The 142573-nt window shown below is 44.7% G+C and overlaps 6 protein-coding genes across 14 annotated transcripts in view; 3 read left to right on the forward strand and 3 right to left on the reverse strand.

The window, feature by feature from the left end:
* Window positions 1–4371: 4371 nt before the first annotated feature.
* On the reverse strand, window positions 4372–19030 carry Rrh (retinal pigment epithelium-derived rhodopsin homolog). The gene is made up of 7 exons (XM_006970386.4): window positions 18858–19030; window positions 13908–14098; window positions 9692–9791; window positions 8837–8990; window positions 7855–8023; window positions 6690–6868; window positions 4372–4520 (listed from the first exon to the last, which is right to left on the reverse strand). Exons 1-7 carry the CDS (start codon window positions 18964–18966, stop codon window positions 4406–4408), a joined length of 1017 nt encoding a protein of 338 aa, XP_006970448.1. The 5' UTR covers window positions 18967–19030; the 3' UTR covers window positions 4372–4405.
* Window positions 19031–21463: 2433 nt separating this feature from the next.
* On the reverse strand, window positions 21464–29197 carry Gar1 (GAR1 ribonucleoprotein). The gene is made up of 7 exons (XM_015993025.3): window positions 28898–29197; window positions 28508–28739; window positions 27022–27176; window positions 26494–26553; window positions 23745–23895; window positions 22410–22481; window positions 21464–22069 (listed from the first exon to the last, which is right to left on the reverse strand). The coding sequence occupies exons 2-7, from the start codon at window positions 28725–28727 to the stop codon at window positions 22056–22058; spliced, it is 672 nt and encodes a 223-aa protein (XP_015848511.1). The 5' UTR covers window positions 28728–28739; window positions 28898–29197; the 3' UTR covers window positions 21464–22055.
* Window positions 29198–36422: 7225 nt separating this feature from the next.
* Cfi (complement factor I) lies at window positions 36423–74679 on the forward strand. Of its 3 annotated transcripts, none has more exons than XM_015993013.3 (15): window positions 36423–36498; window positions 37303–37415; window positions 49382–49661; window positions 53404–53557; window positions 56878–57059; window positions 60307–60420; window positions 60675–60785; window positions 62587–62613; window positions 62733–62792; window positions 65591–65638; window positions 67906–68009; window positions 68176–68279; window positions 72146–72423; window positions 73836–73940; window positions 74272–74679. In XM_015993013.3, the coding sequence occupies exons 2-15, from the start codon at window positions 37311–37313 to the stop codon at window positions 74487–74489; spliced, it is 1890 nt and encodes a 629-aa protein (XP_015848499.1). In that variant the 5' UTR covers window positions 36423–36498; window positions 37303–37310; the 3' UTR covers window positions 74490–74679. The 3 variants fall into 3 exon arrangements, with proteins under 3 accessions (XP_015848499.1, XP_006970447.2, XP_042135842.1); XM_006970385.4 differs by having other exon boundaries at window positions 36425–36498; window positions 62733–62753; XM_042279908.1 differs by lacking the exon at window positions 62733–62792 and having other exon boundaries at window positions 36480–36498.
* Window positions 74680–80131: 5452 nt separating this feature from the next.
* Pla2g12a (phospholipase A2 group XIIA) lies at window positions 80132–97026 on the forward strand. The gene is made up of 4 exons (XM_006970384.4): window positions 80132–80463; window positions 89620–89696; window positions 90986–91151; window positions 96110–97026. The coding sequence occupies exons 1-4, from the start codon at window positions 80241–80243 to the stop codon at window positions 96226–96228; spliced, it is 585 nt and encodes a 194-aa protein (XP_006970446.1). The 5' UTR covers window positions 80132–80240; the 3' UTR covers window positions 96229–97026.
* A 1728-nt stretch (window positions 97027–98754) lies between these two features.
* On the forward strand, window positions 98755–115889 carry Casp6 (caspase 6). 6 transcript variants are annotated; one of them, XM_076574980.1, is made up of 7 exons: window positions 98755–98776; window positions 107428–107468; window positions 108204–108284; window positions 108838–108914; window positions 112715–112890; window positions 114470–114626; window positions 115263–115889. In XM_076574980.1, exons 1-7 carry the CDS (start codon window positions 98774–98776, stop codon window positions 115502–115504), a joined length of 777 nt encoding a protein of 258 aa, XP_076431095.1. In that variant the 5' UTR covers window positions 98755–98773; the 3' UTR covers window positions 115505–115889. The 6 variants fall into 6 exon arrangements, with proteins under 6 accessions (XP_076431095.1, XP_076431094.1, XP_006970443.1 ...); XM_076574979.1 differs by having other exon boundaries at window positions 98756–98776; window positions 108204–108353; XM_006970381.4 differs by lacking the exon at window positions 98755–98776 and adding an exon at window positions 102570–102650 and having other exon boundaries at window positions 108204–108353.
* A 2715-nt stretch (window positions 115890–118604) lies between these two features.
* Mcub (mitochondrial calcium uniporter dominant negative subunit beta) overlaps window positions 118605–142573 on the reverse strand; it is a 60460-nt gene continuing 36491 nt past the window's right edge. The window contains exons 2-8 of one of the 2 annotated variants that reach the window (XM_006970380.4): window positions 132373–132448; window positions 130744–130914; window positions 123803–123907; window positions 122028–122188; window positions 120623–120826; window positions 119629–119745; window positions 118605–118816 (exon numbers count right to left, since the gene is read on the reverse strand). In XM_006970380.4, coding sequence (XP_006970442.1) covers window positions 118733–118816; window positions 119629–119745; window positions 120623–120826; window positions 122028–122188; window positions 123803–123907; window positions 130744–130914; window positions 132373–132448 — 918 coding nt within the window. In that variant the 3' untranslated portion in view covers window positions 118605–118732. The remainder of the gene's footprint in view (window positions 118817–119628; window positions 119746–120622; window positions 120827–122027; window positions 122189–123802; window positions 123908–130743; window positions 130915–132372; window positions 132449–142573) is intronic. The other variant, XM_076574978.1, reaches the window with a different exon arrangement.

Below are 142573 nucleotides of genomic sequence, written 5' to 3' on the forward strand. Positions count from 1 at the left end.
ATGTTCATTTCTAATGAAGGTAATTGTTTCTGTTCAAAACTATATTTTATTCCAAGTTTGGAGCACCAAAATCCTACTTAAAGATGAGCCCAGGGCTGGAGATGCAGCTCAGTTGGAAGAGTGCTCTCCTGGTATGAACAAAGCTCTGGGTCCAGTCTCCAGCCACATAAAAGTGGGTATGGGGGTGTGTGCCTATAGTTTCAGCATTTAAGAGATAAAGGCAAGAGGATCAGATTCCAAAGTCATCCTCAGTACACAACAAGTTGGATGCCAGTCTGATACATGGACGCCATCTAAAGAAGAAACACAGAAGGTCAATTGCATGTCTTTTAGCAATATTTAGCAACAAAATCATTTTTGAGACATTGTCTCGCTATATAGACCAGGCTGGCTTTGGACTCATCGATATCCATCTGCTTCTGCTGGGATTAAAAGCCTGTACTACTATGCCCAGCTGCAGGGGATAAAATTTTAACCTAATTTAAAATCTACCTGTACACACAAAATAAATGAAATTCACAACAATAATAAAAAGATTTAATCTTCATCGTATATAATTCTGTCCATCAAGTTTAAAAATGAGAAAAGATTAGATAACAAGAAGCCTGCCATGGCCATACAGTTTGTAAGAAAAAAAAGAGAGATTTAATTCTGTAAAAATAAGAATATTGCATGAAATGTTATCAAACACTAATAGAAATTATATATAGACAATAGAGTCTGGAAAAAATTTGCTCAATCTTTAAAAAAGTCATATTGCAGCTATTGAGACTACACAATTCACCTGCTCACCAAATATTTACTGAGTACTTGCCAACCTCTGAACCAAGTACTAAAGGTACCAAGATAAGCAACACCAGGTCACTAAGAAGCGCTACAGAAGGAGGAACTCGAGGGATAGAGACACAGGTCACCGAGGAAGAGAACACGTTCAGCCTGTGTAACCAGGCCAAGCTTTCCTGTCGGGTGGCCCCTGAGCTCCCACACAAGCAAACGGAAGCAGGAAAGAGTGTGCTGTGTGTGTATAAAGCTTCAAGAAACCCTCGGAGAAACGCAAGCGTTTTCTGTTGCTCAGGGCGAAGCGGCTGAGGCTACCGAGGAAGGGCCTTAGATGCCCTGTTAAAGGGCCACACTCAGCTTGCAGGCAGCAAACGCACAAAGGTTAAGCCGTGAGTGGCTCATCAGGTCAACGGATTACAGGGGATTTCCCGGGAGCAGCGTGGAAGGGTTCAGAGCAGCGCTTCTCGCCCTTCCTAATGCTGTGACCCTTTCATACAGTTCCTCATGCCATGGTGACCCCAACCATAACATCATTTTCCTTGCTACTTCCTAACTGTCATTTTGCTATTATTATGAATCGCAATGTAAACATCTGGTATGCAGGATATCAGATATGGGACCCCTGTGAAAGGGTTGTTGGACACCCCTGTCCCCCAGGGGTCACAACCCACAGATGGAGAGTCACTAGTTAAGAGCAGGCAAGAGGGGAGTTGGAGGCTTTAGGGAGGCATCCCTGGCTATGGTCCGAGTGAACAGCCATGAGGCTGCAACCTTGGTGTGCGGGTAAGAGTGTGGATCACAGAGTTTGGAGAAACCGAGGTGGGAGAATCGCTTGATCGAGTGCGGGGGATGAAGAAGACCGGATTTAAGAATAATCCCAAGGTTTCCTAGTGCTCAGGACACAGTGGTGGGTGGTAGGTCTGGGTTTTGATGGGCACAAGAGGAAGGACATAGGTTGGTGGCAGAACTCTGCTCACTACCTGACCAAACTGGTCTATGCATTGTCAGGCTTATGGACGTTCTGACCTAGAGAAGCAGGCCAGTTGAGTAGAGAAATGCTGTTTAGAGGCAGAGCGTCAAGCCAGTGAGCCCAGTGACTACAGGGAGCCAGATTCCACGCTTGCAGTCCGTCTTATTGTGTGAGTTAGCTGATCGATACAGTGTTAGGACAGTAGAGCACCGCTCCAGTCCTTATAGTAAGGTGAAGTTATCCTGTATTTGTCTTCAGAAGTGAACTCAACGCTGTGCAAACCAGAACCCACCATCAGGTCTCTAGATCCCGCGTCAAATGCGGTCTCTCCCGCCTCACTGCTCCCATGACCCTTGCCATGTGGTCTCTGTAAGCAGCTCCGCTGAGGGGGCTGAAGGAGCCAGCAGCTCCTGGCACAATGCACTCGGGGCCCTCCCGGAACACAGCACATTTAATGTTGCCGCCGGAGAATTACAAAAAGCTGAGGAGTCTCTCTGGCCAGGCTGAGGAGGGAAGTCTCTCTGGGCCAGGCTGAGGAGGGAAGTCTCTCTGGGCCAGGCTGAGGAGGGAAGTCTCTCTGACCAGGCTGAGGAGGGAAGTCTCTCTGGGCCAGGCTGAGGAGGGAAGTCTCTCTGGGCCAGGCTGAGGAGGAAAGTCTCTCTGGGTCTCTGCTGAGGAGGGAAGTCTCTCTGGGTCTCTGCTGAGGAGGGAAGTCTCTCTGGGTCTCTGCTGAGGAGGGAAGTCTCTCTGGGTCTCTGCTGAGGAGGGAAGTCTCTCTGGCCAGGCTGAGGAGGGAAGTCTCTCTGGCCAGGCTGAGGAGGGAAGTCTCTCTGGCCAGGCTGAGGAGGAAAGTCTCTCTGGCCAGGCTGAGGAGGAAAGTCTCTCTGGCCAGGCTGAGGAGGAAAGTCTCTCTGACCAGGCTGAGGAGGAAAGTCTCTGGGCCAGGCTGAGGAGGAAAGTCTCTCTGACCAGGCTGAGGAGGAAGTCTCTCTGACCAGGCTGAGGAGGGAAGTCTCTCTGGGGCCAGGCTGAGGAAGGCTTTGGCCTTGCAGCTAAGGGAAGCAGTCTTCCTTCACAGGTGTGGTGATAAACTTGACAGGATGTGGAAGCATCTAGGAGACAAATCTCTGGGCATGTCTGAGGGACTTTCTAGATCGGGAGAACTGGGGTGGAAAGAGTCGCTCTAACTGTGGGCACCACAACCCCACGAGCTGGGGTCCTGGACTGAAAAGGAGACTGCGAGAGAACACCAGATTCGATGTCATTCTGCCTTCTGTCTGTCGTTACCGTGGGACCAGCTGCCTGGGCTGCTCTGCATGCTGAACTCAGTTCCTTCCAACTGAGTCAACCCTGCCTCCCTTATCACAGCGACAAGAAAAGTCACTGATACAGCAGGCTGATGAAAGTTCGGTTTGGAAGATCTGAAGGACTGGAATGAATTTTTAAAAGCTGGCTACGGAGTTAATGTATGACTGCCGTGGGCAAAGGCAGAAGATGGAAAGCCAAACTCGGAAGTCATTATAGCAACTTACCATCGTCTACACAGAGCATGGTCTCATAAACCAGCGGGCAGGGTTTTACTATGCTGACAAAGGGGTTAAGGAGGCAGTTTACAGGGGTGGAGGGCAATACATACATATATATATAGTCTAACAAGCACTTAAAGAGATGTGAAATAAGCTGAATTCCTACTACAGTATATAACTCATAACTCCGAAATGTTATAGAGCATTATTTTAAGGAATATGAAGTGAAAGTGTATACATGGCCAATACGATGCAGACCTACCATCTAGAGATAGCTAGTAACAATAAATTCTTTTACATCTCTATCCAATAACCTTAGCCTGGATAAGACTCAGATAGAATTTTTGATACCCACCCCTACGAAGATATTTGCATTAACATGTCCCCAGTGTTGTATCTATTACAGCAAAAACAGTTGAGGCAGGCATGGTGGTACACATTTGTAATCCCAGACAATGAGATGCCGATCACTGCAAGTTTGAGGCCAGGCTGGGCTACATAGGAGACCTTGTCTCAAAAGAAAGCTAAGTAAAAAACTGAAGCAGTTCAGTTGTCTACTTTTTCAATCATGGTATATTGTGCTATGTTTAATAGTCACAGGTATTAAAATGACAAACTGAGCCAGGTGGTGGCGCACGCCTTTGATTCCAGCACTCAGAAGCGAGAGGCAGGCAGATCTAGCTGGAAATATCAAACAACTCATTTCAGCAATTGTAATCTTGATTAATTTATTACTAACTTTTCCTAAGACTAAAATATTCTAATATTCTAGAGGCTGTTTCTTGTCTAATGGAAAACTCAGTCCATTTGCAGGTTCTCAATACACTGTAACGTGTGCCTTGTAAAGAGAGGAAAAGAAACTGTCGTTTTGTGTGCCTGGGCTCACCAAAGGGGATCTGGTGACTCATTTATCCTCAAGGTCACAGTGGCTCTTCGGCACCTACTGCACAGACAGAGCTGGGTTGGCTGCCTGGGAGGGACCTGCAGTCCAATAGGGCAGTGGTCTTTGTCTGCACTCCATCTAAATGGGTTCATATTTAAAACAAAATTAATGGATTGCCCCAAAACAAACAACAACAACAACAAACAACCAAGTAAAATGTTTGGTGGTATATTCTTTTCTCGAACTTCAGATTCTTCCAGGAGTCAATGGGCTTCGAGGCATATCCATTGGTACAGATCTTGTCTCAGGCATTGCTTGGTGAGGCTGGCATTTAAACATGGCAAACATGGCCTTCCGAAACCTGCCATAAGCAAAAGAAAAAATACTCTATGATGACATGAAACGTTTAAGGCATTTGCAGTTTGTCTAAAGAGCCACCACTGTTGATGGGCATCTCTAAACAAGTCACTGCACCCAACCAACATCTCCAGGTGAGAACCTTTATAAATATACAGACAGATGGCATAGTTAAAGGCTGATTTTTGCGCCGCCGATGACAAACCTGGAGGACATCTAATAAACTCAATACCTATGTACATTTAACATGACACCTCAACTGCCAAGTGCAGTAAGTTCATTGTTCACAGATCTGGTCCTCTGTGCAAAGGCCAGTTCAATTTGAGGAGGCTTGAGGATGCCCGGTCTTTCCCAGAGAACTTCCAGCAGATTCTGACCTCAAAATATGTCCTTTGGTCTCCTTGTGTGCTCTGCCTCATCTGCAAGTTTATGTGTTCTTCACATAGCTACACTAAAGCTTTTCTCTCAGATCTATGCAGCAGCATACACATTTAAACAGGCACAGCAGCAGCAGTCTGTGATTCAGCAGGATTCAGCACAATTGGTTCACCATCCAACAGTAACAGAAAATGAAATAATCTAAACTTGACCCAGGAGTTCAGTGAAGGGATGAGAGCTTCTCTATTATACTCCATGATTCACTGCTCCTGGTGAGTACACAATTAACTACCCACTGAGAGCCCAGAGTCTTGTCTGGGCTTGCTGCCTGTGTCTGCTCTTTTCTTTGGAAAACACTATTCCATATACCTTGGTGGGACAACCACCGAAACCCAGTTTACCAGTGACCAGCCAGGAACTTTTCTGCCACGTGGTCATTTGAGATGAAGGCTGTCTTTGGATGCTGAGGGGGCAGAGTTTGGGTCTGGGTTGCCCAAGGATATTTCTGCCACCATGTGGAAAGAGTCTGTCACAAGAGTAGAGCTCTAAATATATAAAGTCTTGGCTGTTTTCAACAGTTTTATAAGCCAAATAACCTTAAACTAGGTTGTTGTCCTGGCTGGTTTGATGTCAACTTGACACAGGCTAGAGTCATTTGGAAACAGAACCTTGATTGAGAAAATGCCCCCATCAGACTGACCTGTGGACAAGCCTATGGTGAATTTTCTTGATTTACTACTGATGTGGGAGGCCCAGCTCACTGTGGGCAGTGCCGCCCTGAGCAGGTGGTCCTGCATGCTATAAGAAAACATGGCCAAACACCCTAATAGTTGTGCCAGAGACCCCATCCAAGGACTGAGGAATCTGGATGCAGACATCCACAACTAGGCCCCAGGTGAAGCGCTGGGAGTCTAATTAGCGAGAAAGAGGAGGGTTTATATGAGCAAGAATTGATGAAACCAAGGTTGGATAAAGCACAGGGACAAATAGCCAAACGAATGGAAACACATGAACTATGAACCAAAGGCTGAGGGGCCCCCAACTGGATCAGGCCCTCTTTATAGGTGATACAGTTGATTGGCTTGATCTGTTTGGGAGGCATCTAGGCAGTGGTACCGGGTCCTATGCTCATTGCACAAGGTAGCTGTTTGAAACTTGGGACTTATGCAGGGACGCTTGGCTCAGTCTAGGAGGAAGGGACTGGACCTGCCTGGACTGAGTCTACCAGGTTGATTGCAGTCCTTGGGGGAGGCTTTGGCCTGGAGGAGGTGGGAGTGGGGAGTGGGCTGGGGTAAGGGGAGGGGGTGGGAGGGGGGAGAATAGGGGAACCCATGGTAGATATGTAGAACTGAATAGTATTGTAAAATATAGTAATAATAATAATAATAATAGTCTTTAAAGAGACAGTAAAAGCAACATTTAAAAAATAAGCCACATAAAGATGGAAAATACACAGAGAGTTTGAATTATGTCTAAAAAAAAAAAGGAAAGAAAGAAAACAGGCTGAGCAAGCTTGTAAGCAGCACTACTGCATGGCCTCTGCATCAGTTTCTGCCTCCAGGTTTCTGCCCCGAGTTCCTTCCCTGACTTCCTTCAGTGATGGACTGGGATGTAGAACTGTAAGCTGAAAGAAACCCTTTCCTCCACACGTTGCTTTGGACCATGGTGTTTTATTACAATGTATGACAGCTGTCAAAGTTTTCTGTCACCTCTGAAAGTCTTAGAACACAGGTCCCTCCTTTAACATTCTTTCTGTGCTATCATTGTATTCAGACACACAAAAAACACTGCTTACTTCTTATTCGCAGCAACGTAAATGCAGGGGTTGTAGAACGTGGAGGATTTTGCAAACAGCGGCGCTATGATGGCCATTGCAGGAGGAATCTTTCTGGGGTCTCCAAAACAAGCCCATAAGCACACGATGGAGTAAGGGGACCATGCCAGCAGAAACATCATTATCATTATCACAGACATCTGCAAAAAGAGATACCCACCAAAACTAGCACCTAAAGTGCTTACATGGCTACTGCATCCGCAGCAGCGTGACGACTTAGGCTGGAATTTGTTGGCGACATGGAAGAGGCTGGGGCTCCCTCCGCCTTCAGTGTTCTTTGTTTCGGCTCCTGAGCTCATCTACGATAGCAATTGCAAGTGGCTGTGCTGAGCCGCATGGGACGTTGCTGCTGAGGGTGTGACACCCCTGCAGAGAACACCCTTTCCGTTGTGTGCCTGGGGAGTATGCAAGGCTGGCCTCAAGCGAACATGCATGCAAACCCTCTCCAACCCACTTCGAGTCTCACTGACAACTGCCCACCCCCGTTGTTATTTACTAATCCCAACCGAACAAACTTTCTAAACTCCATGTGGAAACAAAGCCCTATTTTTTAAGCTTGGCGAGTTCTATCAGTAATCATGTGGCGGCATGTTTTACATACAGTATAAACCATGTGGAAAGGAGCCCTTTGCACCGTGTGTACATGAAGGGAAAGTCTCTGCTGACAGAGCGGCCTGATCAGGGCAGATCAATGCACTCCGGGGTATAGGAAGGATCAACTCCAAGGGGAAGACAATGTGGACCTAGTGCCCGGTGTGTCTGCACATACCACAAGGAGACAGAAAGCTGTATAATCTAACCAAACACTGCTACCATACCTCAGGATGGGAGAGAAAGGTGTGTCGTGGGGGGCGGGAGGGGGGGTGGGCAGGACCAGGACCTTGACACAGGAATCCTCAGTCTACAGGAGGAAGTCCAGGGGTCGGAGCACACAGAGACATCCCAGGGACAGATAGGCATGGTAGTCAACCATATGAGGACAAACACCAGCAGAAAGCGCAGGGCAGTGAAAATAGGGGGAAAGGAAAGGAGCCCGGGGCGGGGGGCGAGGGGGGGGGACCTTCCAGCGATGTATATTTAAAGCTGTACTACCAACAACATTCCGAGGAAGACTTTGACTTCTTGCCTTTGTGACATCTGCCTGGTCGGCCCAGTCTCTGTTGAGGTATGCAGTGCAGTTCCGGGCAGCATAACGTCTCATGGACTGAGCGACGTGGTAATAACAGTAAAACATCACCGTCAAGGGCACAAGGAAATTCACCACAATAACCGTCATGGTGTAAGACATGAAAGATCTGGAAATAGGAAACAATGATCATGACCACTCATTTAATACCCTAAACTGAGGAAAGAAGAACAGGAAACAATTGCTAGAAATAATAGTAGCAGTCATTTCATTGGTAAAAAGCTCAGGAAGTATGTTTGACTTATATTTCATAGTTCACTTAGACCATTAAACCTGTGGGTTAGTTCGTGCCAGCTAACTATCTTTGTAAATAAAGTTTTATTAAAACACAGTCATGTACACTCATTTATATACTGCTGATGGCTACTTTCACACAGAGCTGAAGCGTTGCCTGAAGTTTGACCCTTTACAGAAACATTTTTAGAAGATTTTGTTTTTGAGTCATCTTTCATTCCCTTTAGTGAACGAAATGATCCTCATTTCCACAGAAAACCTAGAGGAGTGTCATGAAGTCAGGGCAAATCCTTGCCGGGACCCTTAGCATACTCTTGGGCCCCAGACCACCTGGGAAAGAGAACACAGAGGTGGCCTGCGGCTGGGTTAGAGCTGCCTGCTCTCTGTCTTCACTAACCCTCTCCCACGTGTGACCCAACTCTGAGATGAGTAAAAAGTGGGAGGGTGTCCCCACGGCTGCCTGAGCAGAGGACAGAGGAAGGAGCAAAGGACTAAGGAAAGGGACAAAGGGAGCCAGGCGACCTTGACTTGCAAGCAAGCATAATCCGCTCTTTTGTGTGTCTCCATTTGTATCACACCGTCACTACCAAGGACACCTTTGTCAGTCTTTCCACGGACACTCACGGGCAGAAGGGGAGAGATGGCTACCTCAGGAGCATCTGACTAAAAAGTGGAAGCACGTCCTTACGCATCGTTTTTCCGCCAGTTTATGGTACAGGTGGTCCCTGTAGGATCTGGGGCGTAACTAGCCCAGCCCACGATGGGCATCAAAGCCCAGAACAGGCCATTGATCCAGGCGCCCAGGATCATGCTGAGGTAAGTGCTGGTGGTCATCCTTCCTCCTGTTGGGAAGCACATGAAGCATTAGTGTTGTTCACAATGACAGGACTCGCTTTGGCTCTACTGATGACTCAAAATAGTCATTAAGCACATTCTCTACAGAGTACCTTAGAGCACACAAAGCCTGCCGACGGGGTCTCACATTCGGACAAAATGACAACCTAAAATCTCAGTGATAAAAGTGTAGAGCGTAAGCAGGAACAACAGCTTCCAGGCCAAGGAAAACAAGACATACAAAGTCCCAAAGGGTGAAAGTGCCTGGCCAGTATCCAAGTGAGAGTGACCCTGGATGAAAGGTAACCAGGGCCAATCCTGCAGGGCCTTGCAGGACGCCTAATGGAACCTAGATTGTATTTTTTTTTTTTTTGTTTTTTTTTTGTTTTTCGAGACAGGGTTTCTCTGCGTAGCTTTGCGCCTTTCCTGGAGCTCACTTGGTAGCCCAGGCTGGCCTCGAACTCACGGAGATCCGCCTGGCTCTGCCTCCCGAGTGCTGGGATTAAAGGCGTGCGCCACCACCGCCCGGCCCCTAGATTGTATTTTAAGTATTGTAGAGAGCCGTCAAAACTTTTGAACAAGGGTTTCTAGAGAAATAAGACCGAGCCTGATTACAAACCATTATGCTTGTACCTTAAAATGAATACATGTTGAGTGACTGTTACATCATAAACGACTTCATTGAGGAGGACAAGAAACACGCCATTACCTACATCAGGACAGCAGATGGTCAGGTACCGGTCCGCAGCTACAACTGTGAGCAGGCCAATGCTCACCATTCCAAAAAAGATATTCAGCCCAGCATAAACCTGAAAAACCAACAGTTAACAGTCCGCCATGCCAAGGCCCTCCCATGGAACATTTACAGTTTTTACTGTGTATATAAGGTGTGTGTGTGTGTGTGTACATGTACATGCCGTGGCACGTGTGTGAAGGTCAGAGGACAATTTCTGGGAGATGGCTGTCTCCTGACACCGTGGGTTACAGAGAATGAACTCGGGTTGTCAGGCCTGCATAGCAAACACTGTACTGGCTGAGCATCTTGTCAGCCCTAATCACTTGTAGTTTTGTCCCATTGTTAGACTGCATTTCAAACATATTAAATGTTCATGTGGTGGAACTGTGGAACAAAGGTTCTGGGGGTAACCAATCACTTTGGGGTTGAATTTGAGGCCTGCTCCACAGGAGGGAATTCACGCATGATACCCTACCCGGTTGTCTTCCTAAATGGGCGAGCTGTTAACTGCCTTCTAAACATGCTTAGACACACAGGCAGGTGCTACCCTCTGCCCCTGGCCAGAGAAGCTTCTCTCTGCACTAGTCAGCAGTTAGTGCAGAGGCTCTTAGCTGGTCAGTGCTGAGAACAAGTTGCTGAGGATAATTGGGCACTCGGTCTGAAATGGACATCTTTATCAGTCCCTCCCCGACAAAAGGCTCAGGGAACATCACAAAAGAAGGGGCAGAAAGAACGCAAGAACTAGGATGGGAAAGAACGCTATGCAGTGCTGTCCTCTGGATGTGGCGTGGCCATTGCACCCACGGGTGCACAGCAGTTATGGTGACCTGCACAAGATGAAGCCAACAGGGTCAATTAAAACTCAACAGGCAACACTAATTTCATTCACTGGGTTACAGAGTGTGTGTGTGGGGTGGGGGGAAGAGAGGACATGAAGGGGGCAGAGGCATGTGCTGGTAATGCCTGGGGGAGTAATAGGTGGTGGAGGCTTTGGGGGGGGATATTATTGAGATACATGCTTACACATATAAAATTGTCAAATAAATAAAAAGACATTCTATTATGAGCTGGAAAGAATCAGTTAAGAGAATTTTGCTGCTCTTGCAAAGGACCCCAGCAACAACATGGCAGCTCTCAACTGACTGTAACTCCAGTCTGAGAGGGATCAGATACTATCCTCTGACCTCTGCAGGCATCAGGCACACACATAGTATGCATACATACATGCAGATAAAACACTCATACACACACACAAAAAGACAAATATATACATGTAAAAATTTTGAAGATATTCTATTATGAAAATCCATATTTATTGCTATCGTATCTTATGATAGCATGGAAGAGGAACCAAACTCAATGTCATCAACAGATGACTGGATAATGAAATCCAACACTATACAAAATGGAGTATTATCCATCTGTAAAGAAAAATGAAACTTTTGGGAAAAATGGGTGAACCTGGTAAGTGTAATATTAATGGATAAAGCTCAGAATAAAAATTGTGTGTTCTCCCTCATATGTGGATCCTAGCCTGTAAGGTATACATGTATAAATATAAACAGGTTAAACATAGGCTCAGTATGTAAGTTGGAAAATAGACCAAGAGACAGTAATATTAGGTGATGAGGAAGAATAGATATAAACAAGAGCATAGAGCTGTTATTAAAAAAGGATATAAAGCTAATTGGCTTTCTATTTTTAACTCTATGTTTTTTCTTTTTTCAGGGTAGGTAAGTAAATTCAACTTTCTGAGTATTAAAGCAGCAAGAACCATAAAAAATTAATTTAATTGATAGTAAAAGTATAAAACCATAAGCAAAGCTCTATCGCCTCAGAAAGTTCTGGTTGTACAGAAGTTCACTGAGTAGCAGAGTTTGAAACTGGGCAGTGTTGAGCGGCCTCCTCACACCAGCTGTGTGGTGTTCTTCTCTGTGCCTTAATTTAAAAAGTGACTATTTTTAAAACAGAAATGTTAAACCTGATCTTAGTTTTGTACTGCCTTCAATTTTGCTTGCTAGCATTTTCAATTAAAAGAATAAAGAATTAAGCTGGGCATGGTAGCACACACCTTCAATACCAGCACTGTGGAGACAGAGGCCAGCAGCTCTCTGAGTTTGAGGCTAGCCTGGTCTACAGAGTGAGGTCCAGGACAGCCAGGGATACTCAGAGAAACTCTGTCTTGAAAAAAGAAAAAAAAAACTATTTATTCTTATTTTATGTGTATGAGTGTTTTGCCTGCATGCACATAAGTACACCATGTGTATGTGTGGTGCTGGACTCCCTGGAACTGGAATTAGGGGTGGCTGTGAGTCACCATGTGGGTGCTGGGAACTCAGCTTAGGTCCTCTATAAGGGCAGCAACCACTGAACCATCTCTCCAGCCTCAAGCAGTAGCGTCTGAAAGGGAAAATAAAGAAACAGTGAAGGCCTCAACATCTCTCTCATACAATTCCTCCTCTCTCTCGCCAATTGGACTTCCGGAGCTCCACCTGGGATTTGGCCGTGGATCTCTGCATCTGCTTCCATCAGTCACTGGATGAGAGTTCTAACATGACAGTTAGGGTGTTTGGCCATCCAATCACCAGAGCAGGTCAGCTCAGGCATCCTCTCGACCACTGCCAGTAGTCTATAGTGGAGATATCTTTATGGATTTCTGGAGACCTCTCTAGCACTCTGCTTCTTCCTATTCCCCTGGGATCTGTTGATGTTGAGACCATGGTTGGAGGAAGCACAGGGACAAATAGCCAACCTAGTGGAAACACATGAACTCTGAACCAATAGCTGAGGAGCCCCCAACTGGACCAGACCCTCTGGATAAGTGAGACAGTTGATCAGCTTCAACTGTTTGGAAGGCATCCAGGCAGTGGGACCGGGACCTGTCCTTGGTGTGTGGGCTGGCTTTTTGGAGCCTGAGGCCTATGCTGGGACACTTTGCTCAGCCTTGGTGTAGGGAGGAGGGGACTGGACCAGCCTTGGCTTTGTCTGTCAGGCTGGGCTGACTCCCCAGGGGAGTCCTTGCCTTGGAGGAGGTGGGAGTGGGAGGTGGATTGGGGGGAAGGGCGGGGGTGGGCTGGGAGGAGGGAAGACGGGGGAAATCCGTGGCTGATACGTGAAATTAAGTTAATTATAAAATAAAAATACTATAAAAATAATAAATAAAAGAAACAGTGAAAGGCTAAGACAGGGACAGTGAGAAAAGTAGAAATTTTCCAAAGTGGAAAGGGGCGTTAACATGACTAAGCACGGGGTTCGGTGATTACACTGGTAAGGAGTAGAACCAAACACTGTCTCTTCCTGAAAGGAGGCCGTGGTGCAAGACAGAGCAGGGTACCTACTGAGCTTTCAGAGAAACAGGTAGCACAGAATGCCTGTGATAACTGCCAACCCAAACTGGCAGAGTATTTCTGCACCTCCTAACAGAACCCACATCTGAGACAATCATTCATTTACATGGTTGTTGCCTTTTTAATGTGTCTTCCATGTAGAGTGTTTACTGAAGCCCTGTTTATAAAAGAAAAATTCAGGAACAAATGCTTAGTCACAGGGGAATAAAGACATATGTTGACAAAATAGAGTGCATGCATGTGGTACAAGACATACATACATGCAGGCAAAAGACTCTACACACAAATATAAAATATAAAGTATTAAAAACTAAATGCATCCTCAATCATTGCTGAAGCTATTTCCACAAAAGCAATGAATCTATTATCTTACAATATCTTGTTTTAAATTACTAGACTGTTGTTGTTTTGTATGTGTGATGTGTATGTGCACGTAAACATGTGTGAGGTACACACTCATGTGTGAGCATTTGGAGGCCAGGGGTTGACATGGGTGTCTTCTCTCTTGCTCTCCACTTTTTAGTTTTATTTTATTTTATTTTTTAGGGTCTCTCCCTGAATGGGGTGTTTGGCTACACTGGCTTGCCCTGAAGCCCTCTGGATCGAGTCACCTGCCTGCCTCTACTTCCCTCCAGCTGGAATTCAAGGTGTGTGCTGCCACGCGTGGCTTTTCCCTGGGTGTTGGATCCTGACTCAGGTCATCTGGCTCCCACAGCAAGGACTTTCCCCACTCACTGATCCACCTTCCCAGCCCCAGTTCTTGGGGTTTTTTAAAAAAGACATTTAAATTTGCATCTGTTTTCTTTACTTCATTTCATTTTCATTCCAAAGAGCTCCAATACCTGACAGCCTGTATATCCGAATTTCCAACTTCCATGCAGATCTGAAGCAGCAGACATGGGATAGCCAATGCTACTGACTCCTATATCAGTGAAAGCCAGGTTAATAATCACTGCATTCGTGGGTGTCCGCAGTTCCTTGTACTTAATGAAGATGCCCAGAACTACTATGTTGCTGAGAATGCTTATTATACCTAAGGATACAAACAAAAAGGATCATGCATTTTGTTCAACGTTAATATTGAGAATAGAATAAAAATTAAATATTTAAGTTACTTCAAAAAAGATAGCAATCCAGCTTAGTCCTTCAGTTTGAAGAGGTCCTGCTCTTAAAACCGTTAACATCTTCTGTAAAACAGAAATGAAATGAAAACACAGAGAATCTGTTGATTGTGGAAGCCAGAACTGAAGGCTGGCTCATGTCATCACCATTGACCATCTGTCCCAAAACACTCCTGTAGCTTTCACGACTCCAACACGTTGGGATTTTTAGGACACAGGAATGACCAGCTACCCTCTCCTGTGGCAGACTACTAAATTCCTCTTCTTTCTGCTTAGTTTCCTTTCTCAAACCTCAATCAGTATTCCATCCTAACAGCATTTCTGTCACATTTATGTTTTTTTTTTAATTTGGTTCATTATCATTAGGCACATTAAGCATAGTAAGATCATATGACTCTCCCAATATTTCTTAAAATTCAACTTGTCAAAATTGAAATTCTTCATTCAATGCATGAGTTTGCGCGCCCCCCCCCCCAATACTCTTAGAATGCATACTGCAACATTCGACCATCCAGACGATAGGCCAAGACAGATTTCTGGTTCATTGGAACATCACATCTGATGATACCATAGCTATGCGACCCTCAGTCTTGGAATCAAGACACTCAGCATTTTCAGTGTCCCACCGTTGGACAGGCCCAGACAGCTTCTTAGCTTGAGGACTAACGTTACTAACCAGCATGCTAGTGTGGCCACTGATGGTAAGAACCATTATTGAGCATACTGGGAGCAAATGTTAGCCACATCAACATTCCCTACATGCTGAAAGGATGCATGTTTTTCATGAGCCAGATGTAGGCCATCCTCAGGTCCCAGTGGTAGAGGCTGCTGTAAAATCAATTTCAATGGAGAAGCTAGAACCATTACTGGACTTCTTTCTAGAAGGTTACACAACAAACAGAAGAGAATTGTGTTTCCCAGGGAAAAGAACTACTTGATGAGCAATCCCCAGTTACTGTCCAAACCAGTGGGAGTACTCCCAAACACCAACACATGGAAGGATCAGCTAAGTCAGAACTTCCACTCTACTTTGGTGCTCCCATCAAACTTGGCTAGCATCCTTTTAATCCAATCTTCCATGTCCCCATTCTCTCTCCTCCATGTGACTGGTACACTTGCTCCATCAAATAACAAACAATAGATCTACTGGAAGCTTCCAGTTCCCCCAGTGCTTGAAGAATGAAAAGACCAATGTCCTAACCTCATTGTCTAGGCTCTTCACCCAAATCTGTTGTTATCCTCATTCCACACTTATGAAAGAAGCCCACTGGTCTAGCAGTCTGCAAATACATCAAGCGACAAATCTTGACTTTGTATTTTTCCCACTAGAAACACCTTGTGCTGTTCCTTTGTATGTTTAAATGCTAGCCATCCTTTAAAGTTCTGGCCAAGCCCAATGCAGCTCTGAAGCAGCCTCCTCTTCATGGGATTCTATATTCTTCTCCATCCGTTCCAAGGGTGCTTGCTGGTATCATCTCATTCTGGAGTGATGCTAAGTCATCCAGCTCTTACGTTGTCCTACCTTCTACATCTCAGGCTCCTAAGGAACTCTATCTTGGGTATGTGCCACACAGCACATTTCTGATGAATGGAATACCACTAAAACTCCAGTCAGCCCAATTTCTAGTATTCCTTCAAGCACCATGACAGCAAATTTGGCACTCCTTTGGCCCTTCTTACAAACATACAAGAACTACTGTGGGGATGAAGAAAAGAAACACCTTGTCATTTGTATTCAAAAAGGGTTAAATTCGGCACATACATTGCTGCCTAGCAAGCACATAGTCAGAAGAAAGTAACTCCATTTTTGGGGTGTCTCCAATATGTCGGTACTACACAAATAATTGACCCCTTTTCTCTGTTCTCTCTAGCTATCTTACACACTGCATTGTTTCCCGGGTTGCAGGTACTTTCCAATGAGTGTACAGCAGATCCATCAATCTAAATTCTAAGTAGGCCTACTCTCCCACCTTTTGAAATCACCCCCCCCCATTCCTGTAGCTCCCCTTCTATCTCTCCTTGGTCTACCTGACAGTCTTTCTTCACCACTACCATATTAAATGTATATTTTCAGTCTGCCCTGGACCCCTTTCTTTCCCAGTTCAGCATTTTGAGTGGGTTCATTGCATCTGAGATTGGTGTTGTAGAACTCAAGGCCATATGCGAAGCTGAACTTGGGGGCATCACCCCCCACCTGTTCCTCCCCAGGTGTGTTCCCATCTTGGTGAACTGCTTCATCAAGCGGTAGCACCCCCCACCCCGAGCCCCACGAGAAGTCATTCTCGATGTTCCCTCTTCTTTCCCTGCCCCACGTCAAACCATCCATTCTACCTTCCAGCTCTCGAGAGAGTCTACTTCTTTGTGCCTCCCCTCAGTCCCTACTGCTCCAACTTCGGGTCACTGCAGTGGCCTAATGGTCTCTCAGCTACCATCACAACTCACATCTGAAATGCAAATCAGATACTGTCTCTATTAACCCTTCAGTGACTCGCTGTCGCCTTACAGGTTATGTGGTCCAGTATTGTTTGGTACTCAGTCAACTTTTTCAGCCAATCTTTCACCGCAATTTTACAATTCACCCGTGACGAATTATTTCAAATCCATACACTTATCATACTCTCAATTCTCAGCTTTAACTGATGGAAGAGAGAGTGCTCAAGCATATTAAATTAACAAAATGTCTGTAGCAATGGTAAATGGTAAAAGTGTACCGGAGCTCAAATCCAAATGAGAGATTAAAATAAAAATCGCATCTAGGGGGTGGTAGAGATGGCTTTGTGGCTAAGAGCACTTGCTGCTACTCTAGACAGATGACCTGAATCCTGTTCCCAGCATCTGTGTTGAACAGCACAGAACCACCTGTAACTGCAGATCCACGGGACCTGACATCTTCTTCTGGCCTCTGTAGATATACATGTGGCAATCATTCATCAAGACACACACAGACATATAAGTAAAAATAGATTAGTACAACTAGGCCAAGCATAGTTCAGAAGCGGGAAGATCTTGAGTACAAGGCCAGCCTTAGCTACATAGATAGTTCTAGGCTAGTACAGACAATAGAGCAAGCTCCTGGTTCAAAAGAATTAATTAAATACATATATAAAATCAATAAACTCAACAGTAAAAGAATCTACATAGGCACATGGTGAAAATAATAAACAGAATGATAAGGGCATGAACTCTTCTCCTCTGTTTTCATTCTTATTTGGGAGCTCAAGTGGTTTTTTGTTGAAGGAGGAAAACGAGGAGATGGGAAGAACAAGAGATCCGTGACACACAGAACAAAGCAGAGGTGAGACATGCTTCCTTCTGTTCCTCTACAAAGACCTAAGCAAAGGTCACCTGCTCTGATGCTTCCTAACAAAACCGACCAATCGAGTTACAGAAGAGAACGCTAACAAGTAGGCCTCTGTTACAGCCAAGCACCACTTACAAGCGTGTGCTGGGAAAATCTCTTAAGCTCTTCATCTGTGTGAATCAGGAAACAAAACTCAAAAGCAGCTACAAGATCTTAGGAAATTTCCTTCACGTACTGATCTTGTGAGAAGATTTTTCCGCTCTGTATGTAGTCTCATTACACAGCCCACTCAACTCTGAAATCCTCAGCAATTCCCCTGCTTCAGCCTCCAAAATACCAGATAAATTTGGGATTTTCCCTGTCACCTACAATTAGCTGAACCAAAACTTGTCTATAGTGTCTCCATGTGATTCTGGAAATGTGGGCTCACTTTTTGCCTCTTGCCACACAGAAGTATTCAAATGAATTAATCACTGTACCACTAAAAGCAAATTGGAGGCCAACTCAACTGTGAGGTAAAAGCCAGACAGTTGTAAAGTAGACAATATATCTACTTTATATATCTCTCACTCTGTTTTTAGAAATATGATTGAAAATTTCAGAAAAGCCAGTCCAAAAGACAATGAACCCGATGTAACAGTTACTAAAACCTGCCACTGCCTACAGTTTGAGATTAAGTAGTTGCTGATTATAAAAGCCACGGCACTAAGAAAATCTGTCATTTCCCTCATGCTCTTCTCTACAAACAAGCCTTTATCTTAGTCTAATATCTGTACCAACAAGAGCATATATGCCCAACATCTATCTATGCCCCTCAGGTGCCTTGATGACATTTAATATACTCTTCCTAACAATCATGACAGATCCCTTATTATCATTATTCTACAAATGAGAAAATGCAAGAGTAAGAAGGTGAAAGATCTTGTGCACACTTTCAAAGACACTAAAAGCCAACCCCTCCAGCTCCCGTTTCCCATGACTGTCTGCTGGAGGAGCTGAATTTGCATATGGGACCTGCACACCGTACTTTCTTTTTCAAACCTGAGCTTTGCCTCCAGTACCTTTCAATCTTGAGTTAGAGTCTACCAAGAAGAAAACTATGCAAATTACACATGAGAATGGACAATGATATAAAGCATGCTTCTACCATGGTGCACACTCACCTCATGTTTACATTTACATTAAGCTCTCACTTACTAAAGTCTTCCATGTCAAGAGGCAGCATTAACAATGCTTTCATTTACTCTTCATTTCCATTTTCTGATTCATACGGTTCCCTTGGTGACCAGCTAGGCCACACTGCAGGCCTGTACCAGGCACCTCCACTTTTCTCCCATCCTAGAAGCAGGTAACTGAATAAATACCCATACCTGCCACAATCAGGTAAGCTGCAATGATGCTGTGTTCGGTCTTGGAGAAGACAGAACTGTCTTCATCCCCAGAGCCTGAAGTGTTTAAGTCTGAAGTGTCGCTCAGCATTTCGGAGTGTCCAGACCACCTTCAGAACAGCCTTCAGGCAATGGCAAGCAGCTTCGACAGCCTGTCAGGAAAGTTCTTTCAGGACAAATCATTTCCACTTCTAGACCTCAAAGAAAGGCTTTTTCATTAGAGGCCCTCCATTAACACACTTAATTGGGCTGAAGAGGAAAAGATTTTAATTCCTAGAACAAGGGGAAAGCTCCTTAAAGAGAAATCCCAACCACCACACATCTTAAGTAATTTAGCTCCTGTCTTATATTTATAAGCAGATTACCAAGCAAACCATTCTATTCAAACAAACAAAAACAAACAAATGCAACTCAGAAAAGCAGTCAGGAGTTGACTGAGTGTCGTTCGGCCTGATTTTGACACTACCCCCATGTCTGCGAGCTGTCCAGTTAAGGACTGCATTTTTGTACTCAAGACTGAACTGCTATGGACTGGGTGAGTTCCTTCACCTCAGGTCCCTGTGTTTGCTTTTCCTAAAAATTTGAATACACTATTGACTCCCTACTTCCAAATCTCTCCATGAAAAGTACCAATATCACCTGGTGTAATCTCATGCTTTCTTTTCTTTTCTACTCATACGAAAGGATAGCCTAAGAAGTTAAGGTTTTTCCCACTTTGCTTTCAAATAAAAATGAGGGGACCTGCTATGTGTAACCAGTATGTCTCTGTGCATGTAACACACAAACACACATGGTGCGGCTTGCTTCCCCAAAATACCATCCCATAAATACCAGTCTAAGCATGAGAGCCACGTGTTCCCCAGCGTGGATATGACATGCTCTATGCCACCTCAGTTAATTCTCCCACAATTTAACATGCATGTAAGTTCACATTTGGTCAACCACTCAGTTTATCAAGTACAGGATAATCCTAACTAGTCTATATGGTCACATGAGAACCTAGTATGAACATGCATTGCTAGGATAGAGGGGTCTCTCGATTACTTTTTAACATTAAACTGTAATTCTGTCACTAGAACTTCAAAGCAAGGCCCAAATGTCACCAAATTTCAGTGCAGCGTGTAACAGAACCACTAGAGGGCTGAACTTGCTCATCACCATTTCATTAGAGGGCCTCTCTGGTTGCACAGTTCTGTCCAGGAAACAGGCTGGGCTAGCTGACCAGTATTTGAACTTTTAAAAATGTGATTAAAAAGTGCTTGTTTTTAATAATTGAATGTGAACCAGGAATATGAACCTATCATGTAAATCTCCTCAGTATTCCACTTCAGGAGGAGAGGTCGATTTGACTTTGAACTAAAATATTTCAAGAAAAACCCAGACCTAACGAGAGGGGTAAGATACAAAAATGAATGTTTAATGACTAAACTGTGTAAGATAAAAAGAGAAATTACACTGAGCATGGTCGTGCACTCTATAATCCAGCACTCAAGGCCAGCCTTGGGTATGCAGAGTTTGAGGTCAGTTTGGTGTATGAATTATGTCTCAAATAAACCAATTTTAAAAGTGTGTGATCTCCGTTTGTCTAGCAGTCTCTACAACCCCACTGCCTTTGCCATTTTAACAGCTCTTATTAATGTCGCGCCCATCCTTTGGTGCTAATGCCCTTCACAAACTGATGAAGCAGACAGAACAGCTGGCCCCCTTAGGCTCACATTTGAATGCTTGGTCCCTAGCAGTGAACTACCGGCAAGGATCAGGTGGTATGCCTTGTTGGAGGGTGTCCATGCCATTCCCATGCAGATCAGGATGGGAGCTCTCACCTCCTTCCCCCATGCCTTTGCCTTGGCCTGTGGAATTATAGCATCATGATTCTGTTAACAAAGGGGTGCCTCACACACAGGCACAAATACATGCTACTAAAACAAGCACTCAAGAATAAGTGACTCACCGGGCGGTGGTGGCGCACGCCTTTAATCCCAGCACTCGGGAGGCAGAGCCAGGCGGATCTCTGTGAGTTCGAGGCCAGCCTGGGCTACCAAGTGAGTTCCAGGAAAAGGCGCAAAGCTACACAGAGAAACCCTGTCTCGAAAAACCAAAAAAAAAAAAAAAGAATAAGTGACTCATGCTAAAACAGACTTGAGGAGGAACCAATGAAGGAAACAGAGCCGACAGTTGGCACACGGTTCCACACTGAGGTGCCCTCACTTGCGGGCACACGGTTGCACACTGAGGTGCCCTCACTTGCTGGCACACGGTTGCACACTGAGGTGCCCTCACTTGCTGGCACACGGTTCCACACTGAGGTGCCCTCACTTGCTATAGTGCTTACTCTTGACAGGACACTAGCACGGTGACCAAAGTCAATTTCATTTATAGCATTCCTACCCAGGAAATAAAACGTGATAGGTAGTCAAATATTTACTTAAAATGAAGATAAGTAACTCAAGTAAAACATTTTTTCAGAAAACTTTTAATAACCATTTTAAAATCTCTTTTCCTAAATTTCTTGAACTATAGTTTTCACATGAACAGAGCTACTCAAATCTTAATGGATTAAAAAAACTTAAAACAATCATTAATTGCAATTCTGTGTATTATAAAAACAGCTTTATTCTGCGTATTATAAAACACAAAAGTGAAATACAGCAAATGCTGCTGTTGTCCCTTTTCAAAAGGCATTCTGAATGAGGAGTTCATTTCCAAGTAGTTTGAAAGTACTGTTCCAACAGCCTGGTTTGTTGGGGTGGAGAGTTGTTCGTTTGAGTGTGTCTGGTGCCTTTTAGAATCATAGTAGTATCTTTAAACAAATCTCACCTACCCCACCTTTTCTATCTGTAATTCAAGTTTAAACTTTGCTTGTTCCTCCAAATTTAAAAAAACAGGGTTGGTCCAATAAACACTAAGTTAAAGAAATAAAAAATTTTATTTAAAAAATCCAAATATGCTCCAAATAAAAAGTCCCATTGCTCTTTAAGCACCCAGAGTGCAGGCACTGTACAAGGCAGGTTCTTCACGCTCTCTCCGGGCCAGACGGATTGTCTGCCTGCCCCTCGTTTGTCTCCAGTGCTGACGATCTGCTCCACTGTCACAGCGCAGCCTCAAGGGTGCTCCAGAGACTTCAGTCACAGCAGCAGGTCACGTGGTGAAAAAGCCATGGTGGTCTGTCAACTGCCACATCTAATGTCCTCTTCCTGATCAAAAGACAACCAAGAGGGCTTGTAACAGTGCTGGTAACTGAATCAAGTTTAACATCAGCAGGAGTTCCCATGTTTGATAAATTTACATTGCCAAATACAATTGCCATTCATAGTACACATTTTTTTTTTGTATTCAAATTATTAATACAACAAAGTAATTTGGTGAAATCAATAAAGAATGGTATAGAACAGAGCTATTAATTAAGTTAAAGCCAAGAACATCCCAGTGTTTGCCACACTTGATGGGAGGGAAATAAACCTACATGGAAAGAAATCAAGAGATGGTATCAATCTACAAATGCAGTGATTTAAAGACATCTTTTCTCATACTCACCTCGGAATCCACCACCGCCTCCTCTTCCTCCTCTGAAGCCCCCACCTCCACCTCTTCCACCTCTGAAGCCACCTTAAAAAGGAAACCCTTGTTAAACAATGATAGCCTCTCGTTTTCTGATAAACTGTAAAAATTGTGCAATTCCTATAATCACAAAAACTAAATGTAAGTTCATCTATTGTGTTTTACAGAAACTTTTTTTTTCTTTTCTTTTTTTTCGGTTTTTTTCAAGACAGGGTTTCTCTGTGTAGCTTTGCGCCTTTCCTGGGACTCACTTGGTAGCCCAGGCTGGCCTCAAACTCACAGAGATCCGCCTGCCTCTGCCTCCCGAGTGCTGGGATTAAGGGCGTGTGCCACCACTGCCCAGCTCAGAAACTTTTAAAAGATAAAGACGAAGAAACAGCCATTTCCCAAGTGGAGCAGCAGGGTAAACTCAACATCACCACCTTCCGTTTTTCACATTATCTTCTGTGTGTGTGTGTGTATGTGTGCCATAGCATGTGCACAGAGGTCACTGGAAAACTCGTTGGAGAAATTAAAAGAATATGCTTAGACATAAATAGATATAAGACCAGCTCTTGGCATATAATCAAAATACTCACTGATAACTAGGAAACTACAATTCAGTTAAGAAATTCCTATAGTCATATAGTACATAATGATGTTTCATGCATAACATATCAGTCTCCTAAAACTATAATGGACCTAGAAAACTCTTCTATCTCACATTGTAGAGGAAGACAGCGCTCACATGCTCACAGCACTTTGGGAATATATAAGCCTAGTCATCTAAGAGGACAGCACAGAGCTGTGTACAGCACTAATACCTGACAATAGTTAAAAACAACTGCTGCAGGTTTGTGTGCCTGCTTCCCGTTACACGACTCTACAGTACATCCCTTTCACAAGGAGCTGATCATAAAAGAGCAGCCCCATTTCAGCAGCATTAGCCTCCATCCTTCTACTCTCCACTGCACTAAGAAGCCATGCTGAGTGATCAAGCTCTACTCAAGGACCTCGAGTAGTAAGTGCACATGATAAAACTGCCCAACGCTGCCTTTCTCAGACTGTATCTGTCATTAAGCAATGGTGACTGCCTTTATTAAAGTCTCCATTAAAGCATGAATAACCCAGGGGCCTGAAATCCTGCAAAGGTAAAGTTCATTTTCTTTCTTCTCTTTAAGCTGTGGAAACATACATTCCTATCTATGGATGTGGACAATGTGGACAACATGTAAGAGAAGCAAAGGCAAGGAGTCTGGCTACATGCAAAACTACACTACACTGTGTAAATCACCTGTGACTACAACCTCATTAGAAACCCCAAGTACTTACCACCTCTTCCACCACCTCGGCCACCACCTCCTCTTCCTCCTCCTCGACCTCCCCTGCCACCACCACCGCCGCCTCTGGGAGGTCCTTTCTCACCAGGAGGACGAGGCAGAAACCTCTGTAGCGGCAGCAGCTTAAAGGGATCTATATAAAACTGAAAGTTGAACAGGAGCAGTTAGTGCGTTAACTTGAAGGCAGTATGCTACAGTCCAAACTACTCAGGTTCAAATCCCACACCTACCATTCATACTACACAGCTCTGAGCAAAAGGATTCCCCGCCCCCTCTAATTACCTAGTTTTCTTATCTATAAAAATGTAGACAAAAGTGCCTATCACAAAGTTCCATGAAGATCATAAGATACACAAATCAGTACTTTAGACTGTATACATACACAAAAAAAACTAAGGTCAATTCAATCTCATGTTTTTAGAAATACATGTCTCCAAAAATCTACATCTTCATTTAAGAGAGCTGCCAAGAGAAAAATTATCAGAATTGTAGCACTAAAATTCAAAATTTTGGTATTTCTTGAACATGATATTTGAAAGCTAAGTCCAGCCTATATTTAGGGCTAAATAGGACTTTGTATAGGTACTGGAATGTAAGGAGGTATATGGTTTCCCAGATGCAAAACACAAGTGAGGAAGGACTTCAAAACGGAAATAAGTACGGTATTTAAAAGTCATGTCTGTCTCATCAACAGAACCCCTTGTTAACTTTCCACACCCACAAACCCACCAACTCAAAGCACTGCCCAGTCTGCACTGCCCAGTCTACCCACAATACAGACCTACTTCGGTTTAAATCAGTGATCAGACATGGGATGAAAACTTAAGTGCAGGAGACATGTCAGGGCATCCCATGTGTCCAGTGCTCTGTGTGACTAAATGCTATTGTACTGGTCAAGGAATTAATTCCATCATCACAGAAAGCACAATTAGGCCAAAATGCTATCTTTAGACTTTATAATAACCTAGGCTGGGTAAGGAGGACCTGAACTCAGACAGCAGAAGACTGGAAACCAAAACAGGAAACGGGATGGAGGTTGGGGGATACATAACTAAATAAATCCTCAAATAATCTTGCAGTAAGAAAGGTAGGGATCAGAACGGCTTCAAGTTCTAACAGGGAACTTCCTGTTTTCAAGCCACAGACCACGAGAATCCCTCCTCAGCACTGTCTCTCTGAGCTCTTCAGCCCCAAGCACACCTTTTCAGAGTTATCTACAAGCAGTGGCCACTTGCTATCAGCAAGTTATGGTCTCCATCTGCTCTCCTATTCCAACCTGGCTTCTGGACCCACCACTCCACCAGCTCTTTGACATCTGACTACCACGTTCCTGAATGCACTATGTGCACTGTTCCCCCGCACCAAACTATTCTACTTTCATGTCTCTGTTTGTATAGCATGTTTATGCCCCTCTCCCTTCACTGGCAATTGTGTCAGTCCTGATCTTCTGACCATCAAGTATCTTAACTCATTGTATCCCAAATGAAATTCACTATCTTCTTTCAACCTATGTTCTCCAATGCTGCCCAAGTCAGTAAGCAGGATCATAACCTACAAAGATGTCGAAATCAAACTAAGAAATGACTGGCTGAGTTAATTACCAAGTCCCACTGATTCCTCTTCCTATATATACATATGTTCACAACCCCACCTCCTCTTCATTTCCATGGACTCTAAACCTGCCCCACAGCATCCATGGCTTCGTGCAGCCTAATGGCTGGCCCTTTCCAATGGGCTTTTCTGTTTCTCCAGTGTTCTTTTAAAGCACAAATGTAAAGATCAAGCTCACCCTATTATTTAGAAACAGTGCTAACACTAAAACCTAATCTTTCTCATGACTTCTCAAGCTCCTTCCTATCAGCCCTTTAATTCAGAACCTTCCCCACCCATCCTAAATGTTCTATGTCCATCGGATCCTTCTGCAGTTTGCCATCCTGATACTCCAGTTTTCTCTATGTAGAATACACTTCCTGCTCTGTGGCTAGCCCAGTGCTTAAGTACTGGCCTAACTACATCAAAATTCTCCAGCTTTCTCTCTTGAAACTGCATTGTGGCTGCTACTTGAGAGCAACTGGGTCCCATTTATAAGAAGGGGACCTAAAAGGATGTCATCTTAAGAGCTGTCCTCAGGGATCTGTGATGGTTAGTTCATTTTAGCTTTCCGTTTCAAAAGCACTATCTCAAAGAAGGCTAGGAATAAATTTAGTCCCACGTTAGTTTCATGTCAACTTTTTTGTTTTTTTAAATAGCATATACCATGTTAACAAAATACATGTGAAACCCCGTAGAATCTTATCTACATCTGTCAAGTAACTTATTTGTATCTGAGACAGATTATGTAGCCTAAGCTAGACTCAAAGCAGCTGTCCTCCTGCCTCTCTGCCTCCAAGTGCTGGGACTATTGGCTTGCAAAACCATGCCTGGCTAAAACATTACTTTTCAAGACTAGGGAGCTTAGACTGGGTGCAATAGCACATACCTGTAATTGCAGCACTCAGGAGGTGGAGGCAGGAAGATCACATCAAGTTAGAAGTCAATCTCATTTCCATAAGTGAGTTCCAGGCCAACCAGGGCTACAACACAGAGACACTTGGGGAACAGTAAACTCAACGCCTGTGAACCAGCTTCAGAGCTTCCCTGCATCACAGTGCAGGAGCCCTAAGGGTCTCAAGTAAGACCATCCCTAAGGCACACACCATTCTCTTCTGAATCTAAGAATTGTAATTCTAAGTTTGACTCACCTTCTGTAGCTTTTTAAAGGAAGATGCCTTCATGTTTTCTGACAATTTAACTGAAAAATACTATTAATTACATTAAGGAACAAGTAAGAAATAAAGATGCAAGAAGACATTAAACTTTTGAGTTTAAGCATTTAAAAAGAATGCCTGGGCTATATAAGAAATAGAAATTTCCGCGAGTTCTAGGAAAGGCGCAAAGTTATACAGAGAAACCCCGTCTTGAAAAACCAAAACAAACAAACAAACAAACAAACAAAAATTTCCAAGAGGAAATGATATTTTCTTTAAAAAACACAATCAGTACCCCAATTCTACAATGATATTCCAGTGGAACCATCCTATGCAAAGCAACAGCAGAGCCAATACAATCCTGTAGCATTTGTCCAAATGGCCACTATTCCCAGAACTTCCCAAAAGGACAGTCTACTAAGCAAAGCAACGGATTTGCTTTAACTGATATTTAACTGGCAGGGAGGGGAGGGACAATAATTCCTCAATGAGATCACTGGCTCATCCCATTAGGAAGGATACAAAATCTCTAAGTTGTCCAAATATCTCATCCACTTTCCCGATCTGTTCTTTGTTTTCTAAATAAACAGGAGCGTTGAAGTAAGGCACCTTGTTCTCCTCTGTGGTGCATTTACAAACGATGTCATCTTCACAGGGATGCATGAACTCTCCTAATACTGAAACAGCACAAGAAAACAGACATGGAGTCATTTCAGATACTGACCAACTGTGCTGGACGCATTCTTGGCCACTTGGTCTCTCCCCATATCTGATCTCCTTTAAGGCAGAGCTTAGTTATCAACACTCTGGTCCTAAGTTAGCATGCCATTCATTACCTTGGGACCTAGAAGAGACTCCCCTTCTCTCTGCACCCTTGTACATGAAGCTAGTCATCTCACTGCAGCCACACCTAATACACGAGTAACCAGAACAACAAGTGAAGTGCTTAGAACAGTGCCTGGTACACGGAGATCACCCAACAATTGACAGTTACCATGCCGTGGCTTTTACAATTTCATTAAACACTTCTCTTTTCCCCAGCCTAGAAACGTGAATCAGTCTGGTTTTTGTTCACTGTCCCTCCTTCCTTAGAACTCGTTACCACTATCACTTCTTCACCAATGATCACCCTTTCCAGGGAAGTCTAGAATTACAAAACAAATACCATTGTTTCTATACCCTAGAATTAAATACTGTAAGACTACAAAACTCCCTCCCGCCCTTAACAACTAGAACCTTTTATTCTCAGCATTAACCAAGTTCTACTTATTATGTTTCCTTTGAAATTTCTTTTTCATCCATGTGTCCAATACACAGCCCTCAAGATAGCTCGTGCGCGCTAAGTAGACCGCGGTTCTGTAGATGACGGTGTTAAAAGGCTGGACATACCTCCTAGCTTTCCATTTCTTCTTCATGTCACCTTACTGAACACGGCTCTCAATATCTCATATATGGCTTACTACAACATCCGCTTGACTTGCACCCTTTTGTCCAGCAAACCAATCGCGCATACAGATCCACCCCTCTCCTCTTTCTTCCCATGCCTTCATGACACCTTTCTGATAATTACTCAAAATTACTTTAGTCAGGCATTTTTCTTGCCTTCTCCCAAGCCAATTCCCCATTTTCCCTCGCTTTCTGGTAACCGACAGCACGGACTATGGAGGCTAAAAACGTGGCTTTGTATTTCAACTTTATTATTAGGGATCACAGCACCAATCTCACTACGACAGCAAAGAAACTTAATCCTGAATCACGTTCTCTCTTAGCACGGGCTGGGCACTCAATACTGTCTAATTCTCAACCTTTCCGTCCAAACTCAAGTTCACCTCCGATCGCATCTCAGTCCTCACGATCACTTCCTTATAAGCTACGACAGGACTCTCGGTCAGTGTGCCCTACAGACTTGCCTTTCGGAGCCTGACCAGCAGACGCGCTGCTGGTAACACAACCCACTGCCCGACCCCACTCCCACTGCAAAGGAGCTTAGGCTCTGAAGACGACTTACAGACGACACGTTCTGGAGGTCCTTGATCTTGGAACTTATTAAAGCCTCCACGGCCGCCCCCTCGTCCAAATCCTCCTCGGCCGCCGCCCCTGAAATTGCCGCCGCCGCCGCCTCCTCCCCCTCGGAAGTGGTTGTTGCTACCCCCGCCACGGTTGAAGCCGCCGCCGCCGCCTCCACCACCGCGATTAAAGCCTCCGCGACCGCCGCCTCGGAAAGACATGCTCCCTCCGGCCTGGTGAAAGAGAAGGCCCGCTGCTCCGGTCACTGCGGGCTCTGAGCACAGGGCCCTCAGCTCCGCTCAGGACACCAGAACGGGGGCCGGAGGGAGGGACGCTGCCCCGGCCCGCTCCATCCCACACCCTCGCCCGCCGCCGCCGCCGCAGCACTCACCGCGCCACGTGCGTCTCCGGCCCGGCTAGGCGCCCGCGCCGGGGAACACTTCCGGCGCGCTCAAACCTCCTCGGCCACCGTACCCGTCCACAATTTTGACCGGGCTAGAAACGCCAAGGACCGCTCTGCGGGAAGAGCCTGTCACTAGCGGACGCTGCGGCCCTAAAGCCGCCCCTAATACAGCGTCCAGCACCGGAAGAGAAACAATCCTGTCTAATGTAATCCCCGCCGCGACCTCTCCGGATGCTCGAAGCCCGGCGTGGCGGAGGTGACGTGAAATAGCGGCGCCCCCCCCCCCCCCCCCCGAGCACGCGACGTTTCCGGAAGTGTGGTCGCGCGTTGCCCTTGGAGACAGCAGGCGTCTGAATCCTTCCATTCGAATAGCCGGCGAGGCGTTCCGTCCTGGAGACGAGCTGGCTTGGCTGTCCGTGGTGCCCCAGCCTGACTCAGCTCCACAGAGGGTGGCCACGTCTCAATTTGAGCGGTGCTCCGCTCCGGGTCCGACCGGGGCACGTCAGAACCTGTCACCACGCCTGCTGCGTTCTTCGCAGTTTCTTGCCTTTCCCCCTCCCCCCGCACAAAACAAACAAACAAACAAACAAACAAATAAAAAACCCTATGTAACTCTGTATGCTGTATTGTTTTTGTTTTGTCCTGTTATTATTAAAATAGGAAAATGTGTGTGTGATCTGATAGGAAGGTAACCATCTTTTAATGTTTAGTCCCAGGTAGTTTTATTCATTCATCAAATATGATGCGTTTTCACCTTCGTGTCCTTGGCCGTCTCATCTCCGACACTGGTTTCTCTACATCTCTAAAACATAATAAAAGAAGTGACCTTTAGTTATTAATTTGATTGACTTGTTTTATATCCGAATTGTCTGAAACATCTCTTGATATTTGACAAGACCATCTTTTATTTGAAAGAAGGCAAATATTGATCCCCATATCGGAAGGTGGTTGTGAATAAAATTTTGAAAGATCTTTATAAAAGATATAGAGACATTAGGAAATCAAGTATGTCATTTACCCTAAATTATAAAGTACTGGAAGAAGTACACACCAGCCCCACATATAAAAAAATTGGCAAATGTATTTTAAATTCAGATGTTATAGCTGGATATATATATATATATATATATATATATATATATATATATATATGTATATACTTGTATGTAGGTACCTCATAGGAGGGTAGAGTTATTTGTGGCTTTGATTTTGACATTGTCATATAACATTAAGTTCAATGTTTGTATCTCCATTTGATGTCCCACTGTTATCTCCAACTCTGTGTGATAAAACCACTGAACTTGTACAAGACCTTCTGGAACACCTGGCAGCTGACCATTGTATATATAAGTAAGGAACTGACATTCAGAGGAGAGAAGAAACTGCCCTAGCTAGTAAGGGGGACAACTCAAACCTCAAATTCCCAGAGGGCCATCCTTTTCCTTCTCACTTCTTTTTTCAAAATAATTTATTTTTATTTTATGTGCACTAATGTTTTGCCTGCGTGCATGTCTGTGTGAGGGTGTTGGGTCCTCTAGAACTGGAGTTACAGAGAGTGAGCTGCCATGTGGAAGCCTCATAACTGCTGAGCCATCTCTCCAGCCCACTCCTCTCCCTTCTTTCTCCCAACTTGTAGATCTTTTCAATACCCCCATCTGTCCTCACAGCAGCATCAGACTCTTGGTTTTCAATGCCTGAGCTCAGACCTTTAGGCATACTCTTCTTTTCTCATCAGTACCATCCCTACCCCTATCCTAGGCTTGTTGTCTCTTACCAAAAATGATGGGTTTCTATTGATTCCTTGTGAAGTGACTTTGTATTGTCTTTAGCTGAGTACAGGCCTTTGGACACTGTCATTTATTTTATTCCTACCACAAATCACTCAATGTAATCTATAAGAATTCAAATGCCCCAGCATCACAACAGACAACATCTCACATTCTGAGGATGCTTGTTACCCCACACTAAATAAACACTTAGACGTAATTCCTTCCGTTTGCCCTGCATTTGATGATATAGTGAACTTAGTAAAATGGCTGTCTTGTACAGTCTCCTTCTCAGCCCCCCAGATAGCTCTGCAGTTTCCCTTCAGAGTATAAAACCTATTACTGAAGCCTTCTATATGATTACTAATCAGTATGTGCACACACCATCCCTCTGGCCCATCAGGCCAGAATTATTGCCTAGCTGTCCTTTATAGGCCTTTGTCAAAACATGTCCTCTTTCCTGAAGAAGCTCCATTTTCCACCCTCTAGAACAACCCTATATTTTGGCCATAGAAGAATGCTCTAAATAAAGTTACCATTTTCAGGGCCCCTCCATAAGTTACATGCACACAACACATGTGTGAATGCATGAGATAGCACAGTGAGCAATATATGACTGAATAGTTGCCAATGCTTTTTTAACTATCAAAAATATACATAATGCGAGTGTCACCACTGTCATTCTTAAATTGTTCAGTGATATTAAGTGCATTCACACAGCTGTGCAATGCAGTGCTCTTTTGAATAGAAAGTAATGTTTTCACTGTGAATCTATGGAGCTACAGAGATGGTTCAGTGGATAAGAGCACTTGCTATACAAGCAAGAAGTCCAAACACACAAATAAAAATTGAACCTTGCCCTGGGTGCCTGTAACCCCAGTTTTGGATAAGGGAGACAAGTGGGGCCCAGGAGCTCTTCAGCCATCCAGCTTTGTCGAAAGAGTGAGCTTCAGCAAGAGACATTGTCTCCAAAAAAAGCATGTGGGGAGTGAGAGGGGAAGACATCTGACATCTTCTCTGGTCTTGACACTCACATCCATGAGTGTGTGTACCCATGGGAGCACATGTGCATGAGCACACGCGCGCACGCGCACACACACACACACACACACACACAGAGAGAGAGAGAGAGAGAGAGAGAGAGAGAGAGAGAGAAATACACACAAATGAGAGAGAATTTGAATCTGTTTATTTTTGTTCAACTTGTCATCTACTCTAGGTAGGCATTAAGAATGTTAATTAACCATAACTAATGCAATAAGTGGAAGAAAAAAATTTCCTTTTAATTTAGCAAAGAAAGATTGCAATTTGATTTTAAGGAATGGCAATTTCTTCTTACATGTCAAGATATATACATAAAAGTAGTATTCTAAAATAAAAGAAATAATGAAATTTACCCATTTAGTTTGAGATATTTGCATATTATTGGCTAGATAGGTGCTCAATGCCCAGTTAGATGTGCAACTGGCACAGATTTCACCTTCTGTTGAAACGACACAGCATCTCCCTTTGCTCTTCATGCTTGTCCAGCAACAGGAGGAAAAGCTTGCTTGCACAAAGAAGAAACTGAAAAGCATGGTAAAATTTCTATTTCATTCCTGTGAAGGGCAGAAAGATTTTTCTCTTACTGAAATCCAGAACTTAGAAACTAGCAAGCCAGGATAGTTCATCACCTGCTGAGTCACAAGCCAGGACAGTTCATCACCTGCCAGTCACAAGCCTTTGCAATTCTTCCACTTCTTCGCCAGGTGCTCAGGCTGAGAAAATGTTGGGGGAGGGGCTCTCATCCAGTCACATGGATGTCGTGTCAGAGGAAAAGGAAAACGCTGCTCAGTTTATGCTACGACTTCCCCCACATGGATTTCGATAAGGCACAAGACCGCCTCCCTTTCAAATCTAAATGTCTCTTTGCAGTATGACTTTTTTCAAAAATTCAACATCTATTCCAGCCCAAGAATCTTATAACTGAGTCCAGATATTTTCCCAGAAATTTGGAGATACTTGCTAAACTAGTTCACGCAGTGAAAACTGTCTGCTACGGATGCTTATTTCTACAGCCATCTTTCATCTGCAAGTCACATGGGACCCCCTGGCCAGCTGTTTTCTGAGAACTATTCCCACACTTCACTTTTCAACTCAGACATGCTCTTAAGAACTCAAATCTAGCCGGGCGTTGGTGGCGCACACCTTTAATCCCAGCACTCGGGAGGCAGAGCCAGGCGGATCTCTGTGAGTTCGAGGCCAGCCTGGGCTACCAAGTGAGCTCCAGGAAAGGCGCAAAGCTACACAGAGAAACCCTGTCTCAAAAAACCAAAAAAAAAAAAAAAAAAAAAAAAAAAAAAAAAAAAAAAGAACTCAAATCTAACGTTTATTTTATCGCGTAATAAATTACACGGATGCTTAGTGGCCTCTCTCAGAAATCAGCCATATGATTTGTGTGAGTAATAAGAGATTTAAATGGGTTTTGACCAGTTTATTTTTAAAAACGTTCTTGAGGGAGCTGGCCCATGTTTGATAAATACTGTGTTTTCATTTTGAACTGTTCCATGCATGCTGATGTACTGAAGGCTTGAACTCAGCTGATGTCACAGCTCTGGGAGGTGGGGCCTGAATGGAGGAAGAGAGGTGATTACAGGGGCTGCTCAAAACCTTCCTCCTCTTTTGCTTCCTGGAGAAGACCGTAAGGTGAACTGCTGTGCCGTACCATGCTCTGCCATGCCATGCTCTGCCGAGCTATGCTCTTTCATCCCCTCCCCACCTCGGCAGACTGACACTCTGAAACCATGGTCTGTAACCAATCTCCCCACCCTTAAAAACGTTTCTGACATCAGCATTTCTCTGTGGGATTGGGGGCGGGGTTGAAGCGGTGTGCTATGAATCTATTAGGATGTGTCTTTCCCTTACAGGAGTGGGAACCACCAGGGAGCCTATCCCTGACAGGCATCATGGGTACCAGCATGAGCACAGCTCTTCCACGAAGTGCCTTGCGTTTCCCAAAGGAAGACACCATGAAGTGTCACTGTCCCTTGCTTGAGGAGGCAGCATTTTATACCAATTTCCCCTTCAATTCCACTAGAATTTTGAGTTTACAGATGCAGCCCTTGTTCAGATCCAATAGTCCATCAACCTGGGTGAGAGGTGGTTGGGGTTTTGGGTGCTATTCGGCCTTATAACATCAAGCTCATCAATTTATCAGAATTTATAAAATTTATTTTTCCGTGTATGGGTGTTTTGCCTGTGAGTATGTTTATGTACACCATGCATTCCCAGTTGAGTTCCCAGGACCTATTTCCAGAGATCCAAAGTCATCTGAAACTCCCACTCCAGGGAATCCAATGCACTTTCCTAGCCTCCATGGGCACCTGAACACACATGGCACACACTTACATACACACACACACACACACACACACACACACACACACACACACACAAATCTTTTTTTAAAGAAATTCTACTCATTACCTAAGGTTTAAAACTTGTTCAGTGGGATTTCTTTTACAAGTGACAATCTTCATTCTAGCTTAGCAATATTTTAAAGCATAGTAATAAAAGGTAAACTGAAATTTTTCAGCAGAAAAGAGAATCAGAAACAGTTCGCATTCACTAGGATAGTGTACATTCAGTGTCTCCTCAGTTCTTGTGTTGGTTAGGTTTTTGTTAACCTGACGTAAGCTAGACTCATCTGAGAAGAGAAAACCTCAATTGAGAAGATGCTCCCATCAAATCAGCCCATAGGCAAGCCTGTGGGCATTTTCCCAATTGATGATTGACAATGAAGGCCGGCCCACGGCTTGTGCTGCGTGCCTGGGAGGGTGGTCCTGGGGTGTGTAAGAGTGCATGCTGAGCCAGCCATCAGGCTAAGCAGTGTTCCTCCCTGGCCTCTACTTCAGTTCCTCCCTCCAGGTTCCTGCCTTGAGTGCATGCCCTTTCCTCCTTCATGATGGACAAGAGAAAGCTTATACAAGCCCTTTCTTCCCCAGGTTGCTTATCACAGAATTGGGAACCTAAGTTAGACAAGTCTTATCTCCTACTTTCTGTCATTATAAAATCAGAAGAAATCTGGGTCCTCTGGACTTTCCATAAAACATGTTATTGTTTTCGCAGTGAGTAGTGATAGCATGCAGGTGTTTTGATTAAGATATGTGTGCTCCTAAGGACAAGAGAGGAAGCCTGGGCACAGCCGTAAAGTCAGAATGTCTTCTCTACAGTGAAAGACAAAATATTTCATGTTACACGCCCCACCCTCAAAGAAGCATTCGCCTAGTAAGATTTCTGGGACTCTTTAGACTCTTTTGGCTGACAGAAAATCAAGAGGCATCAGCCACGGAGAAGAACAGTGTGTGGTATTTGAAGAGGACTCAGTGAGAGACAGGAATGCGAAATTGAGGAGATAGGGCAGGACAGTCCACCAAAAACATAGAACTATACTCATTTTGAGAAGCAACCTGTACTCTTCTGGTTCCTGATAAATGTGGAATAAATAAGCCAAGGATATCATGTATCGTGTGTCTAGAAGTGCATTACAACCTCTACCAGAACACTCCAAGAGAAAAGACACTAATTTTTAGGACAGTTTGATATTATCCAGACTCAGCCCAGCGCTGGCATAAGGAACACAAGGCAGACGTGGCCTTGGAGGCAGAGATGGCAGCTACCCACGAGGTATTTAGCCACTATTTATTTAGCCACTGTCATCAACAAATGCTCAATCCAGTAGCCACAGAGTCTAACACTGTGCCCACAAGATGGCACAATTCATCAAGGAGACCAAGTTCCAACTTAGTGGCTGACTGCCTACATCCGATCCCTTCAGTCCTAGAGTCGTATATTATCACCACAGTAGATATATTTGAGATATGGGTGTGCCTTTGGGGCCTACAGATCTAGTTAGCAGCATAAACTAAAGGATCTCAGAGTAGTCACTTCTTCCAGCAGGAGAGCCCACATAACAACCTGCCTGATAAGAGTATTCTCGTGACAGCAAATGTGATACAGAAGTTGGCCTATGCCCATGCATTCCGCTGATCATATCACATACCACGCCCACAACAGGTAGTACAGCATCGGAGGGCCTGCTGTGTGCAGAGCTAAGGTGCCAGTTAATGGCACTCTGAGAGGGCTGCTGCTGTGTTCTAGGAATCAATATGCACACTTAACGACGGCCTCTTATTTAACTGTGTGTCTCTGATAGGAAGGATACACCAGTCTGGAAACATCCAAGGGATACAGGAACCACCACACTCACCATCACTCCCAGTAATCAGGTCGGTGCTCAATGCTTCCTGTTCTTACAACTGCATACTCTTTGGAGTTATACTCTTGATCCCCCAAAGTACCACACTTTCACTAGGGGTACAGTAAGGGTACTCTTGAACCAGGAGTGGTAGCATTCACCTGTAATCCTAGCACTCAGGAGACAGAGTGAAGAGGATCCCTATAAGTTTGAGGCTATCCTGGTCTGCATAGTAAGGGACAGGTCAGCCAAGGCTACATTGTGAAACTGACATCCTGCCTCAATATCAACAAAATCCCATAGAACCAATGAAAACTAAGGCTGTTCCCTGGTGCACACTGGGCTCTTTATGTCTAGAAACCAGGAAGAAGGAACAGGAGCCTTGATCTTGATGGGATAATTGGCCTTAATAACTCAGGGGAAGCAGAACTCCTGTTATCACAGCAGGGGTAGGGGTGGAAGAAGTATGTGTGTCACGTGACTGCGGGCGTGCCTGTTTTGACAGTAAAGGAACAGCAACTTTGAGCTGAGAGTGGAAGCCAGAACTTCCACCCATGCCCGGAAGAGGCTGTGGGATACACTGTCAGGTAAGCCACTGAAACCACAGAGGTCAAGCTCGGAGGGAAAGGGGTATGGAATCAATGAAGAAGAGACAGCGGCTAAGCGTCAGCTGCGGCCTCAGCATGTGGACTTGCCGGCTGGCTGTGAAGAGTGCCAGAAAACATCCGATGACAAGGACTTGTCAGATCCTTCTGTGTCTGTCTGCATCTGCTTTACCAAAAGGCACGGTGTCCTGAGCAGCACCTGTGACCGAACAAGGTGGGAGGGATGTAATGGTCCAGTCTTTTTCTCTGAAGCAGAGAACTGGCCAATCACAGTTCTCCAGAGCACCTCATAAGCAGGCCAAGGCTTTGTTGGACCCACACAGATGCCCCATTGCTCCTCCTGATTCCTGCTGTTTCTGTCTTCCATGGGTACTGATGCCTGATGGAATCTTGCACCAAGACTGTCTTATATCTGCCTCTAGAGAACGCAGACAGGCAGCATTTCAGCTGCCACAGATCTCCCCTCCTCAATCTTAAGGCAAAGGGTGTAATTTTATTTGCCAAATGTCATAAAAGGAAAAAATCGCTTCCATGGTCCTTTCTGTGTTCCATGGAAAACAGAATCAGGGCATTGTCAGGGCCAAGATGGAGCAATCGGTCTCCCCTGGTCTGAACACTTCCTATTGGTCGTCGGCCTCGGATACTTGCTGCAAAGGCTGTTTTTTTTGTTTCAGTTACGGTAAAACTCTGGATGTCAGCCAAGTCCTCCAAGAGTTCAAAAGTACAAAGCTCTAGGAGGCTTTTCCTTTTTAAATATTTTTTCAGAGGTTAAAAATTAAATTTCAGGGGAGTATATGGAATGGACAAGAGTCTTCCGTGGAGACGGCCTGCACACCTCCAGCATGAACCCTGCTCATCTCCTTCTGTTACTTTTGTACCTCCACTTGAGTTCCTGCGAGGTGAGTGACTCGGTCGTTATGGAAACTCTTTTAAGGAGACATTTTAAAGATTATAAAAACACAGGAAAATCCTTAAAAGATGTGATTTCGACTTAACTATTATTTTAGGTTAGTTATTAAGAATGCAACTAACAGGTCTCCTTATTTGTATCTTGATAAGATGAGTTTAATGAAATAGTTTTTTATATGCTTGTACATGCTCATTAACATTGAGCTGGACAGGAGCTTCATTGATTCATTGCTATAAGTTATTGATATAACAAATCAATAAACATTCACTATGCTTCTGCTTGTAAGGTATCGTGATAGGAAAGTAAGACTGATTCTTCTTTCAGTATCCTTTTAAGGAAATTATAGAAAGATGATTAAATATGCCAAATGGAAAAAAATAAACAAGACAAATTACATTTGAAAATGCAAAATGGGGGAATAGCACAAGATCATGAGGATATTCCTTACTTACAATGATATCACATCCTGATGAACCCATCATATATTGAAAGTGTTAAGTGGGAAATGTATTCAACATAACTGAACTTCACAGTGTAGCCTAATCTAATCATGCTCAAAGTATACTAACCTGAAGTTGGACAAAACCACCTAATAAAAGCCCATTTTATAGAGCACTAATTATCTTATACAGTTTGTTGAACACAGTTCTGAGTACTGGGCATTTTGTATACATGTCAGGGTGTCAAAACACAATGTCTAGGATATACTGGCAAGATGATGTTGCTCATCTGATGATTGTGTGGCAGATGGGGAGTTGTGGCCCAGCCTTTCATCAGAATTTCACCACTGTCACTAGTCCAAGAAAGATCAAAACTTGTAGCATAGTTTTTGCTTAAATATGTATCATTTTCATACTATTATAAAGAACAGGGTTACAAAATATCTCTGTAAAAATACCACTTGGCAAATAACTTTAGTGAGAGGACAAATCACCCGAAGCTGAGAGGTCAGGAAGAGACTACTGGACAAGAGGGATTTATGCTGGACACATCATTCCAGATTCAATTGGATCTTTGGTGAGAAAGAGGAGTGATGCTTTGCAGCCCTTTGAGGCAGAAAAGGGAGCAGATATTTTAAGCACCACTTGTCTTCCAGATAAGCAAATCCACCCCATCAGAGTGAAGGCTTTGCAATCTCCAAAAGAAGATAAAGCTGCAATACTACATTGTCTCTTAAGGCTAAACATACTTAAGATGTCTTAAATATCCGTTGATGACTGTCAACTTTGGTGACCAAGGAACTTTGAGATGGCATTGCCAAAATGTTTTGTCTTCTTGCAGCTTGTAGAAGCAACTGTGTAACGAAAAACCACTTATGAGATCTGAATTATGTATTTGATGTGTACCATTTAAAATGTTATTATATATATAAAGCGGGACTAAGCTAAACATTTATTGATAAAAATGGATTAAATTATAATATATTTTGTTATAGAAAAATACACCTACACACATGTGCATAGCTATATAGACACAGCCCATACATGTACAGTATAACTGCTTCTATATATGATAACTGAAAGGTTCTTGCTATGTTCATGACAGATATGTAACAGCTGTTATCTCTGGGAATTGGGTTCACTGTTGGTTTATGTTTTCTAGATTTCTAAATTTCACAACTCAAAAAACCCTTTTTGTCAAATCGTTTATAATTAGAAATTTTATTTAAAATCTCTCTCTCTGTATTCTAGTTTTATTCCTGTTCCTGTGATAAATACCCTGACAAAAAGCATCTTTAAAATAAAGGGCTTATTTGGTTTCTAATTCCAAGTTATAGTCCATAACTGCGGGAAAGTCAGCACGGAGACATAAAGCATCACTCTATAGTCAAGAGCAGAGAGGACACATGAATCCTTGCTTGCTCTCAGCTAGACTCCCCGTACACTGGTGTAGAACCACTTCTCAGGGAACGGTACTGTCTGCATCAACCAGGTCTTTCCACATCAGTTAGCAACCAAGACCGACCCCTCACAGACATGCGCTTCACTCTGGCCAACCTGATCTACAGACCTGGTCATCGAGACTTTCTTCTCCGGTAATTCCAGGTTGGGTAAAGTTGGCAGGTAAAATTAATCAATATGGTCCCATTTGTTCCTGGAACAAATTTAAAAATAAAATAAATACAGTAATACCCCACTTGAAGAAAGGAAAAGTGTCTCTCTTTTATTGAACAGTCTTCCAAAAATAAAGCTTTCTTCAGTGTTTTAAGAGCTAGCATTTGGGGCCTCCTAAATGGCTGCATGGGTAAAGGTACTTGCCACCAAAGCTTATGACCTGAGTTTGATCCCTGGCACCCTCATGGTGGGAGAAGAGAGCCAACTCTTACAAGTTGTCCTCTGACTTCCACACACACAGGCTGTGGCTCATGCACCCCACTATCCACAAAAATAAATGAATGCAGTGAAATAAAAGAAAGGTTATTATGAAATTTGCAAAAATCTCAGAAGTTAAAAAACATTAGTTTGAAAGAAACTGGAATTTTTTATCTCAACTTTTATAATGTAGTTTATTATAGAAGCAACCTAAATGTGTTCAAATAGCTTGGACTGTGTTCTCAAAATGAAATTATAGTCAGCTGGGAGACGTTTCTGTTATTTTTAATGCTAGAGGCAGATTTCTTCCTCAGATTTCTGATTTGATTTTCTTAAATCAGAACATCATGATAGGTTGTCGTGAAAATGGTGAAGTCAATGAGGGCTCACTGTAAGATACGCGCAAGTTGCTTTCAAGAACCAAGAAAGAATGTTACCAAACAGGACCCCCTTTGCCTGCTGTTCAATATTCTGGTCATAGAAAATGGCAGACTGAAACAGAGAGCATGTTCACACTTCAGCCAGCTGTAGACACAGGGAACTAGAGTCTGCCTCTGAGGAGAGGCTCTGGACCAGTTACAGCTGAGGACTGCAGCAGGAGATCGGAAGTTAGGAAGAACTCGGTCTGTGCACACACAGTCAAATGCTCCAGCAGTTACCATGCCAGCCGTATGTCAGAGGCTGAGCTACAGCAAATATGTATAAGCCGGTGAGGGCTTCAGTCTGGAGTGTTTGGGGGTTTGTCGTTTTCTAGATTCTCCCCGGTTTAAGATCCTCCTTCCTCTTGGCTTTGCCTATTTCTAACTCTTTAGGGAACCAGTGTGGGGACTGGTTCTGGGTACCTCCTACCAAACCAGGGTGTAGATCTGAGCCAGAGGAATGAAACTGCTTGGCATGCGTTTGGAAGTATTCAGGTAGTGAGTAGTGAGTCTGCATTAAAGAACACCCCCATTGACTAAGCAACAGGAACAGACACAGTAGGTCAGCCAGCTGGTCACTATTTATTCATTACATGCTGAGCTTTAGTAGTCTCTTCTGGACAGTAATCTGAGCTCAGTCGGGAATTCATTTAGAGAAGCCAAGGTCTAGAGTTTGAAGCCAATCAAATGTGGGTGATTTCCTAGTGTTTCCCACAGCATGGTCCCTCCCTTGCCCCCCCCTTTTTTTGTAATGTTTTTGTAACCTTTGCAAGATAAATTTAACTCATGTGTGATGGATCTGTGGCTGGACCCCTTTCAGTCCCACCAAGGGACTGGCCATCAGTAGCACTTCATAAAGTTCAGCCCAAAGACAATGGAGCTAATCTCGATGCTTGCTTTTCCTAAATGTCGTGAGACCCAGGCTCTAGGACAGAAGTTGTACAGGGGACCATTTGTAGGAAACTTTAGCTGCTAGAAGCAACCCTATTGTATAGCAGTGAGGGTAGTTTCCAACGATTATTCATACTGACACTATCTGTCACCTTCAAGTTCTCTCCAAGTCTCCCACATCATCTCTTGAAACACAGGAAGGGCTTCCTGTAAAACATTCCATAAGGGCTCAATTGGACCGTCTGTGTAGGGAACCTCTACAAGAAAAACAATTGCCAAGGCCTGGGATCAAGTTAAAATGGTTCTCAGACAAAGTGAAGTGTTTTTTTAAGAGTATTTGTTGTTCACTACAAAAAGAAAATGTCCAAGGTAATCAACTTAGAAGGAGAAAGGATTTTTTGTGTTTTTTACTTGTTTGTTTGTTTTGTTTTTTTAATCAGACTTTCAGATATCTTAGTCCCTTGTTGTTAGGGACTGCTGCCTTGGGCCTGGGGCAGCACAGCACACTCCAGCAGGAGTGCATGGTAGATGAGACCCATTCACTTTATGATGACCAGAAAACAAGACAGAGGAACAGATAAGGGCCCCAACATCTCCTTTAAAAGTAATAACTTACATCTGGGCAGTGGTAGCCTTCAATCCCAGCACTCGGGAGGCAGACCCAGGCAGAAGGCCACTCTACAGGTCTACAGAGTGCGTTCCAGGACAGCCAGGCTACACAGAGAAACCCTGTCTTGAAAAAAAAAATCATTAGCTTAATTCCCATGACCTCACTTTCTTCTACCAGATCCCCCTTAAAAGTTTCCTGTCACATTATAAGCTGGGAACCAAGGCTTCAACCATGGGCCTTTAGATCCAAACACAGAGTATGACTCATCTCTTCCACCTGGCCAGTAGCCTGAGGTCATCAAGAAGTCTGTAATTCCTGGTGGAAGCCTGAGCCACCAGATACTTCTCAACTTTATTTTTGCCACAAAGTTTCTTCCATTGTCACTCTGACACAGCTTGAACCTCAGTAGGGTTTTAACACTCAGTTTCAGAAGCCCTTTGAGACTTACAAAGCAAAGCTTTTACCCAACCATAGTGTCTACAAATTCTATTAAGTACATAAAATCTCCATTAGCTCTGGGCATCATAGTAAAGTTAATTTGCCAAAATTGCCAAAATTCTCCAGCTCTGGTGCCTCTGGACTAAGCTCCTTTTGCTATGAGGGGAGTCCCTTTGCTTTGGGACATGCTATATGTATCTCCAAGTCCCCTTTTGAACACTTTTGGAAGTCCTGTAATGTTTTCTTTACCCATGGGAACCCCATATAGGGTGCTCTGGTATGTTTGACTTATTACATCCTTCATAACACATTCACAAATGAAGACTTTATCTTCTATGTTATATAAGGGATCCAGCCTTCTTTGGATCTGGAAGTAGGAAGAACTCCAATCGAATCCCCATTGTTGGCTCTTGTTAAGCCCTCAGGAACATTCTCATGTGTGGTTTATACATGTGTGCTCACCCATTTGAGCACAGTGGGAGAACCAAAGGTCAGCTTCACATGTCTTCCTCAATTGTTCTCCAGCTTATCTTGTGAGTCAGGGTCTCCTGTCATGCCTGGCTTTCACACTGGTACTGGGATTCCAAAATCAGGTAGGTACTCTTGCCTACACAGAAAGACTTTACCCTCTCAGCAATTGCCCCAGGCCCCTTGGGACCATTCTTAGAGAATATTCGTGAAATCCCAAGAATCAACGATCAGGGACATTTGGGGGAGCCTTGGGCCTCCCGGGCCTGGCCATTAGCTTTGCTTTCTGGTTTGCTCTATCGCTTCCTTGAACAGGCAGATAATTTGATATCTGTATCTGGAATTTTCCTTGGGCTGCCAGCCAGTTCCCAAATAAAGACACTGAGACTTATTATTAATTAAGAATGCTCAGTCTTAGCTTAGGCTTGACCCACTGGCTCTTTAACTTAATTTAACCTGTTTCTCTTCATCTACATTTTGCCTCAGGGCTTTTTACCTTCCTTTCATTCTGTATGTCCTACTTTCCTGCTTCCTCCATGTCTGTCCGGCTAGCCCCTGGTGTCTCCCTGTCTTCTCTTTTTCTTTCTTCCTTGAGCCTAAATTTCTCCTCCTACTTCCTCTCCCTGCCCACAAGTTCCACCTATACCTCCTCCCTCGATATTGGCAATTCAGATTTTTATTTAGGTGCCTTAGGCAGGCAAGATAAAACAGTAACACATCTTTACATAGTTAAACAAATGCAACATATCTTTGCAGAGTTAAATAAATATTATGCAACATCTGTTGTCATAGACAATGGCCAGTGACTCTAGGACAACTTCGAATAAATCTGAAGCTTGCTAGCCTGTAAAATTTCTCTCCCTTAAGCATTTAACAGTCCGTCTCTTTCCAAGTTGATCCACAGGGCTTGGGGTGTAGCTTGGTGTTACAGTGTATGTTTAGTGTGTGCCAGATCCTGGATTTGATTCCCGGCACCACCACCATGACTACCAACAACAACTGCAATGATTTCCTGGGCACAAACCCTGAAAAAGCACATTTTGTGCTCTCTCATCCTTACCCAGATGGAGGGTCCTTGCTAGAGCTATAAATTTCATCTTCTGGATGAAGGGGCTTCTGTTTCCACTGTTGTTTGATGTGATACCACTGGATACTCATCTTACAAGTTCTTGTTCCATAGAACCACTCCCAACTGTGGACACCCTATGGCAGGACTGTTAGAATAGGATAGCTAGAATAAACCCATTCAATCTGGATACAAGCACACGCAGGTTCTTTAGTATGTTGTGACTTTTTTTTTTTCCAGGATGATATTAGGATAGTATGGAAGAAAAAGCAACTTTGGGATCCAGAACTATAGGCCAACTGAGATCTCCAGTCAGGGTGGTAAGTTAGGGTTTGAAACCACTGGGTCATCATCTTCGACAATTTGGCTAATGTCCCAAGTCTTGGTTTTTGTAGTAGTAAAATCGGGTATTAAGTGAGACCAGAAAGGATACCTGAGGTCATATACAAGAAAGGTAGTCAGTAGAAGTTCTGTATCTTTCTATACTATTTTAGTGGCTACAGCTTTAAATTTGTATTTTTTGGTGTGGGACAAATGCAAATGTTTATGAGATCTTCCTTTAAAAAAAAATAGAGTTTTTTTTTTTGTTCCCATTTCAGACTCCCGTCTGCCCATATGTCCAGTCTTAGCTCTTAGAAGGTTTCTTAACTTTGTTCCAGCTTAGAGGCCACAGTCTGTTCAGGTGGCAGTTAGATGTCCATTCATCAGGCTCAAGGAGCACTCGGGCATAGTTTTCAATAAATCTCATCCCAATGACTGAACAGCACATTCAGCATTCATGGGACAACTATTCTTTTAGTATGTGTTTCCCATTTGACATCTAAGAAGAAAGAAAATAGGGTTTGCTTGTTTTGTTTGTTTGTTTTGTTTGTGGTTTTTGGTTTGTTTTTGTTTGTTGTTTGTTTGTTTCGTTTTGTTGTTTTGAGGTTTCCCCCAAGTCTTCGTCTTTCTGAAAGGATTGAGAAGCTTACATTCAAAATTGAAAAGTCGACCTTGTGTCAATGAGAAAACCTAACAGTGTGTCTCTCACCATCCTAGTCACTAGGGCTCCATGAAGGAAGTTCTGACAGGAAGAGTGGGGTCAGAGTGAGCTCCAGAACTCGTTCTTAATCACTATCAGTGACCTCTGCATTTGGTGAACTACTCACTGTCCACTCTCTTCAAGGATTCTAGGTGTGGCTGGAGATATAGCTCACCTGCTGAGAACACTGACTGCTCTTCCAGAGCACCTGAGTTCAGTTCCCTGCACCCACATCAGGCGGCTCACAACCACTTGTAACTCCAGCTCCAGGGGATCAGATGCCCTCTTCTGGCCTCTGCGGGCATCTGCATTCATGTACATCTACATACGATTAAAAATAACAAAGTTTTTTAAAAGAGTTCTATGTAGGTGGGGGTATTCCTTTTTCTTACTCTTTATTGGTCCTTGTGCTTGCTAAATATAGGGCACTGGATTAAAGGTTTCACAGTAGGGGGCGCCACCCAATTTGGGGATTAGGCCAGGGTTTTCTATCATAGGTCTAGTTATTCCTTGGGACAAGTGACAGAATGGTCTTTGATCCATGCACCTGCTAATTTCATCTTTTGATGCTCCGTTCTTTCTTAAATCTGGTCCTTGCTACTGAAAATGTTACAGGCATATTTGACCAGTGGAAACCCTGGCATCCCTAGGGCTTTATCTATCTCTTGCTACTTATTTTATCTTTTGGGGGTACTCTAGCCAATTAATGATAGTTCACCTTGGTTGCCAACTTGATACTGGGAAGAAGAACCCTCTGTTGAAGAATTGCCTCCAACAAATTGGCCTGCGGACGTGTGTTGTGAGGCATTGTCTTGACTGGTGGTTGATGGGGAAGGGCTCGGTGCATTGTGGGAGGTGCCATCCCTTGGGCAGGTTGGCCTAGGCTGTCAAAGTGTAAGAAGTATTTGCCATGGTCTCTGAGCCAGTCCTCTAGGTTCCTGCTTTGAGTTCCTGACCTGGCTTCCCTCAGTGATAGACTGCAATCTGTAAGCCAAAGTTGTTTTGGATCCATGTTTTATCACAGTAACAGAAACCAAACTAGAACACCAATGAAAATCAGCTGTGTCATTTCTGCAGTCTGTGTATCAATATCTATGTATGATCTATTTGCTTCAAAAGTTCCAAGAATTCTGTAGGTCCTCACTGTTTTTATTTAGCTCTAATTGTTTAATCTGCTTTGCCTTGGGACTTGTAATAGTTACTTTTCTGATGCTGTACTAAAATACCATAACCGTCGGGTGAAGTGTTGTGTGAAATGTTGTATACCTTTAATCCCAGCACTTGGGAGGCAGAGGCAAGTAGATCTTTGTAAGTTCAAAGCCAGCTTCATTTACATAGTGAGTTCCAGGACTGATGTTTTATCTTCAACACAGTGGCTGCACCTTAATCTACTGCTATTTCAGCTAGCAATTGCAGCTCCACAGTTAGCAGCCTGCTTCTCCACAGTTACCAGCCTGCTTCTCCACAGTTACCAGCCTGCTCCTCCACAGTTACCAGCCTGCTTCTCCACAGTTACCAGCCTGCTCCTCCACAGTTACCAGCCTGCTTCTCCACAGTTACCAGCCTGCTTCTCCACAGTTACCAGCCTGCTCCTCCACAGTTACCAGCCTGCTTCTCCACAGTTACCAGCCTGCTCCTCCACAGTTACCAGCCTGCTTCTCCACAGTTACCAGCCTGCTTCTCCACAGTTACCAGCCTGCTTCTCCACAGTTAGCAGCCTGCTTCTCCACAGTTAGCAGCCTGCTTCTCCACAGTTACCAGCCTGCTTCTCCACAGTTACCAGCCTGCTTCTCCACAGTTACCAGTCTGCTTCTCCACAGTTACCAGCCTGCTTCTCCATAGTTACCAGCCTGCTTCTCTGGCAGTAGCCTAGCCACTCAGGCCGCAGCCTGGTGGTAATTCTGTTCCCACAAGCACCGGCTCTGTCGCTGCCACTAAAGATAGCTTTCACTAAATCTCTACCATTTTATTTTAAATAAGACTCGAGATTCAAAGGCTGGGGTGAAAACCTGCTAGCTCAGAGAGGCTAAGTAGCAACTAGCTAACCTTTTCTCCTTTCTGGTGTTTCTCAAAAAACTTGTCCTTCTGTTCCACTAAAACAAAATAAACCCATGCCACTCCAAATCCCTTCCTAATACTTCTGGTGTGTCTCTCTATCTCTTCCAGATGCTCTCAGATGCTCTATGATTACTTTCTGTCAACTAGTTGCTAACTCAGCTTCCTGACCCAAGGTTAATTTTATTTAATTAACGTAAATGTGAACTCGGGGTTCACAGTGTGATTGAATATCCCCCAACATAGGACAGCCAGAACTACATAGTGAGATCCTATGTCAATAAATTAAATAAATAAATAAATAAAACCAAACACCGTGACCAAGGCAGTTTATAAAAGGAAGGGTTTATTTGGGCTTACAGTTCCCAAGGGAAAGAAGTCTATGATGGGAGACTAGAGACATGGAAATAGGAATTTAGGCAGCATACATAGCAGCAGGAACAGAACGCCGAGAGGTTTTCAGCTCTCTTGAGAAAAATTGAGTGATACCCTCCAGTATTAACGTTGTTTATTCTTCAGATTCAGTCATTTCACTTCCAGATGAGTGTCTGACAGATGTAAGTAGCATATGTGGGAGATTAATGGGTAAATTTATTGTAGCATTGTTTACAGCGGTGAGACAAGGGAACTAATTAAATTGCTTTTCAGATGGGGCCATTAGATGCAAACTGCAATGGTCAGGGGATTGGAGAATAAACTATGATCTCACGTATGCACTACTGACCTCTGGAAAACCACAAGAACCAGGCTGATGTTTTTTTTTTTTTAATCCCCAAAGCAAAACAATAGAGTTGATTTCAAAACAATACGTCCTGTTTCTTTGGAGCAATTAGGGATAAGTATGCAAGGTCCGCTCTTCCTGCCCACACTGTGCAGCCATCTCCCCACAAGTGCCAATGGCCGATTCTGGGAAAGGAGGAATATTTACTTAATAATAATAATAATAATAATAATAATAATAATAATAATAATAATAAATACCAGCCAAAGCAATATTGACCATATTGAACTTCCTCTGTAAGCTGAAACAATTCATTATTTGGTATTAATAAAGAGATGTTCTGCTTTTGAATCTAATCAGAATAATTGCTGGGTAAGAAGTTGTGGGGTATTTGGACCATGACTTTCCATGGGCTCTCCCCTAAGGATGAGGCAAACTGAATGGACCAGTCAAACCAGTGAGAGAACTTACCACTGAAGACCACAGTGAGAGAAATTAAGTTATAGTGAGTGGACCTAACAACACTCTTTCACTGGGAAGGATTCTGGGATGGATGTTTACTCTTGAGATCCAAGTTACTTACTCTCTTCAGAAAAAGAGACAAAGCTTCATCTTGCTTCTTTTCGTGACCTTTCTACTTACTTTCCTTGGTGTTTTCCAAGGAAATCATTGTGCCAGTTGGATCATGCCATAATAATTAGGTCACCTCAAAATATCATCGGTATAAACTTTATTTAGTACACACATCTGTAGATTGAACAGGAACCAACTAAGCTATGATGGGCTCAGCTGAGAAGGGCCTGTTTCTCTTATTTAGTGGTTAACTTCCCATTGGTTAGTCAAAGTCACGTGGCCAGGCCCAGAGTCCAAGGCTAGGGAACTACCCCTCGCCGCCAGGAAGAGGGACTGCTAAGGAATGAAATGAACATTAAGGCTGTATGCCTTGTATCACAACTGTCAACACGTCACTATTTGCACAAGACCTGAAATGTTTGTGTCTTCTCCTGTGTGTTCGTCATTTTCTTGCCTGCTAGCTCCTCTGTGGTCTGTTTCTCCATCATGTAGAGAATTAGAGGCCCAGAAATAAGCAGTCCACAAGATTTATTTCAGCAAAGATAGCATGGAAGTATACGTAGCTCACGAAGCCAGAGCCCCGTAGGAATGAGGGCTCCAGAGATGGAGCAACATCTGCCCCGCTTCTCAGGATTTTTTTTAAATAGGGTGTGGAGCAGGGCATTTCTCCTTCCTGGACCTGGCCCAGTGCATTTAGCCTGTTGGGTCATTTTAAATGACAGCAGGGTGCCGCAGCTGAGGTTCAAGTCCTGGGACAGGGAAGGGGCGTCAGCATGAGGAAATGACGAAGCGTCTGACCACCAGATGAGTTTCACACAGGTGGCCGGCGCCAAATAGCTAGAGCCATCTCTATTTATACTTCAAAAATAAACATGTTTTTCCATACCAGCAAACATGTTTTCCCCATGTAGTAGTAGTTCATTGAATAGCTTTGATTTAATTAACAGAATTAATAACTGCCAAGCTTCAAATTAATCCTGTGAGATGTATTCAGCATCAAATCTGTTACTCCGTACCATGGCACTGAGATTCATTGATCTCTTCCAAGACCCACTTTTATGCGGGCCTTCTAATAGCTCAATTAATTGCATTCCTGGAACTTGCCACCCGTTACTGATGTTGCTTCTAACCCTTCAAATGAAACTGCTAAAAGTAGGAGATATTACCCTCACTGTGCAGATGAGAACATTCACTCTTCAAGAGGGTAACTTGCCCCAAGTACCCACAACTGGGGCTAGGAGGCAGGTCTATCTGATTGGTGAGACCACCAGCCCATAGTCTCGCCTAAGCTGCCGGCTGGGTCTGTTTTGTTCTTTTCCTTCACTTCCTCACATTCCGAGAACACAGAAAGCTTTTGTTTGTTGTTATTCCCTGTTCACAGCGCATTTTCACATCGCGGCCGCCTCAGGAGGATCTGGTGGACCGGAAGTGCTTGCTGAACAAATACACGCTCCGCTCCTGTAACAAAGTCTTCTGCCAGCCGTGGCAGAAATGTGTCGACGGAACCTGTGTCTGCAAGCTCCCTTACCAGTGCCCCAAGAACGGCACCCCAGTGTGTGCCACCAACGGAAAGCAGTTCCCCACGTACTGTCACCAGAAGAGTTTCGAATGTCTAAATCCAGAGACGAAGTTCTCAAATAATGGAACATGCACAGATGGAGGTAGGAAAGACGGGTGTGACCAAGTCACTCTAACTTAGCGAGGGCGACCCCAAGCCACCCATGCTCTCACCAAAAGCTTCCTCTATGAAACAGTCTGATGACAAGTCTTTACACCGGGGCTTCTTAAACTTGTTTCCACTCATGACCCCCTTTTCACTCAGGAAAATTTTTGGGTGGCTCTGAGTATATGAATATACGAAATGGGCTACAAATCAATTATTGGCTAATGATTTCAAGAAGTTGATTTAAAAATGTCTCTGATGTGTGTATAATTTTACCATTTATTAAGCAGGAAAGCAAATTTGCATTCTAATGAGATGGGTGTACTTAACATGAGTTAATCCTGCCCGGGGGCTGGAGAGATGGCTCAGAGGTTAAGAGCACCGACTGCTCTTCCAGAGGTCCTGAGTTCAATTCCCAGCAACCACATAGTGGCTCACAACCATCTGTAATGAGATCTGGCACCCCTCTTCTGTATACATAATAAATAAATCTTAAAAAAAAAAAAAAAAAAAAAAAAAAAAAAAATCCTGCCTGAATATTTGACATCGTAGGGCATAATCTTCAGTGTTTTTCAGAGTTGATCAACATTTTGGTTCTAGAGCCCCTCAATGCTGAGAATCTTGCTTCACGTACATTCATTATACAAAGTGGCAGAAGTATGCTCAGGACCATCTCAGAAATTGTTGGAAATTCTGTTCTGATCTTAAGCCAATATCCATCTAAGCATCAAAAAAGAAAAACAACACTACTGAAGTCAGCAACTCAAATAAGAGTTTTTAAAAATCGAACATTCTAGTCCAATCCAATCCAAAGATGCACACTAATCTGAGGCTCCTGTGCTGAGAAGTGGGAGGAGCTATTAGGAGTCTTTGTGTTCTGTAATTAATCATTTCATTTCTGTAGGAGGCAAAAAGCTTTGTATGTACAGTAAAAAGTGTCTCAGCAGCCTTGGATCTGAGCCAAGGTATTTCAGGCAGCACGCATCCACACTGCACAGCATGACGCATGCTCAGTGGAAAGAGAGCCTGTTGTGTGTTCAGAAACATGGCTGCAGTGAAGTCACATGAAGCAACAGGGTCACGCACTGCCAGAAACGCCTCAGATCATCGCACACATTTGATGGTTTTTCTCTTTTTTCCCCTTTCATTCTTTTTTTTTTTTTTTTTTTTTTGGTTTGTTTTGTTCTGCTTGTTTTTGAGACAGGGTTTCTCTGTGTAGCCCTGGCTGTCCTGGAACTCTGTAGACCAGAGTTCTGAAGGCCTTGCATTTGGAGATCCACCTGCCTCTGCCTCCACCTCCCAAGTACTGGGATTAAAAGTGCGCACCACCTGCCAGCTACACATTGGATTTTTAATTAACTTTTGGTTGTGTTTTCAGGAACCTTTTACCAACTTTTGCCATCCACAATCAACTAAGCAACTCTGTGGAGGGTCATGACCCACCTTTTAAAAACTGTTTTTAGGTAGTAGTGACTGAAGTGACATCTAGAAAAAACCAGGGGTTGGTCACCAGAACACAGTCTTTCCTTGAGTCCCTGGGGCTCTGAGGTGCTGCTCTTTGCTGCTCAGCCCTTCAGAATGTCCCCACTCACTTCTACTTGGTTGAAGGGATTGTTCACCGGGCCATGCAATTGTTTCAGAATTCAGTGAAAAGTCTTGCTGTGGAGGGCTGGAGCGATGGCTCAGCAGTTAAGAGAGCTCTTGTTCTCCCAGAGCATCAGAATTCAGAACCCAGCACCCTTGTTAGGTGCCTTACAACTGCCTGTCACTCCAGCTGCAGGAGATCCAAAGACCTCTTCTGACCTCTGCTGGTGCTCCCTACACACACACACACACACACACACACACACACACACACACACACACACGCACACGCACATGCACACGCACGCACACACTCACACACACAATCATAATCATAAATCATAATCATCCACATAAATAAACAAGCAATCCTTAAAATGTCTTAGTATGAGATTGGTACTGATACAGCCTGCTCCGGCCTCAGCTCACCCACCAGAAATCTAACCTCAGTCACGTCTCCTGGTATCTGTCCCCTCAACACTGTCCTCCCCCTACCCAGGCTCCACTCCATTGACACTGTTTATCCAAGGTTAGCAGGAGACAGTGCTGACCTGGGACCACATCAGCACTTCAGGCAGGACCTTGTCTACACTCAGTCCAGGGGCCTGATGCAACTAGGGAGCTAGGATCCTGGCATGCAGCTTAGGAATCTATAAAATCTAAAAGAGTGGGGACCTCACTGCCAGTCAAGTTTAATGTCAAATTCCTGTAAGCTTACCTGGCTGTTAAGTGATACTCTTAGTGACCTCTCTGGGCCCCATGTTCCATCACCTGTAAAGTATGAATAGTAGAAGTCTGTAAGTCCTGAGACTCTTGGGGGAATTAAATAAAAGGAAGCATGTAGGCTCTTCGCAAAGTCTGCACAGGCAAAGACTCATTACAGTTTAGGATCCCAGGAAGACCCAGATCTGTCCTTGGATGCAAAGTTACGGCACACACTGTATTTGGACAGGCATGCTTAAGACAGTCCTCTTAAAGGTACCGTGACACAGGTCTGCTCACGATAGCTTAGTCATTATTGGTGCTTAGGTAAAAGTCATGAAAAGTGGTGAGGTACTGTGCAAAAGAGGAATGGGGCTCCCCCTTTGGGTCAGTCTCTACTGCCTGCTGAAGGGCAAGAAGGCAGCGGCTGACATGCTCAGCATCACTTTTCTTCTGAATCACTGAAGTCTTTACATTTGTGAGACTGCAGAAATCCTTCAGATGCTTTCTTTCATTGTTTCCTTCTCTCTAAGAGGGTGAGTGCTGGAGTAACGTTAGTGAAGAGCAGCGCCTTTGTTACTGTTCTCTTGCTGTGGTGAGGCACCGTGACCAAGGCGACTTATAAAAGAAAGCGTTTAATTGGAGACTCGCTAACAGTTTTAGAGTGTAAGTCCAAGATCCTCATGGCAGGAAGGGAGTACGGCAACAGGCAGGCAGGCATGGTGCTGGAGCAGTAGCTGAGAGCTTATATCTTATCTGCAAGTTGGAGGTAGAGAGAGAAACAGAGAGAGAGAGAGAAAGAGAGAGAGAGAGACAGAGACAGAGACACACACACACACAGAGACTGAGCCTGGCATGGGCTTTTGAACCCTCAGCTCCCACCCAGTGGCACACTTCCTCCAGTACGGCCACACCACCTTCCCTAACAGTTCTACCAGCCATTCAAACATGAGCTTCTGGGGGCCATTCTCATTCAAACCACCACAGTTAGTAAAGCAAATTCCAATTCTCAGCTTCATGTCTTCAATTGAAGATAAATATAACTTTTATCTTTAAGGGTTGGTATGAGAATTTAGTGGTTTATGCCAATGAACAGCGTGGCCACTAACGATTAGGACTCATAAAATAATAGCTTATCGCCGGGCGGTGGTGGCGCACGCCTTTAATCCCAGCACTCGGGAGGCAGAGCCAGGCGGATCTCTGTGAGTTCGAGGCCAGCCTGGTCTACCAAGTGAGTCCCAGGAAAGGTGTAAAGCTACACAGAACCCTGTCTCGAAAAACCAAATAATAATAATAATAATAATAATAATAATAATAATAATAATAGCTTATCATTTGTTAAAACCATTATGATGTTCAAAGTAAATCTAAAGTTAGATATTTTAATAAAGACAAGTTAAAAAGGAAGAAAATAAATGAAATATTGTCTGTCCAACCTTTTTTTTTTATTTTAGGGAAATTTAATGTTTCCTTAAGTTATGGATCTACAGATGCAGAGGGAATTGTTCAAGTCAAACTTGTGGACCAAGATGAGAAAATGTTCATATGTAAAAGAAGCTGGAGCATAAAGGAAGCCAATGTGGCGTGCTTTGACCTTGGATTTCAACAGTGAGTGCTTGTCTCAAAGGATTGAACAATGAATTTCATTGTTCCAGCTGTTTTCTTTCTGACTGGTTAATCTCTCTGTGCTGTAATGCCCTTATATGTAAGCTGAGAATCTAACCAACCACCTCCCAGCACTGTGGTGAAGGCTGAATGTGTCCGAGTTTGCCCAGCCGTGAGAGTTCTGTGAGCAGAGAGCACCATGCTTCTGGACAGATCCTGCGGAGACCTTTACACCCTCAAATACACTCCTGACTTTCATGCATCTAGAGGAACGTCCATTTTTTCAGATCTCATATTGTTTATTTATGGCCTTTCTCTTTTATCCTCTGTTAGCCTTGCAGAGATGTTTGCACTTGTAAATGCTCTTATTTCTTTATTTCTATATCCTTTGTTTGCTGTTATCTCTAACTATGGCATTTCCCTATTTAATTTCCCCTCCCATTATTATTATTTTTTTATTGAAGAGGACAGTGCCGGGGATCGAGCCCAGGGCCTCATGGCCAGGCGTCGGTACAGCCCCAGCCCACCCTTCTGATTTGTTTCTGATTCGTTTTGTGTCGAGTGCTTAACTTAAACCATTTGCAGGTGCTCTTACTTTACGACAGACATACTGAAGGTACAATTTCCCTCTGGGAATGCTTCATCTGTACTCTCTACGTTTCCATAAGTGGCATTTTATTTATTGTTCTTCATAACATAAATAGCATTTATGTTTATGTTTCCATAAGTAACATTTTATTAATATGTTATTCATAACATATCCTAATATTCCAATGCAATTTTTGATGCAGTTTTGAAGTTTCTTTTGTGCTTTTCCAAGTGAATACATTAGTTTGCTTTTAATAACTATTTATTACTGACTTCCTAATTAACTGCATTGTCACAGAATGTTCCTCTATAGTTATTATTTTTTAAGTATTTGTTGAAATTTGATTTTTTATTTTTAAATACTTATATTCAGAGGTCTATAAAACAGATATCCAGTACAATAAGCAAGCTGTTAACTGTTTTTCTCAAATCTTTCCATTTCTTTCTGTCTTTATCTTCTTTAAATATATTATTTAATATACTACCTTATTCTTTGAGAATTTCATACATGTCTACTCTATATGTTAGTCATATCCATCCATACTATCCCTGTATCACCTGATCCCTCAACAGTTCCCTTCCTCCCAACAACATATATTTTTCTTTTTATTTCTCCCATTTTTTTTTATAACCCACTGAGTCCTTTTAATGCTGCCAACATGTACATGGGTGGAGTCATTTACTGGAGCATGGACAACTTACTAGTGGCCATGACCCCAAAGAAAAATGACTGCCCCTCCCCCAGGAGCTACCAATTGCCAATAGCTTCTCAGCCAGGGGCAGGGCCTCATGAGTCCCTCCTACACCCATTCTGGATTTTTTTCCTGGCTTGACCTTGTGTAGATCTTGAGCAGATAACCACAGCTGCTGTGAGTTCATGATTGGGCCTTATTATTTGAGTGAGCCACAGCATACTTCTGATTTTTCATAGTTGTGGCCTGCAACCTCTCTTTTCCATTTAGTGGTAAACTCTTGGTCTTTAACTACATGGTAACTCTTTTGCCATAAATTGCCTCAGTTCATGGACAGACTTCTCTGATTTCAGCCAGTGAGGATTATTGGTATTTACTATATCTTCTTTTCTTTGTTTTTAAGGCAGGGTCTCATGTAGCGCAGGCTGGCCTCACACTCAACAAGGATGGCCTTCAACTTTTGTTGCTCCCACCTTCACCTCCAGAAATGTTAGGATTATATGTTTGTGCCACCACACCCAGTTAATACAGTGTTGGAAATGAAATCCAGCTAGGCAAGTACACAACCAACTAACCTACACCTCAGCGCTATTTATCATATTCTCTACAATAGTTTTAGAGGTGAAGTTTTCATATTTACTTCTCAATTTGCCCCCAATGGCTCGTTTTTTTTTGTGTCTGTTTGTTTTTTGGTATGACTATTCTGAATCTTCATTGTGGACTCAGAGAAACTAGAAATACCTCTCTGTTCTCTTTTTTGCTTTCATTCTAGTTAATCTGTTAATGACATTGCAATTAGTATTTTATTTTTATTTCCATTTCTGTGCATCTTTGCTCAACTTTTAATTTTAACCTATTTTCCTCTCTAAAGAGAAGCAGGAAGCAATTGAGTATCCTAGAATAACAGTTCACCGTGAGTCATCATCTCTGGACTGTTGGGTAAAACAGAGACGCTTCTTTTCACATATTTTGAACACTGAGACTTCAAAGAATAGCATTATATTAATTACTTTTTGCATTGCATTGACCAAAAAAAGTGTAAGAGGGAAACTTAGCAACAGAAACTGTGTCTTCTGGCTCTCAGTTTCAGAGAGCTCCCTGTCATGACCAGGTCCACTGTTTCTAGGTCTGTGGTGAGGCAGATTATCAGGGGGGTAGAAATGTGTGGAGCACAGGATACTAGTGATGGACAGGAAACAAGGGGTCCTAAGCATATGCCCCTACTGACCTGCTTCCTCCAATGAGACAACACCCTTTGACCATTCAAAATAAGGCTATCATATTATGAACACAGCAAGGGATTAAATTATTCATTAGGTCAGAGTCTTCATGACTAGTTCCCTCTGGAAATGTTCCTTCTCATAGACACAGCCAGCAGTGTGCTTTCCTGAAAAGAATTGACAACCAAAATTCACCTTCAAAGAGATGCCAAAATACCACCTCAATACTATCAAGGCTGAAACAAAGAGGTAGTTTATTGTAAAAACCAAACAAAACTGTTAGAGTTCAAACAAGTTGACCTCCCACATCTTAAGCAATAATGAGATCAACCAGGTAAGGGTTCCAAAATGGGGGGCAGGTATGAAGACTCCTCAAAAGAAAAGATGGGAAGTTTGTGCTGACCTTTTCTGACGTATACTTCCAGAATCCTCAGATCAAGGCAATGCACACTGTTTTGTGAAGAAAATAGTAGTAACATGATAAAAAAAAAAAAAAGTCAGGCATGACCCTCTCTGATGGGAAGGAAACGTCAAAGGTAAAGGAAGCATTCCTCCTCAGTAAAAGCTGGAAAATAAGACTTGTAGAATGTTCGCCATGCTTTCAACCCTGACCGCTTGGTTGAAATTGATTATTTTAGTTCATCGTTACAAAACCCAAATTATGGTTCAAGTGAAGGTTTTAAGGCAAAGAGAACGAGGATGTTAGTGTCTCCTATAATTTGTAAATCATTTTAGGGGAAAAATTGCTGTAGCTTCCTACAATAAGGTTATAAACACAAAGTTGAATTGTTCCCCCATCAGATTTCACTCATTCTGTTCACAGGGGTGCTCTTGTCATACGAAGACCGTTTAATATACCTGGAAATCTCCATATAAACCGCACTGAATGCCTGCATGTACGTTGCCGGGGAGTAGAGACCAGTTTGGCGGAGTGCACCTTTATCAAGAGAAGAACTAACACTTTCCAGGGCTTAGCCGATGTAGTGTGTTACACACAGGATGCAGGTTGGCAGAGTATTTCCATGAAGATTGCTTCTTTCATAAATGCCTATATTAAGTAAACAATGATGGATATGCAATTGTCAGGCAAGGAGAAAATGATACCTCTACTAAGTTTGGGGTTTAGAACTGTCTTACTTAGGGTCTCTATTGCTGTGAAGAGACACCAGGACCACAGCAACTCTTACAAAGGAAATTATTTAATTGGGTGGCTTTCCACAAGAACCTATATTTGTGACCTCCATTGTTCTTTATTGTCACTCAAAACCTGCCACCCAGGTTCCTTTGTGGAAGCAAAATTATCTGCCTCCTCTTTGCTTCTTTGAATATGTGAACTCAAATAACCATAGCAAATAAATTGATTAAATATAAAGAGACACCTTGGCACCTCTTTTGAGCATTAAATCATATGTACATTATTATATTTCTTTAAAATGCTTAAGTGACTACCTCATTGCCTCAGTTTCCCCTGAAACCACATTAGAAATATTTTGGCATATGTATGTGTTATGTGGCTGACAGTGTTTCACAGCATTCCTCCCCATTTTCCAGCTCGCACATTCTTTCCATCCCCTCATCTGCAATGGCCCCTGGGCCTTAGAGAGGGTGATAGAGATATGTCCTGTTTATGGCTGAGCACTCAGTAGTCACTTCCGTCCTCAGCAAACTGACCAGACTTAAGTGTCTGCAGCATCAACCTTCATCCACAGCACAAAGGAGCATCTCTGCCCCAAGGCAGAGTCACACTAGTCCATGGATATAAACAAGTATTGTGAAGGTATCTGGACACTAGGACCATTGAGCAAATGACAGTAGTAGTATCTTAGTCACTGGTTTTATTGCTGTGAAGAGACATCATGACCAAGGAAACTTTTATAAAAAGAAAGCATTTAACTGGGGCCTTGCCTACAGTTCAGAGGTTTAGTCCATTATCGTCATGGCAGGGAGCATGGCAGCATGCAGGCAGACGTGGTGCTGGAGAAATAGCTGAGTGCTACAGAGAAAGAGCGAGAGAGACAAAGACAGACACAGAGAAAGACAGACAGACAGACAGACAGACAGACAGACAGACAGACTGGGCCTGTCTGGGGCCTTTGAAACCTTAAAACCCATACCCAGTGACACACTTCCTCCAACAAGTCCACACCTTCTAATCCTTCTAATCCTTTCAAACAGTTCTATACCCTGGTGACCAGGCATTGAAATATATGAGCCTATGAGGGTCATTCTTATTCAAACCATTATAAGAAGGTTCTCCCCTAGGGTCTATGACTTGTCATTCATAGAGATTTCACCTGCCTTACAGTACCAGGCATGTAGTCCCTCCCACAAAGCAGGCCTCAATCCAATCAGAAATTGGTGATTGCCCCCCCAAACAGTCAGGCTACTATCACACCAGTGGGTTATCTTGCCTGGACGATTGATATTATAGCATGCAGGCTCCCCCTCTAGACTGTTGATAAGTTTTCTTCCCCAGAAGCTTACATAGCACTTTCTGGTACCATGTAAGCTAGCCATCAAGGAGGAAGTTCACAGCTTAGATCCAGCTTGATTTCTGTGTCTTACAGACAAAGTGTGCGGTGTCATCAGCAACAGGCCCTTACTATCTACTTATGATGAGCAGCCAAGAATAATGGCGGGAGCCTTTACTATTTGGGGAGTTCCTTGGGACCTCTCTGACCAAAACTCATAGGGAGGTCTTCCACACCTAGTGCAGTGGTTCTCATTAAAAAAAAAAAAAAAAAAAAAAAAAAATCGTAAGTCTGAGAGTAGCATTATCCACCTACGTAGGATATCTTTATTCCAACTTCTTTTTATTATTTCTTAACTAGATTATAAAGTAGGTTTCTATACGGCTTTTTCACAATCCTTTGTTTTTACAGTCCTTCCCCAATCTTCACATCTTCCCCACCCTCCCACCCCCAAGTCTGTTCAAACCTTTTGGTTGCCTTGTATCTCCCATTGTAATGTCTTCAAGTCCCACTTATTTTACTCTTTTTCTCTATTGCCTCCACCCACCCCATGGCTCCTTTCTTCCTTCCTGGCCTCCACTGACACTCATGCCAACCTACACACAGAAATCTAGAAATTCAAAACTAGAACCCACATTTGAGAGAAAAGGTACAGCATTTGTCTTTCCAGGCCTAGATTTTCTCATTTAGCATAAACATTTTCATTTCCATGCAAACTTAATTTTTATGACTGAATAAAATTCCATTGTGTATGTGTACCACATTATCCATTCATCAGTTGATGAACAACTAAGCCAATTCCATTTCCTAACTATTGTGAATAGACCATCAGAGAACATAGATGTGAGAGTATCCTTGTCATAAGGTATAGAGATTTTTAGATATATGTGTGGGAGTGATCTAGCTGAGTCACATGAAAGTTCTATTTTTAGCTTTTTTTTTTTTCTAGACAGGGTTTCTCTGTGTAGTTTTTGTACCTGTCCTGGATCTCGCTCTGTAGACCAGGCTGGCCTCGAACTCACCGAGATATGCCTGCCTCTGCCTCCCGAGTGCTAGGATTAAAGGTGTGTGCCACTGCCGCCTGGCATATTTTTAGCTTTTTTAAGGGAACCTCCACACTGATTTCCACAGTGGCTGCACCAATTTATATTCCCATCAGAAGTGAACAAGGGGTTCCCTTCTCCCCAAATCCTCACCAGCGTTTCTTGTCATCTGACTCAGTTCTAACAGCCGTTCCGCTGGGGTAAGATAGACTCTCGAAGTAGTTTTAATTTGAATTTCCCCTCTGGCTAATGATGTTTAACCCTCTCTAAAGTGATTATTAGCCAGCTGAATTTCTTCTTTTAAGAACTCTCTGTTCAATTCCAGAGCTCATTTTCTGACTATGTTGCTTGTTTCTTGATTTTCAAAAAATGCCATGTATATCCTGTATATTAATCTTTTGTATTAAAATTAATCATATGTGTAACTGGCAAGTATTTGCCATTCTGTAGACTGCTCCTTCATTTTCTTGATTTAATTTTAATTAATGTATTAACTTATTTTTGGTTTAGGGATGGGATCTTGCTATTTAGTTCAGGTTAACCTCAGGTCTGCAGTGATCCCTGTCTCAGCCTCTACGGTGCTGGGGTTAGAGAAAGGTGCAGTCATTGCCCACTCCTTCGTATCATTTCTGGAAGTCATATTTTGAATCTTAGTTTTCCCTGTATCCCGTAATGTGTTCAGGATGTTATACCACAAATCCGTAAATAAATGTCACAAAGAGAATACCTGCTTTACAGATTCTCTAACCAATCAGTCCTTCCAGTGTGTGAACGGGAAACACATTCCTCAGGAGAAAGTGTGCAATGGTGTCGATGAATGTGGAGATCAAAGTGATGAGCTGTGTTGCACAGGTAGGGACAGACCCACTGTTCAAATCCCCCATGTTCATTATTCTGACTAAAAATGTCAAGACATTTCACAGGTGTGCACGCATATGGGGTGGATGTATATGCACACATGCACGTTTGCACACACGAGTGTACGTGTGTGCTGGGGACTGAACCCAGGGCCTTTCACATAGGTACGCTACCACTGAGCTACTGCCTCAGCCCTCACCTCTCTCGATGGTAAAGAATGGAATTAACTTCTGCTTGTGCTGACACAGGTTGCCAAAAAAATGCTTTCCTCTGTAAGTCGGGCGTCTGCATTCCAAACCAATACAAGTGCAATGGTGAAGTGGACTGCATCACTGGAGAAGATGAGAGTGATTGTAAAGGTAATCCAAAATTCATTGCTGATGTAACATCCGAGTCTTCCCTGGTCTCCCTCGGCTTTCCTTTCCTCTCTTATTTAAAATAATGGGGATTAAGGCCAAGGGACACGATCCATTAGCTTTCATGGACAAAATCTGCAACAGAGTAACGACCTAAAACACCAAGCTTATTTTCCCACAGATTTTCTGAATATGTATATCATATTCTTAGTAAAATACCATTGTTACTTCAACCACCCTACTTTAGGATGAGTGCCACCTTTAGTATTCCAGAAATGGTTCCACCTGCTTCCCTTTTAAAGAAAGAGCAAGTGAGAGCGGAGATGTATAGTTACTAACGCTCTCTGACTCTTAAGTGGCCAGATCAAAATCACTAATCAGAGCAAATCCGTATCATCTCTTGATTGCACTTACCTCATATAAGTTCCCTATCATAGCTGGGGGTTCTGTGATAAAACACCATGACCAAAAGCAACTTGGGCAGGGACAGGTTTACTGTATCCTCCAAACCCTCAGCTCCCACTTCATCACTGAGGAGAGTCCAGGCAGAAACCCAAAGGCAGGGACTGAAGAAGCCCTGGAAGAATGCTCCTTAGTGGTTTGCTTCGTGGGGCTTGTTCTCTATGGCTCGCTGGCTCAGCCTGTTTTCTTCTAACCCAGGACCACCTGCCCAGGGTTGTAGATGTAACCAACCGTCTTATTAAATAAGAAACACAGAACCAATGTAAAAGAGAAAGCCGAGAGGTCAGAGCTCAGAGCTAAAATCTCACCCTTCCTCCTGTGGTGGTCCTAGCTCTCTGAAAGAGACCTATTTCCTGTGTGTCTGTCTTTTCATAGTCTTTTGTTCTGCCTTCTCATTGGTAAACCCAAACACGTGACTGCCTCATCACTGTCTGTATGTACAGCCCCCCAGGGCTTAAAGGCATGTGTCTCCAATGCTGGCTGTATCCCTGAACACACAGAGATCTACCTAGCTCTTCTACCAAATGCTGGGATTAAAGGCGTGTGCCACCACCTCCACACTCTTGCTGTGGCTCTAATAGCTCTGACCCCTGGGCAACTTTATTTATTAACATACAATCAAAATCACATTTCAGTACAATTAGAATACCACCACACAGGGTGGCATTGCTTCCAGTGGACTGGGCCCTCCCACATCAAGCATTAATCAAGAAAATGCCCATAAATTTGCCTACAGGCCAATCTCCCCAGAGGTATTTTCTCTGTTAAGATTCCCTACTCCCAGCTGGGCAGTGGTGGTGCACGCCTTTAATCCCAGCACTTGGGAAGCAGAGCCAGGTGGATCTTTGTGAGTTCAAGGCCAGACTGGTCTACAGAGAGAGTTCCAGGAAAGGCACAAAGCTACACAGAGAAACCCTGTCTTAAAAAAAAAAAAAAAAAAAAAAAAAAATCCCTACTCCCAGATAATCTAGGTTTGTGTCAGGTTGACAAAAACCAACCAGGATACCCCGTCTTTGTTAGTGTAAGTTAAAAATAATTATGACTTCATATAATTGTATAATAAGTTTCCTTTTGAGTATGTGTACAGATGTAACTAAAATACTACTCTCTTTTAAAACTTAATTCTCTTGCTGAAGTGAACTTTTTATATGTTTAAATGCAAGATAAAATCTTATTAGAATTAACATTAAGTTAAAATGACATGCTATTTGGCTCCTTTTTTTCAACCTTTTGTAACTATTAATTTTAAGTTGCTATATTGTTTCTGATATATTAATGATTTGCATGTTTTTTACTTAAATAAAAATAATCTCTTCATGCTAATGCTTTGTTTTGTTTTTAGAAGCCAGACATCCTCAAAATCATGAAGGTAAGTCCACTTTCAATAGAAAATTTATAATTCTCATTTGGGGTTTACTTTTCACCCCATTAAAAGTTATTATTCTTCACTGTGGTAAAACTCTGCTTCTGCGTTTTATTTTTCTTCAGGACTTGCACGTTCAAATCAACGTAAGCATTTATTAAAACATTTGGATGTTGCAAAAACAGGTGATAATTGTCTTCCTGTATTTTATATGAGCTGAGTATGGTACGAGTGCGTACAAGCAGGACCCCGGTTTTCTCAGTTCAGCTGGCAGAGGTCTTTGTTCACTGTGATAGCCTTTCAGTCACACCAACGGGAAAAACCACACAGAGGGTGCTGCTCCACACATGGGACCTTTGCTCAATACCTTTCTTGTCTCCTTTTCCCCTTCCAAAGCAAGCTTTTAAAGCAACTGCCACCAGAAGTAATACAAAGCATTTCCTATTCTGGTATCTATTTTATAAGCCAGGTATCCCCAAATCCTCGAGCTCTTTGGGGCCACTTAAAAAATAGCGCATGAAGTACTAGCTATCATTATGACATTTTCAAACAAAGTGTGTTTTAGTGGATTCTCCTGCCTCATCCCGCTCTCCTACCTCCCCCAGCTTAGTTATCATATAAAACGACTCAAGTCCCCAACACACATAATGCCATGAGTTCCTGGTTTTCCTTAGTGTCTGGGACTCCTGGGGAGGAGCCACCTCAGAACCCAGCCTTGCCCTAAATGTCAATCTCAACGAATGCCTGGTACTCCGTCTCATTTTCATGCCTCTGCAGCTGCTCTTCGCCCCCCCCCCCTCCTCTTCTCTTTCTCCCTCCGTTCTTTCCTCTTCCTTCTCTAGCCTCGGACATCAGTGGCACAGGCGGGGGTGTGTGTGTGAATTAATGATACTGCTCAGGTCTTTTTTATGTGATCATGACTAGTTCCCTCTGGGCCCATCTTGCTTACCTCTTACCCCTACTTCCCATTTTCCTGCCGACCACTCTAGTGTGGTTGGGTGTCTGTGTCGTTTTGTGTGTGTGCGTTCTCCTCCAGTGCACACTGCAATCTGGTGTTCACACATCTGTGATCACACATCTTTCACTGCGCTGTGAATCTTACGTTGCCCTTATCTTTCTTTCCCAAAGCACTACCTCCGAAGGCTCTGTCTCTGTTAGTGTGTGTTCGTTCATCTACTCTGCTGCTTCTGGCCGCTTACATAAAGTGCATGTTCAGCTTTCCAGCTTACTCAATCTTTTCAGCCATGGACTATCAGCCCACTACCATACTGTGATAAACATCTTCTTCAGAATGTGTGAATGCCTTTGAAACATCTACCTGGCAAGAGCGTAAGTCTTGGGGTAAGCAAGTCCTTAACTGACAGTGAATGTGCTTTGCCAGAGCCTTTAGGTACCAGTTCTCACATCTGGCTACACTGTCTGAACTCTCTCTTCACCCACCAGCATCTAACACTACCCATCTTCACACTGAGCCAGTTGCCAACTGCCAAGTGATGGCGTTGTTAATTAGTAACTTGGACTCTGGCCATAGCCACTGACTTGGGTCAGATTCACACAGGTCTACCAGGGTTTTTGTGTTTTTGAGAGTTTTGCCTCCTGCCTTTTCTTTTCTTTCACCAATCCACAATTCCACCAATCTCCTCACCAGCTCACATGCTCTGCTTAATTTTTTTCTCTCATGGATGTGAAGGTGTCCCCTTTACAGCCTAGATATTAACCCTTTCCAGCTTTAGACATCACAGATATCCTCTTCATTCTGTCCTCCATCTGTTTTATTAGCTCCATCCATGATGAAATCTCTTGAAAAGAAATTCTTAGTTTTGGGTCAGCAAGATGGCTTAGTGGATAAGTAGCTACCATCATGCCTGACGACTTGAGTACAATCCCCAGGAACTCAGTGGAAGGAGAATGGACTCGTAAATTGTCCTGACTTCCACACATGTGCTCATACACACACCTACACAATACTCACACACTGTGAGTGGTGAATAAATAAATCAATGTAGAAAATGAAATGCTTAGTTTTTGTATCACCAAAGACACCAATCATTTTCCCTGTGGCTTGTGCTTCGGAAGCTTCATGCCCTTCTGATGCCAGGACCCTTCAGCTGCACTGGACTTTCCCTCCTTGCCTTTGCTGAGCATTTAATGTTACTATTTGAGTCTTCTCTGATTCATACATGTACTCATGTGTGTATCTCTGAGAGAACGCTTCATGCCCTGGGACACAACTTAAGTATGTAATTCAGTAGACCCCTGTGTGTCTGTTGCAAAGAGAACTTGAGAAACGCAGGAACGAAGTCCAAGACCACCATGTCAAAGCGAAGTTGCTATAGTGGACTGTACTGTCCCCAGAACAACATGCTGGCAGGAATTTGTCTCTGGATCTCCAAGCTATAGGTATTATGGTCTTGTCTTCCAAACTGTCCTGGGATGGCAAGGTGGAAAGATTCATAAAAAAAAAAAAAAAAAAAAAAAAAAAAAAAAAAAAAAAAAAAAAAAAGAGGCACCCTAGGTCATAATGCTAGCTAGCCATTCCTACACGAAAATCATTAAGACATCTCTAGGTGTATGGCTCCTGGGGGAGGCACCTTATGATGTACAATGCAGGGTGGGCTTTTTAATGCCCACCTGGACCCCTTGGTCAGGGCCACTGGCTGGTCTCTTCCTCATATAGAGAGCTGGAATGAGAGGGCAGGAAGGGAAATCTCTCTTTCCTGAGCTGAGTACTTTGTCTGCAGAGCTTGAGTCTCACTACTCATTGCACCAACAGACCCCATCGCCAGCAGGAATTTCTGCAAGGTTCACCTGCATCTTTCCAGTTGCCCAGCTATAGGAAGGAAACCAAGCGACATGCTTGGGCACTTGTCTGTAAAAAGAAGAGGGCCATAGTTTAAATCGTCAGAGTTAAGCCATCTTAGTGACTGAATTTTCTCTAGAGACATAACATTAACCACTTGGATTTTCCGTGGTTTTATCACAGGGGAGGGAACTGAAGAAATAGAAATTTTGACTCCCAATATGGACGCAGGTGAGTTAACTTTTTTGCTGCTAGTTCACTGGTTTCAGCTAGCATTTTAATATCAAGTATGTATACATCATGTGTATAATATATGCACATATTATGTAATATATGTGTATGTATTACATATAAAATCAATCCAAGCAAAAATTAACTTTGATATAGGTTTAAGTAAAATGTAACACTTTCTTTCTCCTTCCTCATTGCTCTTATGAAAAGCAAACTCAACTCATGTTACACTTGAGAATTGCTTCTAAAGCCAGGTTAGTTCAAATGACTGATTCTGAAATGAAACATTACTAGAGTCCCACCTCAAGTTTTTCCTACCAGATAAGAGCTTCGCCAGTTTAGTTTTGCCAAAAATAACTTGACTTCAAGCATGGAATACAATCCATCTCTAAAATGGCAGATAATCTACACTAGCTGAGTGAGCCTGTCCTTTCTCTGTGTTATAAATCATGGTACCAGGAAGTGTCTGACGAGTTAGATAGATGTTCCTGAGAAGGCAGTGACTTATTAGAGTTAGCAAGACTGACTTTCGAGCTTAACTCCATCATTTTTATTAACTATTTAATTTTATCACCCTTCTCAACTTAGATTATATACCAATTAGTTTGGGGAGATTTTAAAATAAAATTCATGTGATATTAACTCCTAATTTCCGGGGTCTCAAATCAGTAAACAATTTTCTAAACAAACCACCAAGTACAGGATTTATATCTCCAATCTAGAGATGCCAGGCAAGAAGGATTTACACACACACACACACACACACACACACACCATTATCTACTGAAGATAACATTTGTTTTCAGATTCCATCTCTCCTGGTTTCACAGCCTTCAGTGAACGAGGATCTCTAATTTCTAGAGTCTAAACAAAAACTTCAGATCATTACACTCTTCCCTCAACCCAGTTTGTAGGATAGGTAAGAGATTTTATCAAAAGTATCTCTCCACATTCATTCACAACTTCTCTTCCTTGGGACCCTACCTCTTGTTGATATGCCCAAAATAATTGCCATGAATATGAAGTGTCCTTTCTCATTTGAAGAAACTAATTTCTTAACCTCTTCATGCCATGGCAAATACAGAGAAAGAATAAAGAAAACATCTTTACGCTCCCATTTTCTTCCTTCCTTATGCATTCTTGGGCACCCCACGCTTTGAGCCCTGCTCTACTGTGTTTTCTTCGTGACAAATACATCACACATACACGCTCACTTAGGAGGGAAGCAAACATAAGATGAAGTCTGCTGATCCAACCATCCAGGGCCACTAGCATATGACCTCTCTTGATTAATATATTTTGACAAATTATTAATTATACTAATCATATAATGAGACAAAATATATATGGGATGTTCAGTATGGGACCATACATAAAGTACTTGCTATCATAATGCTAGCATTAATATTAATGAAAAGAGATTTTCTTTTGGAAAGTGAAAAGCATAACAGTGAAAGATGCATTGTTCTATATCATAAGCTCATTCTAATGAGTTCAAAATGTGACATAAACTCCACCCTGAGATCTCATTGTGGTAATTCCTGGACATGTGGTAGCTCTCATCTATCAGAGTTTGGTAAATGTTTAACCTCTCAGCCAGCTTTCCATGCCAAGTGCACTTTTAGACAGAACTTCAGAGAATCAAAGTCAATTTTAATGCTGAGCCAGAATTTCCCAATAACGTAAACAGTATAGTTTGGTCTCCAAAACTTCTTACTAATAAATGTGGCATGATTTGACACATACTATATAATATGTATATATGTATTACATATATGGTATATAATATGTATGCATATATTACACAAATAATCTACTCACAAGTAGGAGGACCTGAGTTCAGATCCCAGCACTCATGTAAAAAGCCCGGTGGTGGTATACATCTGTAATGGCAGTGCAGAGGTGAGGGAGGGGGGCAGATAACCGGAGCTCACTGGCCAGCCAGCCTAGCCAATTAGTGAATCCCAGGTTTAGTGAGACTGTCTCAAAAAATGAGGTGGAAAGTGATTGAGAAAGGCATCTGATAGTTGACCTCTGGTCTCAAATAGATATGTGTGTATGCACCTGAATACACATAACACACACACACACACACACACACACACACACACACACACACACACACCAAGAGAAAGAGATGGATGGATAGACAGACAGACAGATGATAGACAGGAAGGCAGACAGATAGGTAGATAGAACCAAGAAGTGTCTATCCACAAGATAATGGCTTCGTGAAAATAATGATGGACTCTCTTCCTTTCTTGAAGAGAGACGACGGATAAAGTCCTTGTTACCTAAAGTATCCTGTGGAGTCAAAAGAAACACACACTCTCGAAGGAAAAGAGTGGTTGGAGGGAAGCCAGCTGACGTGGTAAGCCTGCATGAAATCCCAGTCCTCCAAGGATCAGCCTGAGCCAGACAAAAGTGAGGGAAGGGTGTGCTGACAGGGATCAAGACCCTGCGTGGAAATGTCCGAGGGTTGCCTGTCTGCGACACCATCCAATAGAAGGGCAGTAACCATACAATGTCTCTTACAGGGAGACTACCCCTGGCAGGTGGCAATTAAGGATGGCGAAAGGATCACCTGTGGGGGAATTTATATTGGTGGCTGTTGGGTTCTGACTGCTGCACATTGTGTCAGGTAAAAATGTCTTCCGATGTCTTGATACATGAGAAATAAGTAATAGAGATGGTGATAGATGATAAGTACAAGCTTATGTGAGAAATTGAGTTCTACTCTGTCATCAGAAGGCATTTTTCTGGTGTTCATGACCAGGACTGTAGGGACCAGTCTCTCAGAACCTGTGTTCTGATGAGGGTGGAGCTTAGATGCTGTAGGATCGTATTTGGGCTCATTTGCATTGTGCTAGGACAAAACTGTCCAGAAGAGTTTGAGCATTTATGAAGGGGTGACACTAACATGGCATCCCCTCTGGTTTTTCCACAAGGATATTAAAGAGCTAATTTTACTCCACAATCACAGATGCTTTTTTTCAAATCCACATACCCTTAAATGAATTTAATGTGTATTCTAGGCAATAAAGGACATGTCCAAAGGTAAATGCTATTTATCTGATATACTGTCCCATCATTGGCTGGCCCACTCTTTGAGTCTGGATCAATTATTTACACATAGCCATGACTCGAAGCTGCTTTGAAGACAAGGCATTGTGCCAGATAGGGGTACCACTCGTGTTGCTATTGGGGAGACCCTGAAGTGCAGCAGGCAATCGCTGAAGAGCCAGTTGACAGAGGAGTCAGAGGGAGATCCGTCATACTGTGGACCCCTTTGACAGGGTTTTGAGATTCTCAGGACAGAGAAGGAGGATAGGCAGAATGTGAACTCAGCTCTGGCCTGTGACAAATGAGAAACACAAGTCTGACCTGGCTTCTCCGAGGAGCATGACAAGTGGCTGTATTAGTTTGCTGACAGACACCACAGAGTGATTTCCTCACCATTCTGGAGGCTGGCCGTCCAAGACCAGTGTGCAGCGCTGGTTGTTCCTGGAGTCGCTCCTGGCTTGCATGCGCTCCCTTCTCACTGTGCTCTTCAGCACCTTTCCTCTGTGCACATGTAGCTCTGAGATTTCTTTTTCCCCATGGAGGCCCCTGTCTTACTGGATTAAAACCCAACCCTTACGACCTCATTAGACCTTAATGACCTGATTAAAAGCACCGTCTCCAAAGACAGTCACAACGGGGCTCAGGACCTCCATAATGCAGCAGACAAAATTCATCCCATGATACTGATTGCTTGACAAATCGAGGTCACCTTGCAAAAGGGCAGAGCTCAGGACTCTCTGCTCAGTTTGGACTTTAGAGTGAATACAGTGTCGTTTGGTGAGCACAGCTTACAGACTGGGTCCCAGGTCAGGCACTTTTATGGGTTACATTTTGTTCAGTATTCTCAGCCGGTCGTAAAGGGAAACTAAGATTCTTCCAGTTTGGCAGATAAGCATACCGCACAGAGAAGCTAAATAGTGTCTTAGCTGAAGACTAACCAGTCAGTAGAGCCAGGACATCATCTGGCATTTGATTGCAATGAAGACGCATGTCTCCTTAGAGAATTTTCAGGGGGCCTAACTTCCCGAGAGGCAGCATTTACACTGAATGATGAAGTGTGTGTTGATTGACACCTTGGAAAACCCTTGTGGGTTGGAACCGAAAGCCCTTCTTCTATCTTCCTTCTTAAAGAGGCTTCTCTCTTAGTTTCTGTGGCCCGGCATGCCCCTGGCTTCTCCCTGCCCCTCCCGCTGCACCCCTCACCTGTCTTACTAGATTTCTTCCGGGCCTGCATCACAGCGCCACTGAACAGTTGAAGTTCAATGTTCAGCCTGGCTTCCTCTTCTCCTCTTACTCATTCTTCCTAAAATTACCTGTGGTCCAAAATCCCATTCTAAGGTCACTCAATGGTAGCCACAGCACAGCCCTTCCTCCGGCCACTGACATGTAGTCCACAGCCATCCATAGTCCCTGGCTACATCAAAATTACATTGAGAGCTGGAGAGAGGGCTCGTTCAGTTAACTGCTTGCTCTACAAGCATGAAGTCCTGAGTATGAGCTGCAGAACCCACATTACAGACTTTCTACGCTCGGTGTAGTGGGATGTGCTTGTACTCCCAGCACTGGGGAGGGAGCTCTTTGGGGTCTTGCTGGCCAGCCAGCCTGGCCTACTTGCCGAGTTCCAGACCAATGAGAGATCTCGCTACAAAAACAAGGTTGGCAGTGCTTAAGGAACAATACCCAAGACTGATCTCTGGTCTGCACACGCGCACACACACACACACACACACACACACACACACACACACACACACACACACACACGTGCACCTGTAAACACATTTGCCCCTCCCATGCACATGAACACGCATGAACATGAGCACACGCACACACACACACACACACACACACACACAGAGCACTGAATTCCACATGTTCAAGGCCTAGCTTATATGCCACTTCTCTTAAATATTTTCCTGTTCAGTGCTTCCTGTCTAAAGAAACACCGTTTACGTGGTTAACCCAGCTAGAAATCTAAGAATCATCATATTTCGCTCTCAACCTTCAGGCACAGGCATTTTTGGGGGGGGGGGTGCGGGTTGAGACAGGGTTTTTCTGTGTAGCTTTGGAGCCTTTCCTGGAACTCACTCTGTAGACCAGGTTGGCCTCGAACTCACAGAGACCCACCTGCCTCTGCCTCCCGAGGGCTGGGATTAAAGACGAGTGCCATCATCATGCGGCAGGCACAGGCATTCTTAATGCTAATTTTTCACCATTCACTTCTCAGACCTCACCTCCTTCACTATCACCCTGCGGCTGCTTGTCATCTGGATTACATGACTTGCCTCCAGTTGCCTTACCTACATACACCGCCTACCCACTGTCTGTCCTCCACTGCGCAGCCATGTCCATTCAGGGGCTCTTCAGTCCTCTTCTGATGAGCATCTAAACAAAATGTCAACACATGTAAATCATCTAAGGCCTTCTATGATTTGGCCTTCTCTCCCCAGTCTCATCCCACTGCACACACAGCACCACTTCCTGTTCATTGATCCACCCTCTCTGGGCCTCTTCAGATGCTCAGAAGCAATGGCTCCCTTCTGTGAAGGGACTTTCATATAATCTTTCCCCTCCTGGAATGATCTCTTGACTCTCTTACCTAGTTAATATTGCTCTTTAATCAGATCTCAAGTCAGCCCTTTATCTCCTTATGGAATCTCCCCTGAGGCCTCTCAACCAAAGCCTTCCTGGTAAATTATTAAAAGCCTTTCTCCTGTCCACTCCTCTCACTTCTTACAGAATATATCTCATCATCGTTGTGATCACCCATTTGGTGATGCATGTTTTATAGATGCCTTCTGGTTTTGCTGACTTCTGCACCCCAGTGTCCAGTACAACAGTATGCAGTTGGTAAACACTATATATACGCCCAGTAAGCCATATAAACAGAGCTAACCTTCAAGGAACATTTATGATCCCCGAGCCTATGGTACAACCCAAAGTAACATGGATGCCAGCATTCTCAGAACACCTAAGTATAAATAAAAACATCTAAACATCACATTATCTCCTCAGACATTGCTGTTGAACTGTACTATGACTGTCGTTATTCGAGGAAGCCAAGTTCTGTTCAGTTTATGCTATTTGACGAGAAAACAGAAGATCACAGATAATTTTTACAAGATATACAGATGATATAATTTAAGAAGATGTTGTAAATGTTCAACTTTTTTTGCTTATGGACAATCCATTTTGTGATACACTTCATTATTTGGAAAGGTTAGATAGTAAGATCATAGGAACAGTTGGGAAATCATCACTTTCTCCATTTACCACTCAGCTAATCCTGTCCTAACTAAATTTAATTTTACAGCTTCATATCAGTGAGGATAAAAGCATTCAGAAATTGAAAATTATCCTTTAAAGGGAAGAAAATTAAGATGAAGTGTCAAAATCCGTATCTTTTTCTTGCTATACTTTATTTCCCTTTGCTTTCTCTTACAGACCCAGTAGAGCTCCCCATTACCAAATATGGACGGCGTTACTAGACTGGCTAACTCCTAACGCTGAGTTGAGAGTCCGAAGAGTGAGCAGAGTTATTGTTCATGAGAACTATAACGGAGCCACCTACCAAAATGACATAGCTTTGATTGAAATGAAAAAGTTGCAAGGCAAGAGAGAATGTGAGCTCCTTAATTCTGTCCCTGCCTGTGTCCCGTGGTCTCCGTATCTATTCCAACCGAATGAGAAATGCATCATCTCTGGATGGGGTCGAGAGAAAGGTATATGCTTTACCTCGCGGGGTGGGAATTGAATGGGAAATGGGTGGAAATGACTCTTGGACTCAGAGAAATATCATGTACAGAAAAGTGAGTGCCCATCCAGGAAGAGCTGCCTGCCTGGGCTCAGAACTTGAGTACCAGGGCTGCTCAGAACCCCAGTGTCTGAAGGACCACATGAAACTGGAGTTGTTGCTTAATTCTAGAGTACTTGTCTAACATGTGCAAGCTCCTGGGTTTGAAATCCCCAGGACTGAAAACAAGAAACCAAATGTGCTCTTGTGATAGTGAACATCTATAATCCCAGAAGCAGAAGTGGGAGGATCAGGAGTTCAAGACCATCCTTGAGGCCAGTAAGATTTGCTTCATTTTTGACCTAGAGAGGTGTTAAGCAGTTTTATTTCAAATGGACCTCCTGTGAGATGAAGTGCAGAAAGGGGATCACAGTTCCATATACTGCGTTGCTCAGCACAGTGCTGAGATGCAGGCAGGAGAGTAATTTGGCATCAAACATTTGTAAGGCATTTGCAATTAAATCACTGTGACTCTAGGCAGTCACTAATTGCATTAAGAATTTATTAAACGACTACATTGTGTAAGAAGATTCTGGATGTTTGTGAGGAAAGCGGCAGGCCTAGTTCCCGAGCTCCTGGAACTCTGCACAGTGAGTAAGAAGACACGGAACGAAGGCTGCATCATAAAATCCTGTGATCTGGAAAACGGAAGAGGGGAGAAGGGACAAGGTCTTGCTCCCCACTCCGTCCGTCTCCCCTGCGTGCTCACGCTTCTCTCTTTTCCCATGGTCCATCGGTCAGTAGCACATGGCCCTTCTCTTCCCACAGACCAAAGATGTTCAAGTCCGCAAACTCACTTAAATGTAAGGACATTCTGTCTCCTTGTGCATCATTTCAGATCACTTAAATAGGCACTTCCTCAAGCACAAAAACACCAACACATTGAAAACTTCAACTTCTAACTTCTTCAAGGCCGCTTCCTCTCTAATAGTAATTTGAAGGAAATTACTAGCTGTAAGAAAAGATATCCAAGATGTGCACATGAGATAGTCCCGTCTCTGCCTTCTGCGCCATCCCCTACTGAACCCAGTAACAGGATACGGTTGCCCCTCAGTCATAAGGGTCAGGGCTTTACTAAATGACTGTGTTTCAGGCCACGTGTTCGATAACCTTCCTTCACTGTTCATTTCAATTTAGAAATGTAATTCTAGAAACTAGGGCCACGAAGAGAAAATGTGAATATGGTGTAAATATGCTAAGGAAGTGCCCTCGATAATTCATATACATAATAATTAATTGTGTATATTCACTTGTCTCCTTAATGGTTTACTAAGTTATGACGACCTTTATTGAGATTTCTCATTTGTGGCTTCTACATGTCTGTTTTCTCACTCTGTGTAGATAACCAAAAAGTCTACTCACTTAGGTGGGGCAAAGTGAACCTGATAGGCAACTGCTCTCAGTTTTACCCAGATCGCTACTATGAAAAAGAAATGCAATGTGCAGGTAAGTGCCAAGGGGTTAACCTGGGCTATGCGTTGTATTAGTCCGCTTTTGACACTGCCCGTTTCTAACTGCATCTCCTTACACTGTGCTGTGAAGTACGTATGCCAAGCAGGAGGACTATGCTAACTTAGGGATACAAACAAAAGGCTTACGAATTATTTCCTATGTTGCATCTCAATCTTCAATCCCAAGAGGGACCCCAGGGCATCCCATTATTTCCTCTGAGGAAAGGTTTTTAAAAAGTACAAGTCTTCCCATGCATCAGTGTGGGCAGCAGAAAAGAGGCATGGTGGCCCTGACAAGTGGAAGGAAATGTGATTTTCTCTCTTAGGTACCGATGATGGGTCCATCGATGCCTGCAAAGGAGACTCTGGAGGTCCCTTGGTCTGCATGGATGCCAACAATGTGACTTATGTTTGGGGCATTGTGAGTTGGGGTGAAAACTGTGGAAAACCAGAATTCCCAGGTGTTTACACCAGAGTGGCTAATTATTTTGACTGGATTAGCAATCATGTGGGAAGATCCCTTATTTCTCAACATAATGTCTGAAGCTATGACCTCCTTCTTTCTACAGTTATTAATTCAGGAGTCATGTTTCAATTAAAATAAAGCTGTGTAATTATTTCTCAGAGCTGGCAAGAAGCAAGTCTTACTGGCCAGTTCCAAAGGGTTCTTCAAAGTGTATGCCATTTTAGAATTCTGCTGTATACTTTCCAAATAAATATTCTGCTTAAGCATACGAGGTTTTTTGTTGTTGTTTTTTGTTGGTTTGTCTTTTCAGTGTTAGCACCACTCAGCTACACCTTCGACCATCAAGTTTTATTTACAGGAAGTTTGACAAGACGAACTCTGCAGGCAGGGATGAGTTTTGACTACAGAGATAGTTCGGTGACATTGGAATCACACAAGACTGTTCACGCCACAGATCTGCCGCCTCCTGTATTAGACCTTGGGTGATTTATTCTTTTCTGTTGTCTTGCTGTCCATCTGTATTTTGTGATTTCCCCCCTCCCTGGGGAGACATGAACAAGCATCTGTTTACCCCAGATAGGGCACCAACTGAAGACCAAAGAAATCATTCCACCCAAGTCTAGCTTGGTGAACCAATGAATATACTGGGGTTCCTTACAGGAACATGGGGGAGCAGTTACTGAAGGCAGCTGGAACACCAGGAGGCTCACCAAACATGGGTGACAACTCACATCCAATCTGTAGGCAATCCCATGAAAGACAGTCTCCTCTCACAGCCACTGTTCACCACTGACACTCTCTAGGAGAAGTCCTGTACCTTTCTGAGCTTCCTGCATCTGGTGAGTCTCTTCAGTCTCCTGCCCTTTATGAACTTCTCTCCTTCCTCGGGGACGAGGAAAAGCCACAGGACAGCCCACAAGAAACGGTGTGAGGACGAAATCCCGTGTTTATGTTGAAAGCCTGGTGTGGTCTCTGTCACAGGGCAATGGCACCTCCCAGCCCTTGTCCCATCCCTTGGCTTCTTTAAGAACTAAAACGTTTTCCTCCAACTTGCCTTTGCCCTTCATGTCACAAGCTCCCCTTGACCCTTTCTGGAAACCCCTCCACAGCCTCCACGCTGTCACAGCCACGTGACTGCTCTCAGGTCAGCTGCAGGAGTCTCTTCAGTTCCTTGTCCTCAGGCTCCTGGCCAGCCATGTCCTTCTGGTTGCTGCTTCTACTGTGCTCTTTCTCGGACGGTCTGCATCTTGACTCAGTGTCCAGTTCTACTCACAGTCCAAGGACTGTGCATGAGTGCATGTGTCCAGCCTTGACATGTCCCAGAAGAGCAGACTGAATGTGCCACTACGTAGCAGGCATTTCACAAGTCATGCTCTCCTCGCCCTCCCGCTTTTGCACGTGACATCGCCACCCTCTCAGGTCTCAGCGAGAGCTCCCTCTCCATCACGCTGTCCTGCTTTAATCTTGGAACAGCGTTTATCATTCTCCCAACATTGTTATTGGTTTACTACCTCTTTTCCAACTGTCCCCCCAAGTGCACTGCAAGGCAGGCGAGAGTCCTTCTCTGTCCCCCTCTTGGCTGCCGCTCTTGCTCTTCATTCGGAGATGTTCGGTAAATCGGCATTAACCGACTTTAGGATTTGTTTTAAAATCAGCGCTGTCGTTGTTGAAGCAGTGAGTGGAGGCATCGTCTCCAGCTTGGTTCTTGTCCCATCCTCCTCCAGAAACTGTCTTGGTCAGACCACGGGGAGTACCAAAAGGAGGTGCTTTATTGTCTGTTCTGGGTTAACAATGTGAAACAATTTGCCATGAACTCACAGTAGCAACCAGACGCTAACAGAGAGCTGTTACAGCTCCGGGACAATGTGTGGAAGATACCTTCGAGGCTACCTGTGTGTGGAGGTGTAAAAGTGGTAAAGGCTTCAGGCTCAGAACCCCCTTCTGCAGTGACCTGAAACCTGCAAAACAAACAAAAGCCCAGAATGGACGAGAGTCAGGTTCTCTCTGAAGAGCGATGAGACAGCTCTCTGGAGTGGCTGCATATAGGAAAAGACCAGGTATGGGGGAATGGGAGGGCCTGACTGCAGGGTTTTATCCATTTGGAGGTCTCTCTCAGGATCCTGTCACAATAATGCGATCGGCTTAATGCAAACATAGATTCAATGCCTCCATCAGATTGGCCTGCACACAGGTCAGTAGGCCATTTTCTCGATTAATCATTAATGTGGGAGGGCCAGGGGAACTGGGGGTGGGGAGCGGGTGTCAATCCTGGTGAGACTGAGACATTTAAGAACAAAAACTGAGCAAGTCAGGAGGAGCAAGCCAGTAAGCAGTGTTCCTCCATGGTCTCTGCTTTGGTTCCCACCTCCAGGCTCCTGCCCGGACTTCTTGCCCTTACTTCCCTCAGTGATGAACTGTTACCCAGAACTGTAAGAGGACGTAAGCTCTTTCACCCATAAGTTCCCTCTGATCATGATCTTTATCACAGCAACAGAAACCAAACAGGTGCTGCTGTCTCTTCATATATCCTTGCTTTTATAACAAACTTAAGTCAAAAATAAGGATGACAGGAAAACCCTCACCTCTCTCAGGAAAGAGACCCCAGGCCATCCTGAAGACAAAGAGTTAACTCAGAACAACTGCGGCTGCTTATTGGCGAGTTATGAGAACAAAGAGAGCTAAATGTAATTACTAGCCCTTGAGACACAGGCAAGGTGTGTGTGTTGGTGGTGGGGGTGGTAATAACACCAGCCAACTAACAGCCAGCAGACAGTCAATGTCAATGTTAAAGCCAGCGTCAGAGATGGACAAAGCGGGGCTTCAACCACCCACCACCTGGGTGGGCAGAACGCGGTACATGATCATCTCTCTGTTGGGACAGGGGACCATGCAGAGAGCATGTGAACCCTCCACTGGCGTGGCTCATCAGAGCTCAGAGAACCAATAAACCTCATGGCAATCTCAGCATGTGTCCAGTCTCTGCCACAGCCCTATAAAAACCTTTAGACAACGAAGTTCACTGGCTTTTTCCTCTCTTCAGAACCCTTCCTACTCTTGGGAGGGTCTCTCACTTTTCCTCCATTTCTATTTTTTTTCTGTAATTCTTGTTACGAAAGCATAGCCCACAACTGTCCATATCTTTAATCTTCACTGGCGTGAGACAATAAACTCAGAGCTACTGTTCCAGGTCAATCTGATGACCGGGTCTGGTACCCTTGGGTCATATAACTGGGGTATGAAGTTTGTCATAATTGAGATTCTTCCGTCATATGGGTCCAACTGGAAAGTAAAATATGAAGTTGGACTTTGCAGGACCAATAGTAAAAACTCAGTGGCGATCAGCCTGCCGTGTCAAAGAGGGCTCCCCCAGAGGTGAGCTTAATCTGACCAATGGAACGTGATGGGTATTGTTAGTTGCCAGAATATTGTTAACTTGCCAGAATCTAGAATAATTTAGGAGGTGAGCCTCTGCACATGTCTGTGCAGAATTACCTTCAATACATTAATTGATGTGAGAAGACCTATCTCAATAGGCATCAGGACTATTTCCCAGGCAAGGGATCCTAGGCTATGTAAAGTGGAGAAAGTGATTCACTGGTTACTCTCTGCTTTCCAGTGATGATGGGACCGGCTGCTTCAAGCTCTGGCCTCCTTGTCCTCCTCACTGTGATCAACTGGACCCTAGAACTGAGCCAGGAAAACAAACAAACCTTCTCCCTTAGGTGTTTTCCTTATATTTTATTACCATTAATATTAATTATTACTGTATGTGTGTGCACGTGTATGTACAGGTCAGAGGACATCTTGGGGGACTCTCTTCTCTCCTTCTACCATGGGGTTCTATGGATCAACAGTGTATCAAGCTCATGGAGCAAACACTGCCACCTCCTGAGCTTTCTCACTGGTCCTTGAAGTCCCTTCTGCCTGAGTGCTTTCTCATGGCAACAGGAAAGAAAGGCACGGAAGAGCTTTCCAAGGAGTAGCACATGCAAAGGCCTTGCAACTTAGGGAGCCAGCCACACACGGGTTGGAGAGCAGCTCTGTGTCCATGGCGCCCAGGGTGCCTCAGAGAAAAGAACAAGCCGGGTGTGGCCTCCGTGAGTTAAAACCACTGAAGAATTCTAGAAAGTCCAAGCAGGAGGCAGGGAGGAAGATGTATAGTGGGCGGGTGGTGGGTTGAGACGAGACATGGAAGCCAGGAGAATCTTAGACTATTTAAAGGGAAACTGAGGGAGACAGAAGCCAAGGCAAGGGTCAGAGAGACTGACCCTGATGTTAGATAAAACATGGTACCAGGGAGAGGCATTTGAGTCTACGGCAATTAGGAGATTTTCTCTTGATTATGAGGTGATTGGTGTGGCCATGGGTGACAGGTAAAATAAAGAAGTGAGGGACTGAAGCGGGTTTAACCAGTTGGGTTACTTTGAATTTGTGGTCTCACATGGGAGCTCAGTGAGACTGCACAGTGTGCAATGGAGGAGACGAGGGTCCAGGGAACCTGGCATTTGAGAACGTAATCCCTCGAGAGAGACCGCAAACTGGGTTCTCAGAGGACAGGTTATTGTTAAGGTAAAAGATAGTCCACCAAGATGTAACTGTGTAAAGAAATAGAAAAAGAGGCTTGGCGCCAAGATCCTGGCACTTGAGAGGCCTTTGGAGGAGGATGGTGTTTTTAAGGTAGGTTAAAGGCCAGCCTGGGCTACAAGCCAAGATCCTGTCCCAGAAAAATAAACAAAAAGGGGCTTTGGGTTTTAACTGAGAGCTGGTCCTACTTAGTCTTAGTGTATTCTGTGCTGTTCTGGAAGACATATTCCTGGACCAGGACATCTCTCTGGTATAAGAATGAAATGAGCCAAGCCTTGCTTTAAAATCCAGGTGATACAGTTGGTTGGGACCTCAGCGATCAGCCAGTGCAGTAACATCCAATGAGCTCTGCTCTCTCTGTGTCCTCTCCCTAATCTGTGGTTATCCTTTCACTACTACGGTATTTTAAGGAGGGGTGACTGTGAATTTCCTCTTCCTTAAAATTAGACAGAGACTAGAGGAAGTGCTCTAACTCAGCGGTTCTCAATCTGTGGGTCCGACCCTTCAGGTTGCAAGGGGTCGCACACGGGATATCCTGCACATCAGATATTTACCTTACAGTTCCTAACAGTAGTAAATCGCAGTGCTGAAGTAGCAACGAAATAATTTCATGGTTGCGGAGTCACCACAACATGGGGAACTGTATTAAAGGGTCCCGGCACTAGGAAAGTTGGGCACCACTGCTCTGATTGAGAAAGGGGTCCATCCTCAACAACCCTCAGACGGAGAAGCTACTTACAGTGCTTGGATTGCAGCGGGTCATGAGGTCCCCATGAGGACCCAAGCTCTGGAGAGTGCAGGGGGCCCGCCCTGGCAGTCACGTGCTCAAACAAGCCCCTGCACTGGACCCTTGGCCAAGCTCAGAAAAGGCCAAGACAGCAGAGCCCCGCAAGTCAGGCTGTGCCCTGGAGTCGTGCGCGATATGACAGCTGAAACAACAACAACAACAACAACAACAACTCACAGGTGCTGAACCAAAGCAACGTATCCGTCTAGTGCATGGTCGTTTTTATGACTCCACAGAGGTGGGGCGGAAAGAACCGGGAGCGTTCCCGAGACCACGTGGGAGAGGAAGTCGCCGCCTCTCCCTCCCCGGGCTCCCACGCTCCTGCGCAGGCGCACTCTGCAGGACGCGGCCCCCGCGCAGCTCGGGGACGGGGCGCGACCCCGCGGGCGCGGAGGAGGCCGGGACCCGAGCCGGAGCGCGCGCCGCTGCCCAGCCCGGCCGCCCGGCCGCGCAGATAGATGGTGGCTCCGCGGCCGTCACCCGCCCGGGGGCCCGCGCTCCTGCCTCTGCTCCTGCTCCTGCTGGCCACCGCGCGAGGCCAGGAACAGGACCAGACCACCGACTGGAGGGCCACGCTCAAGACCATCCGCAACGGCATCCACAAGATCGACACGTACCTCAACGCCGCGCTCGACCTGCTGGGCGGCGAGGACGGCCTCTGCCAGTACAAGTGCAGCGACGGTGCGCGGCCGGGGGCGCGGGGCGCGGGGAGGGGGGGACCGGTGCGGGGCAGGGGCATGGGAGGATGGATGCGGGGCAGGGGGACAGGTGCGGGTCAGGAGGAATGGGAGACAGGTACGGGGTAGGGGGGATGGAGGGACAAGTGAGGGGCAGGGGGATGGAGGGACAAGTGAAGGGCAGGGGGATGGAGGGGCAAGTGCGTGCCAGGGGCATTGGGGGTACAGTTGCGGGGCAGGGGGATGGAGGGGCTAGTGCGTGCCAGGGGCATTGGGGGTACAGGTGCGAGGCAGAGGGGTGAGAGGATAGGTGCGGGGCAGGGGGATGGAGGGGCAAGTGAGGGGCAGGGGGATGGAGGGGCAAGTGCAGAGCAGGGGGGTGGAGGGGCAAGTGCGGGGCAGGGGGATGGGGAAACAGGTGTCAGGCAGACGTGGACGGGCGTCCTCGGGTGTGGAAAGAATGAGCGGCGCTTGGAGCGTGCTGTCCTTGGGATTGAGCAAGCTGGGAACAAGCGTGAGAGGTCGCCTGAGTGCGCGCTCTGCTCTCTGCTCTCGGTTGGTTCTGGTATTATTTTTTTCCGCCCGCCCGCCCTCCCCATTTTCTTTTCCGGCAGTTGCACCGAGTTGCCTAAGATGTAGGAACGCTGGAAGTGGAGTGGGACGTACTGATTTTAGCGCGGGCGGACACACACACACACACACACACACACACACACACACACACACACACACACACACACACACACACACACACACACACACACACACACGCCTTGTAATCGAGTCCGCTGAGCATATAAAGCCAAACGAGAGTTTTAGAGCCATCAGTTGGTATTAAGTGGCGTTTTGTTATCCTGCAAAGCTAAGGAAAAACAAAATGTGGCTTTTGTATAGATTTCTGGAGTACCTTGGTTTTTGAGGGAGGTGTGATTGAAATCCAGTGATTGAAAGTGTTCTGCTAACTTCTAGAAAACAGTTGAAGTGTTGTTTTGCTTTGGTTTTTGAGAGTCTCAGGTAGCCCACGCTGGCATCGAACTTGGTGTAGCTGAGGCTGGCCTTGAACTCTCGAACTCAGGTGCTGGGATGAGATACCCACCTTGTCCGTTTGTGGCTTTCTTTCCTTGAATATCAGTGGCTCTTCTTCCTTACTCTCTGTCAGTATTGTAGGGGTTTTTTGCATACTCCTTTCATGGTTTTAAACTTTCTATTTGAATCCAAGAACTTGCTTTATGGCAATGTGGATGGTAATAAAATCAGCACTCAAGGCAGCGATTTGGGTGTTTGGGGGTTTTGTTGTTTATTTAAAAAAATTTTTTTTAGCATTTGAATTTTTTGAGGGGATAGGGCTTCTGTTTGGAAATTCAAAATGTTAGGATAGAACTTGAGAAATCAAGTTTCTTATGAGATTAACCAAGGCTACCACCTGAAAATAATAGGGAAATCCATGACCTTGGTGAGAAAGTCTGATTGCAGAGTTGGTGATCTTAATAAAAAGCCTCTATCCTGTAAAACTGTGATGCCAACTGCAGCCTGTGAGTCTCCAGATAATCTCCACCTTTACGTTCATATAGAAAACAGACCATTGCTTTTAATGATCTTAGAATTGCACCGGCTAGTGCCAAATGTATTTGGGGACTTTGTAAAATGTATTAGGGGACTTTGTGGGTAACAAGGATTAAATGATAACTTTCCTAAGGCAAAAGTTCTAACTTAATTCCTGACCATTTTGCAAATATCAGTCTTGACCACCTGTCAGTGGTTGATGGCCTGGGTTGAGCAGTGGCAGATGAAATCCCTGTCCCTGGAGCTTCTGTTCTGGTGGGGAGAAGCAGGCAGTGAGTCCCTGACCAGCTGGGAGCCAGTGCCTTAAACAATTCCCAACATAAATGGAAGATGGGCGCGGTGGTACTGGGAAGGACTGCGAGCTGTTTGCCCTTTAGATAGGAAGTTCCAGGACAGAAGAACATCTCAGAATTGGAAAGTAGCAAGAGTGCTCTGTGACAATCAGGGGAAGATCACCCCAGGCCGAGGGAGTACACAGTTCTAGGGGACAGGACCATCAGAAGGGCAGTCAAGGTGACTCTGAGGTTCCGTCTGTGGCAAGGCAAAGATGCAGCTGTTATTTACAGAGACGAGGATGGCTTCAAAGGTACTGTCCTCATAAACAGCTGTGAGTCCGGGGCTGTAGAGGTGTTTACCTTGAGAACACCTCAAAATGATACTATTCCTCTCAAGGGTTGCTTTAAACTTTCCTTTTGCTTGTTTTCCTTTTCTTCAAGTCTCACAAAATTTGCCCCCAGGCTCCTAGGTAAGGCAAGAACTGCTGAATGCCACAAATGTGTGTGCTTGCATATAATTCCCCTCTCCTGAGAGCTCAGTGTTAGGGACCCTCTTCCCTCCGGGTCCTCTTCCCTTGGATGGGGAAAGGCCTTAGTGAGTTATGTGAAGTTTTTAATGGGAGCAATTTTATGTTTACCATTTTCCCTTAGTGTGTGTGTGTGTGTGTGTGTGTGTGTGTGTGTGTGTGTGTGTGTGTGTTGCATGTGGGTGTTTGGGTGCTGGGCCCATGTGTGCACATGTAACAGAAGCTGAAAGGGAGAATGTTGACTGACTTTTTCTCTTCACCTTTGTCTCTCTCTGAAAGTGAAGCGCACTTCACTTTGCCTGGGCCAGCTGGCCAGTGGGATCTGCCCCCCCAACAGGCAGGCACACACTCCCCCGCCCAGCCGTTTACCTGGGTGCTAGGGATGGGAACTCAGCTGACTCCATGTGGCGTAACCACCACCCTTCCCATTTGAGCTGGCTTCCCAGCCCTTAGCTTTTTTTCTCCCTCTGACATCAAAGGAAATGAAGGGAGAATAGTGTTCCATATCTGTTGAGAAACAGAGGGAAAATAGCTGTTTCTAGACAGCTGTTTCTAAAAATAGTATTTTTAGAATTTTGAGTAAGTCGCTCATCCCTCTGGTGATATGTGTGCTAACAGGAGCCTCTAAGTGCGGTACTGAGAATTAAGCATCAGTGGAGGTAAGGAAGCCAGAATAGAGCTAGGCTGCTGTGTGCAAGGGTCCAGACAAAAGGTGGCCGTGATGGAGCTCTCAGGAGAGGGGAGTTATATGCAAGCACACACATTTGTCTAAGCTGGTAGGAGATGGAGTGATGAGAGGGTTGATTTTAGCTGTAATTTGAAGGAAGAACCTAAAGGATTTGCTGTTGGCTTGGCAGTGATTGTGGCTAAGGCAGGAAATGATAGCAGAGGTGATGGAGGAGAGATGGAGGGGAATACTGGAGTCATGTCCTTGCACACCCGAAAAGTGTAGTTTCTAGTGTGCAAAGGGAGAGGCTGGCCAGGAGCAGGCAGCCTCCCCCGTTAGTAGGGTGGAGGTAGGATGTGGGCGCTCACGGTAGGTGCGTGGGGTCCGATTGCCCGTTTTTCAGGGAAGAAGGAAGGAAGCCATCAGCTTCTAGAAGTCCTAAGAACGGTGTCGGGAGGCCTGAGGGAACTGGGAAATGGATGGCCTCGGAGGAGAGCGTTACTCTCAGGGCCACATGGAGATGAATGGTTTAAGTCTCCAGTGTTTAGCAGGTTGGGAGTCCCCGCTGTACGTCCTACAAACCCAGTGTGAGATCTTTGTGTGACCCAGTTACCTCCTCTAAGACTCCCCCCTGCTTCATTTCTCTCAGTGAAATGAGTGTGTCTGTTTGAGAGCATTTATATCAACTTTGGAAAACATAATGTGGGGGCGGGGGAGGAGGGAGAGAGAATGGTAAGTTTCTCAGTTCCTGTAAATACTTGGGTTTTGGCTGAATGGGGAGATGAGGAAACATTAAGAAGTCCACCACTTATGGCAGCGGTTCTCAACCTTCCTAACGCTGCGACCCTTTAATACAGTTCTTCATGTTGTGTGACCCCCAGCTGTACAATTATTTTGTGCTGCTTCATAACTGTAATGTTGCTACTGTTATGAATTGTAATGTAAATATGGGATGTGCAGGGTGGCTTAGATGACCCCTGTGAAAGGGTCATTTGACCCGAGGGGTCGTGACCCACAGGTTGGGAATCGCTGCTTATATCAGAAGGTACGAGTCATGAATGGCCCTCCCGTGCAGTTCTGCTCTTGGGTCTAGTTCTTCCTCCCATTTCCTTCTTAGTCTTCTATATCAGTGTGAAATCCGGGGTGCATGGCCACAGCACCTCATGACGTGGTGGCTTGACTCTTACTGTGGTCCTTCCATTCATGAGCTTCTGTTACTTTGTAAAAGCTGGTAACAGCAGAAACATCAAAAGTCTTAATGTTCAGCATCGCTTAACGCCTCTTACAACAATATTTTAAGTAATAGTACTTGACTCCATATTTATTTTATCTTATTTTATGTGTGTGAGTGTTTTGCCTGTGTGTATGCATGCTCGCCACATGCATGTAGTGCCTTCAGAGACCAGCAGAGGGCATCGACCCTGGAGCTGGAGTCAGGGACTGTTGTGAGCCTCTATATGGGTGCTAGGAACCAAATCTGAGCCCTCTGCAAGAGAAACAAGTGTACTTAACTGCTGAGCCAACGCTCCAGGCCTCATGAATCAACTCAGTTTTTAATAAGTAGCTTTCTATATAATTTGTTCTAAATAATTATCTTTTAAATTGAACCTTATTTATTATGTGTCCGTGTCATTTTATTGGGGGGGGGGGGTCAGAGAGAGAGGGAGAGCGAGAGAAAGAATGTACACATGAACATGCCGTGGTGTACCTGTGGAGGTCGGAGGACAGCCTTTGGGAATGGCTCTCTCCTTTCACTGTGGGATCTAGGGATCAAACGCAGGTCGTCAGGTTTGAAGAGGAAGGGCTTTTGCTTGCTGAACCATCTTTCACGCTTTGAAATAATATTTTAATATAAGGTGAATTTAGAACTTTAGAACACTGAACTGTTTGAGCAGAATAGCTCCCTCTAATGTCCGTGGTGGGTCTATTTCTCCGTTCCATTGAAAAAACAGAAGTTCTAATTTTGGCAGAGTATTTCCCACTTTTCTCATCTGGTCATTTCTTGGGCACTCATTACACGCTAGGCATCTTCGAGGGAAGGGGGACAAAGTGGTTTTCATAGAAACTGTTCTGCTAATTTGGCTCAGAAGCATTAGAAAGAAAAGCCACCAACCGTGGTGTGCACAGTAGATTCAGAAGCAAAGATGGTATTTTCGATGGGGTGAGTTGGGAAGGCTGTGAGAGACACGACGTCAGTTAGTTGTTCCAAAGAGACTCTAGACTGACCAAACACACATGCACATGCCCCTTTCGGTGCGAATTTTAGGGAGTCGCCCCCGGCGTTTGTTCCGGTTTTCTTTCCAGTGTCTCATGTACAGCAGGTATGACTCTTTCTCAGTGTTCTCAACTTCCCCTGCAGGAAACACTTGCATGTGTGAGGTGGCGACGCTACACCGTCACGTTCTCGTTTCGCCCATGAAGTGGCTCTACTGTCTCTGCTCCCCGCTCTGCTCTGTCTCCAGAGTGGGCGTGTTTGTTTGGGACGTTTTTCTATCTTCATTTGCTTCTGACCAGCCTCTTGCCCCACAGGAATGATCTCTTATGAAGAAAGTGTGTACATGTATTGGTGGAATACTTGCATGCCTGTGTTAGGTCACTGCCCTACAGTCATCAAGATGTCAGGAAGCATTTCTGTAGATGGGGACTGGAGAGAAATTAGATACGGCACAGAGAGAAGCAAAGATAGAAGCCCTGTTGTATGACCAGGAAAAGAAATGCATTCCCAGTTCTAAAAGGGGAAAAAAAATAGACGGTTAAGAGGCTATCAGAAACCTTCAATTACCTTCATTTTTTTTTTCTTTGTATCTGCTGTCTCGGGGTGGTAATGTTTGGACATGAATCGTGCCAGATGTCTGTGGACTTGTAGGTGGGAAGGGGAATGTACATGTCATCTGAACAAGTAGAAACATAGGACAGGCTGTCATTTCAAATGCTAAGTGCACCCTGTTTTCCTGACAGTTTTTTAGGTGATGTGTTTCTGAATTTAAAACAATTGTTAACCTGGAAAAAACTATATATAGTAAATTCCCTCTTTTCCTATGTGAACACACTATAGTGTATTTGTCGTGCTTTAAAAGGATTATTTTTGGTTGTGAGCCTAGCCTTTAACGGCTGAGCTATCCCTCCAGCCCTAAAAGGATTATTAATATAGAGTTCCAGATACCTGACTCTCCCCTCAAATAAAAAAAAAGATTATTAATAGTCTGACTCGTTAACTAGTGTATACCTCTAGAGCAGTGGTTTCCAACCTTCCTGATGCTGCGACCCTTTAATACAGTTTCTCATGTTGTGGTGTGACCACCAACCGTAAAATTATTTATTTCATTGCTATTTCCTATCTGTAACTTTGCACTGTTATGAATCATAATGTAAGTATCTGACACGCAGGCTATCTGATGTGTGACCTCTGTGAAAGGGTTGTTAACCCCAGGGGTTGCAGTCCACAGCTTGAGAACCGCTGCTCTAGAGACCTGTAAGCATTTCAAGAGAACGCGTTCTACTAATGTTTAAGGAACTGGAGTGTGTTTCCCAGGAACTTTGCCAATTTAGCCTTTCTTCCTGCTATGGTTTGAGTATGGCTTGTCCCCTCCAAAACTGAAATTTCGTCTCCATTGAAAGTTGCAGTCCAGCTGGGCGGTGGTGGCACACACCTTTAATCCCAGCACTCTGGAGGCAGAGGCAGGCCTGGTCTACAAAGCAAGTTCCAGGAAAGACACAAAGCTACACAGAGAAACCCTGTCTCGAAAAATCAAAAAAAAAAAAAAAAAAGAGAGAGAGAGAGAGAGAGAAAAGAAAGGTGCAGTTGAAAGAGAGGACTCTGTCCTCATGGATTGATTAGTCTGTGTCTACTTCATGGATCGATGGGATTACCTTGTGACTGAGTGTGCAGTAAAAGCCTCTTTGGCTGGTTTCTCCCACGCTGGTCCCTAGTCATGTGATGTTCTGCCCTCTCAGAGGATGAAGCCAGAAAGAAGACCATAGCTAGCTGCAACTCCTGAACTTTGGGCCTGAAGTGTGAGCCAAAACAAACCTCCTTTAAAAAATTACCTCCGCTATTTTGATATTAGCAGCAGGAAATAGCCTGGGCTGGGGGTGTAGCCTGGGATAGAACACTGGCTTCACATTCGCAAGGCCCTGAGTTCAGTCAGTCCCCAGCACTAAAAAAATAAAAGAGAGAGAGAGAGAGAGAAGGAGAGAGAGATGAACTAAGTCTTTAAACCATAGATAAAAATGTGTAGTTTCTCAACGATAGTCCCCTGGAGAAGTAAACTAGCAAACACTTGACTTAAGCAAAGTCTTGACTGGCTGAGTGGTCTCCCCAAAGGTTTGGATTAATAACATCATAACTGCTTCTAGAGAGGGTTCATCTATAGCAAGATGCTGCTGGCCTCAGTCCAGATTAATATCCATGGCTCAAGTTTATGACTCCTGGCCATACTAGGCAAATACCTCTAGATAAAAAGTTCACTGAACAATGGTGGGTGAAACAATGCTGGATGACTAAGTAAAGCCAACAGAAATTCTGTAAGTGGTCGAAAAAATTAATTACAGAAATTATGAAATTCTACAAGTAGGTATTTATTTATGTTTTGATTTTTTTTTTTTTTTTTTTTTTTTTTTTTTTTTTTTGCGACAGGGTCTCTCTATGTAGCCCTGGCTGTCCTAGAACTCTCGATGTAAACCTGGCTGGCCTTGAACTCAGAGAAGTCCTCCAGCCTCTGCCTCCCGAGTGCTGAGATTAAAGGTGTGCACCACCCCACCCAGCTAGGAGTAGATATTTTTAAAGCTCAATTTTAGGAAGTACTTTTTTAAAAATTGCTATCATTTGATAGTTTAGCCCTGAGATATAGGTTTCATAAGCCGTGTTAAAATGAATGTTTTATCGCCTCAAAAAGGGTCCATCATATAAAATGACATTAGGTTTGGGGTGCCACATTTTGCAGTTTATTCACTCGTGTGTGTGTGTGTGTGTGTGTGTGTGTGTGTGATGTATGTATATGGGTGCATGCATTCCACGGTGTGCATGTGGAGGTCAAGAGGACCACTCATGGTAATCTGTTCTCTTTGTCATATGGGTTGTGGGGGTATTGAACTCAGGTAGTTAAGCTGAGTAACATATTTTACTGGCTAAGCTATCTTGGTGGCCCCGGCTGCCACATTTCAAAGAGATGTAACAAGCTAGATGTGGTCAGTCTTTGGAGACCAGTGAATGAAGTCCCAGGAAACTTAAAAAACTGAAAAGTAAACAGCAATAGTACTTATTAATTCATAATGAATATTAATATTGCCATGGGGATTACTCTTCTAAGTCTACCCAATGTTCATTGAGTCGACCATTTGTCAATAAGTATTCATTGAGAATGTAATTACATGCCAGAAACTGTGCTAGGCATGTACAATAGAAAAAGTCGTGCCTCATGTTTACATTTCAGAATGAAGAAACAAATAGTAAATGAAGTAGGCAGATTAATGACATGCGTGTTAGAAATCATACAAGTCAAAAGTATCACCAGGAAAAGCCACGCTGGAATGTGTATGTTAGTCTGCTTGGGCTACTATGACGAAATGCCATAAATTGGGTGGATTATGAAATTATTAGATTATCATGGCATACCCTCATCTTTCTTAGATTAGGCTCTAGCTAAGCCCCTGATGCTTGATGGTTATATAGCTTTTTTTGTGCAATGAAAGATTTGTTGGAGGTTAGGAAGATACAGCGCATGCCTTACAGGCTTTGACCCACAAAACTCCAGGGAGACAGGCTGTGTTGATCTTTCACACATGTGATGTCGTATCATGTGCACCTTTGAGATCTCCAGCGGTCCAGGATAAGCTATTGCATGTTTTGACCATGTGGCTTATAAATAGTAATTACCTTCATGAATGCTGCACATTTGTGTATCTATGTGCACATTTGCATATGCTCTGCATTCTTCACAAGAAACTAAAAATAATTCCACCATCAATCATTCTAATATTCATCAAAATAAATACATCCGTATTTGTTTTGTCCAACTAAATATTGAACATCCTCAAGGCTAGTCAAGTACCTTGTTTATCTTTATAAATATGTATTATATTCCTTTCATATTTTAAACTAAATCTGACATCATTTGTATTTCACATAGGATCGAAGCCTTTTCCACGATACGGATACAAACCATCCCCACCAAATGGATGTGGCTCTCCATTGTTCGGTGTTCATGTAAATACCTTTTTTTCCTTTGATAAGTTTTGTGACTGTTAGTCTAATATTTTTAGTAATACAAGACTTAAGTGTGCCTGTCTTCAGGCTCATAAATAATTTTTGATTTCTGTAATGATTGTGTTTATTATTGTTTTCTAATAAAACTTATTTAACAACTAAAAAAATACTAAATGGGTTTAAAATAATGATTTATTTTATCTTGTATAGATGTCACAGGAATCATATTTTCTAAGTATCACAAACATAACTTAAAATTTTCAAGTGCAAAGTGATACTGCTTAGGGAGACCAAAGTAGATGAGGAGCTCTTTCTCTATAAAGCAAGGGCTGATGGGGGTGGTGGTGTGGTTACTCTAGCAACTGTTACTGGGGAGACTAGACAAGCCAGTGGCCACAGGTGGAGGTGTGTGAGGGTTGTGTAAGTTAATTGAAATAACTGAAGATAAATTATAAATTTAAAGTGATGGTACCTCTAGAAAATGGAAAAATGCTTAAAGTTAAAAAACAAACCGCCATTTGAATTGTAGGCAGTTAAGACTTTTGTGCACCATTTCACAGAAAGTACATTTCTTTGGGGGAGGAGACACAAAATACTTTGAAATATCCTAAGATCGTAATTGTTGAGGCCCTAGAGAAGTCTGTTAATGTGCTTAGGCTTACTTGTTTGTTTTTTTTTTTTTTTTAAGCTATGCCTCGGGTCTAGGGAGAGATGGCTCAGTGGTAAGAGTGCTTCTGTGCAGACAGAGGACCTGAGTTTGAATCCCCCACACCAACATACAAGCCGGGCATGCCACATGTGCCCGTGACCCTGGTGTTGAGGGACGGGAACAGGCAGATCCTGGGAGCTCTTTAGATAGATGATCTATAACCAAAACAGTGATCTTCGGGTTCAGCGAGAGACTGTGTCTCCGGGTAACGAGGCAGACAGCCATAGAGGAGGACATGCCACGTCCTCGGGCTGCCCTCCTGTGGCTACTGTTCCTTACACACAGACTCCCCACACAGATAAATAAGGGAAGAAAGTTAGTTGTGTGTTGTGTTTTGGATAGTTGAAAGTTGTGACAGTTAACTCTCACACTGCAAAATGGAGAGGAGTGTGGTGTGCCTGAAACAGTTACGTGGCTAAGAATGGGCGAGGAGAATCGGGAGAACATAACGCAGGAAGCATTCCCAGGTAGACGTGGGGCTGGGGGCTGTCTACGGCAGTTGCCATTTACTCAGTGAAGTCCATTTATGCCGGGAGGTTCGCATCTCACTGACTGTCGCCCATCCAACTGCGTCTCACAGCTGAACATCGGCATCCCTTCCCTGACCAAGTGCTGCAACCAGCACGACAGATGCTACGAGACCTGTGGCCGAAGCAAGAACGACTGTGACGAGGAGTTCCAGTACTGCCTCTCCAAGATCTGCCGCGACGTGCAGAAGACCCTAGGCCTTGCCCAGCACGTTCAGGGTAAGGACGGGCCTGCTGGCCGGGATTCGGGTGTTTTTTAAAGATTTATTTATTTATTATGTATACAGAAGAGGGCGCCAGATCTCATCACAGACGGTTGCGAGCCACCATGTGGGTGCTGGGAATTGAACTCAGGACCTCTGGAAGAGCAGTCAGTGCTCTTAACCTCAGCCATCTCTCCAGCCCTCGGGTGTTTTTAATCCTGCAGGGAACACACGCTCAGCACAGAAGCATGCCAAAGGAGCCTTTGCACAGTCGTTAGCTGTTATGATACGGCCTCTTCAGTTGCCTGGAGCAAGGAGCTAGCCCATCATTTTGTAATCTGAAATTATATACAGCTACGAAAACAGTGTTCAGCAAACTCGGAGGAGTATCGGAGGCAGAGAAGGGAAGAGTTCATTCATCTCCCTTGTGCCCTGGACTGTATGTCGAATCGTTCAGAAACTAAACGTGGAAGCCTTGAAGCAAGCTGGGATGCTGTACTAAAGTGTAATGGATTGAAGGTGGTTAAAGGCACAGAGATGTATTCTCATGGTTCAGGAAGCGAGGGAGTACAAGATGAAGGCATGAGCAGTCACTGTCTATCAAGGTTTCTGTTCTGGGCTCAGAGGCCACACCTTCCGGCTGCGTGGTGCCTGGGGGAAAGGACTGAGGATCCTGCGGGGCGGGCCCTCTCCTCCTGAGCTGTGTCCTAAAGGAGTACCTTTTTTAATGTGACCAATCCCACTTATGAGTGTTCTACCCTCATGACCTAATCACTTCCCATTGCTTCCCCAAGTCCTTCTAGCTTAATTCCTTTACCTTGGAGGCTGAGGCTTCAACAGATAATTCTTAGAACATAGACTAAAACATTTGCTTATATTGTTCTGTTATTAAATAAACTCAGGTGTTAGATATCGGGGTAAAAACCTAACCTGATTGAGCAGAGAAGTGACCAATGACCCCCCCCCCCTTTCCCTGATCCAAAAGGGCTTGTGAATCTTTTTAAGCTTCCTTCCTGTGTCTCTCTATCTGTATCCTGGGTCCTCTAAAACCTCTATGGCCAATTCTGGTCAACTAGTCACTAGCTCCACCCTCTGATTCAAGGTAAACTTTATTGTCAGCCTCAGAGTGTCAGTGCGAACAAATATCCCTCAACTATAGACATTCACAGCACCAGTGAATTTAATAAGAGTGCAGCACAGCTGCTAGATTGATGGCTAATGTGCCTGCAATCCCAGAACTCAGGAGGCTGCACGTTGCATGGCCTCTCCTGGGGATGCGTAAAGAAACATCTGTTCATCCTAGATAGGGCACCAATAACGGACCAAGGAGACAATTCCATCAGAGTCCAGTGAATTGTGAATTCACATGAACGGTGAGTTCACTGAGGTTCCTTGCAGGAGCACAGGTGACTCAGAAGCAGCACGTCACTGCAAGTTCCACTCTAGCACGGGTGATGAGGATGTGGGAATGCGGCTTCGTTAGGGTCCCAACCTCCAGTCCACCTTCTTCCTCCTGTGTACACTTGCATCCTGAGGACCGAGTTCAGCTGGGATGCACATGGAAAAGGCGACTGGAGTCTCAGGGAGGGAATGTTGACAGCCCCTCTCCTATTACCACAGACTAGCTAAACTATGGTTTATTTATGGTCATGGCCGTGGTGCCAAGGCATTCTGTGGGTCACCACAGCAGTCTCTGCTCCATGATGACTGACGGTCAGGTCGGGTCAGGTCCAGACAAAGTAGCTTCACTACAGCGCTCCGCCCTTTCTTTGGCTCTTACGTTCTTTCTGCTCTTTCTTGCCCCTTTCTGTCCCCTCCCCCTCTTTTTTGTGATATTCCCTAAGCCTTGGAGAGGTGAGAGGTAGAGGTAGGTAGGTGTGTAAGAGTGTGTGAAGTGTGTGTGTGTGTGGGCAATTCTTTTCTGAGCAATGGATCTCTATGCCATGACAACAGATACTTACCCTCAGTGTTTAACCAGTTATGAGATAAGCCATACTCACTGTAAAAATAAACCTTCCTCCATGAACCAAACAGACAGCAGCAGAAATCTGTGGGCATCAACAAGAATGAACATTTATTTAACTGGCAATTTAACAAGCACATCACGTCTGTTTAACAAAACAGTAGCAATGCTCGTCACAGTGCAGCCTGCGATTTCCCCAGGGTTTTGCCTTGACTTCCATACCAAACGTGAGTTCCCTGTGTGTCGCAGGCCTTAAATCCGATCAGAAAGTAGTTGGTTGTACCCATAACTGGTGTTCCATATATAGTGCATCAGTGGGCACTTCTCGTATGGCATGTTGATGGCATAGAGGGCCATACCAAGGCAGAACAGCTTTTGACAATATTTCCCTAACAAGCTGTCATATTCTGGCCTACAAGTGTTAGCCATCGGGGAGAGGCTTCCAGATCGCTCCCAACCCTGTTCATCATGTCCTCTGACCCCGGGGACTTACTGTCCATTTATGGTGTGGGACAAACACAGTGGCAGCAGAAAGGATTCCATCCAAGTCTGTGGTGAACCCGTACATTTGTTGTGTGACTTACAGGGACGCGGGTGACTATTCTACCTACAATAGTCCGTCTGCCCTAGAGTAGACGATGACTCACAGAAGCTGCGTTGCTGGAGTCCCAACCTCCAGTCAGCCTTATCATAGTCAACCTGAAATGTCTGTGGGAATATACATCACTGTTGAAATATGAACATTTAAAAGACTCTCTGCTGTAAAGCCAAGGGATGTACTATACACTAAAGTCAGAAGTAGGAAAGAAAACTAACATTTTTATGCATTTCCTTAAAATATTGTGCTAGATAATGTATTCGTGTTTTCTTTTGATGCTCACAAAAACCCCCGAGTGCTGGACGGGATCGCTGTATCTTTCAGGGAAGGACAGCGAGGCCAGGAACTTGTCCCGAGTAAGCCCTTGACTTACTACTGTCTGGCTGACTCTGTTGACTCTGGAGCCCACGCTCTGTCCATTGGCGGCCGCTCTAGACAGCCCCATGCCGTAGCTCCTATTCTGAAACCCCAGGAACAACTGTCCAGGAAGGGGCCTCTGCCTCAGGTGAAGCCTGAGTTGACTCCTCCACCCCCTAACCTGCTTTCGGCTACAGTATCAAACTGAAGTGTACGTGGATGGATTTCTTGTTTTCTTACCTCAAAAGGACATGAAGTGGAGCCAAGTGATTGTCTCCCGAGATGCCTTGCAGTTCAGTCTGCGTTTCTCTGGTTAATTGTGCTCTAATGGTATATAGTCTTTTGGAGAACTTTACAAAGGATGAGTTTTAAATCTCCTTTTTTTTTTTTTTTTTTTTTTGTCGGAGCTGAGGACCGAACCCAGGGCCTTGGGCTTGCTAGGCAAGCACTCTACCACTGAACTAAATCCCCAACCCCAAAGGATGAGTTTGAGAGCAGGATTCTTCCTTCATATGAATATTTGGAAAAGGTTGTTTTGGCTGCTGAACGCTTTCGTGGTTAGCTCTGTGAATGTGGCATGTCCGAGGTTTCTTAGATAGGAAAGGTAAGCTGAGGACTTTCTTAGAGTCTTAACAATTTTTACACCTACCAGGAGAAGCTGTCTTTGATTCCCATGAGCACCCACCCTGAAGCCAAATTTTAGAATTAGTCAAAGAAAGAGAATGGGTACCGTTTAGTATGAGCATCTGCAATAATTGTGATCAGTTCTTAGAAGCCACTGGTCGTAGTGACACCTTGAGGTTTCTGAGATGTTTTTATTTGCTTGTTTTAGATTTTCTTTTATTAAATTTGTGTGTGTGTGTGTGCATGCGCATGCCCATAGACCACAGCACACATGTGGAGGTCACAGGGCACAGCTCCTGGGGTTGGGTCTCACCTAGTGCCTTCGTCCAGAGTCATGTCGCTAGCCCGGGGGTTTCTCTTTAAAGCTTCCTTCTAAGACTGAGAGGACAGCATGTGCTTAACATGTCAGAGGCCCCAGCCTGGCCCTCCAGCGGCAACCGCAGCAGAGCCTCCCTTACCATGTAAACTCTGCAGTTGGCAGACATCTTTATTGTGATCACATTCCCAGCTGAAAGGAAAACTAACACCGATGACCCAATTGGTGTCTCATAAAGATTATTACTTATCTACCAAAAATTGTTCTGAACAATTGAAATGGAGCATGTGTTCATATATGTGCATATATGTATGTATACACATATATATGTATACATATATATGTAGCATGAATCTTAAAAGGCTTTATTATTTAAAAAAAAAACCTGGAGCCAGATATTGGGGTGAAAGCTGAAAGATCAGAGAAACAGAACAAGCCACATCCAGCCTTACCTCACCAACACCTCAGCCGATCCTGTTTCCACAAACCCTCAGACTGAAAGCCTCTGAGTCCTCACCCCCGAGGGTCTCAGTTGAACTGCTGTTAGTTCCTGTCTCCTCACGCCTTATATACCATTCTCCACCCAGCCATTTCACTTCCTGGGATTAAAGGCCTGTGTGCTTTCCAAGCAAAGGCATGAGATCTCAAGTGCTGGGATTAAAGGCATGTGCCATCACTGCCTGACTCTTCCCAGTGTGGCCTTGAACTCACAGAGATCCAGACAGATCTGTGCCTCCCAAGTAATAGGATTAAGGGTGTGTGCCACCACTCTCTGGCCTCTATGTCTAATCTAGTGGCAGGCTCTGTCCTCTGATGCCCAGATAAGTTTATTAGGGTACATAATATGTCGGGGTACACAATACATCACCACATATATACATGTATATGAAATATGAGAACTTACATATGTATGTGTGTACATATATATATATATGAAAAGAGACTGAAATGGAATCTGGAGGGTGAGCTGCCGGTGTGAGGGACTGGGACGGCTTTGGCCTGCCACACGTTTGAGGGCCAGCTGAGGGGTGTGAGCCTGTGCTCCAGCAGGAGCGGAGGTGGGAACGGAGCAGCGCTCACGCTTCCCGGCAGTGATGACGTGTCTCTACTCCGCAGCGTGTGAAACAACGGTGGAACTCCTGTTTGACAGCGTCATACATTTGGGCTGCAAGCCGTACCTGGACAGCCAGCGAGCCGCGTGCTGGTGCCGTGACGAGGAAAAATCGGATCTGTAAGGAACCCCGGGCCGGCCGGTGAGCGACGAGAGTGGAGGACAGTTAAAGGGCTGCTGCTTTCACCGCCTGAAGTGGCCTTACCTCTGGGATGGGTCATTCTGAGACCTTCCTAGACTGTGTTTTGATTTGAAAACCTCCAAGTGGAAAGGAGTGGGGGGCGGGAAGAAGTGGAGAGAAGAGCATGCTCAGGACTGGGGGTTCGTAGAGAGGCAAGCGTGCTTGCCTCCATGAGTGTCGCTGTCCTGGTGGCTCCCAAAACAGGAAGGAAAGCTCGGAGACTGTGTGACTTGGTTTTCATCGAGGTACTTAACAATAAAAATGAGAGCAGATGTAAGATTCGTTGTAAGGACTTTCCAACATTATTTTGAAATATAGGACAATCTTACTATTTACTTTGAAATTTCAAATGTGCACTCACGCCGAGAGGAAGGAACTACTGTTTCTCTAGAGCCTTCTGAGATAGGATATGTTGTGTCGGTCCAGCAACAAAGCCTCTCAGTGTGTTGGAACCCTGGCCAGTACTTCTCTTCAGGGACAACCCAGGACACCTAAGTATTGTGATGTGAACAATATTCAGAAACACGGCACTTCCATTTCACAAGCCAGTTCTAACAAATGGCATCTTTTCCTAGGAGTCCTAGAAAAGATGGACTTAATGAGGCAGATCCGAGCACTATATGCTGTCGGGTTTGATGTTTGTTCCCCAAATACCCGTTCCTCATCTCAGATTCTGGAGTGTTTTTAAAAGATTGACCTTTTACTAATAATGGAGATCTTAATAAAATTTATTCTTGATAATGTTTTCTTCTTATTTCTTGAGTGTTTTCACGTCTCTAATTGTGGAATCAAAGAGGATGGGAAAGACCAAGTAGAAAGAACTGTCTTCTGTGGAACTCTTATTTACACTGAAATTAACAGGTGTGCAAGCAGATCCCAGAAAACCGTGGCCATCTCTTAAAATGTCCACGAATATTGGCAATGTTTTAATGGCCTCAATGTTCAGCTATACTGGCCATTGGCTGCTGATTTCCCCCATCCCAGACACTAAACCACGTGTATCTTTTAAGTAGCACATAACTGGAATTCCAAGGTCCACTGGTTGGAACGTCAGGAGAGAACCCAGTGCTGAGTGGTTCTCTGTAAGTCATTCCAGGTGGCCCTGGCAGAAGGAACGGCCTTCTGAAGAAGGCTGCGTTCTTGCTGCCCTGATGGAGTCGTCTCTCAAAGTTGAGATGATGGCAGCCACCTTGATGAGGGATGTGTTCGCTATTAGACAAAGCAAGGGTGTTCCTTGGGGCCAAGTCAGCAAACCAGGCTCCAGGAAAAATGCATGGGGCCCTGAACTGACACTCTTAGGAGGGGAATGAAACAGGCAAGAATCTTTCTACACATACTGTGTTGCATTGTTCCAAAGTCACAGACATTAACTGCAGTATAATATATATATATATTGAAATGGGCTATAGCGAGTGAGGAGTGAAATAACTCTTGTAGTTTGCTGTTTATCTACACTATCATTCTGCAAAACGAGCCATGTCCCTAAGTAACAATGAATGAGTGTAACCAATGTATATAAAAATAGTAGGCACTTTTTAGTATCTACTTTTATAGTTTTATAGTATAACTTATATGCTATATATATATCCAATATATATACTTTTATAGTATAACAATGTATATAAAAATAGTAGGTACTTTTTTTTAAAGGCAATAGGGCTGGATAGGTTGCTCACAGGTTCAGTTCCCAGCACCCACATGGCAGCCCATGACCATCTGTAACTCCAGTTCCAGGGGATCTACCTCTTCTGACTTCTGTAGGCACGAGGCATGCAAGAGGTACACAGACGTTCATACATATAAAATAAATCTAAAACTTTAAATAAAAATTTAAAAGTAATAGATGCTAACAGTAAAATTATACCAGTGAATGAAAAAAAAAGAAATAAAGAGGAAGGACATGGCTGCTCCTAGGTATGGTGGAGGAGGAAGTTTATTGTAGATAAAAGGAAGAGCATAGCCAGAGGCAGGGACATCTGGAAGAATCCAGAGTGGACAAGACCCTGAGCCGTGTGAGGAGAGGGGGGAGGGGAGAGCCAGGAAAGGAAAAGGTAGATGTAAGGGCCAGGTAACCAAAACGGATGGATTATATAGAGAAGGGCAGCTGGGGGAAGGAAGCCCAGCCCAAGACCTGGGCTGGAGAAGTTTAGGGTAGGGGGCGGGTATAGCAGCCATCCTCTGAAACAGGTAGGGATCGAGGGATGATGGGAGAACCTGGTGGCCAGGTCTGTTTACTTTGTTAAATAGGCATCTCAGATAACCATTTGTCCCAGGCTTGAGACCTAATAATCAGTAGTCTTACTTCTGTGTGCTAGCTATAGTGATATTATTCTTTCTGATTTTAGATTGCTTATTTCTTAAATTTTATTTATTTATGTATGTGTATGGATGTTTTGTCTCCATGGATGTCTATGTACCACGTGCGTGCCTGGTGTCTGCAGAAGCCAGAAGAGGGCTGGCAGTTCCCTTGAAACTGGATTTACAGACCATGGTGAGTGGCCATGTGGGTGCTGGGAATTGAACCTGGGATCCTCTGGAAAATCATCCAGTGCTCTTAACCACTGAGCCTTGAAAGATACTACTGATATGAAATAAATAATCCAGGGGCTGAAGAAATGACTCAGTGGTTATGAATGTCCCCCAGTGATTTCTCTCAGAACTCCGTCATAGAGAGGATGTCTGTCCTAGGTCACTGCTTCTGGGTCTGTTGAGAATATGAACGTAGAGACTTGTGGCAGATCAAAGTGGCTCCCTTCATCGCCCACAGAGGCAGGGACAGGAAGAGGCTGAGGACAAGACACACCCTTCGAGGGTCTGTCTCTGATTTCTGGTGGGGGAGCTCCACTTTCAACAATTTTCCACCAAATTCCCATAGTTCATTCAGTTGTGGACTGACCTGGGTATAGGGCCATTGATCCAGGTAGCACCTTATGATCTCACTCCTCAGCAGCAGCAGCAGGTGGGAGACAAGCTTTCAGTACACAAGCCTTTGGAGGACATTCTGGATCCAACTGTAATGCACATTTTCTTAAGCAGACCAGTCAGAATCCTAGAAGTTTAGTGTTTATGTGATTTCTATAAGGGGAACAAATTAGAAAGTTGGTAGAATTAGCACTGAAAACTGACCAAAATTTGATTTTCTAGTGATTTAGACTATATTCCCTGTGTTTCATTCCTAGGGTGAGTAACAAGCCAAGCCTTTGGTATAATAACTCTCTAACAGTGAGTCGTCTTCAGGTATAAGATAGCCCATCTGTCAGTTACCTTTTGGTCTCTATTATAGCTGGCTTATCTTACTAAATAGTTTACTTTTTGTCTTCTTCCTTCCACGGGGAAGGAGGGAGCTTGCTAAGGTTCCATCTAGTGATTGTCTTGTAGGAACGTGCATCGGACTCACTGACGTGGGCTTCAGCTACTATCGTGGCTAGTGCTTGCTTTACAAGTCTAAAATGATACACCTGTGATTTTTAAATAAACTGTTACAGTTTGGATAGAAACCCAGGCTAATGTGTTTGAACACTTGGTCGCCAGCTACTGGAGCTGTTTGGGAGACTGTGGAATCTTTGGAAGGTAGGGCTATTAACTGGAGGAAGTGAGTGTGCTAAAGTGACTGAGCCCTTAGCACAGCTCCCCAGGCCTGCTTCTGCCTCAGTCTCTGTCTACTTCCTGACTGCTTACAACACCACCGACAGGAATTGCTTCTGCTTCAGTACCTTCCCCTGGAGGATGCAGGGGATCATCAGGGCCACCATAAACCCATCCTTCCCCTGGAGGATGCAGGGGATCATCAGGACCACCATAAACCCATCCTTCCCCTGGAGGATGCAGGGGATCATCAGGACCACCATAAACTCATCTTCCATCACTGTACTTCTTTTGGGTACTTTTATCACAGGGATTAGGAAAGTGACTATTTCCTGAATTCACAAATTCAAGACCAGCCTGAGTTATATGGGAAGATAATGTATCTATAGGAAAAAATACAATATTTTGAGATAATAAAGTACTTAGCAAAAAAAAAATCCCTTTTATCTGCTCCTTTCAAATAAGTCAAAGGTCAGCAGTCGTGGGTTCTGCTCCTATGTGGTAAGATATAAGTGCATTGTCAGTACTCAGACAAATGATGAAAGCCATACCCAAAGCAGTCATGGGAGGCAGACAAGCTATTCCAACCAGTACGTCGTGAAGGCTAATGATGAAACCCTGAAGCTCTGTGGTAGGTATAGGCAGCTGGGCAGGGGAATGAGGAAACCTAAATAAGGAAAAATAGGCCACACCTGCTTTCTCCAAACAAGATAAGGTGGTAATACAACTTCAACCCATTTTTCCTGAGCTTTCCCCTTGAAAAGCAGGGTTCTGGGTACTTGTAACTGTTGTCACAACCACCGCTGGAGAAAGAGGTTGATATGCCGTGTCCTAATGGGAGAGGATGGTATGGGGACAGTGACTGTTACTAAGCCCAAGCCTCTTCACTTGCCACTCAAAAGGAGCCCAGTGAATTGCAGACAAGTTTTTAGGACAAGGAAAAAGGTTTATTCGGTATGCTAGCAAGACTGAAGACACTGTAGACAGTCATCCTGGAAGCCTTTTTGTTGCGTGAATCCTAAATGGTCTTATGATGAAAACCCGGAGCCGGACATCAGGGTGAAAACAGAAAGATCAGAGAAACAGAGCAAACCACAGCTACCACCTCTTACCTCACCAACTCCTCAGCCCGACAGAGCCTCCGCGAGAGATTGAATTCTGTCTCCTGCCTTATATTTCTTTCCCTGCCCAGCTATATCACTTCCTGTCTCAACCTTCCTAGTGCTGGGATGAAAGGTGTGTGCCACCACTGCCTGGCTGTTTCTCTTTTAAACTGAATCAATCTCATGTAGCCCAGTGTGGCCTTGAATTCACAGAGATCCAGACGGATCTCTGCCTCTGCCACCGGAGTGCTAGGGTTAAAGGTGTGTGCCACCACTGCCTGACCTCTGTGGCTAACTGTGGCTGGCTCTGTCCTCTGATCTTCAGGCAAGCTTTCTTTGATACACGATATTGTCACCACACCTTTTACTTTTTATTTCAATAGAAATGGGGACTTTAAGACTAGTGTAGGGCACAGGCTGTGAAAAGATCCCAGCAGATGCCCAATGCCTGCTATTAGCTTGCAGAAATGAAACTATAGCCATGTTAGCCTGCCCTGCTCTGTAAAGACCCCCCCCCAGCCAGCGCCATCTTCTGGTCTCCAGGGGCACTGCACTCATGTGCTGGACTAGCACACCAGAAGCCTGGTGTGGTGGCACAAGACAGCACAACACTGAGTGTGGAGTCAGGAGGATCAAGGTCATGGATCTCAGCTACAGGAGACTCTGGGAAGGAAGGAGGGAGGGAAGAAACCCCAGGAATTGCCTTCAGTTTTGTTTGGCTTAAACCACCTGTCCAAACAAAAGGCAAAAGGTGCAATGCTGTGGAATATTATTTTAAGACGTGTTACATTTTTTTCCCTGCTGCTTTTGTTAACAATGCAAAGACATGTTTGTTTGATTGAATAAAATTAACCTGAGGTCAAGAGGCTGAGTCAGCCACTAGCTGACAGGAAGTGGTAGGGAGGAACCACGTGCAGCCAGGGTTCTTAAGGGGGTGGGGCAGAGCAGAAAGACAAGGCAGCATTTGGGGAGCCAGGAGCAAGGCGAGGTTAGGTTTTTGCTATTCAGCCTCTCTGAGCAAGCCGCATTTCACCTCAGCCTTTGAATCCTGTGTTCTATGGAAGGGTAGAGATCTAGATAAGGTTTCCCTTAGTTGTCCTGGGAGAGCCGCTTCCTGAGGGAACAGAATTCCCGGGCTGCCGCCCTGGCGGCCCAACCGCTGCTGGTAGCTGCAGTTGGAGTTGCTAATTAGGACAGCAGTTGCTTAAGGGGCAGCCACAGTGTTAAGGAAAAACAACAGCACGGGAAATAAGTTACTGCAAGTCCTCTAAAGGAACTGGCTTTGGAGAAAGCCTTCTACACTAAACTGGAACACTAGATGGAGTGGGAGGCTGCGGATGCAGGACGGCCACGTTGAGTTCACCAGCCTGGACGTGAAGTTGTCCTGCTGCTCTCCCCCCGGGGCAGTGGTGGGCGGTGGTGTCCTCACTTCCCCATACCCGTCCCGGCCCCCCACGTACACAGGGGAGGAGCTCCGCTGTGAAGGGGGCGGGGCGGGGAGACGCGGTGGCGTCCTGGAGTTGCCGGGGTGACGGAGAGCCCAGCTGTAGCCGCGAGCTCATCTGGGGGAGGTGGAGGCGGCCCCTGGGGCGGGGCGGCAGGCGGGGCGGGGCGGGCAGGAAGCAGGGGCCTGCGGAGCTGTGGCTAGAGGGCTAGGACACCCGGAGCTCCCCGCAGGTAAGTGTGGGCACGGGTGCGAGCGTGGGGCGAGCGGCTGTCTCCCGAGCCTGGCGGGACTGGCAGAAGTTGCAGGATTGCGGCGCTGAGCGGTGGCGGACGGAGCAGGGTTTGCCCAGGCTAACCCTGCGGAGCTCCTTTGTCCTCCCGCTCCCTAGCGTCTGGGTGGTTTAAACTTTAAAGGGCGGCGCTTGCGCGGTGCTGCGGCAAAGAACTTGGCTGTGCAGGTTGAGTCCTGTTTTGTTGCTCGCTTCTGCCGGAGAAGTGGTGGGAAGTGGCTGGTCCAGGGTGCGGGGCTCAGGCCCGCGGGAACTGGGTGGACACCGACGGCCCCGTGCTGCGTGCAGCCACAAACCTGTTGCTGTCCGGCCGGCGGTGTTTTCGCCCAGAGTAACTTTTCTCCATAGAGTGATAAATGCTAGCGCTCGCTTCAGAACAGGCTTCCTGTCGCCTATCAAAACCGGCAACTGAGCCGGGCGGTGGTGGCGCACGCCTTTAATCCCAGCACTCGGGAGGCAGAGCCAGGCGGATCGCCGTGAGTTCGAGGCCAGCCTAGGCTACCAAGTGAGCTCCAGGAAAGGCACAAAGCTACGCAGAGAAAACTGTCTCGGAAAACCAAAAAAAAAAAAAAAAAAAAAACGGCAACTGGTTAAAGTTAGAAACGTCAAGCGCGATTGGTCTTTAAGGTCGGTCAGAGGCGGCCAAGCTGTGAAAGTCCCCATGGTCCTGCAGAGAGTGGCCCTGTTGAACACACAGGGTCTAGTGGCCATCTCCAGTTTAGGAATGAGTGGTGAGGGGTGGGAAACCGGGGTGGAGATGGGGTGGGGGGAGGGACGCGTGCACCGATCCCCTCCCCTATTTGTTTGATTCCTTTTCTCCCCTGCCCCCCCTCCTTCTAGGAAGGAGGTGACGTTACTTCTTGTAGGCTGTTAAATGGTTGACAGGAAATATGGGTAGATTCTCGTGATAACTAGTTTGGAAAGTGGCCTCCCTCCGGTGGAGTACCTGGTGACAGGTTGTACGGACTTTGGAATCCACACCTCACTTTCACTTCCCTCGGAGTTGACCTTAAGCTGGTCTGGCCCATGTTCTGTATTCTTGGGCTTTGGAAGTAGTAAGATAAAGTATCTACAGTGCCAGGCAATCAACGAACAGTGGCTGGTAGCATTTTCCGGAAATTACCATAAAGAAATAAAAAAAAAAAAAGTCATGAGTGATTTTGCACAAATTGAACTAAGGAACTAGAAGGCGCTGTTTACATTAGGATTCGACAGAAAAGAGAAGCGAGAGGAGACCAAGAATCAGGTTTAACGATGTGCACATTTTTAAATTTTTTCATTTCTTCTCTCATTCAACACATCCCAACCGCACCTTCCCCTCCCTCTACTTATCCCAGCCCCCCGCCAACACACACACACACATCCTGGGTCCCCCAGAAAAGAGCAGGCCTCCCAGGGATACCAACCAAACACGCACAAGATACAGTAAGACAGAGCACAAGCCCGCACGCACATCAAGGCTGGGTGAGGCAAGGGGTGACCACAGATTCCCAAATCTCATGTAGAGTGTCTTAATCCAGCTCCTCAAGAGGCTAAGGTGGGAGAATCGCAGGTTCAAGGCCAGCCAGGGTACCGTAGACGACATCTTGGAAAAAGAAGATAGTGCTGGATCTGGTGATGCTTTGCTGTCACCCAGTACTCAGAGGGCCGAGGCAGGAGGAATGTGCAGTTGAGGCCAGCCTGGGATCACTGCTTTAAAACTCTGGGCTAAGATGAGACTTCCTTGAGAAGCCCGCTCCTTGTGCTGGAGACGTTTATGTCAAGTTGACACAAACTAAAATCATCTGAGAGGATGGGAACCTCAGTGGCTCTAAAACTGTGGTTCTCAACCCGTGGGTCACGACCCACTTGGGGTCAGGTATCTGATATTTACATTGTGATTCATACCAGTAGCAAAATTACAGTTACAGAGTAGCAACAAAAATAATTATATGGGGTGGGGGGGTCACTACAACATGAGGAACTGTATTAAAGGGTCACACAGCATTAGGAAGGTTGAGACACCACTGCATTGTAGATCAGGCTGTAGACAGCCTGTGGGGCATTTTCTTAATTAGTTATCAGTGTGGGAGGGCACAGTCCACTGTGGGTTGATAGTCCTGGGTTCAATAAGGAAGCAGGCTGGGCAAGCCACCAGGAGGAGCAAGCCCATAAGCAGCACCCCTCCATGGGCTGTACCTCCAGTTCTTACCTCCAAGTCCCTGTCCTGCTTGAGTTCCTGCCCTGACTTCCTTCAATGACGGACAGTTCTGTGGAAGTGTAAGCCAAGTAAACCCTTTCCTCCCCAACTTGCTGTCTGGTCATGGTGTTTCATCTCAGCAATAGAGACAGGGGTCTCGGGTGTCTGTTGTAATCTCCTAAGCATTCCTCCTCTCTCTCCTAATGTCTGTGCTTAAGTCCGTATCTAAACTGTCTGAGGCTGACAAGACGGCTTAGTAGATAAAGGCATTTGCCACCAAGCCTGGGGACCTGGGACCATGCTGTGGAAGGAAGAAGCCTGCCCTGCAGATTGTCATCTGGTCTCTACAGTGCAGTGGCATGTGTCTGCCAGCCTCCATGCAAACACAAAATAAATACGTGTTAAAAAACTTTATTAATAGATTCCACCTTTACGTTAAACAATCTGAATCTGAGCCTTAAAACTGAATGTCTTTTGTTTGTTTGTTTTTTTTCCGAGACATGTTTTCTCTGTGTAGTTTTGGCGCCTGTCCTGGATCTCACTCAGTAGACCAGGACTCGAACTCACACAGATCTGCCTGGCTCTGCCTCCCAAGTGCTGGCATTAAAGGAATGCCACTGCCGTCCGGCCTGAATGTCATTTTTAATAGATTTTATTGAGCAACTTAAAATTAAGTCTACCTGAGGGAACTATGTGAGACAACCCAGACTGAAGCTTCTCATTGAATAAATAGGAAGAGCAGAGTTGCTCTCCAGGCCTCTCAGCCCCAGGGACATGTCAGGTTGTGACTGGCATCTGGCCACAGCAACCCTCCCGGTACACTTAGAACTGCCTTAGGCAATGCATTCGGTGGAGGCGAAGCCAAAGGAGGTAATGACCAGCAGATCGGCCGCCATCTTCTCAAGACCAGCTACCTTCCACCCAGGCTAGAGAGCCTGGGGTGAGGACAGCAGTTGGCTTTCTGGCCTGGTTTTGTTTCATTGGAAGTTCATTCAGTTTCTCTGTAGTATCGTTGGCTGAAAGATGAGGAAAGGCTATGTAAAGGAGGGAGCCCCACACAGCTCTGGTGTGGCAGGAGTGAAGCCCCTGTGACAGCTAGCACAGGCCCAAGGGCAGTTACCTGAAGGAAACCTTGGGAGCGTGGAGACTGAGGTAAAGGACCTTCCCTAGATTCTTACACTTCAGTATAAAAGTTACCTTGTTACAAAGGCGGATTGCCAGCCCCATCCCGGATTCTGGTTCTGCAAGTCTCAGTTATGCCCGAGAACCAGGAGTCCTCATCCTAACCCTCACACCTGGAATTCTGAGGCACTTTGAGGAAACCCGCTTAGCACTTGCTGGACCAGGAAATGCCCTACTGAACTCTCCATTGAGAAGTAGTGTTGCCTGGGCAAACTCCAAGAGAGATAGGCCAAAAGGGGCACGGGCCATGCTCATGTTCACTGCCAGCGTGGTGGTGGTGGCATTTCCTTAGTGACATGAGGTGGAACAGTCAGGTGCCGGGGTGACTATCTGAGGACAGAGGGGGAAGGAATCCATTCTGCCTTGAGGACCTCCGCCAGAAGAGGTCTCCTGTTAGCTCTCCTCTTGTTCAGAACTCTCGCCTCCCTTTAACCTGTTAATTAACCAGATGAAAACAGATGATGGGTCCACTTTCAGGACAGAGGCCATTGGCTGCATGTGCCTCTTTACATCTCATTTTGTTGAAAGCTGGGCCCGGAGGCGCAATGCATTGAGCCCGTGAGTGTGAGGCCTTCCTGAACAACAAAGTGAGACCTTGTCTTATTTAAAAATAATTAAAGGTTGAGCTTCTGATGTACTTGCTACATCTCAGGTGCTCAGCAGCCACCGGTGGCTGGTGACCAACCCATGACATGGCTCAGCACAGACAGTTCCGTCACACAGCTCCCACCAAAGTAGGGAAGGATGCTATGAAGAAGGAGTGTTCCGAGGGTGGTGAAGTGTGATCAGTAGTGAGTACGGGGTCCCTTAGCAGTGTTTTCAGGGGAGATATGTCATTCAGAAGATCACCTAAGTGTATTCCATGGACTGGTAACATTAACCCCAGACTGGATTTAGTTCTCCCCTATGACTCAGCTGCTTCTCTCATTGCAAAAGCATTTTTGTGTATAACAAAGTATTTCCTTCAAACTCTGTAATCACGGAATTGTTTAACTCAGGGCAGATGTGTTTGGGTATTTTCTCCATTCCTGCTTATGAGTTGTTATTTTGCAGGCAAGAAAAGCATTGTGTTGCCGTAGCTGATTTACTGATCAGGTAGCTTCCCTTCATTTCCAGGAGTCTTAGATTGGAGGTCAGAGGGGCGGAGGATGTTTGCTGTACTTTAGTTAAAAGTAAAATTAAGCCAAGAATGGTGGTGTACGCCTTTAATCCTAGCCCTCAGGCAAAGGCAGGTGATCTCTGTGAGTTAGAGGCCAGCCAGGTTTACATAGAGAGTTCTGGGCCTGCCAGGGCTGCATAATAAAATCTTGTCTCAATAAAATAAAGCTAACAAACATTGACTTTGTTTTCCTAATAGGTGAAGTTAAACATGTCAGAAACAGATGGCTTCTATAAAAGGTAAAAGTGTGTTCTTGTCTAATAAAAGCCTTTTCCTTTCCTGGTCCGAACCGTCTTCTAGAAATGAAAGTAAGAATGTAGTTGTTATATAAGTTCAGTGTTCTTTAGCATATCGGGAACCGATGTGTAGGTATGATTAGAACAGTAGTTCTCAGCCTGTGGGTTGTGACCCTTTGGGGCGGGGGTCAAATGACCCTTTCATAGGGGTCGCTTAAGACCATCAGAAAAGCACAGATGCTTACATGATGATTTATAAGGGTAGAAAGATCACAGTGACGAAGTAGCAACAGACATAATGTTATGGTTGGGGGGGTCACCACCACATGAGGAACTGTATGAAAGGGTGGCAGCATCAGGAAGGTTGAGACCACTGGGTTAGGGGCTGGATCTTGTTGTCAGAGGACCTGGAGCCATGTTCAAATGATGCCGTCTCTGGTAAGGTGTGGGTCTAGTACTAGAGCTTGGCCCTGGGCCTGGCTGTTGTTGTCCTGTGTCACTGCGTCCTGGAGAGCAGGAGGAAGCATCAGTGCGGAGGGCCTGGGAAGGAGGCTGAAGATGGGACACAGTGCTGTTACCCAGCCATTAACTTTCTTCGCTGATACAGCCTCCCAGTGCCCAGCCCTGTAGCAGCAGCAGGCTCCCCTCTAGACATTGACTTTGGGCTCAGTGGGCTCATATTTAACATGATTTAACATGGGTTGTTTGTTTTTGTTTGTTTGTTGGACTCTTCGTCAGCAGGGAAGTGTTTGATCCGGCAGAACAGTACAAGATGGACCACAAGAGGAGAGGAATCGCCCTGATCTTCAATCACGAGAGGTTCTTCTGGCACCTGACACTCCCAGAGAGGCGGGGCACCAGTGTAGACAGGGACAACCTGACTCGAAGGTGGTTTTCTCCGTAGTGACGATACACACTGAAGTGACAGCTAACCATAATTTAGCACCGATGACAGACTAAGAGCCCTCACTTAGACCCAGCGTGTGCCTAGCATGCCTGTGTCCCCAGGTCCAATCCCGGCACACAAACAGGAAACCCACCCCCACCCCCATCCCCACCCCCCACCCCCATAAATAGCCTGAGCCTCCCCTGAGAACTTGCCTGAGCTGTCTTTGTCTCCCTCACCCTGTTCTATTGATTGTGACTAGGTTTTTCCTTGTTCCTAACAGACATGTAGTACGTAGATGGTCATGGTCGTCATTGAATTGGCTCTTGTCACTGTTAAGCCCTTTCATAAGGAGGATGATCAAGAGGAATTACCATTGTCCTTTTTTATATGCCATGAAAATAGGCATGGAATTCCTCAGGACGTAAGGCTCTTGGATGGCCTGGGAATGCCCACAAGCTGATTCTGAGCTTATTGTGTTTCCAGGTTTTCAGAGCTAGGATTTGAAGTGAAATGCTTCAACGATCTCAAAGCGCAAGAACTACTGCTCACAATCCATGAGGGTAGGTGATCTTGTTCCTGAAGATCTGTACTTGATGTTATCCTGGAGGACCCATACAAGTCATCCACGATGCAGCAAAAAAACTGTTACTAATTCCCAGCAGGTCATAGGTGTCGGTCTTGCCTCTGTATTTACACTCCCCGACCTAGAGATCTGGCAAGGTATTATGCCTCCAAAGATTCTATTAGCGTGCTTCCAGTTATATATTTATGTACTATTGTTAGTTGAGAGTTGAAGGAAATGACTTGTTTGATGGTGAACATCTGAAATGCAAATTCTTCAGATGCTGGGTCTTTCTCAGTAGGGCTTGCGGATTTAGCCTTGCCTGAGGTGTTCAGTGCTCCATGCTGCTCATTTCCTTGTGTCTTTCTACTGTTGCATCTCTGAGCAGTAGGTATTCTGACTATAATGCACCTTAGAGTCGGTCCCTACGTCATTCTAACAGCTTTCAAATCAGTTGCTAATGGGCTGTTATTGCTATTTGCATAATCACCTCACACTTTCTCCCACACTTTCTTATAATTAAATAATTATGGCTGCTTCCCAGGCTTTCGACTTTGGTCGTAAGCTTTGGAGGACACCGGCTCTTAATGCTCCCGGGAGCTCTGAGAGTTAGTTAGGCATGGCTGTCAGAGGTGCAGCCACAGAAGTGGCTGATGACTTGTAGTTTCTGGGTCTTCTCAGTCTACGGTAGGAAAGTCTGCTCATTCAAAGAAACTTTTAATGTATTGCCCCAGTCAAGTGGATCTTTTAGAAGGAATTTGTAAATTACCACATATTCACTCTCTAAAGCAGGTTTCCTAGTGACGTTCATACTCCCATTTTTGGAACATGCGTTTTGACCATGTTCACTCTTCACCTTCTGTCCCCGCATCTCCCGCCCTCCAGTCCCCCTCCTCTTCCCAAGCAGTCTGCCTTCTGTGTTTATGTCATATGGGTTGTGACAGGTGAGGGAACAGTGTGAAGCCGGAAACCGCACTTTCAGGGATCATTTGAGAGACTGTGAATCCTCTTTCTGGGTCTGCCCTGCTTTGCTTAGGGTGATGGTCTCCAGTGCCATGCGTTTTCCTGCAGCTGAAATATTTTGTTCCTCTTTATGGCTGAATAAAACTCCATTGTGTGTATCTACCACGTTTTCTCTGTTTGTTAGGAGTCAAGGACAACTAAGCTGATGCCATAGTTTGTCAGTTGTGAGTAGTGCCGCAGCAGTCGTGAGCAGACATCTCTGTCACGTGCCATCCTGGGTTCCCTTGGGTGTGTTCCCAGGAGTGGTCCTGCTGGTAGCTGTGTATTTTTTTCTGAGGACGCTCCATATTGATTTCCATGGTGGCTGCGCTTGGTTACACTCTGACCAGTGGTGTACAAGGGCTCCTTCCTCACCAGCCCGGCTTCTCCACCTCACCAGACGGTTTTGGTTTGGTTTGGTTTTTTAATGGGAGCCATTCTGACTGAGGTAAAATGACCTCAAAGTATTTTTGATTTGCATTTCTCTGATGGCTGAGGTGGGTGAGCATTCTGTCCTCTAGCTACCAGCAACTGGCACTTGATATTTTGAGAAGCATCCTTTCATTTCATTTACCAATTTCTGGTTGGATGATGTGGTTTTCTAGTAGGTTTTTTCTTCTTTGTTTATATAGTCCAGATGCTAACCTAATCCTTTCAGATGTGGAGCCGACAAGGACTCCTCCCGTTCTGTAGACTAGAACCTCACTCTGGTGTTTCTTTTGCTGAGAAGTCCATCTCTGCGATCTGCTTCTGCCTGTATTTTGAAATGCTTGTAGTAGTTTCAGGTCTTAAAGTTACTTCTCTGTGTGCACGTCCAGTTTTCCCAGGACAGTTTGTCAAAGAGATTGTCTTTTGTAGTTTCTTTCATGTATGTTTTGATGCCTTTGTCAAAAACTTGGCTTCTGGAGCTACGTGGGTTTATTTCCGAGTCCTTGATCCCATTGGTCAGTGTCTCTCTTTGTGTGCTGACATCATGTTGGTTTGTTACTAACTTCTGTGGTATAACTTGAAATCAACGTGGCCATAGCCCAGCTTTGTTCTGTTTGCCTTGGGTTGCCTTGGCTGGTTTGGCCCCCCTCGTGGTTCAGTATTCAACTCAGGATGTTTTCTAATTCTGTGAAGAATTACCATGAGACCATATAGATAGCTTTTGTATTATAAACCTTTTCTTAATATTGTCAAGCCATGAGCAGGGGGGCCCGTCTTTCACCCCCTTAGTTTATTCCTGTTTATTTCTTTTTTTGATGCTATTGTGAATATTGTAAATAGGATTCTATTCCTGCTTTCTCAGTACATAACGGATAAGGAAGCTTCTGGTTGTTGTGTCTTACTGTTTTGTTGAAAATGTTTTTAAGGTCTAAATATTCTGGTTGAGTATCTAGTGTTTATTTAATTTTAAAATGTTATGGGTATGAGCGTAGTGCCTGCGTGTATGTAAGGGTACCACGTTCGTACCTGGTGCCTTCAGAGGCCAAAAGAGAGAGAGCATCAGAGTCCCTGGAATCAGAGTGACAGATGGTTGTGAGCTGCCATGTGGGTGCTGGGAACTGAACCCAGAGAAGCACACATGCCTGTGCTCCTACCTGCTGAGTTATCTCTCCAGCCACTTAGTGTCTTTTAAATATAAGATCGCACCATCCATAAATATGGATAATTTACTTCTTTCCTATCGTCTTTTTTTTTTTTTTTTAAATCTTGCCTGAAAAGCATCCTATTGAGTAGAAGTAGGAGGAGCATGTGTTCTTTTGTCCTTTGAGGAAATGCTTTCTTTTCCTTCACTGTGGAGTTGCTGTTAGGTCTGTCTTGTGTAGCCTGGGTGGTGTTACATTGTGTTCCTCTTGGTGCTGGTTTCTTCTGGGCTTCAGGCAGGAGAGGAGGTTGAACTTTGTCAACATCTTTTTTTGCATCTCTCAAGGCGATGATGTACTTCCGTCTTTGAGTCTATTTGCATACAACGAACCATCATTATAATCCTGCAGTTGAGCTAACTTGGTCATGGTGTCTGTTTCTTTTAATGTGTTGTTGAATTTCTTTTGCAATCATTTTACTGAGAATTTCTGTATCCGTGGTCCTTGGGGATGTTAGTCTGTGATGTGTTTGTTATATCTTTAAGTAACTTGGATCTTAAAGGAGCTTTCCCATTTTTTTTTTTCTAAATCATTTTTCTGTACTTAAGAAAAGCTAGTAAAAGGTAATGTCTTTTGTTTTGGTCTTGGTTTTGGACACAGGCTTTCTCTGTGTAACAGCCCTAGCTGTCCTGGAACTCACTTTGTAGACCAGGCTGGCCTCGAACTCACAGATATCCGCCTGCCTCTGCCTCCCGAGTGCTAAGATTAAAGGTGTGCGCTACCACGACTGGCTGAAAAGCTAATATCTTGAGTGAAATTGCTTTAAACTTTAATAATTGGTTTTTAAGCCAGCATGGTAGGACACACCTGGAATCCTGGCACCAGGGGGCTAAGAGTGGAGGATTGATGGATACGTGAGGCCAGGGTGGAGGATTGCTGGAGATGTGAGGCCAGCGTTCATGGGCAAGAGTGTCAGGCCCTGTCTCAAACAACCAACATTTAGAAAGAAAGAGTTTAGGGCCAGCCTGGCTATAGGAGGAGGCCCAGTCTTAAGAAAGAGGAAAAGAAGATAAAGGTATGTTTTACTACAGGAGTTTGTATTAACGAGGGTAGGCCCCTCTCCCGATGTTTCGTGAGTGTATTTTTTTAGTACCTATAACTTGAAGTTTCACTTGTGGATAACATACTTTTGTTTTCACCTCTGCACACGTTTTGGGGGCACCTGTAGTGTCAAACTCAAGCCATGTGGATGCCGATTGCTTCCTGTGTGTCTTCCTGAGCCATGGTGAAGGCAACCACATTTATGCATATGACGCCAAAATTGAAATTCAGACGTTGACTGGCTTGTTCAAAGGAGACAAGTGTCAGAGCCTGGTCGGAAAACCCAAGATATTTATCATTCAGGTAAGACAGACATAGCATTATTTCAATGATAAAAATCAGTTGATTATCACGGTTAAAAAGTCCATTTCTAAAATAAGTTTCTTCAATAATTGGAAAGGCCCTTTTTTGAATCCTAGTCTAATAGAGTTGAATTTTGAGCTGTTAACATTTATTATGAGTGTTTTGATCTAGGAAGTGGTGACACACCTTTAATCCCGGCACTTGGGAGGCAGAGGCAGGCAGATCTTTATGAGTTCCAGGCCAGTCAGAGCTACATAGTGGGACCCTGTCTAAAGAAACAAAAAGGCAAAAACAATGATTTGATTAACATTTGATATGACAGCTCCTCGCCAGTGTGCCTCTGCGTGGCTGGGCTGGGTGTGGAGGACGAGTCACTGGAAGGGAAGACCTGGTTGCACAACAGGACCATGCAAGGGCCTGGCCTTGGGTCTGTGGGAGCCGGAGTGCTTGCAAGCCGGTGGAAGTGATGTAGGAATAAGCAGGCTAACCCTGCCCTGCCTCATCCCTTTTACACTTCCCCAAGCTCATGCCAAGCTGCCAAATCGTTTTAGAAATAAAAGGCAAACATTTGGAGCATGAGAAATATATATTATTTGGTATTGGAGACTTCAGCATATGAGTTTCAGGGTAGAGCATAGTTTAGCCTGTAACATCGAAGAGTAGAATTGAGTGCATTGGCAGACCACTTGCCTAGAAACATGAGGCCCTTAAACCAGGAAATACAAGAATGTAATGCTAGCTCCTGAATCAGAATTTATAGTTATAAATTATAAATTTAGAACTCACTTTAAAGTGGGAACAGAGACTTGGGGGTGGGGGGAGGGAGAGAGAGGGAGAAAGAGAGAGAGGAATACAGACAGACAGCGAGCATGTGCACTCAGGGCTGGAGGGATGGTTAATCAGTGATTAACGGCACCTCCTGCTGTTCCTGCAGAGCATCTGAGTTCTGGTCCCTGCTCCAGAGGACCTGACACTCTCTTCTGAACCCTGGGGGGCACCTGTACTCACATATGAACATTCACATAGAAACTTTGTTCAAGACAGGCTTTCTCTGTGTAGCCCTGGCTGTCCTGGAATTCACTCTGTAGACCAGGCTGGCCTAGAACTCAGAGATCCATCTGCCTCTGCCTTCTGAGTGTGGGGATTAAAGGCGAATGCCACTACCTTGGATAATTAATTTTCAAACATTAAAAAATACGGTGGGAACAGAAGGTGAAGAAATGCTGTTTCAACTATTGACAAATTATGACCGAAATTAGATAGGGAAAACACCATTTGGAAATCATTACTCGATTGAATAAAAACGTTTAGCTAGATAGTTTTTAAAAAGGCAGTTGTACCATTCAGCATATCTTGGTATTTATTGGGGGGCGGTTGTAAACATTGTCTAAAAGGAAGCATCACCAGGGAGGCAGCTGTGTTAGCTTCCCGTCTCTCAGAGGCTGCTTTCATTGAGTTTGAACTGCTCACGTGGCTTCTGTTACTGAAGGGAGGTGTGCTGGATTCCGTATTCTCACCGCACACTGAGTGTGGGGAATAAGACAGCAGGCAGAGAAGAGATCGCGCCTCTGTTTTGTAGGCCTGTCGGGGCAACCAGCATGACGTGCCAGTGGTTCCTCTGGACGTGGTGGATTATCAGACAGACGTGTCAGACAACCTAACACAGGTGGATGCTGCCTCCGTGTACACGCTGCCTGCCGGGGCAGACTTCCTCATGTGCTACTCTGTCGCGGAAGGTGAGTGAGCGGAGCACCGCGTGGACGCCTGGGACCTGTACCCTTAGCTCACTCTGTGTCACCTTTGAATTGGATCGGGTCTTTCACAGTTAAATCACCACGTTCCGTTAAAAAGCCACAGACTTAGTCATGTTGAAGAAATCCTTTGGTTGATTAATGAAATGTAAAATACAACAACATTCTGTATAACTCTGTTATAATAATACAATAACATCAACAACAGCTGTATAATCTTATTGGGCATTAGCAGCTTGCTGTCAATCGGTGATAGAGTAGCAGTGCCGTTCTGATGTATTTGTGGAAAGTCTTGTTGAAAAACATTTTGCTGACTTCTTTGTTTTTGAGCTGAATAGTTTTGTTTAATCTCTGGCCTTGTAAAATCATTGGCTATTCTCTTGTTCTAGTTTTCTTTTTTAGAGAGTGAGGGAAATTCCATTAATTCTATGTATGTAAAACCAGAGAATTAATATGTTTTCCTACATGAGGTTAAGCCGTAGATAAAACCGTAACCACATGATGAGCAGACCTTATTCTTTCCCAAGGACTTTTATTTCTGTAACTGAAGTCATCATAAAAGTGTCTTTCTGTCACCTTGAAGCAAAAGGAAATGAAACACCTCCCTCCATCTTCTTTTAGGGTATTACTCTCACCGAGAAACTGTGAATGGCTCTTGGTACATCCAGGATTTGTGTGAGATGCTGGCCAGGTATGGCAGCTCCCTAGAGTTCACGGAGCTGCTCACGCTGGTGAACAGGAAGGTCTCTCAGCGCCGCGTGGACTTCTGCAAAGACCCAAGTGCAATCGGCAAGAAGCAGGTTCCCTGCTTCGCCTCAATGCTGACCAAAAAGCTGCATTTCGGTCCCAAATCCAGTAAGTAGGGCATTGGTCTCATCTACATGTATTTCACACACAGTTCTCCTGTACACAGCTGTCAGTTGGTTGAAGCGTTTACATTACATCAATGTAAACTGTTTCAAGGTTTAAGATACCATGGAAAACTGCTGTTTTGTATTTGTCCATTTTTAATCATGCTGGAGATGATGAAAGGGCTAACAGAAATCCTCAGGAAATTACTATGTGTAAAAAATGTCTACTAGCATTTATTACATTTCTAGTGAACTGCAAGATTACCCAAAATTCCAGCCGGTTTGCCTTAAATTTATACAAATTTATTGTATAATGTCTTTTTTCTGTATAATGTTCTTAAAGATTTTTGAAACTCAGAATGAGATTGTTTTCATTTAATAAAATATCTAAAACTTATAGCTTACATAATTTATAGTGACCTATTTTACTTGGTCGTGTTATTTACCTATAATTAAGGTATTTTGTATATAAATTTAATTCCCATTTTGGAAAAAAAAATGAACCTTAAAGAATTATTCTCTGTCGCTCTCAAAGATTAAATATAGTATCCAGTGATACACAGCCACTGTAGGCACACAAGGAGTGACAGACACTTAACCACTGTAGGCACACGCACAGTGAGACCTACTACAGGCTCATGTGCGGTGACAGCCGGCCATGTCAGTCAAGTGACGGCACTGAGTCACTAGGGAAAGCACACATGTAGTGACTCTTAGCCACTGTGCACACACATGTAGTGACTCTTAGCCACTGTGCACACACATGTAGTGACTCAGCCACTGTGCACACACATGTAGTGACTCAGCCACTGTGCACACACATGTAGTGACTCAGCCACTGTGCACACACATGTAGTGACTCTTAGCCACTGTGCACACACATGTAGTGACTCTTAGCCACTGTGCACACACGTGTAGTGACTCAGCCACTGTGCACACACGTGTAGTGACTCTTAGCCACTGTGCACACACATGTAGTGACTCAGCCACTGTGCACACACATGTAGTGACTCTTAGCCACTGTGCACACATGTAGTGACTCTTAGCCACTGTGCACACACATGTAGTGACTCAGCCACTGTGTACACACATGTAGTGACTCTTAGCCACTGTGCACACATGTAGTGACTCAGCCACTGTGCACACACATGTAGTGACTCTTAGCCACTGTGCACACACATGTAGTGACTCTTAGCCACTGTGCACACATGTAGTGACTCAGCCACTGTGCACACACATGTAGTGACTCAGCCACTGTGCACACACATGTAGTGACTCAGCCACTGTGCACACACATGTAGTGACTCTTAGCCACTGTGCACACACATGTAGTGACTCAGCCACTGTGCACATACATGTAGTGACTCAGCCACTGTGCACACACATGTAGTGACTCAGCCACTGTGCACACACATGTAGTGACTCTTAGCCACTGTGCACACACATGTAGTGACTCTTAGCCACTGTGCACATACATGTAGTGACTCAGCCACTGTGCACACACATGTAGTGACTCTTAGCCACTGTGCACACACATGTAGTGACTCAGCCACTGTGCACACACATGTAGTGACTCAGCCACTGTGCACACACATGTAGTGACTCAGCCACTGTGCACACACATGTAGTGACTCTTAGCCACTGTGCACACACATGTAGTGACTCTTAGCCACTGTGCACACACATGCAGTGACTCTTAGCCACTGTGCACACACATGTAGTGACTCTTAGCCACTGTGCACACACATGTAGTGACTCTTAGCCACTAGAGGCCCCCACAGTGGTTCCTGGCCACTGTAGGCCAACATGCAGCAACTCCTGGCCACTGTAGACAGACATGCAGCAACTCCTGGCCACTGTAGACAGACATGCAGCAACTCCTGGCCACTGTAGACAGACATGCAGCAACTCCTGGCCACTGTAGGCAGACATGCAACAACTCCTGGCCACTGTAGGCAGACATGCAGCAACTCCTGGCCACTGTAGACAGACATGCAGCAACTCCTGGCCACTGTAGACAGACATGCAGCAACTCCTGGCCACTGTAGGCAGACATGCAGCAACTTCTGGCCACTGTAGACAGACATGCAGCAACTCCTGGCCACTCTAGGCAAAACATCTGAAAAAATGTGATTCCACAGTAACTTAAAATGGAAGCTTGTGACATTTCTAGCAGACTCATTAAGCATGTAATTAATTTTACTTTTAAGGTTCAATTCTTATTAACGTGACATAACGTTTTGAATAATAATATTTTGTTAATAATATGCTGGTTAAGGTGGTTTATATTTGGTGCTTTGGGACCAGAAACACATAAGTGGCTGCCATACAAGCAATGCTTTACTCACAGAAACTAAACGGACGAGCAGGGAGCCAAATGGGACTGACCTAGGCCCTCTGCATATATGTTACAGTGTGTGACGTGATCTTCCTATGAGAATCCTAACAGTGGGAGCAGGGACTGTCTGGACTCTGTTGCCTGCTTTGGGGTCCCATTCCTCCTACCAGATTTCCCCATCCAGCCTTAATAGATGAGGAGGAGCCTAGTCTCACTGCAACTTGAATACACATGGCTGGCTGATATCCATGGGGGGCTCACCTGTACCTGAGGAGAAACAGTGGAAGGGGAGGGCAGAAGGGGGTTGGAGGGAAGAATTGGGAAGAGGGGAGGGAGGAGGAACTTTGGTTGGGATGTAAAAACAAACAAAAAGCCATGCCTTAGAGGCTTTTTTCAGCTGCAGGGGAGAAGGTACCACTCTGGCTAGTGGGGCTTTTGTACCTTTGATAAAATATTACAGCCATACAACTGTTGCATAATAAAAAACAAAAACTGGGCATGGTGGCTCGTACTTGTAATTACAGCACCCAGGAAACTTAGGCAGGAGGATTGCTTAGAGTACGAGGCAGCTTGAGCCACAGTGTCAAACCCTGTCTCAAGAAATAAAAGTTCGAGTTAACAAGGTGATGATTCTAGATGAACTTAAGAACCAAAGTGAGTGAGGGACAGAACGCTGGTCCCTTGACCTCCACGTGGGCCAGCCGAGGAGGAGTTTGGGTACCAGCAGCTTCCCCAGGGCACACAGGCCATCTGAAACATCAGTCCACACAAATCCACAAACCAGCATCAAATTTATTAACCAAACAATGTCTGAAACCATCAAATGGAAATGAACAGGACCTTAAAAATGTCCAATTGGTAAGTTACAAAATTGGCGCAATAGCCCTGGGATGTTTAAAAACCTAAGACTGAGTCTTCTGGCTGAGTTCCTCTCCTGGCATTCGGAAACGGAGGGAGTGGCGCACGTTCTCCAGGGATTCTGTAGCCTGTGGTGAGGAAGAAAGAAATGAATAACAACTTGAAATCAGAGAAAACAAGAAATACCAGCATCGCCCGTTTGAGAGGAACTATACAAATTTAACCTCTCTGTGAGACAAGAAAACATTTAAATGCCTTGCTTGAATCCCTTTTTGATTTTTTGTTTGTTTGTTTGTTTGTTTGTTTGTTTGTTTGTTGAGGTATTTGGTTTTTTGAGACAGGGTCTCACTGTGTACCTCTGGCTGTCCAGAAACTGGCTATGTAGATCGGGTTGGCCTCGACTCGCAAAGATCTGCCTGCCTCCCCAGTGCTGGGATACGTCAAAGGTGTACGCTACTCTGCCCAGCCTTAGGAATCCTTTTTTAAAAGATGAGTTTATGGCTTCATTTGACCTCATCATGGTGCCCTGAAAAGAAACTGCCCGGTAATCCTTCTCATCATGGGTTTTGCTTTGTTTTTGTTGTTTTTTTTTTTTCAGTTCATATTCTTAGTTTTGTTTTGTTTTTGTTCTTTGAGACGGGGTTTCTTTATGTAGTCCTGGCTGTCCTGGATCTTGCTCTGTAGACCACGCTGGCCTCGAACTCACAGAGATCTGCTTGCCTTTGCCTCCCGAATGCTGGGATCAAAGGCGTGTTTCACCATCACCAGGCCAGTTCATATTCTTTTTAAAAATAATTTAAAAAAAAAAGATCCATCCCAATCTTTTGCTAAACAACACATGAAAATCTCAGTTCAACATTTATTAACCTGTGAAAAATGAGCCAACATTTCCCCGTCTCCCAAACAAAGCCAGCTCGGAGATGTGCTTGCTCTAAAATACCTCAGCCAGGTCCTCCTTTAACTTGTTGTATAGTTCCACGTCAAAGCGCTGTCCTTGCGATTTCCTGTGGAAGAACTGAAGGAATTGCCTGCTCCGCACAGACGCGTAAGTATAGTTCTGAAAGAGAGGAGACGGAGATACTGACTCCACAGCGCCAAGGCAAATGGGGAGAAGAAGGAAGGAGTGTTTACAGAGCGAACCGCCCGCAGAGGTAGGGCATGCAGCCGGACTCAGGAGTAGCTGCTCCTCTTACAAACCGGGAAGAGAAAACACAGTGCCGAAGAAGAAAAGCGGAAAAATTTGGCAAAGCAACCTTGCCACACGCTAGTTACTGGGTACCGCTAACTTTTGTAGTCCAAGTTCAATGTCATTGTTTAACAAGGGCCCGGAGAACAGAAATACAGCATTTATCCCATTGGAGGAGTTCATGTGTTTACACTAATTCATCTCTAGGGATTGAAATTTTTGTTTTATGATAAAGCCTCCATCCAACCTTGTGGGGGGAAAATTTTACTGGCTTCAGAAACCTTGGAACATGAAAGGGTTTTATTGATTGCTGCTGGTGTCCACTAGTTTCATGTCGACTTGACACAAGCCACAGCCATCTGGGAGGAGGGAGCCTCAGCTGAGAAGCCGGATCAGGCGGTAGGCAAGCCTGTAGGGTATTTCCTTAATCAGTGATACGGGAGGGCCAGGCTCAATTGTGGGCAGTGCCATGGGCTGGTGGTCCTAGGTGCTATAAGAAAGCGGGCGAGCAAGCCACGAACGGCACCCCTCCATGGTCTCTGCGCCAGCTCCTGCCTCCAGGTTGCTGCCCAATCTGAGTTCCTGCCTTGGTTTCCCCTCAGTGGACTGGGATTCAGGATAGGTAAGCCAAATAAACCCTTTCCTCCCCAAGGTGCTTTTGGTCATGGTGCCTTACACAGCGGTAGACACCACGTGACTTGGATGAGGAATTCTTTGGACAAATGTTCTGACTTCCCTGACTACTCACCTGCCGCGTTATGATGAAGTATGCAAAAAAGACCATGGAGTTGGCAAACGTCAGGAAGAACGTGACTGGCTCCATGATGTCCCAGGAGTACACCCACCAAGTAAGCCAGGCCAGTGCGCCTCCCTGCATGGAGAGCAGAGCTAAGCCTGCCCACAGGAGTCCGCTGGTCTTGGCTTCCGACTGAGCTTCTATTCTAGCCTTGACCTGGAGGAGGAAGGGGAAACCCTTCATTCAGTTTACAAGTTTGCCAGCTCCAGGGGCAAACGAAGGCAACATTTGAAGCAGTGCACACTTTGCATTGCTTTGGATAGGTCAGGGATGTGGAGCAATGAGATTTCGGAAGTATGTATTATCGGCTCATTTCTAAACCAGTTCATTCATCTCTTTCGTTTTTCATTGTAAAGGTAATGCCTACTCAGAGAAAACAGACTAGCTGGGAGCAGTGTCACACTCCTTTAATCCCAGCACTCAGGAGGCAGAGGCAGGAGGATCTCTGTGAGTTAAAGCTCAGCCCTGGGAGGTGGGGGAAAGGACACAAACAAACGCCCTGAACACAATTATGTTTACAGTTGGATGTCTAGAAGTCCTGGTCTGAAATCACAGGCCTGTTTTCTCTGACCCCTGCTTCTGGGAATTCATCTACAGACAGTCTGCGCAGGCGTGGTTCTCCACAGGTGCCTGCAGTTCGGCTTCATCTCCTGAAGCAGGGTCTTGCTATGTGCACGGAGCCCTGTCTTGCCTGCACCCTGCTATGCAGACCAGACTGGTTTTTGAATTCAGAGATCTGCTTCCTCTGCCTCCCAACTGCCCATGTTTAAAGACAGCCACCACCATACCCGGTATAGCAATTTCTTGAAAAGCAAAATGTGGACAAATATAATCCAGGAAAAAAATGTTTCTCTATCATTCTTTCAATACCCTTGGAAATAATGACTACATTTCTAGAAACTTTCTATTCATATACAAAGATTAGCTACCCTTTTTTTAAATTACAAGTGGAATTATAGCAAGTTTCCCCTTATATTACCTACCTGATGCCTACCCATCAAAAAAATAAGTTTTATTTTTTTCTCCATAATTCGGAAAAAAAATGAAATAAGCATAGATGTTATGAGGAAGCCATTACTAACTTTCCACCCACAGTTCCTTCAGACAGAGCTGGGACCTGTGATGTGGCATTCCACAGCATCCCATCTCAGTCTGCTTTCCCCAGAGACTCATGGCTGACGCTGAGGAAGCAGAAGGCGTCAGCCCTGGCGTCAGATCGTCAGGCTGTCACTGGTGCATACTCAGCTCATAGGTCATGTTCCAGATTAAAGGACAAAGAGAGGCTACACCAACCACCCAAATGGTCCCTTGACTCCAGGTAAACTTCCAAAGGGATCCAGCTGTGAAGCCTTCCCACCTGCTCCAAGGGCTGCAGCTGCTCCTTCAGGTGGTCAATCTTTGCCATCAGATGACGCTCTCTTTTCTTCTGGAATTCTTCTAAATGCAAGACTGTAAATAGTCTGTGAACCAAGGATTTCATGTTTTCCATCTCAATCATGTGCACTTCAGTTGGTTTTTCTGAGAAAAGGTAATAGGCATTTACTACATTTTTTTTTCTCCAGGGGAGTCTAGACCAGTGGTTCTCAATCTGTGGTCACCACCCCTTGTGGGGGAGGGTCAAATGACGCTTTCACAGGGGTTGCTAACACTGTCAGGGAAACACAGATATTCACATTACAATTCATAACAGTAGCAAAGTTACAGTTATGAAGTAGCAATGAAAATAATATTGTGATCGAGAGTCCCCACAACCTGGGGAGCTGTATTAAAAGGTTGCAGCATTAGGAAGGTTGAGGACCACTGTTCAAATGGATAAGGTGAGCAGCATCCAAGAACACAGAGTAGATAGAGAGATGGAAATGCTAAGAAAAAAACAAAGGAACACTGGAAATAAATCCACCACACCCCAGGGGGAACTGTCTTCCACAGGCTCCCATCAGTGACTAGACACTGAGAAGGCAAGAATCTGTGAGCTTGAAAATCCGGCTAAACAACCTCCCAAAGCTGAAAATAAAGAGCAAGGAGAGGGAAAAGCCAGGAGATTACCTACGGACTGTGGGACAATGACAAAAATGTCTACGTGCAGGGAACACTATATAAGGAGAAGGAAAAAGGGACAGCAGTATGTGGAGTGGTGATAATAGAAACTTCAGAAGCAAATTGCTAATGTCGAAAATGTTTCAGGCTGAATATCTCTTACCCACAATGCTTGGGACCAGACACTTGTTTCGGATTTTGGAATCTTTGCGTAATGGGATGGGGATGGGACCCAGATAAAGATTACATTTCATATATACCTCATATACATAGACCAAAGGTGATTTTATCATATATATCTAATATGTACATATATTACACTAAGCAAACACTCTGTCTCTTGGTATACCCGCACCCTCCATGCATCTGCATTCTGACTGCAACCCATCCCAAGGACTCTAGGGTGGGATTTTCCACTAGTGTTATTCCTACTTTCAAAAAGTTTTGGATTTCTGATTTTCAGTTTAGGATTGTGCAACCTGCAGTTTGAAATTAAAAGCAAACTTCTTAAAGAGTTAAGGCTTCTAGTTTCAGATCTGGCGTGTGAGCCTGAAAGTCCCCATTCCATCTTAAAGCAAATAAAAAGGGAGAGAAACTGAAAGTCAGCACCTCTCCTGAGAGCTGTCAGGGCTGAGCAGTCTGCAGCCCTACTTCCGTGACTGTTTCCAGTCTGGTCTGATATTGGAAGCTAAGCAGGGTCAGCCCTGGTTAGTGGTTGGATGGGAGACTGAGGTCAGAGGGCAAACCACGGCTCCCAATCTTGCAGAGGGTGGCTGAGAATCGCCACTTACCTGTACTGTACTTGAAAACTTGCTAACGTCCCCTAGCATGTGAAACACTGGAGATGTGAAACTTTGAAACCCCAGGGTGGGGGCGGGGGAGAGTTTCAGGTATGAGGATCATGCCCACACTTTTGAGAGCTCTACCCAGTTCCCATGGCCAAAATCAGGGGCAATCACCCTCCTGCTTCTGGTAGGAGGAAAATGGCCATTCCGTAATATCCTGGGAAACCGTTCTCAAAGCAAAAGTAGGTTGCTCTTGTTCCCTGTAGCAGCTCCCACTACACGTTAGGATGGCTGGTGGACCGTTGCTTACCTTTCTTGTGACACTGGACATCGTATGCTAGTTTGTTAATGACGAGTTTAAAGTCTTTTGTTAGCAAAGTGTCCATCAACGTTGAAGCTGGAATCTCACTGCCATCTGAAAGAAACAATACAGAACTATGCCAGCTTTGAAGCAGTGGGTGCCACGTCCTAACGTGTAAAAAGCAAGACTCGCTTTTTATGATCCGGTCGTGGACCTTCGCCTCTAGGTGGCCCCCCTTTCTCACTAAGGGAATTTTCTCCAGTTGCTTTATTATCTCCCATTCCTCTGGACCATATGTAACAGGCAGGCACTCCTCTCCCACTGCGTCAGATGGACTGGAACCCAGACCAGTGTCCGTGGTTAAAATGGTCTGCAAGGTTCAGGGAGGAGGGAATTCATGCCAAGGCCGGGCCCATGGAAGCAGCATTGTCTAGGTTGACCTTGCAGCCATCTTGAGTTGCAACCTTCATGATGGCCCTTAGCAGGCCTGGTCTGTTGCCTTGTGTTGTTCTGAAGTATGCTTTAAGCAGGCAAACCCATCAGTCTGGAAGGTGGAATGTTTGGACCAAAGCCCTGATAGCTGTCAGAGCCAGGAATGTGTCTGGCATCCTTGAGACTCACTTAAGATAAACCAGGCCTACTCTGCTTTAGATGAAATCACTTTGGGGGTGCGGGGGGTGGGGACTACTATGCAAGCCTTTCCCATCTGACTCATTGTGAAGATTTTGTTTTTCTTTCTTTGAGATAGGGCATGGTCCTAGTTAGGTTTTGCTGTGGGAGGATCTTTCTGTGTGCTGTGAATGTGTGTTGCTCTTATTGGTTGATAATAAAAGCTGATTTGGCCTATAGCCAAACAGAATAAGGCTGGGCGGGAAAGCCAAATGGAAATACAGGGAGAAAGAAGGGTGGAGGCAGCAGATGCCAGCCAGCCTCTGAAGAAGCAAGATGTGTAGGAAATGAGGTAACAAGCCACGAACCACATGGCAAAGCATAAATGAGAAATATGGGTTAAGAGTAAGAGCTAGTTAGTAATAAGCCTGAGCTACCAGCCAAGCATTTATAATTAATATAAGCCTTTGAGTGATTATCTGGAAGCAGCTGCAGCATGGAGTGGGAAAGAGAAAACACTAGTTACAGGGTTTCTGTTGCTGTGAAAAACCACTGGACCTTGCTTTCTTGTACAATCCAGAACCACCTGTCCAGGCTGGCACCACCTACAATGGGCTGGGCCCTTCCACACTAATCACTAATCAAGAAAATGCCCCACAAATATGTTGTCTTAGTTACTGTTCTATTGCTGTGAGGGAAAAACAAGAGCATGGAAACTTTTAAAAGAAACTGTTTAATCGGGACTCTTGCTTACAGTTTCAGAGGGTTATTCCATGCTCATCATAGCGGGGAGTGTGGTGGCGTGCAAGCAGGCAGGGCTCTGAAGCAGTAGCTGAGAACTCACATCTGAGCCACAAGTTCCAGACAGAGAAAAAGAGAGTCACTTGGCTTAGCATGGACTCTTAAAACCTCAAAGCCCACCCCGTGACACACCTCCTCCAACAAGCCCACACCTCCTAATCTTTCCCAAAGGATTCCATTAACTAGGGCCCCATCATTCAAATGTACAAATCTATGGGAGGGGGGCATTCTCATTTTAGCCACATGGCCATGAGCTAATTTGAGTAAGGTAATTCTTTAATTGAGAGTCCCTCATTCCTCTGTCAACAACAAACAAACAAACAAAAGAAAAAGCAGAAATCCTAAGCAGCACAGGGTTTCATATAGCCTGAGCTAGCCTTACACTATGTAGCTGAGGATGACCTTCACCTCCTGCTCCTCCTGCTTCTCAGGTGATGCAGCACTACATTTGAAAGGATCCCTATTGTGATACTACCCAGGACATCAGTTTTCACACCAGGGCACCAACATATCAGACTCTGTGCAGCGTTGAATCTGTCTTCATTTTCCTTTAGTCTTAAATCACTTCATGGTATGTCCTCATAACCTGAGACAGGGCCTTCTGGAACAAAGTGGTAGCAGTGAAGCCTGGTAGACAGATCTAGGCTGACCTAGTCTGCTGTGTGCCTCTCTGTGATGCTGCCTGTATCTGACCCTGAACTTCTGTTACTTCCAACCTGACAACCTACTGGTGTACTCTTGCTTAGCTAAAGTTCATTACGGCTGCTTACAGCCCAGTCCATGACTGGTGACTGGTGTGTGTGTGTGTGTGTGTGTGTGTGTGTGTGTGTGTGTGTGTGTGATATTTATGTGGGCAGTGACATTTTTGATTGGTGTTAGTTCAAAACTTAGTAGCCTAGGCTGGGCATGGTGACACACACATTTAATCCCAGCACCTAAGAGGCAGAGGCAGACAGACCTCTGAGTTCAAGGCAAGCCTGGTCCATATAGTGAGTTCCAGGCCACCCGGGGCTACACAGCCCAGCAGCCCCGAAAGTGCCGATCACCACTGGCTCATGGCTCCTTTTTAGCATGGAAGAAGGAGACGGCAAAACTACAAGGAGATTGGGTAGCAGAGGGAGAAAAATAGACTTGATTAAGTCTAAAAATTAAATTGCAGTTATGTGATTTGTTTTATGAGAATGGATAGAGACCATGAAGAGAATCTAATAGCAATTTCCAAGGTCTCAGAGATAAAAGATTGAATTACAAGAGCTATTTGAGGGAACAGGAAATGAAGTCAATCAGTCAACAGCTGTAGGCGGAATTGAAATGGGGAATGGTCAAGATACAAGAAGGGATTTAAATTTAAATAATAAAAAAAAGGAATGGTTTTAAACCAAAACCTTAGGACCATAAACCACATAGCATCTAAATGTAGAATCAACAACCTGCTATGGGATGGTCTGTATGTCAAATTACTCTGATTGGTCAATAAATAAAACACTGATTGGCCAGTGGCTAGGCAGGAAGTATAGGCGGAACTAACAGAGAGGAGAATTAAGGGAACAGGAGGGAAAGGGAGTCACTGCCAGCCACCACCATGACAAGCAGCATGTGAAGATGCCAGTAAGCCACGAGCCACGTGGCAAGGTATAGATTTATAGAAATGGATGAATTTAAGCTATAAGAACAGTTAGCAAGAAGCCTGCCAAGGCCATACAGTTTGTTAGCAATATAAGTCTCTGTATTTACTTGGTTGGGTCTGAGCAGCTGTGGGATTGGCAGGTGACAAAGATTTGTCCTGACTGTGGGCAAGGCAGAAAAATTCTAGCTACAAACAACCATCAAGCCTGGTGTTATCACTAAAGAAAAGCAGCTTCAACAGCAGACATAATGACTGAACTCCATCTTACATCCAGACAGGACAAAGTATGCCTTGTCTAATTCCCTCAAAGACTAGGCCTGTATAACTCTGTACCATATTTCCCAGATGTGGCCTGAAGGAAGTCCACCTACCCTCCTGAGTGTGTACTTTCTGAAACTTCTTCCTGATCCCTGACCTTGCCTCATCTCTGAATTCTTCCTCTGAGGATCAAGGTTCTAGAAACACTGGGTAGAGGTCTCAGGTCTGGTCTCTGCAGACCTCCTCACCCTTAATCCTCCAGTAATAAAGCCAACCTAAGATATTCCTATTCTTGAATGTTCCCTAACCCTGATTTAACCCCATCATGGTTCACTACTGGCACCATCACATGGTACCTTCTTCACTATAGTCAAAGAAGGTTCAAAATAAAGTTACGTTCTCCAACTTTCCATCACGACAATACCCTTAGTTCTAGGTCCAGTGGGCATTTCCCAGTTGCTGACTAGCTTTGCACCTTATAGCTGTTTGAGAAACCTTCCTATTTCAGGGATCTTCCAGCTTCCAGCATTTTGGTTTAGCACTTGGGAGTATTTCAGGTATGGAGGGATTGTGGAGGAGGAAGTCTCCTGGAGAGTTTTACCCTCAAGGTGCTTTGTGCCATGCCTCTTATGCAGCCTGTTTAAAAACCAAAACCCACAGAGCTTTAAGGCAGTCCAAATGTTAAGAAAGCAAAGTCACTGGGTAGAAGTGGAGAACTAGAGCTGAGCAGGGAGTCCTTTCTGTTCTTCAGAACAGCCCACACGTCATCATGTGAAATGCGTTCTGGAGAGTTCTGGATGTGTATTTCCTCCTGGCCAGGCTTCTGCTTGTACGTCCAGCCAGTGCTGTTTCAGCGACAGTATCAGTATGCCCAGGGAAGTCTGCTCGCACAGTGGGAAGAACCTGGCTGCCTGCCTCCGGTCTGGCTCGATGGCCCTACTGTTCCAGGAGGCAGGCAGGTTTGCACTCGGGTCTGTTGCTGGAGTCTGGATCTTTGGGTTCCTGTTCAGCTGAGGTGAGACCGAATTATCAGGAACTGGCAGATAATAGTTACAGCAATAGCAGGTTCAGAACGCACTTTTCAAGTGCAAAGTGAACCCAGGCAAAGTCCACACACGGGCCTGTTTTCTTAAACAACAACAAAAGAATAAAACAATGGCTTTTTTTAAAAATCTGACATCCCAAGTGTCATTCAAAAGCTTACATTTAATGACGTCAACTAAAATCCTCAATAAAGACTCTTCAACTCAAAGAGCCCCATTCCTAATTTTCCTTCGAGAAAAACCTCTTTCTGACTTCCTCGTACTGTTTTTAAAGTTATTTGGAGGAAAACAGCAAGGGAAACGTCATCCATTTTTATCAACCAATCTTTTCCCACCTCTTTTCACTCATTTTTCCAAAGCTTACTGAATACTTCTGTGAAGGCGCTGCTCAAGTCAACCCCACCTGAGTTCTATGTGTGCATCTGTCTGCTGCTAGATTCCCAGGGCTGGCAGGAAGTTCCCTGGATGCCCACTGCTCCTGCGTCTGAGTTATTCAGAAGCCTGTTGTAGCCACAAAACGGGAAGAAAGTTCTTCTTTGACCCCTTACAATAACCCAGGAGGCTTTTTCTTTTTCTTTTTTTTTTTTTTTTTGGTTTTTCGAGACAGGGTTTCTCTGTGTAGCTTTGCGCCTTTCCTGGAACTCACTTGGTAGACCAGGCTGGCCTCGAACTCACAGAGATCCGCCTGCCTCTGCCTCCCGGGTGCTGGGATTAAAGGCGTGCGCCACCACCGCCCGGCTCCCAGGAGGCTTTTTCAACCTGCTCCCCTCACCTCTGAGAATTCCCCTCCTCCAGCCCCACTGCCTCTTTTGAGGGTCTACTCTCAACATAAGGCCTCTGCCCCAGAGTTCCTGGGAGCTGCAAGCCCCCATCATCTCCAGGTCCCTTTCATCAACTCCAGGCCCCATCATCTCCTCCAGGTCCCTCTCATCTTCTCCAGATTCTTCTCATTAACTCTAAGTCTCTACATCTCCTCCAAGTCTCAGTCTGTCTGTCTCTGTCTCTCTCTTCTGAGATAGGGTTTCTCTGTGTAGTCCTGGCTGTCCTGGAACTCACTCTGTAGACCAGGCTGGCCTCAAGCTCTCGGAGATCCACCTGCCTTTGCCTCCAGGTCCCACTCTTTTCCTCCAAATCCCTCTCATCTTTTCCAGGCCTCCACCATCTCCTCTAGATCCCTCTCATCATTTCCAAGCCTCATTGTCTCCTCCAGGTCCCCTCATCTTCTCCAGATCTTTACTCAGATGTGACCTTGGTGACTCACCCACGCTCCTTACTCTGCTTTCCTCCATTAATGTTTACTAGTTAACATGCGGCATAATTATTGCTTTGTCTTCTTTCTTTTTCTTCCTAAAATGTAAGTTCTATTAAGGGCAGGAGCTTTTATCTCTCCGGGTCTTTGCTCTGTTCTCTAGCATCTACAGCAAAGCCTGGCTATATGTTAGATCTTCAACAAATATTTGTTGGATGAATAAATTCTTTAATCTCCATGTTTCCAATTTCTGCATCTATCTCTTAGTTGTTTCGTAACTTGGTTATGGAAAAAACTGTTTATTTTTCTTTCTTTTTTAGCTTTTTTTTAACTATGCGCACATGTGTTTATGTGTGGGTTTGTGCATATGACTGTAATGCCTGTGGAGGCCAGGAGAGGGCGGTAGATGCCCTGGAGATGGAGTTAGAGGGTGTTGAGCGCTGCTCGGTGTGGGTGTTGGAACACCACTCTTCCTCACTGAGTCATTTCCCCAGCCCCTGCTCATTTCCTTTTCAAAACTACAGCAGTGATTGTCAACTTTCAAATAAGCTTACATAGAACTTTTAGTACAATAAAAGAACAACGATAATTTATTTAAGTATATTTACCAATGGCCTTTAAATATTGAACTGGAGATAAATAATTCCTTATGTAAATTTAGGGGCAGATGGTTTAAACCCATTTCATGCCATGATAATATAAAATCTATATCGTATACTTAAATACATAAATGATTAGCTACCTCTCCTATTGTTAAAATGTGTATTTTCCTAAGAGCTGATTCTATGAAAATAATCCCTAACTGTAATTACTTTATAGTAAAGATTAATTCACTACCTGCACATTTTCTACTGGTTATTTTAATAGCAGACAATACATTTTATTCTCAATTATTCAATTTTTTCAGAAAAGTACACACTAATGCCATTATATTAAAATTTTCTTATAGGAAAAAAATCTCTGGTTGTTTATAAAATGAATGACTGAAATTTACACTAAATGTATTCTGTCTTCTTTTATTTAATAGAATTGAGACTCTTCTTTCTGTTTGTTTTGTTTTTATGTTGAGACATTGTCTCAGGACATACCCCAGACTAGCTTTGAACTCTCAGTCTTCCTGTCTCAGCTTCTCAAGTACTTGGATTCTAGACATGCACCACTGTGCTGGCTTTGAGTTGTTATGTTAATAGTACTGGTATATAAGAAGGAAGGGCTCCATAAAGGGTAGGCATTGGTTGTATAATGAATGATTTAAATGATTACATAATGAAATTCTTATCAGGAGAGTAAAGAACCAAGACGCATGTGCGGAAGGGAAGAGAAAGCAGCTGGAGGTGGAGGTCTAGGATGCACAGATACACACCTGCTGTGGTGACGGCCACAGTCTTAATGCCTTTGTCTTCATTTTGTAAGTCCTGAAGGAAGGAGCCCACTGTCGACAACATTGGCTTGACCACAAACTGACAGCGCTCTTTTCTGGATGGCAGGGTGAGGGTCACCAAGGGAAGACCATGTCTATAGTTAACTGTTACTTCTGTGAAGACAAAAATGTGGTAAAATATGAACATGTAGGGTTTGACTTTAAAACTTGAAAATACGAGAATTTATCAGGGCTAGAGAGATGGCTCAGTGGTTTAGAACACTGGCTGCTTCTGCAGAAGGCCCAGGTTTGGTTCTCTGGACCCTCATGGCAGCTCGCATAGTCTATAACTTCATTTCCAGGAGATCCAATGACTCTTTTGATCTCTGTGGGCTCCTGCATGCACATGGTTGATGCATATGCATACACTCGGGCACACACATGTACACATAAACTGATGCATTTCGTTGAGCATTGCATGGGAGCATACAATGTGTTTTGATCCGACTCAGCCCCTGTTCCCTCTACTCCTTTGTCCCCATCCCCTCCACCACTTTCCCCTCCAATTTCATGTGCCCTTTTCTTCTTTTTAAAACCCACCTTTTACCGGGCGGTGGCGGCGCCGCCGCCACACGCCTTTAATCCCAGCACTCAGGAGGCAGAGGCAGGCGGATCTCTGTGAGTTCGAGGCCAGCCTGAGCTACCAAGTGAGATCCAGGAAAGGCGCAAAGCTACACAGAGAAACCCTGTCTCGAAAAACCAAAAAAGGGGGAAAAAAACCAAACAAAAACCCACCTTTAATCTGCGGAAGCAGAGGCAGTTGGGTTGCCGAGTTCGAGGCAGGCCTGGTCTATATAGTGACTTGCTGAACAGCCAGGGCTACTTCGTGAGACCTTGTCTCCAAAGAAAACAAGAGCAAAAATCCACAACTGGCTAGGTCATTGACCATGGAGTGGCCTTTAAACCTAATCAGAAAGTGAGTGGTGGCTCCTATAACCAAGAGCAGTGGCAATCGTCTATAATGTTGATGGGGGTGCAGATCTATGGCATATTATTGACCAATGATTCGAAAAAGGTGACTCGTACCCAGCACTGGGTTTTTGATTGATAGCCTATGGTGACTGGGAGAGGCATTGCCCTCCCACCCCCATTATAAGGTAAAGTAATGGAATGCTCATGCTTATATAAGTAATTCATAAGTCTCGGGATTCCTATAAAATTTGTATCACTCCTATGGTATCTGCATCGTGCTATAGTTTGCCATTACATACATGACAGGCCTACTATTCTGTAACAGTTTGCTGTAGCTTCTCCTGCTCGACATCATAATTATCTGCCCGATGTCTTCATAGGTTATATATAGTTCAGATCCTGAAGGTAGAAACTCACTCATTTTTATCTGACTCATCTCCAGGTTCTAAGGTCACTTGGTAAAGTTTGCCAAAAGGCATCACCAAAGATGGTATACCAGCAGAAAGTCAAGAAACTGAATACAACCAGTAGGTGGGGGTGGGATGAGGTGGGGTGGGGTAGAGTGGGCAGTCTGTTCAGCTCAAGACTGTAACTCCCACTTTATTTGGAAGAGTGGAAGTAAGTTAGCCTATGAATCAAAGAAATGATAAGAAAACTTACCATCAGGTGGCGTCACTGTTCCATAATGGAGGGCTTGGTAGTATTTTGGATTTCCATACACTTTCATATATAAAACCTGTAAGAAAGATTGTATCCTAAACAAACAAACACCAACAAAAACAATGGGAAAGCAAAATTCAGAAGAGTCTTTGTCAGCTTATAGGACAAGCATGGTGATATGTGAACTTTGAACTTTGTATGTGTGCCCCACACAGGCGTGGTAGAATGTGAACTTTGTATGTGTGCCCCACACAGGCATGGTGGAATGTGAACTTTGTATGTGTGCCCCACACAGGCATGGTGGAATGTGAACTTTGTATGTGTGCCCCATACAGGCCAGGTGTGGAGGTTTGAATGAGAATGGCCTTATAGGCTCATAGATAAATGCTTGGTCTGCAGTTGGTGAAACTGTTTAAAAAGGATTAGGGGTGTGGCCTTGTTGGGGTAGGTGTGGCCGTAGTGGAGGAGATGTGTCACTGGGGGTGGACTTTGAGGCTTCAAAAGCCCACAGCAGGCCCAGGCTTTGCTTGCCTCTATCTTGTAGAACAGATGTAAGTTCTCATCTACTGTTCCAGCGCCATGCCTGCCTGCCTGCCTGCCAGCACCATGTTTCCCACGGTAATGATTATGGACGAACCCTCTGAAACTGTAAGCAATGCTTTCTTTTATAAGTTGCCTTGGTCATGGTGTCTCTTCACAGCAATAGAACAGTGACTGAGACACCAGGTGTTAAACAGATCACAGGCAATGAGTTGCACCAAGCATCATCTGTCACATTGATTTAAGGCTGTTCATTTGAATTTGATGTCTAAAAGTATACCCTATTACCAAGATTCAGAAGAAAAACAGCTAATTACTTTTTAAATTTGTTGTTTGTTTGTCTGTTTTTGAGACAGAGTCTCTATAGCTCTGACTGTCCTGGAACTTTCTATGTAGATCAGACTGGCCTTGGACTCAGAGAGATCCATCTGCCTGTCTTTCAAGTGTGGAATTAAAGGCATATGCCACCACACCTGGCTTTTACTCCTTAAAATGGATACACCTCAATTAATAAACATACATAAGAGTTCTCCAAGCTTGTATAATGAATGTTATAATGCTATTGCTTTTACTGAAGTGAAATAAAATTAAGGAAACACACGCATGGCAGAAATATGAAGTCTCAATCAGGTAGTTCATTAAACCTGCCTGATGGTCCAAACACTTCTCAGTGTATGACTCAAAGGTAGGACAGTAAGCTGTGCCCAAAGCCCCGCCCTTCTAGAACCCCACACTCCCCCACAGCATTCACAGTTTGGGGCCCAGTGTGTGTACTGTCTGACTTTCTAAAACATCGCCATCCTTTGTGGGGACCTGTCCCACCGGGAACTTAGGTCACCTGTGAAGAGGTGGCCCGGAACCGAGGGAAAGGCTTGTGCCTGTTCCCCAGCCTCCCTCTTACCCGGAGACAATCAGACACAGCAGCGGGGAGTCAAGTCAAGCAAGAACTCTTATTGATAGGCAGTGAGCCTCTTTTATACCAGAAAACCTCGGAACCCTAGGAGGGGGTGAAGGAACCAACCAATCATTTTAAAGGGCACCCTATTTACCAGTTGTTTATGTCCTGACACTATCTCTTGTTTTTTAGTATCTTGTCTTAGCATAAATAACTTGAGCTAACTTTTTTTCTCACCATTTGTATCCACTCTCTGCGTTAACACCTTAAAGCTTAAGCTCTATTTATCTGAATTTCTCTCGGCGCCCTCTTTGCAGCCCATGTACTCCCCACAATCCTTACCTGAGGTTGTCTGTGGCAGAGTCTGTGAAGAGCTAATGAAATTGGGCTATACAGAAAACAACCATCCTCAATCTTACAAACCCTGACTGTGTGCCTGTGCATCCGCATGTGTGCACGTGTGCACGTGTGTGTGTGTGTGTGTGTGTGTGTGTGTGTGTGTGTACACATGCACAAACCCTGACTTCCCTTTTTAAAATTCTTTAGATTTACTTATTTTTATTTTATGTGTGTGGATGTTTTTCTTGCCTATATGTCTATGTACCACAGCATGCCTGATGCCCACAGAAGCCAGACAAGGGTATCAGATCCCCTGGAATTGGAATTAGAGGTACAGACAGTTGGAAGCTGCCATGTGGATGCTAGGAGTCGAACCCAAGTCCTCTGAAAGAACAGGCAATGCTCTTAAGTTGCCAACTTTCCAGCTTCTTAAACAGTGAGTTCAAGGCTATCAGAGTAAGACCCTTTCTCAAAACAATAACAAAGGATTCAAATGTTTACTCTGTAGTTATACATAATTTAAACTTCATATACTGTTCTGTGTATGTAAGGGGGGATAGATGTGTGTGTGTGTGTGTGTGTTCTGAGAAGGATTGTGTGCAGTAAGATGCCTGATAACAGCATTTGGATCCTTGCTGAACATGAAAAAGATGGAGCGCCATGACTTGAAAACAGAACAGAGCTTTCCTGGGAGAAGAGACATTTGCAGCGTCTCTGGCTTACGTTACAAAACAAATGTAAGCCAGAGGCGCAGTTTTTATTTCAGCATCAGCAGTGAAATATTAGTCCAGAAAAGTGAAAAGAGCCTGCTTCAGATCAGAAGCCTTTTGGGGATGCTTTGATCCTGTGCCTCACAAAGCCTGCCTGGGACACCAGTCTCAGCAGGAGCGCCGTGATTTGTCCTCACCACACCCACGAGAACGGCCACTCTTGTCAGGTCGCCCCGTTTTAGTTCACACGGATCACTAGATCATGTGATTTACTTTAAACAAGATTTAAGAGACAAGCTGGAAACTGGCTTAGAAAGAAAGTCTTGGTTGCTAATAATATTTGGCTGTTCAGAATTATCAAATTGTCTTTGAAAAATGAATTCTGATTCTTGGAGACATGAAGAAAGAGGCTGGGGGTGTAGGGGTGCAGTTCAATGGGAGAGCACCTGCCTAACAGGCATCAGGGGCTGGGTTCAAATACCCAGAACCACAAAAAATAAATAAATAAATAAATAAATAAATAAAGAATTAAAATAAATGGCTCAAGGTCTGAAGGCAATACCAAAATATAGACACACAACAGTTTCCAAAACCAGCCCTTATTATGCACAATCAGATTAAGAGAACCATCTTCTCCTATCTCAAACAAGGTATTTTATCTAGATGTCTTTACAGATCAGAGCCTTCATACTTGTGTCTAGTGTCCAATAGTCTTTGTATAGTTAGACCCATTTATTCAAACCAGTCCACAAGGTTAGCCACAGCCTTTAAATACAGCAGGTGTGCACAGAGACCTCTTTGCATGGTAAATGAGCTAACTCCATATTGGGAAACAAAGGGGAATTATATAAGGGTAATGTTTTGGTGTTCCTTTAGCAATCACGTAATTCTAAACTGGTATGTACCCTGTGTGGTAAACCCAGATGGGACAGATCCCTTCACTACAGATCTGAATACACAGAGAAAGAATAAATAAACTGCAGTGAATAGTGGCTATACATCTAATGTCACCTAAGCAACAATTTAATTACCTAATATTCACTAAGCAATTACTACACGCTGAGTGTCTACCGGTCCTCCAAACTTCTGCTATCAAACTAACCATTCTTGCCTGCTTGGTTGTTGTTACTATGGAAGACATCTTTTTGGATCCTTAAGGTCTAATATATTTCACTGGAACTTGGTTAGGATCTCAGCCCCTCCTGCCACCACCCAAGGACGTCATTGTCCTGACTATTTTTCAATTATAGTTTCCCATGGGTGGACAAAGGATGGTCAAGTTTCTCCAGCCTTCTTCCTTGCCTTGAAAAGGCTGGCTGCATGTACCTCTCTCTCCTCACCCTTCACACATGCCTTACCCACGGCAGTCACTTTTCCTCCTCGTCCTTCCCCCTTGGAACGGTCCTGACTCCCATAATTCCGCACTGCCTTGGGTTTCTGGTTACACGTTTTTGTAGTGGGTAGCCATTCCAGCTTGGTTCTGGAAGTTCCAACCCCCATTGAGACTCTGGCAACTGTCACGCCTACGAGGCGGGGCGAGGGGAGGCGCTGGGGGACCTGAGAGCTGGATGGGTCAGCGCTCTCTCTGGGCGCTCGCTCGGTGTCGGGACGCTGACCGGTGCAGATTGACTGTGCAGAGCTCCGGAGAACACCGCTGGACTGCGTTACACCTTCCCCAGACCCTGTGACCTACCCATTACTTAATTTGTGAGTTACGCCATTAAATAAATATCCTTTTAACTACGTGGAGTGGCCAAAATAATTTCTCCAATACGTTTTCAGCTTTACTTTCAGGTCTCCTGTCTTAGAGTTTCTATTGCCATGAAGAGACACCATGAGCATGGCAGCTCTTACGAAGGAAAACATTTAATCGGGTGGCTTACAGTTTCAGAGGTTTAGTCCATTATCACCATGTTGAGAAACATGGCGGCATGCAGACAGATGATGCTAGAGAAGGAGCTGAGAGTTCTACATCTTGATCTGAAGGCAGCATATGAGACCTCAAAGCCCACCCCCACAGTGACACGCTTCCTCCAACAAGGCCACACCTCCTAATAGTGCCACTCCCTGTGGGTCAAGCATTCAAACTCATGAATCTATGGGGGCCGTTCCTATCCAAACCACCACATTCCCCTCTTTGTCTTCTAAGTGTCGGTATTTTGTAGAGTTCCAAGAGATTCAACCTCTGTCCTTTTACTCCATGAATTGTTATCATTATCTCTCTGCTCACAGAGTCCCAACTGAACTCCTGTGCTGTTGGCCTGACCCAGCGTCTACAATCTGGAGCCTCCTTCTAAACTGTGTGGGCATGACTAAAACATAATGAATATATTCAGATCTCATGTCCACCCACATCTACTTCTAGTTTTGAACTTTTACCTTATTGTCTGTATCTAATTTCATTATCATTAGTTTGCATATCAGCCTCTAGGCCTGCCATTGACTAGGTTGCCATACCCGGTGAAGATAGTCTGAATTAAACCTGACCTTCACAGAAGACTGAGAAGGAATAAAAGAAACATTTAAAGCTTTGCTAAGTCACTTCTGAAAATAACAATTCGGTAAAATACAGCTATGGCAAAATGTCCTATTGGTCTACTGGTATCCAAGAATTTTCTTGGGAGGAAAAGGATTATATGCCATAGATATGAAGATCTACTTAAACATAGAATAGAGGTTTTGTGTTTGTTGTTGTTCTGAAGTGGCTCCCTGAAACCATACTGTGCAAACTAATAACCACCCCAACACATAATGGCTGGGTGAATATGAAGATGGCCTGGCGTTCAGATCCACTGGGAGAGACCAAAGACTTGCTAGGTCCAATTCAAATTTAGATGAAATGAATTCATCCTTACTGCTACAGAAGGATGGCAGCCTTGGAGCCAGACAGCACGCCATGCAGAAGTGGGGTTAAGATGGGGTTTTAAGGCGGACATCAGAAGGTGTGTTACAACTATCCATGGAATCCACAGCTGGGTGGGAGCATTGCTTTACTTCCCTGTTTGTTTGTTTTTTTCTTCCCTGCAATATAGTAATAAAAAGACCACTCCGTCCCTTTCCCACAGCCATAAGCAAGTTTCACAGAAACCAAGACAGCTGTTCATACCTCCCAGCCCATTATCCTTTTCTTATCCCACCTGCAGGCCACTAGGATCTCCCAGGCACTCCAGAGCAAAAGGTCAACGGCCCTTAAAGGATGCCTGGTTCCATATTAAGTTTCTTTAGCCCTCACATGGGGACCTGTGTAAATTATGACTCAGGTCTGAGCACTCTAACGGCTGGGCTAGAGCGCTTCACTTCTAGGCAGGCAAAAACACGGTGCCATTAGGTTAGGGCTGGCTCTCACAGCCCATATGGACAGTGCCTTGTAGGAGCACCACAGAGACAGAAGGACATCAGAGCCCCCAGACAGACAGCTGGCAAGACAGCATGACCTCAGATGTTTAGAAAGGGGAAAAGAGCAAGCAGTAGCTAAGTGTGTGTGTGTGGGGGGGGGGGGGTTCCACATGGACAGCTGTGGGGGAGAAAAGCCACCGACAAGATGGCACCGCTGTCTAGAGCCTTCAAAAGGAGAGGCAGGTTGTCAGGAAGGGGATCCGCAGAGACAAAAGGTTGAAAGCAGATGTGCATAATGAAGGGATGCAGAGGACAGAAGCGATGGCCAAGATGGGAGCAGAGATAAGACAGACCTGAGCTTAATTTCCATCTAGCGCAGGTCAAAAATAGCATCTTTAGGGGATGGGGATGTTTGGTTTTCTGAGACATGTTCTCACTATGCAGCCCCGAGTGGCCTGGGGACTCCATGTGTTGACTCCACAGAGACCCGCCTCCATCTGCCTCCCAGTGCTGAGCTGAAGACACACCACCATGCCTGGCCAGAAAACCCTGCTCCTTTCAACTACAGGAACTCACTATTTTCAGGATGAAACCTTGCTATATTTAGATTAGATTTTGAGTTTAGTAAGATTTAAAGTTCACTTTAAGGAGATAAAAGATTAAGGGGTTTATAAAAGGAAAAGTCAAGCAGCAACCTGTGGAGAGGCCCCTGTGGGGGACCCGAGGCTTCCAGCTGGCAGCTAACTGTGAACCTTTGGACAACCACACTCCTCACAGCATCCCAGGAGACACCCAGCCAGGCTGCTCCGCATTCCTGCACCGCAGAATCCTGCCAATCAATCTTGAGAAGCCCTTCTTGCGATGGCCACTGGGCCACGGTACCAAGTAAAGGCTGGCGAACTAGACAGATTTCACAGGGGAAAAAACAAATCACCTGACCGAAAGCAACTCCCACAGAAGAAAAGCCAAGAGCATTGCTTTTAATCTGATTAAATAACCAAAGGAGAACCAAGAGGTGTCTGGCAGCTATCACTTACCATAGCCCTGTCAGGTGGCAATGGGAGTTTGTTTCTGGGGTCCACAAAGCAGGGCACAGAACTGCTTTGCAGAAGAGACACCATAGGCAACTGGCCCACACTCCTGAAGCCATACCTCCTCTCCTTCACCCACTCTGTCTGTCCCGGTGCATCCAAGGTGTGTGCTGGTCACTGTTCATCGCCATATGTGATGTATATGGGGTAGCCACTCACTTCCATGCTTTTTTGTAACTTATTTTCTAGGTGGAAATGAACTACAGTGCAGTGAGGGAATTTCACACTCCTTTCTAGTTGCCCCATACTCGGGCAGCGAGGTCGAAGCCGAGGTTGTGGAATCATGGGAGTTCCCAGAACAAGGATCTAAAATTCACCATGTATTTGTCATCAATAACTGTGAACCCAGGGCTTGGCCGTGTGTGTGTGTGTGCGTGTGCGTGTGTGTGGTGCTAATTACATCATGTAGAACTCCACAGACAGGTGCACACTCAGTGACCTGCTGAGCACAAACCTCTCACGCAACGGCCTCCACAACAGAGATAGCACTTAGCTCCCCCACCTGACGTCCATTGACCTCCAGCCAGAGGCTGAATATCGAGGCAGAAAAGCTGAAGAAGAGAATAAACATCGAGTGAAGAGCTCGAAGGGACTCTGTGTGCCTTCGGTGAAAGGGTGCATGGGGCAGGGGATGACAAGACACGACAGATGACGCACACAGACTCATACAGCTGCAACTCGGTCGTCTGACTTGAAATAGCTCCCGAGAAGGAAAGACGGCCCCAGCATTCTTTGCTATCCTGATTAAATTTAAAAAGGAGGCCACGGCCCTCAAATCAAATTTCCAGGGAACAGCCTCGGCTGGGGAAAAGTCCAACACTTCAAACTGTCTCGTATAGCAAAGGAAATCTCATTAATTTGTATAATCAATATGTGTTAATCAAAAATGTTCTCAGGGCAGACTGAGTTTTGGCTTAGGGAGATCAAGAAGGAAACATGATCTAAGTTTCCCTAAGACCCTACCCAACAGGGCCACAAATAATTCTTCCTTAGCAAAAAGGCCAAATGGTTCCCCTTATTGCTTCACACCTTGTGGCTTCCCATCTCACCCATATCTGCTTCGTTTCAGATGCCGCCCCTTCTTGGCTTTATTATAACCCTAACGATGAGGCCACGCAGTTGGGCTAAAAGCTGCAGGGCCGGACTGTCCAGACCGGTACCCTGGGTCCACTTACAGGGTCTGCACCCAGGTCCTCAACCTTTCTGGGCCCAACTCCTTCTCCCCTAAGGAAACCTATCAAGAGTCAAGCATGGGGTACAGGGCTACAATCCCACCCCTCGGGAGGCTGAAGAAAGATGAGGGCCTTGAGTTCAAAGCCAGCGTGGGAAACATGGGGAGACCCCAACTCGAAAATGGAAGGAGAGGAAAGAAGGAAATTCCGTTTAGCAGAAGGCACAAGTTACGTTCTCTTCCAGGTCAGCCTGTGACCTCCTGCGCTCACCTCTGTAAATGGCATCGCCATCCACTCAGCGATCACGGGACTCTGCTCTTTTCTCTCTCCATTATGTACCCACACAGCAAGTACTGGCAACTGCGCTTCAAAACTAAAGTCCAAAGTAACCCAGTAACCCAGTCTTACTTCTTCTGTTCCACTCCCTCTCCCCCCCGACTACTCCCAGCACCTCCTAGCTGGCTTCTTGGCTTTGGATTTTATCCTCTGCCACCCACTCTCCATAGAATAGTTAATTTTATCATCAAAAAGTGAGCACCAGATCTTGTTACCCTGTGCTAAAACTCAGCATCCCCTGTCGAATCAACCCCAGATCCCTGCCTCCTGGATTTCTTTATCCTCTCTTCTCCTTCCTTCCCTGTGTGCCCTTGGAGCACCAGGTCTGCCTTTTCTTCTCTTATTTCCTTTCCTCTTTTGCCTCTGTGTGTTGAGATGGGTTTTTAGGTGGCCCAGGATGACCTCAAATTCACGATGTGGCCAAGATAACCTTCAATTCTTAATCCTCCTGCCTCATATCCCAACCGCTAGGTTACAGGCATGCAACACTAACCCAGCTTAGCACCCGAGCTTTCTAGTGAATTCCATACCTGCATTCTAAAGTACAGTTTCATTCTTGCTTGAGGACTCTATGCTTTCCACTCTCTTCAGTTGGAAGGTCTTCCTTGGAGTCTGAACCACTGGCTCCTGTCATGACTCAAGAGTGGCCTTGAGTGCCTTCCCTTACCTGATCCTGTTCTAGCCGCCTCCTGGTCCATGTCGCCTGTTCATCTCAAGCTGCTATTAAATTATCCCTGTGTTTCTTCCTAATTGACCTCTCCCCACTAAAGCTTCCAAGAAGCAAAGATCACACCTCTGGTGTTTGCCACTTTCTCTCAAGCACTTTGAGGCATGCCTGGCACATGGTGGATACACATAGAAATATCCGTGACACACTGTAACCTCTGCGCTTGGAGGCTGAGGCAGGACAATGCCGGTTTGATTTCAGCCTGGGCTACTTAGTGAGAACTATCTCAAAAAAAAAATTTAAATGAAAGACTGTTTTAAGTCTACAATATGGCATCACCACTATTCTAGCGTGTTTATGAAAAATGCTATAGCCATACAAAGAGAAAGCAATTCACTTGCTGAAGTAAAAGCAAGACTAAATCCTTCCAAAGCATACCTTAGAGTGAGCAACCACAGAGACTCGTCTATTCCTCCTTGGCAACAATGCCAAGGGTTTGTCTTCCCTTCCAAGATGCTTTCAAATATGTGACAGGAAACACTGCTCATCCTCTCTCAGTCACCGAGAAACTTGAAGAATTCAGATTTGGGGATAAATTATGTACTTTAGGGAATTTATTAAAAAATAAAAAAGCTAAATTTAGGAATAATGGGGGTTGCTTAGGAGAGAAAACTGCAAGTGTTGCCAGGCATGATGGCTCACAGCTGTGGTGCAGAGCTTTGGAAACTGAGGCAGGAGTCTGAGCCAGACTGGACTCAGAAGAAAGATCCAGAGGGGAGGGGAGACCCGTGATCAGAATATAGTGTCTGAATTGTCAATACACACACATACACACACACACACACAGGAGAGAGGGAGAGAGAGAGAGAGAGAGAGAGAGAGAGAGAGAGAGAGAGAGAGAGAGAGAGAGAGAGAGAGAGAGAGAGACTGAGACTAAAGCCTCGAGCTACATCAATTTCATTACTTTATTAACCACTTCCAGCCAGGGACCTCACAGCATCCATCAGTACTTCCACATGGATCACTGGCATTTTTCCACATACTATTTCCTAGTATTAGGCACTTTTCTTTCTCTACTTATCCCTTAAAGCTTAACAAATACCCTCCCAAAAATG

The sequence above is a fragment of the Peromyscus maniculatus genome, chromosome 6 (assembly GCF_049852395.1).
Source record: "Peromyscus maniculatus bairdii isolate BWxNUB_F1_BW_parent chromosome 6, HU_Pman_BW_mat_3.1, whole genome shotgun sequence".
Classification (NCBI taxonomy): Eukaryota; Metazoa; Chordata; class Mammalia; order Rodentia; family Cricetidae; genus Peromyscus; species Peromyscus maniculatus.

Coding starts and splice junctions, on each gene's coding strand:
- Gar1 (XM_015993025.3), bottom strand. CDS start 28,727: ATGTCTTTCCGAGGCGGCGGTCGCGGAGGCTTTAATCGCGGTGGTGGA. Junction 27,177..28,507: donor ACCTCCAGAACGTGTCGTCT/GTAAGTCGTCTT, acceptor GTGCTGTTTCAG/TATTAGGAGAGTTCATGCAT. Junction 23,896..26,493: donor CCTTTAAAAAGCTACAGAAG/GTGAGTCAAACT, acceptor TTCAACTTTCAG/TTTTATATAGATCCCTTTAA.
- Casp6 (XM_076574979.1), top strand. Junction 107,469..108,203: donor ACAGATGGCTTCTATAAAAG/GTAAAAGTGTGT, acceptor ACTCTTCGTCAG/CAGGGAAGTGTTTGATCCGG. Junction 108,354..108,837: donor AGGGACAACCTGACTCGAAG/GTGGTTTTCTCC, acceptor TTGTGTTTCCAG/GTTTTCAGAGCTAGGATTTG.
- Pla2g12a (XM_006970384.4), top strand. CDS start 80,241: ATGGTGGCTCCGCGGCCGTCACCCGCCCGGGGGCCCGCGCTCCTGCCT. Junction 80,464..89,619: donor CCAGTACAAGTGCAGCGACG/GTGCGCGGCCGG, acceptor TATTTCACATAG/GATCGAAGCCTTTTCCACGA. Junction 89,697..90,985: donor CTCCATTGTTCGGTGTTCAT/GTAAATACCTTT, acceptor TGCGTCTCACAG/CTGAACATCGGCATCCCTTC.
- Rrh (XM_006970386.4), bottom strand. CDS start 18,966: ATGCTGAGCGACACTTCAGACTTAAACACTTCAGGCTCTGGGGATGAA. Junction 8,991..9,691: donor CATCTGCTGTCCTGATGTAG/GTAATGGCGTGT, acceptor GCTTCCCAACAG/GAGGAAGGATGACCACCAGC. Junction 6,869..7,854: donor ACCAGGCAGATGTCACAAAG/GCAAGAAGTCAA, acceptor CTCTTTTTGCAG/ATGTCTGTGATAATGATAAT.
- Cfi (XM_015993013.3), top strand. CDS start 37,311: ATGGAATGGACAAGAGTCTTCCGTGGAGACGGCCTGCACACCTCCAGC. Junction 37,416..49,381: donor TCCACTTGAGTTCCTGCGAG/GTGAGTGACTCG, acceptor CCCTGTTCACAG/CGCATTTTCACATCGCGGCC. Junction 49,662..53,403: donor TGGAACATGCACAGATGGAG/GTAGGAAAGACG, acceptor TTTTTATTTTAG/GGAAATTTAATGTTTCCTTA.